General features: G+C 44.9%; 3 protein-coding genes and 1 long non-coding RNA gene across 9 annotated transcripts in view; 3 read left to right on the top strand and 1 right to left on the bottom strand.

The window, feature by feature from the left end:
• foxo3b (forkhead box O3b) overlaps positions 1–6542 on the top strand; it is a 72375-nt gene extending 65833 nt beyond the window's left edge. Inside the window, exons 2-3 of the mRNA XM_024378335.2 lie at positions 559–2040; positions 5943–6542. Coding sequence (XP_024234103.2) covers positions 559–2007 — 1449 coding nt within the window. The 3' untranslated portion in view covers positions 2008–2040; positions 5943–6542. The remainder of the gene's footprint in view (positions 1–558; positions 2041–5942) is intronic.
• A 54110-nt stretch (positions 6543–60652) lies between these two features.
• Positions 60653–67571, top strand: LOC112217783. Of its 2 annotated transcripts, XR_002948509.2 has the most exons (4): positions 60653–60847; positions 61979–62283; positions 64688–64844; positions 65063–67571. It is a non-coding gene; the product is annotated as an uncharacterized LOC112217783 (long non-coding RNA). The 2 variants fall into 2 exon arrangements; XR_002948508.2 differs by having other exon boundaries at positions 60653–62283.
• On the bottom strand, positions 67258–137184 carry sesn1 (sestrin 1). Of its 2 annotated transcripts, XM_024378306.2 has the most exons (10): positions 137066–137184; positions 135915–136226; positions 71933–71998; positions 71560–71760; positions 71214–71393; positions 70667–70903; positions 70226–70486; positions 69841–70031; positions 69519–69663; positions 67258–69347 (listed from the first exon to the last, which is right to left on the bottom strand). In XM_024378306.2, the coding sequence occupies exons 2-10, from the start codon at positions 136191–136193 to the stop codon at positions 69261–69263; spliced, it is 1647 nt and encodes a 548-aa protein (XP_024234074.2). In that variant the 5' UTR covers positions 136194–136226; positions 137066–137184; the 3' UTR covers positions 67258–69260. The 2 variants fall into 2 exon arrangements, with proteins under 2 accessions (XP_024234074.2, XP_024234075.2); XM_024378307.2 differs by lacking the exons at positions 135915–136226; positions 137066–137184 and adding an exon at positions 73005–73265.
• A 489-nt stretch (positions 137185–137673) lies between these two features.
• Positions 137674–142669, top strand: cep57l1 (centrosomal protein 57, like 1). Of its 4 annotated transcripts, none has more exons than XM_024378310.2 (11): positions 137674–137904; positions 138802–138976; positions 139105–139269; positions 139730–139851; positions 140464–140565; positions 140661–140738; positions 140937–141026; positions 141118–141195; positions 141292–141536; positions 141688–141832; positions 141985–142669. In XM_024378310.2, exons 1-11 carry the CDS (start codon positions 137902–137904, stop codon positions 142213–142215), a joined length of 1434 nt encoding a protein of 477 aa, XP_024234078.1. In that variant the 5' UTR covers positions 137674–137901; the 3' UTR covers positions 142216–142669. The 4 variants fall into 4 exon arrangements, with proteins under 4 accessions (XP_024234078.1, XP_024234077.1, XP_024234076.1 ...); XM_024378309.2 differs by lacking the exon at positions 137674–137904 and adding an exon at positions 138184–138427 and having other exon boundaries at positions 139108–139269; XM_024378308.2 differs by lacking the exon at positions 137674–137904 and adding an exon at positions 138186–138427.
• The last annotated feature ends 1510 nt before the right edge of the window (positions 142670–144179 follow it).

Raw genomic sequence — 144179 nt, 5'->3', positions numbered from 1 at the left:
TACCTGCCTGCCCTGTGTGTGTGTGTGTGTGTGTGTGTGTGTGTGTGTGTGTGTGTGTGTGTGTGTGTGTGTGTGTGTGTGTGTGTGTGTGTGTGTGTGTGTGTGTGTGTGTGTGTGTGTGTGTGTGTCCGGTCCCCTACTGTGTGCCACTCTGCTCTGCTCTGAACATGAAGGAGCTCGTCTCAGATCAATACACACCAGTGATGACGCACAATCCCCCTGCCACTGTTGCTGAATGTTATTAATGTGTTGCTATCTGGGGCTGTCCATTCAGCAGTGAATGAACAGTCAAAGCAATGGGCTTGGTGCTCTAGTCTTCTAGGAACACTAGTCCCAAAGAACGTATAGTTCTGCTCTACTACAAACTTAATGGGTGGTTTAGAAATAAATGTGCCTGGACTTAATGATCATGATTCATACAATCATTGATATGAGAATGAAAAGAATATGAAGACACTGCTGAGGACTTGCATAGTTTGCTTAATAACATTGTAAGATTTTGAGCACTGTAGTGGACTCTAACAAACTTTCTCTCTTTCTTCTCCCTCTCTCTGACAGAACTCCATCCGGCACAACCTCTCCCTCCACAGTCGTTTCATCCGTGTCCAGAACGAGGGAACGGGAAAGAGTTCCTGGTGGATGATAAACCCGGAGGGAGGGAAGGGCGGGAAGGCCCCCCGGCGCCGTGCTGTCTCCATGGACAACAGCAACAAGTACACCAAGTCTGCCCGCGGCCGCGCAGCCAAGAAGAAGGCGGCCCTCCAGGCAGTGGCGGCAGGCGAGGGGGGCGGAGACAGCCCCTCAGGGCTTTCCAAGTGGCCGGGCAGCCCCACATCACGGAGCAGTGAGGAGCTGGATGCCTGGACAGACTTCCGCTCACGCACCAACTCCAACGCCAGCACGCTGAGTGGGCGCCTCTCACCCATCCTGGCCAACCCAGAGCTGGACGAGCTGCTGGACGATGAGCCGCCACTATCGCCCATGCTCTACTCCAGTCCCGGCGAGGCACTGTCGCCTGGGAACACCCCCACGCCCAATGGGAAGGGACTGCCCACAGAGCTGCCTCGCCTGGCAGACCTGGCGGGCACCATGAACTTGAACGAGGGGCTGACGGACGACCTAATGGATGAGCTGCTGGATAACATCGCCCTGGCCCCCACCCCAACTGGACCAGCCACCCAAAGAGGATCCTCCGGGCTCAGCTTTGGCTCCAAGCTTGCCGGACTGGGCTCCTCCTCCCCAACCACCTCTCCCTCTACTCCATCCCCCTCTAATGGTGCAGGCGGCGGTGGCTACTGTAACTCCATCTTTGGTCCCCTCACAGTAGGCTCCTCCCTGCGGCCCGCCCCCATGCAGACCATCCAGGAGAACAAGCAGACGTCCTTCTCCTGCATCTCCCGCTTCGGGAGCCAGACCCTGCAGGATCTGCTCAGCTCAGAGGGCCACAGCCACAGCAACGTCATGATGACCCAGTCTGACCCACTGATGTCACAAGCCAGTGCCGCCGCTGTTATCTCCCAGAACTCCAGGCGAGGCTTTGTTCTCCGCAGCGACCCCATGATGACCTTTGGGACCACAGCGTTAGGACAGGGGGTGCTCCTGCACAACCACAACCAGGGCTCCCTGAGGACACTGAATGGGGGTCCGAGCCTGAACAACGAGGCCAACAGCCTGGCCAACGCCAAGCAGCAGCTCCTGCACTCTCCACTGGGACTTGGATCAAACGGCTCCTCCATGATGCAGATTGACTCGTCCCTCTTCCTGAACGGGAGCGTTGGTGGAAGCGGTGGGATCTGCTCACTAGGCCCTGACCGCTTCCCAACCGACCTGGACCTGGACATGTTTAACGGGAGCCTGGAGTGTGACATGGAGTCCATCATCAGAAACGAGCTGATGGACGCAGATGGCCTGGACTTTAACTTTGACTCCCTGACCAACCTGAACGGACCCAATCTGGGCAGCTTTACCAGCACCAAGCAGGGACCCCAGAGCTGGGTCCCTGGCTGAAAGAAAGGCCAAACCCTAGAGGGGGCAGAGCAGGTCAGTGTCCATGTCACTGTCCATCTGGGACTGCTATTAGTGCCGGAGGGAGGGAGGGAGGGAGGGAGGGAGGGAGGGAGGGAGGGAGGGAGGGAGGGAGGGAGGGAGGGAGGGAGGGAGGGAGGGAGGGAGGGAGGGAGGGAGGGAGGGAGGGAGGGAGGGAGGGGGAGGAGAGAGGGAGGGAGAGAGAGACAGAGAGGGGGCAGGGAGGGAGAGACAGAGAGGGAGGGGGAGCGAGAGACAGAGACAGAGAGGGAGGGGGAGCGAGAGACAGAGAGGGAGGGAGAGAGAGAGAGAGAGGGAGACCCAAAAAGGCCTGTGGTGCTGATGGTATTTTAAATGAAATGATCAAATATACAGACCACAAATTCAAATTGGCTATACTCAAACTCTTCAACATTATCCTCACTGCAGGTATTTTCCCCGATATTTGGAACCAGGGATTGATCACACCAATCTATAAAAATGGAGACAAATTTGACCCAAATAATTACAGAGGAATTTGTGTTAACAGCAACTTGGGGAAAATTCTCTGCAGTATTATAAATAGCAGACTACATAATTTTCTTGACGAACACAACGTCCTGAGCAGAAGCCAGATTGGATTTCTAAAAAAATATCATACAACAGACCACATTTACACCCTCCACACTCTAATTGATAAACAAGTAAACCAGGGTGGCAGGGTAGCCTAGTGGTTAGAGTGTTGGACTAGTAACTGAAAGGTTGCAAGTTCAAATCCCTGAGCTGACAAGGTACAAATCTGTTGTTCTGCCCCTGAACAGGCAGTTAACCCTCTGTTCCTAGGCTGTCATTGAAAATAAGAGTTTGTTCTTAACTGACTTGCCTAATAAAAAAATGTTTTTTTAAACCAAGGCAAAATCTACTCGTGTTTTGTAGATTTCAGGAAAGCATTTGATTCAATTTGGCACGAAGGTCTTTTTTTATAAACTAATAGAAAGTGGTATTGTAGGGAAAACATGATTTTATTAAATCAATGTACACTAAAAACAAATGTGCGGTTAAAATTGGCAACAAGCAAACAGACTTCTTCTCTCAGGGACGGGGAGTGAAACAGGGCTGTCCAATAAGTCCAACACTATTTAACATCTACATTAATGAGTTAACAACACGCAAACAAACTTCTTCTCTCAGGGACGTGGAGTGAAACAGGGCTGCCCAATAAGTCCAACACTATTTAACATCTACATTAATGAGTTAACAACAAGCAAACAGACTTCTCTCAGGGACGGGGAGTGAAACAGGGCTGTCCAATAAGTCCAACACTATTTAACATCTATATTAATGAGTTAACAACAAGCCAACAGACTTCTTCTCTCAGGGACGGGGAGTGAAACAGGGCTGTCCAATAAGTCCAACACTATTTAACATCTACATTAATGAGTTAACAACAAGCCAACAGACTTCTTCTCTCAGGGACGGGGAGTGAAACAGGGCTGTCCAATAAGTCCAACACTATTTAACATCTACATTAATGAGTTAACAACAAGCAAACAGACTTCTCTCAGGGGAGTGAAACAGGGCTGCCCAATAAGTCCAGCACTATTTAACATCTACATTAATGAGTTAACAACAAGCAAACAGACTTCTTCTCTCAGGGACGTGGAGTGAAACAGGGCTGCCCAATAAGTCCAGCACTATTTAACATCTACATTAATGAGTTAACAACAAGCAAACAGACTTCTTCTGTCAGGGAAGGGGAGTGAAACAGGGCTGCCCAATAAGTCTAACACTATTTAACATCTACATTAATGAATTAACAACAAGCAAACAGACTTCTCTCAGGGACGTGGAGTGAAACAGGGCTGTCCAATAAGTCCAACACTATTTAACATCTACATTAATGAGTTAACAACAAGCAAACAGACTTCTTCTCTCAGGGACGTGGAGTGAAACAGGGCTGCCCAATAAGTCCAGCACTATTTAACATCTACATTAATGAGTTAACAACAAGCAAACAGACTTCTCTCAGGGACGGGGAGTGAAACAGGGCTGCCCAATAAGTCCAACACTATTTAACATCTACATTAATGAGTTAACAACAAGCAAACAGACTTCTTCTCTCAGGGACGGGGAGTGAAACAGGGCTGCCCAATAAGTCCAGCACTATTTAACATCTACATTAATGAGTTAACAACAAGCCAACAGACTTCTTCTCTCAGGGACGTGGAGTGAAACAGGGCTGCCCAATAAGTCCAACACTGATTAACATCTACATTAATGAGTTAACAACAAGCAAACAGACTTCTTCTCTCAGGGACGGGGAGTGAAACAGGGCTGCCCAATAAGTCTAACACTATTTAACATCTACATTAATGAATTAACAACAAGCAAACAGACTTCTCTCAGGGACGTGGAGTGAAACAGGGCTGCCCAATAAGTCCAGCACTATTTAACATCTACATTAATGAGTTAACAACAAGCAAACAGACTTCTCTCAGGGACGGGGAGTGAAACAGGGCTGCCCAATAAGTCCAACACTATTTAACATCTACATTAATGAATTGGCAAAAACATTAGAAGAATCGGCAGCACCTGGTATCACCCTACACAACACTGAAATCAAGTGTCTGCTGTCCGCAGATGACCTGGTGCTGCTGTCTCCCACTAAAGAGGGGTTACAGCAACACCTAGATCGTCTTCACAAGTTCTGTCAGACCTGGGCTCTGACCGTTAACCTAAAAACACCAAATATAATGATATTCCAAAAAAGGTCCGGAAATAAGGATGACAAATATAAATTCTATTTGGACACAGTTCTATTAGAACACACACAAAACTACACATATCTAGGACTAAATATACAGTACATGGTGGCATACTATCTGACCACTGTGACTGATAGATAACTGAGGAAAACATTGACTAGGTACAGACTCAGTGAGCACAGTCTGGCTATAGAGACCGGTCGTCACAGACAAACCTGGCTGCCCAGAGAGGACAGGCTGTGCTCACTCTGCTCCAAGGTAGAGACAGAGCTGCATTTCCTATTACACTGTGACAAATACTCAGATCTAAGAGAATATTTATTTCCCAAAATTATAATTCAATACAAAGAATTTGAAACTATAAAAGATGAAGAAAAAATCCAATATTTATTGGGTGAAAAGACAAAATGTGCAGTTTTGGCAGCCAAATATGTGTCCTCCTGCCACAACCTGAGGGACAGCAAGTGAAAAGTGCAAAGTAATGTGGATAATATTTCCCATCTTGTTTTGTCTTTCATACCACGTCATGTGTCTTCTCAGTCATGTTGACACTGGTCTACTACCATTGCTTTAATGGATCATTGTTCTCATTAATATTGTTGTTATAGTGGTTTTTAATGGTAATCCCATGTCCACTACTACTATTATTGTTGCTGTTGGTCCCGCCATTATATATAAATATATATATATTTTATATATATATATTTCGATATGTATACTTTGACAATGTAAGTAATAATGAACTTGCCATGTCAATAAAGTCAATTTAATTTAATTTCATTGAATTGAGAGGGAGAGAGAGAGAGAGAGAGGGATGGAGACAGAGAGAGAGAGACAGAGAGGGAGGGAGAGCGAGAGACAGAGAGGGAGGGAGAGCGAGACCGAGAGGGAGGGAGAGAGAGAGACAGAAAGGGAGGGAGAGAGAGACAGAGAGGGAGGGAGAGAGAGACAGGGAGGGAGAGGGAGAGCCAGAGAGAGGGAGAGAGAGAGACAGAGAGGGAGGGAGGGAGAGAGAGAGAGAGGGAGGGAGTGTGAATAGGGAACGCATATTAATCGTTACTAGACAGTAATTTATGAAAGAGTGGTGTGTTTTTAACTGAATCAGCTACTGATTATCAGATACAGTTCATCCACTCATACCTGATGTCAGTTCCTGTATCTCTCTCTTTCCAGGTACAAACTGTAGAGCAAGAGAAGATCAGACACAAAGCATCCTTTTTGCCAAGCCTGCCATCAGCACAACATGGAATAAATACCCTCTGTTTACACAAGACCTCCTCTAGAGAAATGTACCTTTTCTCCCACTCTGACGAGCCATGAATGATTTGAAGTACACAGACTCACAAGACGTGACCGTCAGATCCTCAAAGACCCCTGCAAAACAAACAATCTGAAATCATCACAACAAACTCATCTCAGAATTATGCAATCTTCCTTTGAGCAAATACCAGTCGGACAAAATCTATTGTAAAGATACAGAGCGAGAGGGGCTGTGTTTTGTTTATTTGAAGGGTTTTTGGGAAACAAGGACATTTGGCAAGCAAGGTTGTAGTGTACAAGTAGCTCCTGGAAGAAAAGGTCAAAAGATAAACAAAAGTGATGTGGTGTAAAATCTAATACAGTGATTTCTGGGATGTGTTATGTTGGAAAATCTTCCTCTGTTTTCACTCAGTGATTTTAAATGTTTTATGTTTGTTTTTAAGTTCCTGTTTTACCATCATCACTGTTTCTGCACCACAGTTGTTTTATAAAAAAACTATTGATGAAATGAAAGAGAGGAATGAGACAGTTTCTGCACTCAAAATAGCGACAACACACACACGTTACACACACACCGATGATGTCAAACAATAATGCCATGCATTTCAGGTTTTTGGTGTTTTGTTGTTTTCCTTTTACATGAGTTTGATTGATTAGTCACGGTTTTAAAATGCCTTATATAAAAAAAAAAGGTAAAAAAATCGAAAAAAACCAAGAAGAAGAAGTCTGTCATGGATCTGTGTACAGTACAGTGGAAGCTTCAACTTAAAGGAAGACCCCAGGAGGAGGAGGAGTCTTTCTAGTTAATCTAGTTAACCTTCTTTCTAGTTAATGGGTGGGGTATGTCAACGTGTTGTAGTACAGCATATGTAGCCAAAATAAATACCTATGTCCTAGCATTGTGTACATTTCCACGCCATAACTGGTGCTATGATGTAAACAGTGTTTGAGTCCAGGCCCTAGTAAGCCGCGCATTTGACCTATCTGGCCCGGCGGACCCCGCCGAGCTGTAGCCGTAGTCGTAGCAACGACAGGGTGGCACTGAGAGGCCGGGAGGTTGTACAGTTAGCCTCCTCCATCTCTGGCAGCCATTTTGTTTTTCTTGAGTGAAACGATAAGCTATCTGTGTATGTTGCCAAATTACTTGAAACAACATGTAGGAGATGCTGGCAGCCAAAACAACAACACACACACACACACACACACACACACACACACACACACACACACACACACGCATGCATGCATGAACACACACATCACACACACACTTAGCGAAAAATAAGAGCAGGGATTTGTGTTTTAGCTCTGCTTGTTGTTTCGTTGTGGGCGTGTTATTATATGCATATACCATCACTCAGGGGGAAGAGGGAGCTAGCCCGTTCCAACGTTACACCAGGTCCCATCTCCATGGCAGAACACACAACAACATGTTGGCAAAAAACTATTGCTTGTGTTGTAAACTTGTAACCTGTGAACTATGACCTTTCAAGCGGAAGAGAAGAAAGAAATCAGGAGAAGGATCTGACTCTTCACTCGGTCCGGTCGTTTGTTTTTATGTCGTTGTAGTTTTTTCTCCTCATATGGGACTCATGACACGCGCACACACACTCCCCTCACACACACACCCCTAACACACACACACACTCCCCTCACACACATACCCCTACACCCCTCACACACACACACCCCTAACACACACACCCTTCGCAGACACGCCTGGTGCTCCTAACAGGTCTCTCCTGTATCTCCTGAGTGTGTGTTTGTGTGTGTGACTCGTCTATTGATCTCGTTTATTGATTTTGTCTCACGAGGATATGTTATCCTTCGTTATCCTTCATGGAGCATACAGCACCCCCTCTGTGTGCATGTATATATTTATGCATTATGAACTGTATGAAATGCATATATATACTTACTCTATGACCTTATATACTCATGTAGTACTTGACCCTTGGTTTTTATGATACCTGGAAAGGTAGAGTTGAAGAAAGAACAGAACATTACTTGCTGGGTAAGGGGGTGGATGCTATGCTAATATTAGTAACGCAATTGTTGCTGAACCAGATAGATAGAGAACCAGGAAACCATGCTTGTAGCAGCATCTGGGCCTCTGGTACCCCTTCTGTGTCTGGGGTCTTTATCCAGAGGGTTGCCCCGTCTCTCCTGTGAAATAGTGTACAAACCAACAAACGTGTGTGTGTTTGTCCGTCAGCCAGAGGTTGAGGCAGAGGAGTGTGTTTGTCCGTCAGCCAGAGGTTGAGGCAGAGGAGTGTGTTTGTCCGTCAGCCAGAGGTTGAGGCAGAGGAGTGTGTTTGTCCGTCAGCCAGAGGTTGAGGCAGAGGAGTGTGTTTGTCCGTCAGCCAGAGGTTGAGGCAGAGGAGTGTGTTTGCATGGCTGGGTAGATGATCAACTGTAGAAGGGTTACCTGAGGTTTACGGCATGACAGCCCCCACCCCATAGAGATCCTATGAAATTACTGAAGGAGATTTGTGATGAACCCTCATAGTTTCAGTATGGGGTGAAAATGGCAGCCATATTGGTCAGAGAGAAATCCAAACGATTTAAATTGGAATGAATGGCTGTAGCAGCATAATTGTGTAACATAATTATTGTCAACCTAAAACATTGTCATATAAATACCGTTTATACGGGTATTATACAAATGTTCTGTATAAATAACCACTAAAATACACTATATATACAAAAGTATGTGAACACCCCTTCACATTAGTGGATGCAACCTTTCCAACAAGTTAGTTCGTTAAATTTCTGCCCTGCTAGAGCTTCCCCGGGTCAACTGTAAGTGCTGTTATTGTAAAGTGGAAACGTCTAGGAGCAACAACGGTTTGGGGAAGGCCCTTTCCCGTTTTAGCATGACAATGCCCCCCATGCACAAAGCAAGGTCCATACAGAAATGGTTTGTCAAGATCGGTGTGGAATAACTTGACTGAACTGCACTGACCCCTGACCTCAACCCCATCGAACACCTGGAATGAATTGGAATGCCGAGCCAGGCCTAATCGCCCAAAATCAGTGCCCGACCTCACTAATGCTCTTGTGGCTGAATGGAAGCAAGTCCCTGCAGCAATGTTCCGACATCTAGTGGGAAGCCTTCCCAGAAGAGTGGAAGCTGTTATGGCAGCAAAGGGGGACCAGCTCCATATCAATGCCCATGATTTTGGAGTGAGATGGTGGATGAGCAGGTGTCCACATATTTTTTGGTCATTTAGTTTAATGTAATCAGACAATAAAGTCAAAATGTTTGTTTTTCTTGTAAATCTGTGAGTGCTTAATAGCACTAACAGTCGTAGACCAGTGGTGCACTTAGCTTACTCAGTATGATGAGGATCTCTATGATTCCCCGTACACACAGCCAGGAGAGTAGATCCACTAAGCTTGACGTCTTCTAACCCCATCCGTCTCTGGAACCTGTGACTTCCAACAAACCAAGAGTCTTCTATAGCTCTTCACTGCACCTTACCCTATAGACTCATCTCTGCATTTGACCTTTCTCTCTGGAAGAGAGAAGTCCAAAGCCATCATGCCATTAGCACTGCAATTCAACATGTCTATAGTGTACAGGCAGACAGAGAAGGGATGAAAGAACCCAGTCAGCCCAGAACAGATGCATTCTTTGCTACTGCATTTAGAGGAAACCTGGATGGCTCCTTTGGCCCCATAATGGTGGCACGTGCCAGCCACAGCACAGTACTGCCCCCGTGTCCATGTCAAAGCTCTTCTCGATCCTAGAACTTTACACCCCTCGTTAGCCCTGTCCCCCACCTGCTCTCCTGTCACCTATGCCCTCTGCTCTTTGACCTCTGTAGTAACCTCGCTTCTTCTCGACAATGTTGATGTTAGTGGGTATTTTTCCTGTGTATTCCATTTTGAATTGTAATCTAGTTTGTATAAGAAATGGTGCGCATGTAAATAAAGCTTGGTGAAACTCCACACTCTCTCCTGGTTCCAGTGCTCAGTGTATTTCTGACATGTTCTGGGTTTACTGAAAATGCACAAAGGATTATAGAGGTTATTCAGAAAATGTACAACTACAGTATATGTGAATGTGCCACCTGTTGGTTTTTCAAGATGGATGAAAATAGGAAATTAGAAAGCAGAAAAGCAGAAGGAATAGGTCATAAAGTGTATTGGTTATTAATAGTTCCTTCATTTATATCAGAAGTAATATTATAAATGACTTCATACATGTTTTGTTTTATTCAGCTTACTTTGTTGTTTTGACAGCCTGAATACTATTTCACCACCTGTCTAAGCCCATGAGGTTAGAGGGAAAATGTAATGTGATAGGCCTTCTGACAGACTATATAGATTTACCACGTGTGCGAGTCTCAACCTAAGGCGGGTGTTAGAAAACAACTGTTCTGCTGCTGGCATTTCCTGGAAGCCTTCTTACACAATGTTTGTGTTATTTATGACAGGCTTCAGCTAAAAACCACTGAGAATTGAGAATTGGGGTGGGTACTCTAAAAACCACTGAGAATTGGGGTGGGTACTCTTCCATGGTTATTGCAACACAGGGAGAAGTGAATGTACAGCACAGGTCGCTCCTAAACACTTCATCAGTCACGGCTCCAAATCTGCCCCACGCAGCCCCCAGACCACCCACACACACAGACACATGCTGGGCTTAACATGTCAGGAATCCTGACCTTTTGGAAGGGAGGGGAGCCCGGGGGTAAGTGGGTCTGGGACACACCTAGGCATGTTTAGCTCCACTGTTTATCCCTGTGCTTTGTTAGTAGACACGGAGTACACCTGTAAACTAACGGACTGAGCTTTGTTACGTATCATTGACAAACAATGCTGAAATTGGACGCACCCCCAGGTCAGGAGATCGTACCGTTGATAGCTCAGAAGGTCAGAGGTTAGGTATTTGGGCAGATGTCAATTGAGGTTAGGTTAGGTTTCCATCAGATATAAAGTATGGGGTCAATGGCCTAGCTGGTTGACTCAGAAAGGCCAGTAATCAAAGCAGTGAGATCAGAGCTGGGTTAGGTTAGTTCAAAAGGAACGCCCAGAAGAGAAGAGCTGACTGACTGACTAGATGACTGATTCAGCCAGTTAGACCAGTCTGCTGCCTATAGGCATACTGGGTGTCATAGGGTTGCACAAATATTGAACATAGCTATCTCTCTAGGTTTCACTGTCTGTCTTTTTATCTTTCTCTCTGTACTTTCCGTTTCTCTCTCTCTTCCTCTCCCTCTGTGACTCCTCTCCCTCTCTGACTCCTCTCCCTCTCTGACTCCTCTCCCTCTCTGACTCCTCTCCCTCTGACTCCTCTCCCTCTCTGACTCCTCTCCCTCTCTGACTCCTCTCCCTCTCTGACTCCTCTCCCTCTGTGACTCCTCTCCCTCTCTGACTCCTCTCCCTCTCTGACTCCTCTCCCTCTCTGACTCCTCTCCCTCTGTGACTCCTCTCCCTCTCTGACTCCTCTCCCTCTCTGACTCCTCTCCCTCTCTGACTCCTCTCCCTCTCTGACTCCTCTCCCTCTCTGACTCCTCTCCCTCTGTGACTCCTCTCCCTCTCTGACTCCTCTCCCTCTCTGACTCCTCTCCCTCTCTGACTCCTCTCCCTCTCTGACTCCTCTCCCTCTCTGACTCCTCTCCCTCTGTGACTCTTTCTTCCTACCGTGGTCTCTGTTGCACTCTTCTTTATCCCCCACTCTATTTCTTTCTCCTCTCTCTCTCATCACCTCAAACCACTGCAAACAGTATGCGTGTGTGTCACTCCTGTGTATTCAATGTATACTGATGAAAAATATAAACGCAACGTGCAACAATTTAAAAGATTATATTATATTACATTATATTACAGTCCAAAGAAGGCCCTAATCTACTTATTTCACATGACTGGGCAGGGGTGCAGCCACTGAGGAGCCAGGCCCAGCCAATCAGTGTTAGTTCTTCTCCACAAAAGGGCTTTATCACAGACAGAAATACTCCTCAGCACTCCTGAGGAGGCGTGGATACAGGTGGTCTGCGGTTGTAAGGCCGGTTGAACGTACTGCCAAATTCTCTAAAACAATGTTGGAGGCAGCTTATGGTAGAGAAATTAACATTCAATTCTCTGGCAACAGCTCTGGTAGACATTTTTGCAGTCAGCATGCCAATTGCATGCTCCCTCAAAGCTTTAGACATCTGTGGCATTGTGTTTTGTGACATAACTGCACATTTTAAAGTGGTCTTTTATTGTCCCCAGCACAAGGTGCACCTGTGTAATGATCATGCTGTTTAATCATCTTCTTGATATGCCACACCTGTCAGGTGGATGGATTATCTTCACAAAGGAGAAATGCTCACTAACAGGGATGTAAACACATTTGTGCACAACATTTGAGAGAAATAAGCTTTTTGTGCGTATGGAACATTTCCAGGATTTATTTCAGCTCATGAAACATGGGACCAACACTACATGTTGCATTTATATTTTCGTTCAGTGTAGTTGCGTGCGGAGGCAGAGGGCCAACCTGTCATTACAAGTAATGGGGCTGAAGTAAAGAAGCCACAATGTCTCTCCAATCCGCAGCCTGCAATGGCTACATGCTAACTCCTCTCTCAATGCCTCTAGCCTTTCTCCTTACACTGTACAGTGTAGTGTGCGTCAGTGATAAAGTGAGCCTGAATGACAGAAGGATTTAAGTTATTGTTGATGGCATTGTCAGGGAGGTCAAGAGCACAAATGCATATAGACTATTTCTCTCTCTATTTACATGTTAGTCATTTATCCAGAGTGACTTACAGTAGTGAGTGCATAAATGTCTCATACTTTTTCATGCTGGTCCCCATGGGAATCAAACCCACAACCCTGGCATTGCAAGAGCCATCCATGCTCTACCAACTCAGCTACACTCTCCTCTCTCTCATTCACTCTCTGAGACACACACACACAGGGTAGAATTACACTCCAATCTGGCGCTAACGACGGTAGTAATTAACTACATTCTGAGTCTCCGTCTGACATCACTGATCCTGTTTTTCTTACCCCCCCCCATCCCATGTGGTACGCCAGTGAAGCACGCACACATGCAGTCGATGAATCATCCATGTGTTGAGCTGTACTGTGATATAAAGAGCATTCTCAGTCTATGCTGGGCTATGGCAGAATGGCAGATCACTGACATGGACATAGAGAGAGGAAGGGAAGGATATGACAAACTAATATCAAGATAAATTCTCTCTCTCTCTCTCTCTCTCTCTCTCTCTCTCTCTCTCTCTCTCTCTCTCTCAATTCAATGTACTTTATTGGCATGACGTAACAATGTACATATTGCCAAAGCTTACTTTGGAGATTTACTATATTAACATAATTAATAATAATAATCAATATTGTATAGAGGACATGTGAAAGTTGGTTGGTCTGTCAGACACTGTCCCTCATCTTATGGCAGGCAGCAATGTAGTGCACTGCATTTTTTAAGGTTTTGATCAGTAACCATGGTCAAATAGTTATATATATATATATATATATATAGAACAAATGTATATATATATATCTCAATTCAATTTAAGGGGCTTTATTGGCATGGGAAACTTTACATTGCCAAAGCCAGTGAAATAGATAATAAACAAAAGTGCAATAAACAAAATACAGTACAGAAAACATTACAAAAGTTCCAAAAGAATAAAGACATTTGAAATGTCTCTCTCTCTGCCACTGCCACTCATGGGAATCACATACACAACACGTACACACTGAATCAGTAATCAGGCGAGGGAATCATCACTATGTGGTTTTATTGAGAGTGTAAACAATGAGAATGTTTGATGATGTTTCCTGTTATGAGTTAAGGTCTATCGGTGTGTTGATCCTCTACAGACAATGCTTTGATAATGTGTGATATGAGGCCAGCTTTCAGGACAGCTTCCTTATATAATGACCTCTGCACCTTATCAGGTGGTATTATGTTCTGCTCTGCTTCACACACACACACACACACACACACACACACACACACACACACACACACACACACACACACACACACACACACACACACACACACATATATGTACACACATACATATATATATATATATATACACACACACGCACACATATATACACACACATATACACACACACACACATATATACACACACATGTACACACACACACACACACACACCTGCCTCTGCTCTACACTAATTGATGTTTGCCTCGTGAGGACGGATCTGTGACAGAGAGAGACTTGATAACTGAGAGGCTGTAAATGATACCTGTGTGTGTGTGTGTGTGTGTGTGTGCGTGCGTGTGCGTGTGTGCGTGCATGTGTGTGTGTGTGCGTGTGTGTGTGTTTGTGTGACTGCTGCAGTGAGATGATGTCATGGCTGTAGTGGCACACTTGCACAGAGTCGTTGAGTTTTCCAGCAATACTCCCATTAATTTCCTTTGATGAACATCCTTCATGCAAGTTACAGTGCAGCCCACTGATTGTGGTATTGTTGCGCACCACGTACATACATGGACATGTGTAATGTTTATGTCAAAGCATGCATAACTGTTCTTGTTCTTGAAAGAGCAAAAGATAGAGAGAGGTGCATTACCCCATGCAAAGATTGACCTGGACACAACACCACCCATTGGTCTGTCACATCAAAATACCAACAACAACAACAACAGCGACACTAACACACAGCTCAAACTCACCAGAGAGGGACCTGTTGCTCTGGCAGGTCATGTATCACCATGGCCCACTCCTCTCATTTTGTATCCTTTTGGCTTTTGCTGTTGGTTTGGTTCATGATGGTGATACCGTGCATTGCACCCCTGTAATGGTAAGACAATAGAGACTGAAGGTGTAGGTGAATAAATTGATATTTCTTTGTAGCAGAGCTGCTTGTCTCTCTCTCTCTCTCTCTCTCTCTCTCTCTCTCTCTCTCTCTACTCTCTCTCCTACTCTCTCTCTCTTCTACTCTCTCTCTCTCTACTCTCTCTCCTACTCTCTCTCTCTCTCTCTCTCTCATCTGTCCTCATCTCTCTCCTACTCTCTCTCTCTCCTACTCTCTCTCTCTCTCTCTCTCTGTCTCTCCTACTCTCTCTCCTACTCTCTCTCTCCTACTCTCTCTCCTACTCTCTCTCTCTCTCTCTCTCTCTCTCTCTCTCCTACTCTCTCTCTCCTACTCTCTCTCCTACTCTCTCTCTCTCTCTCCTACTCTCTCTCTCTCTCTCTCTCTCTCTCTCTCTCTCCTACTCTCTCCTACTCTCTCTCTCTCCTACTCTCTCTCTTTTTCTCTCTCTCTCTCTCTCTCTCTCTCTCTCTCTCTCTCTCTCTCTCCTACTCTCTCTCTCTCTCTCCTACTCTCTCTCCTACTCTCTCTCTCTCTCTCTCTCTCTCTCTCTCTCTCTCTCTCTCTCTCTCTCTCTCTCTCTCTCTCTCTCTCTCTCTCTCTCTCTCTCCTACTCTCTCTCCTACTCTCTCTCTCGGGATCTTTAGAAAGAAAGGAGGGTAAAAAAGAGAAAATGTGTAAATGAAAACACCAGCAGGGAGATGTGGTGTGAGGGACAAAGGGATGGTGGAAGAGGAGAAAAACAACAGTGGAAGCAGAAGAGAGGCTGATGGATGTTCTCCCCCACTGTGTGTTCAGTCTGTAAGGATGTATAGGTCATTCATACAGCTCGCTGTAATCCTGTCATTTTCTCTCTCTCTTTCTCAAATCAAATCAAATTGTATTTGCCACGTACACATGGTCAGCAGATGTTAATGTAAGTGTAGCAAAATGCTTGTGCTTCTAGTTCCGACAATGCAGTAATATCTAACAAGTAATCTAACAATTCCCCAACAACTACCTTATACACACAAATAAATCTAAAGGGGTGAATGAGAATATGTACATAAGTACTGTATATGGTTGAGCGATGGCCGAGCAGCATAGGCAAGGTGCAGTAGATGGTATAAAATACAGTATATACATGTGATATGAGTAATGTAAGATATGTAACCATTATTAAAGTGGCATTATTTAGAGTGCATTGTATAAAGTGACTAGTGAACCATTTATAAAACTGTCCAGTGATTGGGTCTCAATGTAGGCAGAAGCCTCTCCGAGTTAGTGATTGCTGTTTAGCAGTCTGATGGCCTTGAGAAGCTGTTTTTCAGTCTCTCTGTCCCAGCTTTGATGCACCTGTACCACCCTCTGGAAAGCCTTGCGGTTGAGGGCTTGTTTTCCTGACACCACACTCCAAGTGCCCTCACCTCCTCCATGTAGGCTGTCTCGTCGTTGCTGGTGATCAAGCCAATTACTGTTGTGTCGTCTGCAAACTTGATGATTGAGTTGGAGGCGTGCATGGCCACACAGTCATGGGTGAACAGGGAGTACAGGAGGGGGCTGAGCACTCACCCTTGTGGGGCCCCAGTGTTGAGGGTCAGTGAGGTGGAGATGTTGTTTCCTACCTTCACCACCTGGAGGCGGCCCGTCAGAATGTCCAGGACCCAATTGCAGAAGGCGGGGTTGAGACGCAGGGCCTCCAGCTTGATGATGAGCTTGGAGGGTACTATGGTGTTGAATGCTGAGCTGTAGTAGATGAACAGCATTCTTACATAAGTATTCCTCTTGTCCAGATGGGATAGGGCAGTGTGCAGTGGGATGGCGATTGCGTCATCTGTGGACCTGTTGGGGAGGTATGCAAACTGAAGTGGGTCTAGGGTGGCCATTCAAGGTGGAGATGATATGATCCTTGACAAGTCTCTCAAAGCACTTCATGATGACAGAAGTGAGTGCTACGGGGCGATAGTCATTTAGTTCAGTTATCTTTGCCTTCTTGGGTACAGGAACAATGGTAGCCATCTTGAAGCATGTGGGGACAACAGACTGGGATAGGGAGCGATTAAATATGTCTGTTAACACACCAGCCAGCTGGCCTGCGCATGCTCTGAGGATGCGGCTAAGGATGCCGTCTGGGCCAGCAGGCTTGCGGGGGTTAACAAGTTTAAATGTTTTACTCATGTTAGCCACGGAGAAGGATGGGGGGGGTGCAGTCCTTGTTAGTGGCACTGTATTATCCTCAAAGTGGACAAAGAAGGTGCTTAGTTTGTCTGGAAGTGTGACGGCGGTGTCCGTGACGTGACTGGATTTCTTTTTGTAGTCTGTGATTTCCTTTAGACCCTGCCACATACGTCTCGTGTCTGAGCCGTTGAATTGCGACTCCACCTTGTCCCTGGCATTTCGCTTGTTTGATTGCCTTGCGGAAGGAATAGCTACACTGTTTATATTCAGACATATTCCCAGACCTCTTTCCATGGTTAAATGCGGTGGATCGCGCTTTCAGTTTTGCACGAATGCCGCCATCCAACCACGGTTTCTGGTTAGGGTAGGTGTTAATAGTCACAGTGGGTACATCATCTCCAATGCACTTCTTTATAAACACACTCACAGAGTCAGCGTATAGGTCGATGTAGTTCCCTGAGGCTTTACCGGAACATATTCCAGTCAGTGTAATCAAAACAACCTTGAAGCGTGGCTTTCGATAGGTCGGACAAGCGTTGAATGGTTCTCGTCACTGGTACATCCTGTTTGAGTTTTTGCCTATAAGATGGAAGGAGCAAGATGGCGTTGTAGTCGGATTTAATGAAGGGAGGGCGGGGGAGGGCTTTGTATGCATCACGGAAGTTAGAGTAGCAGTGGTCGAGGGTATTGCACATGCGCGTAGCGCAATCAAAATACTGGAAGAATTTAGGTAGCCTTGTTCTCAAATTTGCTTTGTTAAAATCCCCAGCTATAATAAATGCAGTCTCAGGATGTATGGTTTCCAGTTTGCATATAGTCCAGTGAAGTTCCTTGATGGCCATCTTGGTGTCTGCTTGAGGGGGAATGTACACAGCTGTGACTATAACTGACGAGAATTCTCTTGGTAGGTAAAATGGCTGGCACTTGATTGTAAGGAATTCTAGATTGGTTGAGCAGAAGGACTTGAGTTCCTGTATATTGTTATGATTACATCATGAGTCTTTAATCATAAAGCATACACCCCCGCCCTTCCTTTTCCCAGAGAGGTGTTTATCTCATGGAGAAGCCCGATGGCTGAACCGATTCCGACAACATATCCCGAGAAGGCCATGTTTCCGTGAAACAGAGTATGTTACAATCTCTGATGTCTCTCTGGAAGGCAACCCTTGCTCGATATTAGTCTAACTTGTTGTCAAGAGACTGGACATTGGCTAGCAGTATACTCAGGTGTGGTGTGCACGTCTACAGAGCCTGACCAGGTGGCCGCTTCATCTGCCCCTAATGTGGCGTCGTTGTTTTGGATCTCCTACTGGAATTAGATCCATTGTCCTGGGTGGTGGTCCGAACAGAGGATCCGCTTCGGGAAAGTCGTATTCCTGGTCGTAATGTTGGTAAGTTGACGTTGCTCTTATAACCAATAGTTGTTCCCGGCTGTATTTAATAAGAAGATTTCCTGGGGTAATGTAAGAAATAAAAATACATGAAAAAAAAAGTACTGCATAGTTTCCTAAGAACTCGAAGCGAGGCAACCATCTCTGTCGGCGCCATACTGTTCTTCTCTCTCTCCATACTGTTCCCTCTCCATCTCTCACAATTCTTCTTCATCTTTTTCTCTCCCTCTCCATCTCTCACAACTTTTCTTCATCTTTTTCTCTCATCTTGCTGTCATTCTCCCTCTTCTCCCTAACCAGCCTGGTCACATAGACAGACATACAGACAGACTGACAGAGAGAGAGAGAGAGGGGCTGATGCTGTTTGAGGGAGAGGAAGTGGAATAATCTGACTGGAAATAGAGAAGGTGTCGTTCTGTCATCACTCTCTCTCCTCCTTTATCACACCAGCAGAGCTACCCATATCCCTCTTTCTCTCATTTTCTCATGTGTGCACAGTACACACTGACACACTCACACACACCAGCTTGTGTTATTCCCCATATGAGGTGGGATCATGCTCAGTCTGTGACGTCGCTCTATCGCGTCGCTTTAGAATCATTCTAACCTCTTTCCTCCCAAGCCCTACCATCTCCCCATCCCCCACTGCATTCTGCACAGCCTACATCCCCCACTGCTTTCTGCACAGCCTACATCCCCCACTGCATTCTGCACAGCCTACATCCCCCACTGCATTCTGCACAGCCTACATCCCCTCTGCTTTCTGCACAGCCTACATCCCCCACTGCTTTCTGCACAGCCTACATCCCCCTCTGCTTTCTGCACAGCCTACATCCCCCTCTGCTTTCTGCACAGCCTACATCCCCCACTGCTTTCTGCACAGCCTACATCCCCCTCTGCTTTCTGCACAGCCTACATCCTCCTCTGCTTTCTGCACAGCCTACATCCCCTCTGCTTTCTGCACAGCCTACATCCCCCTCTGCTTTCTGCACAGCCTACATCCCCCTCTGCTTTCTGCACAGCCTACATCCCCCTCTGCTTTCTGCACAGCCTACATCCCCCTCTTTCTGCACAGCCTACATCCCCCTCTGCTTTCTGCACAGCCTACATCCCCCTCTGCTTTCTGCACAGCCTACAACCCCCACTGCTTTCTGCACAGCCTACATCCCCCTCTGCTTTCTGCACAGCCTACACCCCCTCTGCTTTCTGCACAGCCTACATCCCCTCTGCTTTCTGCACAGCCTACATCCCCCTCTGCTTTCTGCACAGCCTACATCCCCCTCTGCTTTCTGCACAGCCTACATCCCCCTCTGCTTTCTGCACAGCCTACATCCCCCACTGCTTTCTGCACAGCCTACATCCCCCTCCGCTTTCTGCACAGCCTCACCCCCTCTGCTTTCTGCACAGCCTACATCCCCTCTGCTTTCTGCACAGCCTACATCCCCCTCTGCTTTCTGCACAGCCTACACCCCCCTCTGCTTTCTGCACAGCCTACATCCCCCTCTGCTTTCTGCACAGCCTACATCCCCTGCTGCTTTCTGCACAGCCTACATCACCTGCTGCTTTCTGCACAGCCTACATCCCCTGCAGCATGGAGGAGTATATGTGCATGTGTGAGTCTGACCTGCAGGTTGTGTGTGTTAGTGTGGGTGAACTGTAATGTGTGTGTCTGTGTGTCAGATCTGTGTGTCAGATCTGTGGTGTGCGAGCATGTATGTGTGTGACCTGCATTCTGTTTGCACACATATGTGTATACTACTGTGAAGCAGTAACTAACCCTACTCTGACCCTATGTCACACGCCTGTGGAGGATGGGGGAGTAATCAACACAGCTCCACCCCCCCACCATATGTCAGCCTCCATCCACCAAGCAGAGATAGTGCTGCTTGGTGGATTATCTGATGTGGGTTACCGTGCCCAAGAGACAGAGAGGGGGTGGGGGTATAGAGGGAGAGGGAGATAGAGAGATAGAGAGGGGGTGGGGGTATAGAGGGAGAGGGAGAGAGAGAGATAGAGAGGCACAAAGAGGATAGGTGAAACAGAAAGAGGATAAACCTGGGAGATAAAGGGAGACAAAGGAGAGAGAGAGATAGAGAGAGAGGGGGAGGAAAGTAGAAGGGTTGAGAGGGGTGATGAAAACAAGGATACACTGCCCTGCTGCACACAAGAAAGGACGTGACACACACATACACGCACCATGAGTGGCAAGGTCGTAGCATTCTGCACATCCATGTATCTCTCCATCGCTGACCCAATGGAGGTTCAGGACAGGCACGAAGACACAAAGGCACTAAAACATTGCTCTGAGGCCTGTGCGTGTGTGTGTGTGTGTGTGTGTGTGTGTGTGTGTGTGTGTGTGTGTGTAAATGAATTATGACCTGCACTCAGCATTAAAGCCATCAGGAAAATACATGTAGAGCTCTCTCCTCCTTTCTCTCTCTTTCCTTCTCCTCTCTCTCTCTCTCTCTCTCTCTCTCTCGCTTTCTCTCTTTCTCTCCTTTTGCTCTCTCTCCTTCTCTCTCTCTCTCTCGCTTTCTCTCCCTTTCTCTCATTTTGCTCTCTCTCTGTCTCCTCTCTCTCTCTCGTTTCTCTCCTTCTCCTCCTCTCTCTCTCTCCTTCTCCTCTCACTCTATTATCTCCTCTTTCTCTCCCTATCTCTCCTTTTGCTTTCTCTCCTCCTCTCTCTCTCTCCTTTCTCTTGCTCTCATTCTCCTCTCTATCTCCTTCTCCTCTCTCTCTCTCTCTCTCTCTCTCTATCCTCTCATCTCTCTCTCCCTTCTCTCTCCTTCTCCTCTCATCTCCTTTTCCTCTCTCTCTCCTTTTCCTCTCTCTCTCTCTCTCTCCTTTCTCTCTTTCCTTCCCCTCTCTCTCTCCACTCTTCTCTGTGAGTAAAGGCGTGGGTGGCATGGTGAGATGGAGGGTGGCATGGTGAGATGGAGGGTGGTGTGGTGAGATGGAGGGTGGTGTGGTGAGATGGAGGGTGGCATGGTGAGATGGAGGGTGGTGTGGTGAGATGGAGGGTGATGTGGTGAGATGGAGGGTGGTGTGGTGAGATGGAGGGTGGCGTGGTGAGATGGAGGGTGAGATGGAGTGGAGGTCATCTTGTGTAAAGCATCTCCATGTAGAGGTTCAAGACTGCTAACATCTGGGCCGTGAAATGATCTTGTCATGTCTCTAATGTGTGTGTATTGCGTCTCATTGCCCACTCCCTCCCTGTCTGCTTACTGTGTGTGTTGCATATCATTGCCCTCTCCCCCCTGTCTGCTTACTGTGTGTGTTGCATCTCATTGCCCTCTCCCCCCTGTCTGCTTACTGTGTGTGTTGAGTCTCATTGCCCTCTCCCCCTGTCTGCTTACTGTGTGTGTTGCATCTCATTGCCCTCTCCCCCTGTCTGCTTACTGTGTGTATTGCATCTCATTGCCCTCTCCCCCTGTCTGCTTACTGTGTGTGTTGCATCTCATTGCCCTCTCCCCCTGTCTGCTTACTGTGTGTGTTGATCTCATTGCCCTCTCCCCCTGTCTGCTTACTGTGTGTGTTGCGTCTCATTGCCCTCTCCCCCTGCCTGCTTACTGTGTGTGTTGAGTCTCATTGCCCACTCCCTCCTGTCTGCTTACTGTGTGTGTTGAGTCTCTTTGCCCTCTCCCTCCTGTCTGCTTACTGTGTGTGTTGCGTCTCTTTGCCCTCTCCCCCTGTCTGCTTACTGTGTGTGTTGAGTCTCTTTGCCCTCTCCCCCCTGTCTGCTTACTGTGTGTGTTGCGTCTCTTTGCCCTCTCCCCCTGCCTGCTTACTGTGTGTGTTGCGTCTCATTGCCCACTCCCTCCTGTCTGCTTACTGTGTGTGTTGAGTCTCTTTGCCCTCTCCCTCCTGTCTGCTTACTGTGTGTGTTGCGTCTCTTTGCCCTCTCCCCCTGTCTGCTTACTGTGTGTGTTGAGTCTCATTGCCCTCTCCCCCCTGTCTGCTTACTGTGTGTGTTGAGTCTCTTTGCCCTCTCCCCCTGTCTGCTTACTGTGTGTGTTGAGTCTCATTGCCCTCTCCCCCTGTCTGCTTACTGTGTGTGTTGAGTCTCTTTGCCCTCTCCCCCCTGTCTGCTTACTGTGTGTGTTGAGTCTCATTGCCCTCTCCCCCCTGTCTGCTTACTGTGTGTGTTGAGTCTCTTTGCCCTCTCCCTCCTGTCTGCTTACTGTGTGTGTTGAGTCTCATTGCCCTCTCCCTCCTGTCTGCTTACTGTGTGTGTTGAGTCTCATTGCCCTCTCCCCCCTGTCTGCTTACTGTGTGTGTTGCGTCTCTTTGCCCTCTCCCCCCTGTCTGCTTACTGTGTGTGTTGAGTCTCATTGCCCTCTCCCCCTGTCTGCTTACTGTGTGTGTTGAGTCTCTTTGCCCTCTCCCCCTGTCTGCTTACTGTGTGTGTTGCGTCTCTTTGCCCTCTCCCTCCTGTCTGCTTACTGTGTGTGTTGCGTCTCATTGCCCTCTCCCCCCTGCCTGCTTACTGTGTGTGTTGCTCTCATTGCCCACTCCCCCTGTCTGCTTACTGTGTGTGTTGCGTCTCATTGCCCTCTCCCTCCTGTCTGCTTACTGTGTGTGTTGCGTCTCATTGCCCTCTCCCCCTGCCTGCTTACTGTGTGTGTTGCGTCTCATTGCCCTCTCCCCCTGTCTGCTTACTGTGTGTGTTGCGTCTCATTGCCCTCTCCCCCCTGTCTGCTTACTGTGTGTGTTGCATCTCATTGCCCTCTCCCCCTGTCTGCTTACTGTGTGTATTGCATCTCATTGCCCTCTCCCCCTGTCTGCTTACTGTGTGTGTTGCGTCTCATTGCCCTCTCCCTCCTGTCTGCTTACTGTGTGTGTTGAGTCTCATTGCCCTCTCCCTCCTGTCTGCTTACTGTGTGTGTTGCGTCTCATTGCCCTCTCCCCCTGCCTGCTTACTGTGTGTGTTGCGTCTCATTGCCCACTCCCTCCTGTCTGCTTACTGTGTGTGTTGAGTCTCTTTGCCCTCTCTCTCCTGTCTGCTTACTGTGTGTGTTGCGTCTCATTGCCCTCTCCCCCTGTCTGCTTACTGTGTGTGTTGAGTCTCTTTGCCCTCTCCCTCCTGTCTGCTTACTGTGTGTGTTGCGTCTCTTTGCCCTCTCCCTCCTGTCTGCTTACTGTGTGTGTTGAGTCTCTTTGCCCTCTCCCCCTGTCTGCTTACTGTGTGTGTTGCGTCTCATTGCCCTCTCCCTCCTGTCTGCTTACTGTGTGTGTTGCGTCTCATTGCCCTCTCCCCCTGCCTGCTTACTGTGTGTGTTGCGTCTCATTGCCCTCTCCCTCCTGTCGCTTACTGTGTGTGTTGCGTCTCATTGCCCTCTCCCTCCTGTCTGCTTACTGTGTGTGTTGCGTCTCATTGCCCTCTCCCCCCTGTCTGCTTACTGTGTGTGTTGAGTCTCTTTGCCCTCTCCCTCCTGTCTGCTTACTGTGTGTGCTGAGTCTCTTTGCCCTCTCCCCCTGTCTGCTTACTGTGTGTGTTGAGTCTCTTTGCCCTCTCCCTCCTGTCTGCTTACTGTGTGTGTTGAGTCTCTTTGCCCTCTCCCCCTGTCTGCTTACTGTGTGTGTTGAGTCTCTTTGCCCTCTCCCTCCTGTCTGCTTACTGTGTGTGTTGTGTCTCATTGCCCTCTCCCTCCTGTCTGCTTACTGTGTGTGTTGAGTCTCTTTGCCCTCTCCCTCCTGTCTGCTTACTGTGTGTGTTGAGTCTCTTTGCCCTCTCCCCCTGTCTGCTTACTGTGTGTGTTGCGTCTCATTGCCCTCTCCCTCCTGTCTGCTTACTGTGTGTGTGAGTCTCTTTGCCCTCTCCCCCTGTCTGCTTACTGTGTGTGTTGCGTCTCATTGCCCTCTCCCTCCTGTCTGCTTACTGTGTGTGTTGCGTCTCATTGCCCTCTCCCCCCTGCCTGCTTACTGTGTGTGTTGCGTCTCATTGCCCTCTCCCTCCTGTCTGCTTACTGTGTGTGTTGCGTCTCATTGCCCTCTCCCTCCTGTCTGCTTACTGTGTGTGTTGCGTCTCATTGCCCTCTCCCCCTGTCTGCTTACTGTGTGTGTTGAGTCTCTTTGCCCTCTCCCTCCTGTCTGCTTACTGTGTGTGCTGAGTCTCTTTGCCCTCTCCCCCTGTCTGCTTACTGTGTGTGTTGAGTCTCTTTGCCCTCTCCCTCCTGTCTGCTTACTGTGTGTGTTGAGTCTCTTTGCCCTCTCCCCCTGTCTGCTTACTGTGTGTGTTGAGTCTCTTTGCCCTCTCCCTCCTGTCTGCTTACTGTGTGTGTTGTGTCTCATTGCCCTCTCCCTCCTGTCTGCTTACTGTGTGTGTTGAGTCTCTTTGCCCTCTCCCTCCTGTCTGCTTACTGTGTGTGTTGAGTCTCTTTGCCCTCTCCCCCTGTCTGCTTACTGTGTGTGTTGCGTCTCATTGCCCTCTCCCTCCTGTCTGCTTACTGTGTGTGTTGCGTCTCATTGCCCTCTCCCCCTGCCTGCTTACTGTGTGTGTTGCGTCTCATTGCCCTCTCCCCCTGTCTGCTTACTGTGTGTGTTGCGTCTCATTGCCCTCTCCCCCTGTCTGCTTACTGTGTGTGTTGCATCTCATTGCCCTCTCCCCCTGTCTGCTTACTGTGTGTGTTGCATCTCATTGCCCTCTCCCTCCTGTCTGCTTACTGTGTGTGTTGCATCTCATTGCCCTCTCCCCCTGTCTGCTTACTGTGTGTATTGCATCTCATTGCCCTCTCCCCCTGTCTGCTTACTGTGTGTGTTGCGTCTCATTGCCCTCTCCCCCTGTCTGCTTACTGTGTGTGTTGAGTCTCATTGCCCTCTCCCTCCTGTCTGCTTACTGTGTGTGTTGCGTCTCATTGCCCTCTCCCTCCTGTCTGCTTACTGTGTGTGTTGAGTCTCTTTGCCCTCTCCCTCCTGTCTGCTTACTGTGTGTGTTGAGTCTCTTTGCCCTCTCCCTCCTGTCTGCTTACTGTGTGTGTTGCGTCTCATTGCCCTCTCCCCCTGTCTGCTTACTGTGTGTGTTGAGTCTCTTTGCCCTCTCCCTCCTGTCTGCTTACTGTGTGTGTTGCGTCTCTTTGCCCTCTCCCTCCTGTCTGCTTACTGTGTGTGTTGAGTCTCTTTGCCCTCTCCCCCTGTCTGCTTACTGTGTGTGTTGCGTCTCATTGCCCTCTCCCTCCTGTCTGCTTACTGTGTGTGTTGCGTCTCATTGCCCTCTCCCCCTGCCTGCTTACTGTGTGTGTTGCGTCTCATTGCCCTCTCCCTCCTGTCTGCTTACTGTGTGTGTTGCGTCTCATTGCCCTCTCCCCCTGTCTGCTTACTGTGTGTGTTGAGTCTCTTTGCCCTCTCCCTCCTGTCTGCTTACTGTGTGTGTTGCGTCTCTTTGCCCTCTCCCCCTGTCTGCTTACTGTGTGTGTTGAGTCTCATTGCCCTCTCCCTCCTGTCTGCTTACTGTGTGTGTTGCGTCTCATTGCCCTCTCCCTCCTGTCTGCTTACTGTGTGTGTTGCGTCTCATTGCCCTCTCCCCCTGCCTGCTTACTGTGTGTGTTGCGTCTCATTGCCCTCTCCCTCCTGTCTGCTTACTGTGTGTGTTGAGTCTCTTTGCCCTCTCCCTCCTGTCTGCTTACTGTGTGTGTTGAGTCTCATTGCCCTCTCCCCCTGTCTGCTTACTGTGTGTGTTGAGTCTCTTTGCCCTCTCCTTCCTGTCTGCTTACTGTGTGTGTTGAGTCTCTTTGCCCTCTCCCCCTGTCTGCTTACTGTGTGTGTTGAGTCTCTTTGCCCTCTCCCTCCTGTCTGCTTACTGTGTGTGTTAAGTCTCATTGCCCTCTCCCCCTGTCTGCTTACTGTGTGTGTTGAGTCTCTTTGCCCTCTCCCCCCTGTCTGCTTACTGTGTGTGTTGAGTCTCTTTGCCCTCTCCCCCTGTCTGCTTACTGTGTGTGTTGAGTCTCTTTGCCCTCTACCTCCTGTCTGCTTACTGTGTGTGTTGAGTCTCTTTGCCCTCTCCCTCCTGTCTGCTTACTGTGTGTGTTGAGTCTCTTTGCCCTCTCCCTCCTGTCTGCTTACTGTGTGTGTTGAGTCTCATTGCCCTCTCCCTCCTGTCTGCTTACTGTGTGTGTTGAGTCTCATTGCCCTCTCCCTCCTGTCTGCTTACTGTGTGTGTTGCGTCTCATTGCCCTCTCCCTCCTGTCTGCTTACTGTGTGTGTTGCGTCTCATTGCCCTCTCCCCCTGCCTGCTTACTGTGTGTGTTGCGTCTCATTGCCCTCTCCCTCCTGTCTGCTTACTGTGTGTGTTGAGTCTCTTTGCCCTCTCCCTCCTGTCTGCTTACTGTGTGTGTTGCGTCTCATTGCCCTCTCCCCCCTGTCTGCTTACTGTGTGTGTTGAGTCTCTTTGCCCTCTCCCTCCTGTCTGCTTACTGTGTGTGTTGAGTCTCTTTGCCCTCTCCCCCTGTCTGCTTACTGTGTGTGTTGAGTCTCTTTGCCCTCTCCCTCCTGTCTGCTTACTGTGTGTGTTGAGTCTCATTGCCCTCTCCTCCCTGTCTGCTTACTGTGTGTGTTGAGTCTCTTTGCCCTCTCCCCCCTGTCTGCTTACTGTGTGTGTTGAGTCTCATTGCCCTCTCCCCCTGTCTGCTTACTGTGTGTGTTGAGTCTCTTTGCCCTCTCCCCCCTGTCTGCTTACTGTGTGTGTTGAGTCTCTTTGCCCTCTCCCTCCTGTCTGCTTACTGTGTGTGTTGAGTCTCTTTGCCCTCTCCCTCCTGTCTGCTTACTGTGTGTGTTGAGTCTCTTTGCCCTCTCCCTCCTGTCTGCTTACTGTGTGTGTTGAGTCTCTTTGCCCTCTCCCCCTGTCTGCTTACTGTGTGTGCTGAGTCTCTTTGCCCTCTCCCTCCTGTCTGCTTACTGTGTGTGTTGAGTCTCTTTGCCCTCTCCCTCCTGTCTGCTTACTGTGTGTGTTGAGTCTCTTTGCCCTCTCCCTCCTGTCTGCTTACTGTGTGTGTTGCGTCTCATTGCCCTCTCCCTCCTGCCTGCTTACTGTGTGTGTTGCGTCTCATTGCCCTCTCCCTCCTGTCTGCTTACTGTGTGTGTTGAGTCTCTGCCCTCTCCCTCCTGTCTGCTTACTGTGTGTGTTGAGTCTCTTTGCCCTCTCCCTCCTGTCTGCTTACTGTGTGTGTTGAGTCTCTTTGCCCTCTCCCCCTGTCTGCTTACTGTGTGTGTTGAGTCTCTTTGCCCTCTCCCTCCTGTCTGCTTACTGTGTGTGTTGCGTCTCTTTGCCCTCTCCCTCCTGTCTGCTTACTGTGTGTGTTGAGTCTCTTTGCCCTCTCCCTCCTGTCTGCTTACTGTGTGTGTTGCGTCTCTTTGCCCTCTCCACCCTGTCTGCTTACTGTGTGTGTTGCGTCTCTTTGCCCTCTCCCCCCTGTCTGCTTACTGTGTGTGTTGCGTCTCATTGCCCTCTCCCTCCTGTCTGCTTACTGTGTGTGTTGCGTCTCTTTGCCCTCTCCCTCCTGTCTGCTTACTGTGTGTGTTGCGTCTCTTTGCCCTCTCCCTCCTGTCTGCTTACTGTGTGTGTTGAGTCTCTTTGCCCTCTCCCTCCTGTCTGCTTACTGTGTGTGTTGAGTCTCTTTGCCCTCTCCCTCCTGTCTGCTTACTGTGTGTGTTGACTCTCTTTGCCCTCTCCCTCCTGTCTGCTTACTGTGTGTGTTGCGTCTCATTGCCCTCTACACCCTGTCTGCTTACTGTGTGTGTTGAGTCTCTTTGCCCTCTCCCTCCTGTCTGCTTACTGTGTGTGTTGCGTCTCTTTGCCCTCTCCCTCCTGTCTGCTTACTGTGTGTGTTGAGTCTCTTTGCCCTCTCCCCCTGTCTGCTTACTGTGTGTGTTGCGTCTCATTGCCCTCTCCCTCCTGTCTGCTTACTGTGTGTGTTGCGTCTCATTGCCGTCTCCCCCTGCCTCCTTACTGTGTGTGTTGCGTCTCATTGCCCTCTCCCTCCTGTCTGCTTACTGTGTGTGTTGCGTCTTATTGCCCTCTCCCCCTGTCTGCTTACTGTGTGTGTTGAGTCTCTTTGCCCTCTCCCTCCTGTCTGCTTACTGTGTGTGTTGAGTCTCATTGCCCTCTCCCCCTGTCTGCTTACTGTGTGTGTTGAGTCTCTTTGCCCTCTCCCCCTGTCTGCTTACTGTGTGTGTTGAGTCTCTTTGCCCTCTCCCTCCTGTCTGCTTACTGTGTGTGCTGAGTCTCTTTGCCCTCTCCCCCTGTCTGCTTACTGTGTGTGTTGAGTCTCTTTGCCCTCTCCCTCCTGTCTGCTTACTGTGTGTGTTGAGTCTCTTTGCCCTCTCCCTCCTGTCTGCTTACTGTGTGTGTTGAGTCTCATTGCCCTCTCCCTCCTGTCTGCTTACTGTGTGTGTTGCGTCTCATTGCCCTCTCCCTCCTGTCTGCTTACTGTGTGTGTTGAGTCTCTTTGCCCTCTCCCTCCTGTCTGCTTACTGTGTGTGTTGCGTCTCTTTGCCCTCTCCCTCCTGCCTGCTTACTGTGTGTGTTGCGTCTCTTTGCTCTCTCCCTCCTGTCTGCTTACTGTGTGTGTTGCGTCTCTTTGCCCTCTCCCTCCTGCCTGCTTACTGTGTGTGTTGCGTCTCTTTGCTCTCTCCCTCCTGTCTGCTTACTGTGTGTGTTGCGTCTCATTGCCCTCTCCCTCCTGTCTGCTTACTGTGTGTGTTGAGTCTCTTTGCCCTCTCCCTCCTGTCTGCTTACTGTGTGTGTTGAGTCTCTTTGCCCTCTCCCTCCTGTCTGCTTACTGTGTGTGTTGACTCTCTTTGCCCTCTCCCCCTGTCTGCTTACTGTGTGTGTTGAGTCTCATTGCCCTCTCCCCCTGTCTGCTTACTGTGTGTGTTGACTCTCTTTGCCCTCTCCCTCCTGCCTGCTTACTGTGTGTGTTGACTCTCTTTGCCCTCTCCCTCCTGTCTGCTTACTGTGTGTGTTGCGTCTCATTGCCCTCTCCCCCTGCCTGCTTACTGTGTGTGTTGCGTCTCATTGCCCTCTCCCCCTGCCTGCTTACTGTGTGTGTTGCGTCTCATTGCCCACTCCCCCTGTCTGCTTACTGTGTGTATTGCATCTCATATCCCTCTCCCCCTGCCTGCTTACTGTGTGTCTTGCATCTCATTGCCCTCTCCCTCCTGTCTGCTTACTGTGTGTGTTGCGTCTCATTGCCCACTCCCTCCTGCCTGCTTACTGTGTGTGTTGCGTCTCTTTGCCCTCTCCCTCCTGCCTGCATACTGTGTGTGTGCGTCTCTTTGCCCTCTCCCTCCTGTCTGCTTACTGTGTGTGTTGCGTCTCTTTGCCCTCTCCCTCCTGTCTGCTTACTGTGTGTGTTGAGTCTCTTTGCCCTCTCCCCCGTCTGCTTACTGTGTGTGTTGAGTCTCTTTGCCCTCTCCCTCCTGTCTGCTTACTGTGTGTGTTGAGTCTCTTTGCCCTCTCCCTCCTGTCTGCTTACTGTGTGTGTTGAGTCTCATTGCCCTCTCCCTCCTGTCTGCTTACTGTGTGTGTTGCGTCTCATTGCCCTCTCCCTCCTGTCTGCTTACTGTGTGTGTTGCGTCTCATTGCCCTCTCCCTCCTGCCTGCTTACTGTGTGTGTCCACGGCTCCTCCTGGTACAATCTGCTTTGTTCCCTGCTCTCGTCAGTAATGCACTAGATCTCTTGTTGTACAACGGAATCAGGGAAGTCCACACACACGCTTCGTACATCAGTGTGAAATACCGCCAATGGGCTCCAGGAGTCTTTGTGTGTGCGTGTGTGTGTGTGTGTGCGTGTATGTGTGTGTATTTTGGGGGATAGTGAAGCCCATCTGTTCAATCAGCTAACACACAGCTCAGACATCCAAACATACCCCACAAGACATGCCACCAGAACAGACTCTGGGAAACACACAGTATTACAGTACTGACATGACAATATAATACCCACTGCTAGTAGCCATGTACTAATCTAACAGTAAATATAATACCCACTGCTAGTAGTCATGTACTAATCTAACAGTAAATATAATACCCACTGCTAGTAGTCATGTACTAATCTAACAGTACATATAATACCCACTGCTAGTAGTCATGTACTAATCTAACAGTACATATAATACCCACTGCTAGTAGTCATGTACTAATCTAACAGTAAATATAATACCCACTGCTAGTAGTCATGTACTAATCTAACAGTACATATAATACCCACTGCTAGTAGTCATGTACTAATCTAACAGTAAATATAATACCCACTGCTAGCAGCCATGTACTAATCTAACAGTAAATATAATACCCACTGCTAGTAGCCATGTACTAATCTAACAGTACATATAATACCCACTGCTAGTAGTCATGTACTAATCTAACAGTAAATATAATACCCACTGCTAGCAGCCATGTACTAATCTAACAGTAAATATAATACCCACTGCTAGTAGTCATGTACTAATCTAACAGTAAATATAATACCCACTGCTAGCAGCCATGTACTAATCTAACAGTAAATGTAATACCCACTGCTAGTAGTCATGTACTAATCTAACAGTACATATAATACCCACTGCTAGCAGTCATATATCATTCAAAAAATCTTAGCATATTTCAAAGCCATTTCAAATACATTGTTTGTAAAATAGCTGCTATTGAACAAGGGGACAAAGGGACAAAGCTTCCAAAGCTGTTTTTCCCGCTATTGCATTTTGAAATATTATACGATCAGAGCACTTTCTCTCGGGTGCATTGTGGGGAGGAGAGTGGTTCGCTCATCGCTCATCACATCAGCAGGCCCCAGCGAGGGCACAGGCAGGGCTAGCTGGGTTCTCAACTCCACAATATATACGTCTCAGTGGAGATGGGTTGGGACGACTGTGGGTAGTGAACCTCATCATCGAGTCGCTGTCAGTCGATACGAGGAACCAGTCAGTGGTTGTATTTGATTAACGTTTTATTAAAAAGTATGGATTTCAGCAGTGGTGGAAAAAGTACCCAATTGTCATACTTGAGTAAAAGTAAAGATACATTAATAGAAAATGACTCAAGTAAAAGTGAAAGTCCCCCAGTAAAATACTACTTGAGTAAAAGTAAAACTATTTGGTTTTAAATATACTTAAGGTTTCAAAGTAAATGTAATTCATAAAATGTACTTAAGTATCAAAAGTACAAGTATAAATCACTTAAAATTCCTTATATTAAGCAAACCAGACAGCACCGTTTTCTTGTTTTTTAAATTTACGGATAGCCAGGGACACACTCCAACACTCAGACATCATTTACAAACCAAGCATTGTGTTTCGTGAATCCGCCAGATCAGGTAGTAGGGATGATCAGGGATGTTCTCTTGATAAGTGCGTGAATTGGACCATTTTCCTGTTCTGCTAAGCATTTCAAATTTAACGAGTACTTTTGCGACAGGGAAAATGTATGGAGTAAAAATTACATAATTTTCTGTAGGAATGGAGTGAAGTAAAAGTAAAAGTTGTAAAAAAAAATAAATAGTAAAGTACAAATACCAAGAAAACTACTTAAGTAGTACTTGAAAGTATTTTTACTTAAGTACTTTACACCACTAGGTTTCAGCAAACAAAGAAAGGCACACATGTCGTACAAAAAGTTAAACTTTTAACTCACCCGTCCATAGAACATTCTTCTAAGAGTATTGATGATCATCCAGGTGCTTCCAGGTGATTTTTGGCAAGCTTGAGTAAACTTTTTGGACGAGATGGGTCCCATTATGTCTGGCGAAAACCAATCATTCCACAGTAAGAACCTTATACCAACGGTCAAGCATGGTGGTGGTAGTGTGATGGTTTGGGGATGTTTTGCTGCCTCAGGACCTGGACAACTTGCCTTAATAGAAGCAACCATGAATTCTGCTCTATATCAGATCATTCCACAGGAGAATGTCAGGCCATCCGCCTGGGAGCTGAAGCTGAAGTGTAGCTGGGTAATGCAGCAAGACAATGATCCAAAACACACAATAATGAAAATGGTTAAAAAGCAACACATTTTACGTTTTGAAATGGCCTAGTCAAATTCCAGACCTAAACCCAATTGAGATGTTGTTGCAGGATTTGAAATGAACAGTTCCTGCTTGAAAACCCACAAATGTCACTGAGTTAAAGTAGTTCTGCATGCAAGATTGGGCCAAAATTCCTCCACAGCGATGTGAGACTGATCAACAACTACAGGAAGAATTTGGTTGGAGTCACTGCAGCTAAAGGTGGCACAACCAATTACTTTTTCACACAGGGAAATTGGGTGTTGCATAACTTTGTTAATTAAATAAATAAATAGTACATATTTTTTTGTTATTTGTAAACTCATGTTCTCTTGATCTAATATTAGGTTTTGGATGAAGATCTGATGACATTCAGTATCAAAAATAGAAACAATCAGGAAGGGAGCAAATACTTTTTCACGGCCCTGTGTGCTGTTTGTATGTTGATAGGCAACCCTTCTTTACTACAAAGATCCTGGCTGTCTAATTGATGACAGAGTTGGAGCAGGTCTCTTTGCTGAGTCGTGTTTTACTTTGAATGTGAGATGCGTGACCTCAGCTCAGACTATCAGAAGATTGGGGTGTAAAAAATATTTTTTCATCGTTTTATTTTTATATAAAAAAGTATTTTTGTGTGTGTCAATTTCGACCAGCACACCCAACAAAACAATTGTCCAGCCCATCTGGCATTTGACAGGATTGCCAGATGGCCAGTCCGCTCCTGGCAGGAGGAAACTGGAGGAGACGACACTCCTACTATTACCACAAACCCAAGGGAGACATGAAGTGTGTGGGATTAGGTAACAATGTGCTTCTTGGAAATATGATGTGTTTGTTTTCACAGAATTTTGCAGCTCCGCCCCTGTACACAAGGGAAAGTTGCTTGGGGGGCCATGAAGGGAACGATCAAATGATTGTTCTCAACACAGGCATATCTCTGATGTCCTGTTGGACGTGCATTATTTAAGCCCTTCGAGCGTGTGTTTGTGTGTCCTTGAGTGATCTCACACATGCCATTCTCTCTCACCTGAGGAGTCAGTTGGCTAGAAGGACAAACAAGATTCCATTTCACCTTGATTGCTCATCCTTCTTACATGACAGAAAGAAAAGCCAAATCTGTCATAATACCATATCTCCCCTTGAGCTGACTTGAAGTGTTTGTGTTTGCACTGATAGAGAAGGTAGGAAGGTATCTGAAACAACACTAAGGGTGTACTATTTTCTAATTGCAGTGCTCACAATAGAACTGTAGAGAGAGGAAGAGAGATAATGAGCACTACCATTGTGGTTCCACATTACAGACTCAGCATGGGTTGCACAACAGTTCAGTGACGTGCAAAAAGCACTAAAGAAAAGGGTGTAGAGATTAGTCACTGTCAAACGTCAATACACAGCAAGGACATAAAGAGGCAGACTAACACACAAACACATACACACAGACACTAATACACACTTTAACACAGTGACCTACTATTGACCCTGTAACACACACACACAACAGGAAAAAGAGGGAGGATTTGTCCCCTAAATGTGAATGTCTTTGTGTTGTGTTCCAAACACACTACGTCCATATCAAGCTGGGGTCAGTGGAGGGCAGGACATTCAAAAGTTTATAGCCCTGTCATTTCAAACCTGTGTGTTTAAACAAGTGCATCACAATTCCCTATAGAACAAGCATTTGCTATTGAAATACCCACCTTTATATTTTACATTATGAACAGACCTAGGATTTAACCGCCAGCTTTGTGATGTTTATTTTTTAGTAGTTTCCAGACTACAAGGCCCCAGGTCTAGGACACGTGCTCAAGTGTACGAAATGTGGATCAAAAATTACATCCCAACAAGTGTCTGTGTGTCAGAGTGTCTGTCTGTGTGTGTCAGAGTGTCTGTCTGTGTGTGTCAGAGTGTCTGTCTGTGTGTGTCAGAGTGTCTGTCTGTGTGCGTCAGAGTGTCTGTCTGTGTGCGTCAGGGAGTGTCTGTCTGTGTGCGTCAGAGTGTCTGTCTGTGTGTGTCAGAGTGTCTCTCTGTGTACGTCAGGGAGTGTCTGTCTGTGTGCGTCAGAGTGTCAGTCTGTGTGTGTCAGAGTGTCTGTCTGTGTGCGTCAGGGAGTGTCTGTCTATGTGCATCAGTGTCTGTCTGTGTGCGTCAGAGCGTCTGTCTGTGTGCGTCAGGGAGTGTCTGTCTGTGTGCGTCAGAGCATCTGTCTGTGTGCATCAGAGTGTCTGTCTGTGTGCGTCAGAGCGTCTGTCTGTGTGCGTCAGGGAGTGTCTGTCTGTGTACGTCAGAGAGTGTCTACTGTATGAGTATCTGTTCTTCTGTGTATGTCTGTTCATTCAGGCCACGGTAACAGGTTGATTAACAGGTTAACAGGTAACAGGTTGATTCAGGCTACACTTTAGAGGAGTTGAGTCAGAGAGTGTCTGTCATCATTGGACCACATACAGACTGTCATAGAGCAGGAACACAGAGCACAGACGGACGATTGGACGGATAGACAGACAGACAGACAGAGACAGTATCACCAACATCCATGGAAACATTCATCAGTTCCATCAAGATTAGATTGAGGCTCTCTCCTTTTGATTAGCATATCAAATTAGATGGAACCGCTTTGGAGTCTGTGGGTGTCTGGCAGTAGTCAATGGCATATAATACAGAGGGACGCTTCTCCATAATGTGTGGTTGTATGTGTGTGTGTGTGTGTGCGTGTGTGTGTGCATGTGCGTGTGTGTGCGCGCGTGCGTGTTTGTGTGTGTGTGTGTGTGCGTGTGTGTGTGCGTGTATGTGTGTGTGTGTTTGTTTGTGGTGCATGACCCATGGTGTATGTATCCAAGTGTGTCACAAAAAAAAGAACTATCTGTGTCACAGGAGGTTGGTGGCACCTTAATTGGGGAGGACGGGCTCATAGTAATAGCTGGAATGGAATAAATGGAACGGTATTGAACTCAAACACATTTACTCCATTCCAGCCATTATTATGAGTCGTCCTCCCCTCAGCAGTCTCCTGTGGTCTGTGTGTAATATGAGTGGGTGCATGTCAGGGTGGCTCTCTTGCGTGAACACAGACAGAGATTAGAGATAAGAGGGTGTCTGTTGAGTGTGTCTGAATGGCTGTGAACCGCGTTCTATTCACCCCTACTGACAGGCTGCAGACAGTGTATGTACTTGTGTGGCTAATTGACTAATGTGGAAAAATAAGTCAACTCACAACATACAGATGTAGGATCTTAATTTGAGCCAGTTTGCTACAGCAGGAAAATAATCCTGTAGCAACAGGGAATGTGAAATATTATGTGGATTATAATTAATGAAACATTTTGTAGGGGTTGATACATTTTTTGTTATAGCAAATCAAGTCTGAAATCTCTAAGTGGAAATGACAAACTTTATAAGCCTTTTTCAAAGCTAATATACACTACAGGTATGGAAAAAAAGAGTGATCAAATTAAGATCATATATTTGTATTGTTGCTGTTTAAAGGCCTTAACAAGTGAAGCATTCCAGTGGGTTTCTGAGTCCTACTGTTAATCTCTTTATCTCCTTCTCTCACTCTCTCTCGCTCTTTTTATCTCACTCTCTCGCTCTCCTTCTCTCACTCTCTCTCGCTCTCCTTCTCTCACTCGCTCTCTTTCTTTCTTCCAATGAAAAGTTGAGACAGGTTGACGGAAATATGCAGGCAACAATCTCCTGAAGACACATTTGAACTTGAAATCTATCTGATGTAACCCCAAAGTCGTGGATTTCCTGTACTACTCTGCACTGGCACACCTATGGTCTCGATAGACAATGGGTTAAATGATCACACAGCTTGTGTTGTACAGGAGCGGAGGCCTAGATACCATCATGAGCCAGCTGTGGTTTTCTGCCATAACACAGCACGGCCCTCACTGTAAGTCTCTCTCACATTACGACATGGCCACGGAATGCTGGCACATGACAACTTCACCCTGACGCAGGGCTTTCTTATCAGCCTGTTCAAGAGGGTGACAGACCTCATGAGAAAGCTGGATATCGAAATGAAGAGTAAGAGATGACATTTTTTATTTATTTTACTAGTAGGCAAGTCAGTTAAGAACAAATTCTTATTTTCAATGACGGCCTAGGAACAGTGGGTTAACTGCCTGTTCAGGGGCAGAATGACAGATTTGTACCTTGTCAGCTCGGGGATTTGAACATGAAACCTTTCAGTTTACTAGTCCAACACTCTAACCACTAGGCTACCCTGCCACCCCGAGGAAAAAGAAGGCCAAAGGCACCTGTGTCTTGTGTCAGAGTGACCTCTTGGTCAGACTGCTGCAGCTGCACATATGAGGGAAGGGAAGCCCCCTATAGTTCAGACAGACAAGATATCAGCCGTTTTCTATTGTATTCATCACATGATGCCTGCAGGTTGCAATGTCAGCAACACATTGGAAATGTTTTTACATGGTTTTTGCTATGAAATGACCTTGAGAGAGAGAGAGAGAGAGAGAGAGACCCTATATTGGGGTCCTGGACTGAATAGTGATTGGGGAGAGAGAGAAAAGGTCCTCTCCTCTAACCCCCATGTCAGTGTGTTCCCTCTATCATACTAAGCTCCTGGCCGAAGACAGAGCTGGTTGCCAAGGAGACGCACCACCTTCAAGGAGGACGAGAGCTCTCGAAAATCAACCCATTTATTCCTTACTGTGATGTGAGGACCAGTGATAACAGTGACTAGTGTGTGGTAGTGTGTTTACTGGGAAGCGTATACCGTAGCCTCGTTTTTCGAGCCATTACATTCTTTCTCTCAATGACTACTGCATCACATCTACTGCTCCGAGGCCATATCAGTGACATACAGTTTGACTGTAACAGCCTCCTCCACTGCTCACCATGTTAATGCCAACTGTCCTGGCAGTATGTTTCCCCCTCCCTTAGTGACAATGAAATCACAGAGACTATCCTCTTCCTCCCATTGGCTGGGAAGCACCATGGTGATGCCCTCTGATTGGTCATGCCCAGCATGCACACTCGGCCAATCAGGATCACTGTATCCATGAGACTGAAGCATGTAGGGCTATTTAAATCCAACCAGAGACACACAAGATTGCTTAGATGTACATTTCTATTTTTTTAAAGCAGGGGGGAAAGGTTTGCGAGTGGACAAACAGTTGCAAATCAGGACAGACCTGCTCGCTGCAAAGTGGTCGACCCATCTTCGGGGTTAAACTAACCCAGGGCAAAGCGTGAGTTGATTGAATGAAAACAGCGTACCAATTCAGGTTGTACTCTTCTATCCCTCTACCCTGAGTTTGTTTATGAATATGGATAGAACTCTATCCCTTACTTGCATTCATGCTACTTTGCCCTAAATGAAGCTGTGGCAGTGAGTGGAGACTGAACAGTGAAATCATGTGGACAGGATGAACTAAAGCTGGAGGTCTCTTTTCTCCTGTACAACTGTGACAGGGGGGCACTGGGTATTTGTTGTTCATGCCACAGGAACATGGTACAAACAATGTTCTACATCTCACAGAGGAGCAGCATTGGAAAGAAAAGCACCGGATGAAAAAGACGTAAGTCAGCTGCCATTTTGTGTTCGCTCTTTTTTATTTGAACAACGTCATTTTCACTGACCATAAAATGGCGGATAAGTCCTCTCCCGCCAGGTCAGCCGTTACAGTCGTTTCGAGATTTGTTTTAGTTTAATATCACCTGCAACATATGCTGTAATGGTGACCATCATTTTTTGATGGACTTTGGAAACACTTTTAAAAGATTTGTATTTTGTAAATCAGATTTCATCCAAATATTTTTTGCATTTTTTAATGCATTTTCTACAGCCTTATCTTAATTTCAAAGTAAACTACATGTATGACCCTTGTACATTAACATGTCTGAATGTCTCAACTGTACCATCATTTATGTAAATACAAATAAACCATTTTGATGTATCTTTCATCTCTGTGTTTACACTGTTGCCATTTACAGCTTATTTTAAAAGTTCAGATTCGATTGTGTTGATTAAAACATGAGCTACCTGGTATTTCAATTGTACAGACAGATAATGACCCCCATGTACCTTTAAGGTGAGTGGAAACTATAGTAAAAGGAGAGGTGAAAGTACTGTATAGCAATGACCCACACCATCTTTCCGTAACCCTAACGATGACAACAACAGATAGCCTACTAATATAGTCATGAAAATGAAAGGTTCTTCCCTCCAGTAATTCTATTAACCTTGACTGGAAATGGAAGGTGTAATTGCCTAAATTTGTTAATAAAAATGTACATGTCTGTGCCAGACTGAGACAGTCTAATTCTTTAAATACTGTATCTGTAGTCTAAATTTTAAAAATTCACTACTTCATTCTGAGTTTAAGTGTCAGCAGCAGTTTAACGTGGCAGTGAGAAAGAGGAGGAGAGTGATTCACACATTAATGCAGATGTTTTATTTAGCCAGAGGGTATACAGCCTTTTTAGCTGAAAGGGACAGGGTCCACTCCCTCTCAATTGATTTGTATTATTATAAATCAATGCCTTATTCTGAATACTTAACCAGAATGCAATGTCTGTGAGATGTGGAAAATGTACTTGACTATTGTTTGAGACAGTTTACGTCTGGGTTTAAAACATCCCTGGGGCACTGGGAGGAACATAGAAAGGTATAAGAATGTGATAAACAGCACAACTTCCATTTGAAAGATCATCTAAAGATGGAATGACAGAGGAGGGAAACTATCATTTTGGCAGTGGTTCTATCCCTGGTCAAAATTATTGTTGGTGATGTATTACATAGCCTACCTACTACAGCATGTGGTGGTGGGATGCAATTGATTTGCTCAAATCTCCTGCTTTTGGTCATGTCAGTTTAGTGAGAAATGGAAATTTTACTGTCTATGACAACTATTTAACTTTTTTTGTGCGAAAACACTGATGCTGAGGGACTCACCTGGGAAGAACAAATGCTTGACACATGATAACAAACTGATGTCGAGGCCCGAGACATTTTCAGCTAGCTACCATTGCGAACTCACTTGCATCAAACTTGAGAAGCAATTCGTTTTCCTGTTTGGCAGTAGAAGTTGGGTTGCCTCAAAATCGGCCAGTCATTTTACGGTGATCACCAAAAGACGGCACGTTTATTTTAGTAACAGTAATTCTAGGTACTTCTTCTAATCCCAAAAATGTGAACAAGTTAGCCTGGCTAACTAGTGTAGCATATCTAGCATGCTTGGTTTTATGATACCAGTTCATGGTGAGTATTCCTGGCAGTGCTATCGGTTGAACATTTCTGAGTGCAACCAAGATGAAAATGGAATTAGCTTGTTTCTGTACACAGTTTGTTACTTTTGAGCCGGTATGTTGTCACAAGTAAAATAGTTCCTGCCTGCCTCCTAGGTAAAACATCTTCAACCTGCCTCTGCTGCTCTCGTTTACCATGGTGACTGAGCCCTGCTTTCTGAGCCCTGCTTTCTGAGCCCTGCTTTCTGAGCCCTGCTTTCTGAGCCCTGCTTTCTGAGCCCTGCTTTCTGAGCCCTGCTTTCTGAGTCCTGCTTTCTGAGTCCTGCTTTGTCATTTACAACGAGCCTCATCCACTGTAAATCTGCACATCAGTGCACTATGGTGCCTATTTCTGCAATGGCTTAAAACACTATGTATAATTCACCCATACAACCAAACTTTTCCTTTTCAGTAATACACCCAGGACTGAACCCACTTTAGTGATAAAATCATTCCCATTAAGCAGGTATTCCCTCAAGGGTACGCACAATGCCGTAGGGGGTACACCAAATAAAAATGTGATTCACAACATACAGAAGTGTGCTGGTTATCAAGGGGCAAAGTACACGTTGACATGTGTTTTTAAATTGAGAGACGAGCTTAAAGTTTTATTTACTGACCATCATTTTCACTTGTCTGACCGCTTGTATGATGGCGAGTTTCTCACATGACTGGCCGATCTGAGGGATGTTTTTTCCTGCTGAATGATCTGAATCTAGGATTACAGGGGCTCTCTACAACTATATTCAATGTGCGGGACAAAATTGAGGCTATGATTACGAATTTGGAGCTCTTTTCTGTCTACATTAACATGGACAACACACAGGTCTTTTCGTCATTGTATGATTTTTTTTGTGTGCAAATGAACTCAAGCTTACGGACAATGTCAAATGTGATATAGCTAAGCACCTGCGTGAACTGGGTGCACAATTACGCAGGTACTTTCACAGACAGATTTCTGGATTGGGCTGCACTCAGAGTATCCTGCCTTGGCAAATCGGCTGTTAAGACACTGATGCCCTTTGCAACCACGTACCTATGTGAGAGTAGATTCTCAGCCCGAGCATGAAAACTAAATACAGGCACAGACTGTGTGTGGAAAATGATTTAAGACTGAGACTCTTTCCAATACAACCCAACATTGCAGAGTTATGTGCATCCTTTCAAGCACACCCTTCTCATTAACCTGTGGTGAGTTATTCATAATTTTTGATGAACAAATAAGGTTTTATATGTAAGATGGCTAAGTTAAGAGCAAAATTATTGATAATTATTATATAAATATTTGTGCCCTGGTCCTATAAGAGCTCTTTGTCACTTCCCACGAGCCGGGTTGTAACACAAACTCACACTCACTCTGATGTTTAAAAATGTATTAGTATAGTATAGTATAGTGTGTGTGTGTGTGTGTGTGTGGCAGGCTTACAATGATGGCAAAAAACAACATTTGAGAGTGCGCTGACCCTAATGCTAGAGGGGGTACCCAGCTGGAGGTTGAATGTTTGAAGGGGTACGGGACTATAAAAAGTTTGGGACCACTGCCATAAAGTAATTCTCCGGACCTCATCACTGGTCTTGCTGGCAACAATCCTCACAAAATGTCTTCTTTGGAGAGGAAGTATGAGAAACAATGCATTTTTACCCTGAAGCCTGACCCCCAGAGGAAGACCAGCGCAGAGATCGTCACTGAAGCCAGTTGTTCTCTGAGGACCACAGACAGCTGTTCAGGGAGACCTCCTCTCGAGCCCAAGATGCTCAACCTCCCTATATGTTCAGGGTAGGGATCTGGTTAAAACCCCTATCTTGTAACCCCCTAGAAGTAGTCCAGTGTTACATCCATACAGTCTACTGAATGAATAAGGTCTCTCTTTTCCTCTTTCAGCATCAAGGCTTACCATTTTGAAGCACCAGACTTCAGACCCGGTTCTGGAACTCGCCTGTCTCCTCTGGAGAATGTGGGTTCTTCTCCTCATTGTTCATCTCATCTCCTCACTGTTGAACTGTACATTAATCTATGTATATTCTTGTGAACTTGTTGGGGAGCTTAGAAAGCCTGAGTGTATTGTTCTGACTATACATACTACATCAGTGCTTGGTCTCTCGATAAGGAAGTCATTTTTGTGGCCTACCAGAAGCCCAGGTTGCCAGTGGCCCAGGATGAGGAGCCAGACCCCGTCAGCCCCAAAGCCCTCCCCAAACCCCCTCTGACCCCCTGGACCTGAAGACGAGGGTGGCAGGGGCGAGGCCGCCCCTCCTCAGAGCTGGCTGTCTGACAACACTCCCACCTGTGGCAGGTTCAACAGAGGGTAAAGGGAGATGGAGAGAGAGGGAGAAATGACAGAAAGATGGAGAGTTAGAAGGGAGTGAGACAAAATTGCAAAAGCAATGGAACGAGAGATGGGAGGTAATATAAAGAGAGAGAGGTGCAGGGTAAGGTTTATGAGCGAGGGGGAGAAAAAGGGAGTGGAGAGGGATGGTCAATGGTTGCAATTAGCAAAACATGAACACTTTATTATTGTAAGGCAATATCTCCGCGTGTTGTCAGCCAGTCATTTTATTATTTATAAATCATTTGCACAGGCAGAGGGCTGGAGCAGCTCTTCTCCCAAAGGGAAATGAATGGAACCATTCACAGCAGGATGTTATACCTGATTTACATTCCCACTTGGTTGGTTGAGGTGGAAAACGTTATTCGCTGCAGCTGGTTTCCAGGTGGTTTAGTCTTCTTTTTGTTAAATGTTTTTTTAATGTTTTTTTGTTTAAAAAAAAATGGATTTTTTATTTATAATTGTTTTTGTCTTCTTTTTTGTATCTTTGCTTGCTTACGTCACTGTATTATAAGGCTTTTGGGAAAAGCTCAAATGACTGTGTAGAGTTTGGTTATTTGTACATTTTCTAAACATTATTTTCTAATCTTTCACAAAATCAAAACACAAAATCTGAAAAGATGGTGAGAACTTTGAAGGCAGTTCAGAACACCAGTATCCAATAACTATAATATCTCTTCACTATACTGTGTTTGTAGGGAGGGACAGTGTGAGTTCAGATTCCAGCCTAGGGCAGAGGGAGCTGTCAGCTAAGAGAAGAGGCAGCAGAGCCCCTTGTACTGAGCCTACTGATGGAGAGAAGAGAGACAAGGATTAGGGGAGGCCCCTCGAAACCTGCCTGACACAGGACCAACAGTGAAAGGTACTGTATGCCTACACATTTCTCTACATTTCATTCCTTGTTCTCTCTTTCATTCCTCCATATCCTCTTTCTCTTCTTGTCTTTCCACTTTGTCTCACTTCTGGCTGTCCACCCATCTCTTTTTTTCTCTCTTTCTTTTCCCTTGTGTCTTTTTTCTCTCCCTTTTGATGTTTTCTTTTACTATTCTACTCTCTTATTCTACCTCTTTCTCCCACTTCTCTCCTTCCCTCTCACCTCCTTCTCCCTCTCTCTCCCTCTCTCTCTCTCTCTCCCTCCTTCTCTATCTCACTCTCTATCTTTCTCTCTACTTCTCCCTCCCTCCGTCTCTCTCCTTTTGGCGTAGGTGACATTAAGTGTAGATGTATTGGCACACAAAGGATTCCATGCTGGCCATTACCACAGTGGTGAATTATACCTCCTGTTTTTACATTTCACGGCCTGGCTCAACCCTGATGCAATGTTTTGGCCACTCTCTTTCAGTGTGTCCGATTCAAAGACTTTGACGACCCCTCACCTCTGTGCTTTCTCACTCATTTTGGTTCTTTACATATGCAGATTGCCTTCAAGTTTATTCAAGGTATTTCATGAATTTCTCCTACTCTTCAATGAAACCAGAACCTTAGGAGAGAGAGGGAGTAGTTTTAGCCAAATGTGTATGAAAATTAGTCTTATAAGATATTCTATGAGCTTTCAGCCACCCCCATCTAAGTCTAATGGACAAGTCAACCTCAGTCTTCAGCAGTGGTGTAACGTACTTAAGTAAAAATATTTTAAAGTACTACTTAAGCAGTTTTTGGGGTGTCTGTACTTTACTTTACTATTTCTGTTTTTTGCCAACTTTTACTTTTACTTCAATACATTCCTAAATAAAATAATGTATTTTTTACTACATACATTTTCCCTGACACCCAAAAGTATTTGTTACATTTTGACAAGAAAATGGTCGAAATCACACACTTATCAAAATAACATCCCTGGTCATCAATACTGCCTCTGATCTGGCGGATTCACTGAACACAAATGCTTCGTTTGTAAATTATGTCTCAGTGTTGGAGTGTGCCCCATGGCTATCCGTCAATAAAAAATTTAAAAATGATTGTCTTGTCTGGTTTGCTTAATATACAGAATTTGAAATGGTTTATGCTTTTACTTTTACTTTTGATACTTAAGTACATTTTAGAAGTTCCATTTACTTTTGATACTTACATTTAAAACCAAATACCTTTAGACTTTTACTCAAGTAGTATTTTAATGGGTGACTTTCAATTTTACTTAATGTATTCATCTATTAATGTCTTCAGGTCAGGTACTATTAATGTCTTAAGGTCAGGTACTATTAATGTCTTCAGGTCAGGTACTATTAATGTCTTCAGGTCAGGTACTATTAATGTCTTCAGGTCAGGTACTATTAATGTCTTCAGGTCAGGTACTATTAATGTCTTCAGGTCAGGTACTATTAATGTCTTCAGGTCAGGTACTATTAATGTCTTCAGGTCAGGTACTATTAATGTCTTCAGGTCAGGTACTATTAATGTCTTCAGGTCAGGTACTATTAATGTCTTCAGGTCAGGTACTATTAATGTCTTCAGGTCAGGTACTATTAATGTCTTCAGGTCAGGTACTATTAATGTCTTCAGGTCAGGTACTATTAATGTCTTCAGGTCAGGTACTATTAATGTCTTCAGGTCAGGTACTATTAATGTCTTCAGGTCAGGCACTATTAATGTCTTCAGGTCAGGTACTATTAATGTCTTCAGGTCAGGTACTATTAATGTCTTCAGGTCAGGTACTATTAATGTCTTAAGGTCAGGTACTATTAATGTCTTCAGGTCAGGTACTATTAATGTCTTAAGGTCAGGTACTATTAATGTCTTCAGGTCAGGTACTATTAATGTCTTCAGGTCAGGTACTATTAATGTCTTCAGGTCAGGTACTATTAATGTCTTCAGGTCAGGTACTATTAATGTCTTCAGGTCAGGTACTATTAATGTCTTCAGGTCAGGTACTATTAATGTCTTCAGGTCAGGTACTATTAATGTTTTAAGTATGACAATTGAATACTTTTTCCACCACTGGTCTTCAGGTCAGGTACTTGTCTAAATGGATCCTAGTTTCCAAAACTACCTTCTCAGCCAAGACCTTCCCAATACAATAGATCTATCTATCTGTTATCAACATCACCATCACTGACCGGTCAGTCTTCAGGAGAGGCTCGAACAGTTTCTGCCTACCTCATCAGGAGTGTGTCAGTTATAGAGATATATAACTCCAGGCATAAGGACGGGGCCTGTCGTTAAAATCTATCCTCACATTGTTTGGCTAGAACTGCTGGAGCTGCTGGGGCTGCTGGGGCTGCTGGAGCTGCTGGGGCTGCTGGAGCTGCTGGGGATGCTTGGAGCTGCTGGGGCTGCTTGGAGCTGCTGGGGCTGCTGGAGCTGCTGGGGCTGCTGGAGCTGCTGGGGCTTCTTGGAGCTGCTGGGGCTGCTGGAGCTGATGGGGCTGCTGGGGATGCTGGAGCTGCTGGAGCTGCTGGGGCTTCATGGAGCTGCAGGGGCTGCTGGAGCTGCTGGGGATGCTTGGAGCTGCTGGGCCTGCTGGAGCTGCTGGACCTGCTGGGCTGCTGGAGCTGCTGAAGCTGCTGGGGATGCTGGAGCTGCTGGGGCTGCTTGGAGCTGCTGGGCCTGCTGGAGCTGCTGGACCTGCTGGGCTGCTGGAGCTGCTGGACCTGCTGGAGCTGCTGGACCTGCTGGAGCTGCTGGACCTGCTGGGGATGCTGGAGCTGCTGGACCTGCTGGGGATGCTGGAGCTGCTGGACCTGCTGGGGATGCTGGAGCTGCTGAAGCTGTGACGGGGCACAACAATAAAACACTTTCACTGAGAACCAAGATCCCCCCCACAATTTTACTGAGAACCTATAATACATTCGAAGCCAGACCCCCAACTCTCACCCCACTGATCTAATTACACAATATATGTGAGATCACCATCTTCAGATTTTCATGGACATGATCTGAAAGCCATTCACTCTTTGTCTTGCAAACTCATACCCTTTTTTTCACAGTTCAAGTTCAGTGTTTAAGGTTTACATGTCTGTACTCCCAAACTCCAGTCATTCTCCTTGTTTAGAACTTTCCTATTTGGACCAAGCCATCTTAGAGAAAGTGTAACGAGAGCGAGGGGTTGAGCCAGGGGTGAGAGAGAGAGAGAGAAAATAACAGAGATTTAAAGTTGGAGTGTGCCGTGCACGCTTGAGAAATGGAGAAAGAGAGTGAGAAATAAAAAGAGAGATTAGACATTGGCTGCTTCTTTTTCTCCAATAAGCCTGGGCTTAAAAGCTCAAAATGGCTGTCTATTAGATTTGGGTGCCCATCTGGGCACGGCTAGAAGGCGCGTAGCAGCGTCTCTGCTGGGAGTGACTAACCGACTGACTACTGTCCACCGGCCAGGCACTGCCCAGGCCCAAGACACAGATGAGATCATGTCTCGTAGAAGGCACTATCACACACAGAGGCCCTATTACCAGGCCCTGATCCCATCACACAGACTGCATGCTCTCTCTCTCTCTCTCTCTCTCTCTCTCTCTCTCTCTCTCTCTCTCTGTCTACAGTATGTCTGTGTGTGTGTTTGTCTCTCTCCCTCTTTCCTCTCTCTCTTTCTCTCTCTCTCTCTGACATTTAGAATAACAATCATCTCTGCTTGTGCTCTCTGCTCTAGTCTATGCCCTGTGTACCAGCCTCAGTTATGTTAGTAAGTCATCCAATATATGCTTTAGCCCGGTAGGGATATTAAAGCACTGTCAGGATTAATTTGATCATCAATGACAACAAAAAGACAGTGAACAAAACAGTGTAAAACAGCAAGTTATCGGTGTTGCTGTCGGTTCTGTAACTGAAAATAACTGTTGAGTAAAGTCACAGTGACAAAGCATGAACGGTTTTAACCAGGGTTAACCCACAAAGCTGTGGTCTCAGTTCCTGTCTGTTGCAGGTCTCTTTGTATGTGACTGACACAAGCTCAGGCACACACACACACAGGAGCAGACAGCAACACAGGCTATATACAATACAGTATGAGGAAGAGGAGCTTCAGTTACTGCAACCTCTGTTGTAATGGGGACACCTGGTGTTAACTGAAGTAACTGGTCACATACAGTGATATACAGTGCCTTCAGAAAGTACACATTCACCTTTTCTGATTCCACATGTTGTTGTGTTACAGTCTAAATTCAAAATGGATTAAATAAATACATATATATATATATATATATATATATATATATATATATATATATATAAAGTTGCATATGATAATGGCATTGTTAAAATTAATTACTCAAGAATGTATAGTAGGTGCCTAACCCTAACCAAGAATGTATAGTAGGTGCCTAACCCTAACCAAGACTGTATAGTAGGTGCCTAACCCTAACCCTATACAAGACTGTACAGTAGGTCCCTAACCCTAACCCTAACCCTATACAAGACTGTACAGTAGGTCCCTAACCCTAACCCTATACAAGACTGTACAGTAGGTCCCTAACCCTAACCCTAACCCTATACAAGACTGTACAGTAGGTCCCTAACCCTAACCCTAACCCTATACAAGACTGTATAGTAGGTCCCTAACCCTAACCCTAACCAAGACTGTACAGTAGGTCCCTAACCCTAACCCTATACAAGACTGTATAGTAGGTGCAATGTCTACACATCACCTACACCTAATGACAAAGTGAAAACATGTTTTAGAAATTTTTGCAAATTTATTGTAAATTAATTTCAGAAATATTTTTAAAAATTCACCTCCCTGAGTCAGTACATGTTAGAATCATATTTGGCAGCGATGACAGCTGTAATTCTTTCTGGGTAAGTCTCTAAGAGCTTTGCACACCTGGATTGTACAATATCTGCACATTATTATTATTATTTTTTAAATCTTCAAGCTCTGTCAAGCTGGTTGTTGATGCTAGACAGCCATTTTCAAGTCTTGCAATAGATTTTCAAGCCGATTTAAGTCAAAACTGTAACTAGGCCACTCAGGAACATTCAATGTTTTCTTGGTAAGCAACTCCAGTGTATATTTGGCCTTTCCTGCTGAAAGGTGAATTTGTCTCCCAATGTCTGTTGGAGAGCAGACTGAACCAGGTTTTCCTCTAGGATTTTGCCTTCGCTTAGTTCTATTCCATTTATTTTTATCCAAAAAAAACTCCCCCAGTCCTTGTTGATGACAAGCATACCCATAACATGGTGCAGCCACCACCATGCTTGAAAATGTGAAGAGTGGTACTCAGTAATGTGTTGTGTTGGATTTGCCCCAAACATAATGATTTCAGGACATAAAGTTAATTTCTTAGCCATTTCTGTGCAGTTTTACTTTAGTGCCTTATTGCAAACAATAGTATTGTGGAGTAAATACATTGTTGTGGACCCATCCTCAGTTTTCTCCTATCACAGCAATTAAACTCTGGAACTGTATTATTTAAGTACTTTTTACCCCTTTTTCTCCCCAATTTCATGATATCCAATTAGTAGTTATAGTCCTGTCCCATCGCTTCAACTCCCGTACAGACTCAAGAGAGGCGAAGGTCGAGAGTCATGCATCCACCGAAACACGACCCTGCCAAGCCATACTGCTCACTAAACCCGGAAGCCAGCCGCACCTATGTGTCAGAGGAAACACCGTCCAACTGGTGACCGTGTCAACGTGCATGCGCCCGGCCTGCCACAGTTGTCGCTATGGGACAAGGACATCCCGGCCAAACCCTCCCCTAACCCGGACGATGCTGGGTCATTTTGCGCCCCCTTATGGGTCTCCCGGTCACGGCCAGCTGAGGACCTGTACTGACTCCTCTAACCCTGCGATGCAGTGCCTTAGACCGCTTGTGCCACTCGGGAGGCCCTCTGGAACTGTGTAAAGTCACCATTGGCCTCATTTTGAAAGCCCTGAGCGGTTTCCTTCCTCTCCGACAACTGAGTTAGGAAGGACGCCTGTATCTTTGTTGTGACTGATACGCCATTAGTGTAATTAATAACTCACCATGCTCAAAGGGATATTTAATGTCTGCTTTTTTACCTATCTACCAATAGTGTCCTTCTTTGCGAGGCATTGGAAAACCTCTGTGGTCTTTGTCGTTGAATCTGTGTTTGAAATTCACTGCTCAACTACAGAACATTACAGATAATTGTATGTGTGAGGTACAGAGATGAGGTAGTCATTCAGAAATCATGTTAAACACTATTGCAACTTATTATGTGACTTGTTTAAGCAAGTTTCTACTCCTGAACTTATTTAGGCTTGCAATAACAAAGGGGTTGAATACTTATTGACTCAAGACATTTTCTCTTTTCATTTGCAATTAATTTGTAGTCTATGCACTAGAAACTCATGGAAAATATGGACACAATAAAACATTTATACTATACATTAATACACTTTTTAAGTTATTCTAGTATAAATTACCAAAATTACTATAGATTACCTGTTAATTACCGAAATAAACCAAAAATGTAAACCAAAAATATATATTTTAGCAGATGATCTTAACCAGAGCGACTTACAGCAGCAATTAGGGTTAAGTGCCTTGCTCAACGGCACATCGGCAGTCATATCACTTAATCGGCTCGGGATTTGAACCAGCAACCTTTTGATTATTGGCCCAAAGCTCTTGACCGTTAGGACACCTGCCGAAGATTCCGGTAACTTTGGTAAATTACAGTTGCTTTGCAACCATAGTTCAATAGTTTACTGAACCATACAGTTCTAGCTGTACGTTGGGATCAACAAAGGGTAACTATGTACAGCAGCGACCAACAGGGAGGGTAGCCTACACCAGGACAAGTGTTAAACCTAACACACATAGATGTTTGGTACCTTGTAGGTGGGTAGATGTGTCAAAACCTTTAGTTCTTATAACAAGTCTGTGACAAGTTTTTTTAATATCGATTTTGATTTACTTCTACCTTTGTTACCCCGACTTTGAAGGAGTTTTGTGAGCTTGAAGTCAGAGTTGGTTTGATGTTTACATATTGACTGGTGGAGGACACAGTAAGCTGCTAAATGAAAAGAACGAAGAATGTTCATCTAATCTCCATGATAATCACCTTTCTTTCCTCTTGACTATGAGAGCTTAGCCGTGTGTCACACTGATCAGGCAGAGTGTTGTTGCTAAGGGCCTCACTCCCACCTTCTGTAAGCAGCAGCCAATGGCTGTCAGAGCTGTTGGTCTATAACCACCGCTTCCTGCACCAGGCAGCCAGGCACACAGATAATATGCAAATGTTCAGTAAAGAGGTGTCAGGATATGAGATAGAAAAGACACAGACACACACACACAGACACACACACACACACATAGACACACACACAGACACACACATAGACACACACAGACACAGACACAGAAACACACACACACAAATCAGAGGAAGTTCAGATGAGAACGGTGACCTTTCGTTGCATCAAACTTCCCGCAGAGCGATTTATTTTAAGACGCTGAACTTGTGAACCATATTCAGCCCTCTAGCACCATGTTGGGGTTTGAGGCGGCAGCCTTGTCTAACTGTGTTTTATATTCTTCCCTTTTTGTCACCTTGTTTCTGTGAACAGAGTTAGGAACAGAGTTAGGAATGGAGTTAGGAACGGAGTTAGGAACAGCATTAGGAACGGAGTTAGGAATGGAGTTAGGAACAGGGTAATGGAACAGCGTTAGGAATGGAGTTAGGAACGGAGTTAGGAACAGCATTAGGAACGGAGTTAGGAACAGGGTAATGGAACAGCGTTAGGAATGGAGTTAGGAACAGCATTAGGAACAGCATTAGGAATGGAGTTAGGAACAGGGTAATGGAACAGCGTTAGGAATGGAGTTAGGAACGGAGTTAGGAACAGCATTAGGAACGGAGTTAGGAACAGTTAGGGGTAATGGAACAGTGTTAGGAATGGAGTTAGGAACAGCAGTTAGGAACAGCATTAGGAACGGAGTTAGGAACAGAGTTAGGAACAGAGTTAGGAACAGAGTTGGAACAGCGTTGGAATGTTAGGAACGGAGTTAGGAACAGCATTAGGAACGGAGTTAGGAATGGAGTTAGGAACAGGGTAATGGAACAGCGTTAGGAATGGAGTTAGGAACAGCATTAGGAACAGAGTTAGGAACGGAGTTAGGAACAGGGTTAGGAATGGAGTTAGGAACAGGGTAATGGAACAGCGTTAGGAATGGAGTTAGGAACAGCATTAGGAACGGAGTTAGGAACAGCATTAGGAATGGAGTTAGGAACAGGGTAATGGAACAGCGTTAGGAATGGAGTTAGGAACGGAGTTAGGAACAGCATTAGGAACGGAGTTAGGAACAGAGTTAGGAACAGAGTTAGGAACAGGGTAATGGAACAGCGTTAGGAATGGAGTTAGGAACGGAGTTAGGAACAGCATTAGGAACGGAGTTAGGAACGGAGTTAGGAACAGAGTTAGGAACAGGGTAATGGAACAGCGTTAGGAATGGAGTTAGGAACGGAGTTAGGAACAGCATTAGGAACGGAGTTAGGAACGGAGTTAGGAACAGCATTAGGAACAGGGTAATGGAACAGCGTAATGGAATGGAGTTAGGAACAGAGTTAGGAACAGCATTAGGAACGGAGTTAGGAACAGAGTTAGGAACAGCATTAGGAATGGAGTTAGGAACAGAGTTAGGAACAGGGTAATGGAACAGCATTAGGAATGGAGTTAGGAACGGAGTTAAGAACAGGGTAATGGAACAGCGTTAGGAATGGAGTTAGGAACGGAGTTAGGAACAGCATTAGGAACGGAGTTAGGAACAGAGTTAGGAACAGAGTTAGGAATGGAGTTAGGAACGGAGTTAGGAACAGCATTAGGAACGGAGTTAGGAATGGAGTTAGGAACAGGGTAATGGAACAGCGTTAGGAATGGAGTTAGGAACAGCATTAGGAACAGAGTTAGGAACGGAGTTAGGAACAGGGTTAGGAATGGGTTAGGAACAGTGTAATGGAACAGAGTTAGGAATGGAGTTAGGAACAGCATTAGGAACGGAGTTAGGAACAGCATTAGGAATGGAGTTAGGAACAGGGTAATGGAACAGCGTTAGGAATGGAGTTAGGAACAGAGTTAGTTTAGGAACAGCATTAGGAACGGAGTTAGGAACAGAGTTAGGAACAGAGTTAGGAACAGGAGGTAATGGAACAGCGTTAGGAATGGAGTTAGGAACGGAGTTAGGAACAGCATTAGGAACGGAGTTAGGAACGGAGTTAGGAAAAGCGTTAGGAACAGGGTAGGAACAGTGTTAGGAACGGAGTTAGGTACAGAGTTAGGAATGGAGTTAGGTACAGAGTTAGGAACGGAGTTAGGAACAGAGTTAGGAACAGGGTAATGGAACAGCGTTAGGAATGGAGTTAGGAACGGAGTTAGGAACAGCATTAGGAACGGAGTTAGGAACGGAGTTAGGAACAGCATTAGGAATGGAGTTAGGAACAGAGTTAGGAACAGGGTAATGGAACAGCATTAGGAATGGAGTTAGGAACGGAGTTAAGAACAGGGTAATGGAACAGCGTTAGGAATGGAGTTAGGAACGGAGTTAGGAACAGCATTAGGAACAGAGTTAGGAACGGAGTTAGGAACAGGGTAATGGAACAGCGTTAGGAACAGAGTTAGGAACAGCATTAGGAACGGAGTTAGGAACAGAGTTAGGAACAGAGTTAGGAACAGAGTTAGGAACAGCATTAGGAACCGAGTTAGGAAAGGAGCTAGGAACAGTGTTAGGGATGGAGTTAGGAACAGCGTTAGGAACGGAGTTAGGAAAAGCGTTAGGAACGGAGTTAGGAAAAGCGTTAGGAACGGAGTTAGGAACAGTGTTAGGAACAGCATTAGGAACGGCGTTAGGAACAGTGTTAGGGACGGTGTTAGGAACAGAGCTAGGAACAGCGTTAGGAACGGGGTTAGGAACAGCATTAGGAATGGAGTTAGGAACAGCGTTAGGAACAGCGTTAGGAACAGCGTTAGGGACGGTGTTAGGAACAGAGTTAGGAACGGAGTTAGGAACAGCGTTAGGAACGGGGTTAGGAACAGCGTTAGGAACAGTATTAGGAACGGAGTTAGGAACGGAGCTAGGAACAGAGTTAGGAACGGAGCTAGGAACAGCGTTAAGAACAGTATTAGGAACAGTGTTAGGAACAGAGTTAGGAACAGCGTTAGGAACAGTATTAGGAACGGAGCTAGGAACAGTGTTAGGAATGGAGTTAGGAACAGCATTAGGAACAGCGTTAGGAACGGAGTTAGGAACAGAGTTAGGAATGGAGTTAGGAACAGCGTTAGGAACGGAGTTAGGAACAGCGTTAGGAACGGAGTTAGGAACGGAGTTAGGAACGGAGTTAGGAAAAGCGTTAGGAACGGAGTTAGGAACAGTGTTAGGAACAGCATTAGGAACGGCGTTAGGAACAGTGTTAGGGACGGTGTTAGGAACAGAGCTAGGAACAGCGTTAGGAACGGGGTTAGGAAAAGCATTAGGAATGGAGTTAGGAACAGCGTTAGGAACAGCGTTAGGTACAGAGTTAGGAATGGAGTTAGGTACAGAGTTAGGAACGGAGTTAGGAACAGAGTTAGGAACAGGGGTTATGGAACAGTGTTAGGAACAGAGTTAGGAACAGCGTTAGGAACAGCATTAGGAACGGAGCTAGGAACAGTGTTAGGAATGGAGTTAGGAACAGCATTAGGAATGGAGTTAGGAACAGAGTTAGGAACAGGGTAATGGAACAGCATTAGGAATGGAGTTAGGAACGGAGTTAAGAACAGGGTAATGGAACAGCGTTAGGAATGGAGTTAGGAACGGAGTTAGGAACAGCATTAGGAACAGAGTTAGGAACGGAGTTAGGAACAGGGTAATGGAACAGTATTAGGAACAGAGTTAGGAACAGCATTAGGAACGGAGTTAGGAACAGAGTTAGGAACAGAGTTAGGAACAGAGTTAGGAACAGTATTAGGAACAGAGTTAGGAACGGAGTTAGGAACAGTGTTAGGGATGGAGTTAGGTACAGATTAGGAACGGAGTTAGGAACAGAGTTAGGAACAGGGTAGGAACAGTGGAGTTAGGAACGGAGTTAGGAACAGCAGTTAGGAATGGAGTTAGGTACAGAGTTAGGAACAGCAGTTAGGAATGGAGTTAGGAACAGAGTTAGGAACAGGGTAATGGAACAGCATTAGGAATGGAGTTAGGAACGGAGTTAGGAACAGCATTAGGAACGGAGTTAGGAACGGAGTTAGGAACAGCATTAGGAATGGAGTTAGGAACAGAGTTAGGAACAGGGTAATGGAACAGCATTAGGAATGGAGTTAGGAACGGAGTTAAGAACAGGGTAATGGAACAGCGTTAGGAATGGAGTTAGGAACAGCATTAGGAACAGCATTAGGAACAGAGTTAGGAACAGAGTTAGGAACAGGGTAATGGAACAGCATTAGGAACAGAGTTAGGAACAGCATTAGGAACAGTGTTAGGAACAGAGTTAGGAACAGAGTTAGGAACAGAGTTAGGAACAGCATTAGGAACCGAGTTAGGAAAGGAGCTAGGAACAGTGTTAGGGATGGTGTTAGGAACAGCATTAGGAACGGAGTTAGGAACAGTGTTAGGGACGTTAGGAACAGAGTTAGGAACAGCGTTAGGAACGGGGTTAGGAACAGCATTAGTTGGAGTTAGGAACAGCATTAGGAACAGCGTTAGGAACAGTGTTAGGGACGGTGTTAGGAACAGCGTTAGGAACGGGGTTAGGAACAGCATTAGGAATGGAGTTAGGAACAGCGTTAGGAACAGCGTTAGGAACAGCGTTAGGGACGGTGTTAGGAACAGAGTTAGGAACGGAGCTAGGAACAGCGTTAGGAACGGGGTTAGGAACAGTGTTAGGAACAGAGTTAGGAACAGCGTTAGGAACAGTATTAGGAACGGAGCTAGGAACAGTGTTAGGAATGGAGTTAGGAACAGCATTAGGAACAGCGTTAGGAACGGAGTTAGGAACAGAGTTAGGAATGGAGTTAGGAACAGCGTTAGGAACGGAGTTAGGAACAGCGTTAGGAACGGAGTTAGGAACGGAGTTAGGTACAGCGTTAGGAACGGAGTTAGGAACAGCGTTAGGAACAGTATTAGGAACAGAGTTAGGAACGGTGTTAGGGATGGAGTTAGGAACAGCATTAGGAACGGAGTTAGGAAAAGCGTTAGGAACGGAGTTAGGAACAGTGTTAGGAACGGAGTTAGGTACAGAGTTAGAAATGGAGTTAGGTACAGAGTTAGGAACGGAGTTAGGAACAGAGTTAGGAACAGAGTTAGGAACAGAGTTAGGAACAGAGTTAGGAACAGAGTTAGGAACAGCATTAGGAACAGGGTTAGGAACAGCATTAGGAATGGAGTTAGGAACAGAGTTAGGAACGGAGTTAGGAACGGAGTTAGGAACGGAGTTAGGAACAGCGTTAGGAATGGAGTTAGGAACAGAGTTAGGAACAGAGTTAGGAACAGAGTTAGGAACAGAGTTAGGAACAGAGTTAGGAACAGAGTTAGGAACAGCATTAGGAACAGGGTTAGGAACAGCATTAGGAATGGAGTTAGGAACAGAGTTAGGAACGGAGTTAGGAACGGAGTTAGGAACGGAGTTAGGAACAGCGTTAGGAACGGATTTAGGAACGGAGTTAGGAACGAAGTTAGGAACAGCGTTGGGAAAAGATTTAGGCAATAGAGACAGATCGTGTATGTTGTCTACCTCACTTGCTTTGGCAATGTTAACACATGTTTCCCATGCCAATAAAGCCCTTGAATTGAATTGAATTGAATTGACAGATCGTGGTTAGAGCGTTGGATTAGTAACCGGAAGGTTGCAAGTTCAAATCCCCGAGCTGATAAGGTACAAATCTGTCGTTCTGCCCCTGAACAGGCAGTTAACCCACTGTTCCTAGGCCGTCAATGAAAATAAGAATTTGTTCTTAACTGACTTGCCTAGTTAAATAAAGGTAAAATAAAAATAAATAAAAATCAGCCAGCCAGGAGGCTGAAGAGGAATCAGTCACGCCCTGACCTTAGAGAGCCTTTTATTCTCTAATTTGGTTAGGTCGGGGTGTGACTAGGGTGGGTACTCTAGTTTTTGTATTTCTATGTTGGCCTGGTATGGTTCCCAATCAGAGGCAGCTGTCTATCGTTGTCTCTGATTGGGGATCATACTTAGGCAGCCTTTTCCCACCTGTTGGTTGTGGGATCTTGTTTTTTTGTTGTTGCATGAGAGCACTTCAATTGTACAACACGGTCGCTCGTTTCTTTATTGTTTTTGTTGGTTGTTTCACTTTAATAAAATGTGGAACCCTAAGCACGCTGCACGTTGGTCTGAGTTTGCTGACCAAGAAGATCGTGACAGGTGTGGAGAGTTAAGATTGTCTCTCTTTTGCAAGTGCAATTCCTTCCCTAATCCATCTAGGTCCTGTACAAAAAGCACCACTTTCATAAATGGACAAATAATTGTATTAATTTTGGGGAACTGGGGAAATATTGTGAAAACAAAGTTTCTCATATGCTATTCAACTGATTTCATTATCATGCTAATATGTAAGGTTGGAAATAGATTTTGGTAGAAAAACACACGCACACAAATAAAACAAATAAACACAGAGCCATTTTAACCATCAGAAAAGATAAACAAATAGTGTTGTGTACAGATTTCTCTTAGTTTGACTTTGCAGTCTGACGACCGCCAAATGGAATCTACGGCTATAAATATTTTAACACTTTTGAAATGTAATGGAAATTCATTTTAAGGATAAATATAAAATATTTATTGTACCAAGTACCTCCTGGATCATGCATAAAACACTTGTCAGATTGGCTGAGAAATTGCAGTATGTTGAGTCGAGCGTGTGGGCAAACCTTTCGGTTCTGAAAGAGGCAGTTGACCGCCTTTTTTTCAACAGAAGAAAAACACATTTATTTTACCTAGAAAACACAAGGAAAAGCACCCCACCCTCTTTCACGTAAAGTACGAGGTTAATCATGCATGTTCACTGAGGGCCAAATCCTAACATACTGTAAGATATGAGTGCATAACTCTGTTTGCGTATGCATCAATTATACAAGGCAGTGGTATATTTGCAAATAAGTTTTAAAAAGTTTACAAATATATATATTTTTCTCAATCATGTGACACTCCTCAGGTGAATCAGAGGACACCGTGGAGAGGCTGTGTAACACCTGTGACCATCTCCATGGCGCCTTGGCCGAGCAAGGCATGCTGGGCCAATGTTGCAGGACTCAACCTGCAGCTCGCCAAACTCACCCTGGCTGTGAATACAATCAATCTCATCATAGTGATTCTCTTTCTCCCATCTCTTCCCTGCCCTAATACACAACAGTAGATTTCCCAAACATGCCAGAATAGCTAGCTATTTCACATCCGTTACACTCACCCCCCTTTTGACCTCCTCCTTTTCCGCAGCAACCAGTGATCCGGGTCAACAGCATCAATGTTATAACTTTAGACCGTCCCCTCGCCCGGGCGCGAACCAGGGACCCTCTGCACACATTAACAACAGTCACCCACGAAGCATCGTTACCCATCGCTCCACAAAAGCACGGCCCTTGCAGAGCAAGGGGAACTACTACTTCAAGGTCTCAGAGCAAGTGATGTCACCGATTGAAACGCTATTTAGCGCGCACCACCGCTAAATGAGTTAGCCGTTTCACATCCGTTACATGGGCAACAAGTTTCTTTATGCCAAACTGACGTTATATTCGTACATGCGTGTAAGGCAGAACATTGGTACATTGTGGGGGGCAACCTGTCTGCCTAGAGCAGGCCTGGGCAAAGGCTGGCCCGGTGCAGTATGTGGCCCGCGACCTGATTCAGTACGGCTCGCAGAATCATGCTCAGATCACATAAAGAATTTGCTATTGTAAAATTTTGAGAAACGTATTTGTTATTCAAATTAAAAGCCCATTGAATACTCGCCTTTGTGTAATGATTTAACTCCCACCGCTTGTGGGACATTTATTTTGAAGGCACATATAAATAACAACTGCTCGAGGACAAACAGTGACTGACAGGCTGGCACACACATCACAGTTACAAATAGTAGCTAGCTAGAAATTGCGCAAAAAGACGTTTTTCAAAGATTTCAAGGAAAAGAAAAGTAGACAATGAATGTAGGGTGTTCCAGCAAGAGTGGACATCGACATATTTCTTTATTGAGGTATCAGGGAAAGTTGTGTGCTTAGTGCGCAAAGAGAGCATTGCTGTCGTGAAAGACTACAACTTGTCCGGACACTTCCCATGCAGAGAAATATAGGAATATGTCTTCTGAGCAGAGGGCAAGTGCATGGAATGAGTTGCTTCCACAGTTGCAAAAGCAGCAAGGACTTTTCACAAAACTGCATTCAGCAACCAATGGAATTGCGAGAGCTAGCTATGTACTGTCCCACAAAATTGCTAAACATAGCAAGCCATTCGCTGAAGGCGAATTGATTAAAGAATGTTTAATTGACGCTGCAGCAATACTTTGCCCCGACAACAAAGACCTGTCTGAAAATGGAACAACAGTTGAAAGACAAGGTAAAGGATTTCACCTATTTCTCATTGGCCCTGGATGAGAGCAGTGATGCATGTGACACGGCACAGTTGTTGATATTCTTACATGGAACCCAAACCTGCTGCGCGCATGCGCCATTGTGCATAAATTTATTTTGTCCCCCCACAACAAACGCGATCATGACACGCAGGTTAAAATATCAAAACAAACTCTGAACCAATTATATTGATTTGGGGACAGGTAGAAAAGCATTAAACATTTATGGCAATTTAGCTAGTTAGCTTGCACTTGCTAGCTAATTTGTCCTATTTAGCTAGCTTGCTGTTGCTAGCTAATTTGTCCTGGGATATAAACATTGAGTTGTTATTTAACCTGAAATGCACAAGGTCCTCTACTCTGACAATCCACACATAAAACGGTCAACCGAATCGTTTCAAGTCATCTCTCCTCCTTCCTGGCTTTTTCTTCACTGACCTCATTGGTCTTTCAGTCACCCACGTGGGTATAACCAATGAGGAGATGGCACGTGGGTACCTGCTTCTATAAACCAATGAGGAGATGGGAGAGGCAGGATTTACAGCGCGATCTGCCTCTGAAATAGAACTGATTCATATTTTAGCCCTTGGCAACGCAGACACTCATTGGCGTGGCGTGCAATATTTGAATAACATAGATTTCTACATTTATTTTGCAACGCTCAGCATGCGACGCGAGCTGTGTGGTCAGCCTGTCACGAGGCATAACCCCAGACTTTGAATTACAGAGGAGCTTGCTTCAGCGCAGTCAATGAAGAGCACAACCACAGCAAAATATTTATTGAAGGAGGTTAATAAGTGTGTGGCAAAGTTTTGAAAAGTGATCCAGTGTGACCACTGATGGGTGCCCAAACTTGACAGGAAAAAAGGTGGGCCTTTTGAAAAGGATACAAGATCAAGTAGCTGAGCTGAACACAGATGAGAAAATGGTATCTCTGTATTGCATTATTCATCAGGAGGTGCTCTGTAAATTGTTCTGAAAATGAGATGTTTTGGATACAGTCACTAAAGTGATAAACTTCATAAGAGCAAAACCTTTAAACCACAGGCAGTTTGTCTTGCTGTTGGAAGAGACATAGTTGGGTCAGGCAGATTCCCCCGACCACAAACGTGGGAAAGGTGCTTATAAAGGGATGTGGGACCTGAAGTCGGAGATTTTGCAAATTAAAGGATAATATGTGGATTTCCCTCAACCGCAAGATAAAGAATGGTTGGCTGATTTTGCCTTCACCTTGGACATCATGGCCCTCATGAAGGAACTGAATTCCAAAATACAAGGGAAGGGCCTTTTTGCACATCAGACGTACAGCCTTGTCAAAGCCTTCAAGGGAAAATTACTCCTCCTGACCCACCAAGTAGAAGCCAACAATCTTACCCACCTTCCGACACTACTAGTCTGTTCCCTATCAGATGAAAAGCGGGAGAAGTATCGCTGCTGCGCGCTTTGAAGGGTGAGTTTTCTCATTGTTTTGAGGATTTCAATTTGTTGGAAAATGACATGCTGTTGGTTTCCTCTCCTTTCACCTTAAATGTGGATAATGCTCCCACTGACCTGCAACTTGAGTTTATCGATCTTCAGTCTGATGCAGTGATTGGAGAACTATTCAAAACAATATCACTGACGAGGTTATATGCCTCTCTCGATGAACAAAACTTTCCAAAGATTAGGAGTCATTCTCAGAAGATGTTTGTGCTGTTTGGGTCAACCTATATATGTGAACAGACATTCATGTCAGTGATGCTCTCGTTAACACAGGTGTGAGTGTTGATGAGGACAAGGCTGGAGATCCCTCTGTCATGCTGATTGAGTTCCGAATAACAGACTGGAAGCTTCAAACGGAGGGTGGTGCTTGGAATCATTGTTCTTTCTCTGTCAACCATGGTTACCTTCAAGGAAACACGTGCCGTCATCATTGCTTTGCACAAAAAGGGCTTCACAGGCAAGGATATTGCTGCCAGTAAGATTGCACCTAAATCAGCCATTTATCGGATCATCAAGAACTTCAAGGTGAGCGGTTCAATTGTTGTGAAGAAGGCTTCAGGGCGCTCAAGAAAGTCCAGCAAGCGCCATGACCATCTCCTGAAGTTGATTCAGCTGCAGGATCGGGGCACCACCAGTATAGAGCTTGCTCAGGAATGGCAGCAGGCAGGTGTGAGTGCATCTGCACGCACAGTGAGGTGAAGAGTTTTGGAGGATGGCCTGGTGTCAAGAAGGGCAGCAAAGAAGCCACTTCTCTCCAGGAAAAACATCAGGGACAGACTGATATTCTGCAAAATGTACAGGGATTGGACTGCTGAGGACTGGGTTAAAGTCATTTTCTCTGATGAATCCCCTTTCATCTGGCTGACCTCCCAGAATCCCGCCCCCTCTTCATCTCCCACTGTGCCCTGACCAAACTGTGCCAGGCGCTGCACCATCACCACGGAGAACAAGACATCAACATCGCCAGGGTGTTCAGGTACCTGTACCTGTACCACACAAACACACACATACACACTGTACACCTAAAACATCTCACCTCAGGCAGAAAACCTTATGTTTAACTGTTTAATTGAAAGTGGGACAGTATAGACCTCAGACCATTTACAACACTTCTTGACCTTGTGCATTACTTTTAAGTGTGTACAAAAAAAAAAATTATATCCTACAACCTTACAAGAATCAACAGTTCACTATGTGACAGTATATGATTCTAAAAGCATGTAGCACTCCCTATTTCCACAAGTAATGCCAGTAAAGCCAATCCTTTTTTTGTGACAATAGCAGTCCAGTGAGAGCCTATCTGGTCAGTGTTATTTGTTGTCCTCCTACTCTGGCCCAGACCCCTGGCTGCTACATACTATTTATAGAACTGACGAGTAAACGCCAGCGGGAACAGGTGAGCTGGGCCCTGTGTGTGTGTGTGGTATGGGAAGCAGATGAGCCCATTTACTCCCGGGTGTTTATACTGCACATTGACTAAGCCTATTTATCTTCAGGAAGTTGTTTATGTACTCCAAGTCCCAGTATAGTTACAGCAGTGTGCGCGCGCGTTTTGACTTTAATCATCATCACAGGAGTAACTGAGGAAGTCATCCTACCCTTAGGGAGACGGGGTTGGGAGGGAGGCTCTGGTAATCAGAGAGGACTTAATCAGCCAGGAAATAAACACACACACACAGGAGACACACAGATATCCCCCTGTTATTATACATAGACACACGGTTGATCACATTGTGTCCTGGATAGCTCTTTGACAGGACAGCCTGTCCCCATAAATGTGTCAGTACAGTACGTTACAGCCCAGTTCATATCAGCCACACTGGCCAGTCAGGCCAGTCAGCCCAGCCAGGCCCTGGGTAACCCTGTGTGTTTCTGTGTTTGTGACACACACTTTAGGGGATGGGCAGAGTGCGATTGCGAAACCAACGTGGTATACAGGTTTCAATCCTTGTTGTGGTGGGGGAGAAACGGTAAATGTGATGAATGCAGGTCATATCTGATAGGAGAAATGTATTACTGTATTACTCTCTATAATCACCAAGGTATTTGTTTATGTGGATAACACACACACACATTCAACCTAATCCTCTGTCTCTCCTCCACATAGGACCTGGGGGTGCGTCTGCTCTTCCCTCTGGGTAACCTAATGTCTCAGAGCAGTGAGGCCAGAAAGCACCTCTTCACAGCTGATGGGTGTGTGTCCGTGCTGCTGGACCCCCCTACCATACACACACCCACACACCTCCAGTACACTCTGTACTTCTCCCGTGTGGGGGCGGGAGAAGGAGAACATGCTGGTGAAGCTGGTTAGGGTTCTGTTCATCCACCCTGCAGTGGGGCCTACCCTGGCAGCTAACAAACACCTAGTACACGACCTGCTGGACACACTGAGGGAGTTTCAGCGTTTTTAGGGTAATGTAAGAGTGAAATTATGGTCCCCATAATGTTCTCATAACATCCCCATAATGTTCCCAAAATGTTCTAATAACGTCCCAATAATGTTCTCAGAACATGTGAAAAAAGGTGAACCCAAACAGCCCACAGTTATATCTGATAAATGTATTGACGGGACGGACATACCAAGGCGATTTACTCTGAAACGTACGCCTGCTTGTATGTCCCGTCAATACAAGTATCACACTGTACAAACCCTTCACTGTAAAACTCTATACAGTCACTCCTTGTTTGGTACCAGTTTCCTGTCTGCTGGAGACAGGTGCCAAACATCTAACACATATTTCTTCTTCAATTTCTTTCTTCTTTGTTGCACATCCTTTTTCGGTTTAGGTCCTTTTGCAGTATGAAAGAGCCAAAGAGAGAACAGGATGTTCTGTGCTCTTTAGAGCCTGGTTGGTTTCTTGTGAAACTTCTAGGTGGTTGGAATGATGGTTTCAGGACTGACTGGTACAGGCCATGTTCAGGCGGGTGTGAAATTCTCAGCTTTAGCTGTGTGCTCTTCCCTTCCGCCTCCCTCCCACACACTGAGTGAGTGAGTGAGTGAGTGAGTGAGTGAGTGAGTGAGATTACTCATGTTTATATTACTATTCATATATTAACAGTATTTAGATATTCCTGCTACCAGTCACATTTCAGCCCTGTTTACATGTACACTGAGTGTACAAATCATTAAGAACACCTTCCTAATATTGAGTTGCACCCCTTTTAAAAAAATATATATTTTTAATTCCCTTTTTCTCCCCAATTTCGTGGTATCCAATTGTTAGTAGTTATTGTCTTGTCTCATCGCTACAACTCCCGTACGGGCTCGGGAGAGACGAAGGTCGATAGTCATGCGTCCTCTGAAACACAACCCAACCAAGCCGCACTGCTTCTTAACACAGCACACATCCAACCCGGAAGCCAGCTGCACCAATGTGTCGGAAGAAACACCGTACACCTAGCGAACTGGTTAGCGCGCACTGCGCCCGGCCCGCCACAGGAGTCGCTAGAGCGCGATGAGACAAGGATATCCCTACCGGTCAAACCCTCACTAAGCCGGACGACGCTAGGCCAATTGTGTGTCGCCCCACAGACCTCCCGATCGCGGCCAGCTGGTGGCACAGCTAGCACTGCGATGCAGTGCCTTAGACCCCTGCGCCACCCGGGAGGCCCAAGTTGCACCCCTTTCTGCCCTCAGAACAGCCTCAGTTCATCGGGACATGGACTCTACAAGGTGTCCAAAGCGTTCCACAGGGATGCTGGCTCGTGTAGACTCATACTTCCTACAGTTATGTCAAGTTGCCTGGATGTCCTTTGGGTGGTGGACCATTTTTGATACACATGGGAAACTGGTACACCTGGCACCTACTACCATACCCTGTTCAAAGGCACTTAAATCTTTTGTCTTGCCCATTCACCTTCTGAATGGCACACACACAATCCATGTTTTAATGGTCTCAAGGCTTAAAAATCCTTCTTTAATCTGTCTCCTCCCCTTCATCCAAAGTGATTGAAGTTGATTTCAATAAGGGGTCATAGCTTTCACCTGGATTCACCTGGTCAGTCTATCTCATGGGTGTACAATGTAAAATGTTTTTGTACACTGTGTATCATGCCTACGCTGACACTTTTGCATACACACACACCCACCCATCACTTACGCTGCTGCCGTACTGTTTATTATTATTAATACTGCTACCAGTCACTTTCTCCTAATCCATGCCTAGATGTACATATCTACCTCATTACTCCACATCCCTGCACATTGTAAATGTGGTATTGGCACTGACCCTGTATATAGGTTCTTCTATTATTTCTTAGTTTTTAGTTATTAGTTGTACTAATATACAACTGCTCTGTTGGGTAGAGCTAGCAGGTTAAGCATCTCACTCTACTGGTGAATGTGTCAAATAAAACTTGAAACTGAAACAGACGTTTTTTATTTCTCCTCAGCACTGGCTGTGGACCCAAATCAGGCAGCTCAATATCCTGTTTTGATCACAGTTTGACAGCCCATGCATGCTGCTTTACATTAGAGACAGAGAGAGGGAGAGGAGAACTTCTCCACCACACCAAAGGGCCTTTCCAGTCAGACTCAGAAACGAAACACACACTATGACGCAGGCACCGGTTGACAGTACGACCGCAATATCTTTGATATAATACGACCAAACAAGCTATATTTTCCTTCTCTCTCATGCTGTTGAAGCTGCTCCTCTCTAATGCTGCTGTGTGTGGGGGGGGGGGCAGAAATGTCCGGAGTTTTAGCAGCCCACCTTTTAGCAGCAGATGCACTCAGGGAGAGCTAATGTAAGGCAGTGTGTGAATCATATGTGAGTTAAACCCCTCTCTCCTGTCATGTGATGTGTGTGTGCAGGCTGGCAGACAGTGAGGGACTTTGGGCCAGCTGGCTGGCCTGGTGTGTCAGACCCTGTGGAACCTCACTGAGAAGTGGGGGGCGGGGACAGACTCCCCAGCCACACTGGACAACCAGGAGAGAGAGGCACTGCTTGAGGTCCAAACACTGTACCTAGGTATGGAAATGATTTAGAAGAGGTTATTTTACTGAAAGTTTTATGAATAACTTTTTATAGTTATATGTTTTGGTCTACTGCTGTAAACATACTTTATTTTTTTATGTTGTATGTTTTGAGGAAGCTCCGATTCAGAGGGGTTGGGTTAAATGCGGAAGACACGTTTCAATTTAATGCATTCGGTTATACAACTGACTAGGTATCCCCCTTTCCCTTAGACGAGGAGGAAGCGCTGCAGTGGACCTCTGGTGATTACGAGGGACTTCCACCGAGCATTCTGGGAGTCAGAGTTCCGTCCTGTGGCTCAGAGGCTGAGGGACAGGATGCAGACTCAAACTGTCTGCCATCTACACAGTCTCCCTCCCTAAAGTGTGATGTCCTAGCCTTTCTTCTTGCTGTGCCCTGCCTCCAGTGTGTCTGTACTCAACACACTTTACTTTCCGGTTCTACCACGCTCTCTAATTCCATTAGTAAGGTCCTGACCAGGGACAACTCTGGGACTTAGTTATAGGCTGTTACTTGGGTTGAGTGTTTTCCAAGTCAGGAAACCCTCTTGGCCCTAGCTATGACATATTTTGAGCCTCTGACCTGTATGACAAACTGTTTTCGTTTTACCATAATGTAACTGGTAATGTAATATTATCATAGGCTACTCTTACATATCGCAATAATTGTAAATTGCTTCTGTGGTGATAAAAAGTTATGACATTGTTAATCTGTGAACTGCTGTAAGTAATAAACCACAACAAAACAAAGTGTGGTAAACGTTCTCCTTCTCAAAGCCTTTATTGTTACAGATATGGACCAGGCCAGGCAGTACTGCTGCAAAGTTAGTAAAGAACAGCGTTTTTTAAATCACATAATTATCATTACATCAAATAAGTACAAAAACAGCACTTCTGTCAAAATAAAGTAAACCTATCCTGCAATAATAACACCTTACAGTGACCACAACCCAATAGCATTTCATCAGCCATAGTTAAATGACACACATGGTTCTCTACATGATACACACCTGTCCGTCTGGGTTGATAAAGTTAGTTGGGTAATTGTGGAGGTATTAAGTGCATCTATTGTTTATAATAGTCTCATCCTGTTCAGATTGTCGTAGGGAAATGAGGCAGTTCAGTATCAGTAGAGATATGGACCAAGTCACCCTCTGTTTGCCCTTAATAGAAAAGTCCCTGAACATCCAAAGAATTCAGTCTACAGCCAGTCACCCACAAGGATGCCAGGGAGTTTCCGCAGGGAGAACGGAACAGGACAGGAAGGTGAGCAGAATAGAGGTCAAAGGTGATCCTAGAAGGAATTTTCCCTCATCTCACTGCACATTAGACAGGTCCAAGTGTTCTAGAACAACAGGTGTGGGAGTAACGTTCAACCTTGGACTCGTCAACACAAGCAAACATTGAACCACAGAGTTCAATATAAAATGGGAGGACTGACTCCCCACTGGACAAAAACAAGTTGAATCAACATTTTGACATGATTTCAACAACAAAAAATGAAATGGGTTGACGTTGAATGGAAGTGGAAAAAGCCATCAAAACAAGAGAATTTACTATTTCTTCACCTAACTTTTAACCTAAATCCAATGAGATGGTCGACAAGTCAACCAAATCTAAATCAAAACTAGACATTGAACCAGTGGGTCCACCACACTCAACACATGCGGTTGTACGAAACATTTATTTGTGTGTGGGACTCAATTGCATTAACTGTGCAAAATGCATCTGTAATAGCCAAATGTTTCCTACATCATTACTGATGACATATTGTAAAATGTAATTGATGGAGATCAGATGTTTATTGTTAAGGTTGGAGATAATACATACATGTGTGCTGTGACTACAACTTGGTTGGCTTGTTTCATGAATGATTCAATGTATAGATTATTTATATGTAATAATGATATGATTATGTTGATGCAGCAGCAACAGTTCTATGGAGAAAACAAAAAAATACAATGATTCAATAACATTCCATTTTTTTTATATAAAAAGTTTCAGTATCTGACATTAGTCAGAAGTTTGATAAAACCTCTACACTTCCTCTCACAACCACCCCCAAATAATGTACCATTCCATAATCCTCCTCCTCTTCCTCCTCTTAACGTGAAACAATCATTCAATTGTCCAACTGTATCAATCCACCCTCAGTAGAATGCAGTACTTTACTGTTTTTAGTCAACAAAAATAAAAGTGTGGAGAGTCTACCCCTCGTTTAAAAAAAACTGTGTTTGCACTGGTTAGGCTCCCACAGAGGGAACAAGCACATCTATGACCGACTGCAGTCGGACCGTATCGACCACAGTCGGTCCAATGAGGACCAACTGGGCTCCCTACGAATGAAAGCCAAGCGACCCAGAATGATAAGTCATTCTGCTCGCCAAAGAGCACTTCTTAATGCGATAGAAAAGAAAACAGAAGAGGTATTTATTTACTGGTACAATTCACAATACCCAAAGCTTTCAAAGTGTTAGGATGCCCAGGCCAGGGTCAAAGGTCGAGGGTGAGCGGAAGACAGACAGGTGAGGTCATTGTTATGACAACCGGAAGCCAATCCCCTGGAAGACCACTTTGTTTTAGCTTTCATGTTCTTTTTCTTACAGGACAAAGCTTTTTACCAGAAACAAAACAATGTAACAGTCACCACATGGAAAGAGCTACAGCAGAGGCAAGAAGTTTCACACTTCAAATTACTTCGCTTTCTTCCTGTTTTTTTGTTGCTTGAAATTTCAACACTTTTTTTCTTTATATTTTCTGTAAAACACATGGAGTTGCACACACATCCACACATGATATTTGTCACTGACATCAGTCTCTCATACAGAATGGGTTCATCATACGTACAGTCTAACTAAATAGGGCTCAGACAGTGTTATTTTTTAGTTTTTCCAACACCTCTCCGCTTTCACACACTTCTTGGGTTAGCTTACACAAACAGTTTCAGGGTGGGGGGTATTGGGGAAGGGAGGGGTAATGCTGTGGGTTTATGATGGATAGGGTTCTTAGGGGTGGGAGGGAGGATGGGGGGTAATGCTGTGGGTTTATGATGGATAGGGTTCTTAGGGGTGGGAGGGAGGATGGGGGGTAATGCTGTGGGTTTATGATGGATAGGGTTCTTAGGGGTGGGAGGGAGGATGGGGGGTAATGCTGTGGGTTTATGATGGATAGGGTTCTTAGGGGTGGGAGGGAGGATGGGGGGTAATGCTGTGGGTTTATGATGGATAGGGTTCTTAGGGGTGGGAGGGAGGATGGGGGGTAATGCTGTGGGTTTATGATGGATAGGGTTCTTAGGGGTGGGAGGGAGGATGGGGGTAATGCTGTGGGTTTATGATGGATAGGGTTCTTAGGGGTGGGAGGGAGGATGGGGGGTAATGCTGTGGGTTTATGATGGATAGGGTTCTTAGGGGTGGGAGGGAGGATGGGGGGTAATGCTGTGGGTTTATGATGGATAGGGTTCTTAGGGGTGGGAGGGAGGATGGGGGGTAATGCTGTGGGTTTATGATGGATAGGGTTCTTAGGGGTGGGAGGGAGGATGGGGGGGTAATGCTGTGGGTTTATGATGGATAGGGTTCTTAGGGGTGGGAGGGAGGATGGGGGGGTAATGCTGTGGGTTTATGATGGATAGGGTTCTTAGGGGTGGGAGGGAGGATGGGGGGTAATGCTGTGGGTTTATGATGGATAGGGTTCTTAGGGGTGGGAGGGAGGATGGGGGGGGGTCAATATGACCCCTTGCTTACATGAGCAGCAGTATCAGGCAGCACCTCTACACACTATACTGTGGTGTATGACATAACCAGGCACACCAACACACAGGCCAAATAATGCTTCCATCATCTCCAGTTACCGCAATAACAACCACATGATGATAACAACTTCTCTTAATACAAAAAGACTAAAGCAAAATATATTCAACAAAAACCAGTGACTACATTATCAAGTGCAGACTGATGCACTGCTTTTGCTTTCTGGAGATTTGCTGTGGGTTTTCACACTATATGGAGATTCTATTGACATCATCCACTGAGGTGTATTAGAATACTGGAAGGGTGGCCTGTGTCATCTGTTTCTTTTCCTCTGGCCCAGCAGAGTGTCTGCTCCAGGCTGCCCCCTCATGGTGAGTTTTGGCACTGCAGGTAAAGAGGACAGCTTATCTTTCCACAAGTAGGTTGAGATGACTTTTCTTTTTGCAGTTCTTTTTTTTCTTCTTCTTTCATTTGCTTTTTTTTGTTCTCTCATTTGTTCTGTTCATTTTTCTTTCCACATCACGAGGACGAGCTTCGTCACGACGGACAGGGTTACCTTTCATCTTTTTAGTTTTCTGTTTCCCCCCCTGGTTTATTTCTTCTGAAGTGTCCCACGAGAGCAAAGACAATGACAGCAAAAAACAATGATAAACGCCAAAAGCATTTCATGTCATGTAGCGGGTGATCGCTCTCAGAGCGTAGAGCAGTTCTGCCTGCATGCGCGCTTCCATAAGAAGCAGATTGACATGGACCTGGAAGAGTGAGGGAGAAAGAGAGAGTAGAACGCATTACAAAACTGCTCCACAACATTACTCCAGTCACACAGATCAACAACTAGGAGAGGAAACTATATAGAAATGTTAAATGCTAACAGAAACAGAAACCCATGGACTAAGATATAAAATAGAAAGTTGTCCCCTCACCTTCTCGGAGTGCTGGAACTGTCTCCAGAAGCTCTCGTACATTCGTTTGGTGGTTTTCTCCGGGCTGCACACCATGGTCTTAATGTAGACCTTAAAGCTGCGGTCCAACAGCTGGTTAATCTCCCCGTAGTCATAGTCATCATACCTGAGACAGATATTTCTTTACTAATAACTACATTACTGTACGAAATTACTGCACTTTGTCAATGTATTAAACACGTGATAACATTCTTCTTTTGACTGAATCTAGCATATTACATCATGAAATATATACATTTACATGAGTAGATTTGTGTTTGTATAGAGCCAGTGAGTGACGTACCTGATGCCAAACATGCAGTGGATGTAGTTCCAGATAGCCCTGCGCAGCATGGTGGTGTCCACGTCTTTGTGCATGGCCATGGTGTTGTAGGTCAGGTTGTAGGCCATCTGGAACTTCTCATCCAGCAGCTGACCAACGTCAGGGTACAGACGGTTCACCAGGGAGTAGCCGTGGTCCTCCCAACTGTAGTCCTGAAGAGAGGAAAGCAAGGAGTTAATCAGAATGTCTGGATATCAATTGATCAATCAGATAGATAGTCCATAGCGCAACATGGTAACATTTAGAAAATGTCATCTTGAAGTTATTGAGAAAAAAAACCCTCTTCACTTTCTCTCTTTCTGGCTCTCCCTGAAGGGGTGTGTGTATGTACATGTGTATTATATACCTGCACTCTGAAGGTGGGTACATGTTCTCCTCTCCTGGAGAAGTCCTTGTAGCCGTAGCTGGGGTCTTCAAAGTGCCTGGAGACGTCTCTGGATGGCACACACTCCTCGTCCTCTGCCGTGGCCACAAGCATGCTCTCGGTCTTCTCCCTCTCAAAGCGTGTGGCCATCTCCTCCTGACTGGCTTCCTCTTCATCACGACACTCCTGCAGCTGCTTCATCCTCTCCATCAGCACCTCCACCTCACCAGACACCTCTGACACCTAAACACAGGAACACACACACATTCTGGTTCAGGGCACTGGTCATACAAAGGGCAACCACAACCACAAGCATCACTGTGCTCACAACCACACGGGTGTCAAAGCCGAGTGACTAACAAACCTACAGCTTCTCTCCCTTGCTCACCCACACACAGTCCTGACTCTCCTCCTCCCGCTCACCTGGTGATTGCCTCTCCTCTCCTCCAGGTGGCCGTGACCGTTGCCATTGGCGATGTCGCAGACACAGTACTGGCTGAGGGAGGGGGGTCTGAATGTGTGCCCCCCGTCACTGTGGATCTCGGGGGTGATGCCACAGCCGAAGGTAAAGGAGGCCAGGGAGTGGTAGTGTGTGAGGAGCACCACAGCATGGATCAGCTCAGCCAGGGACCAGCTGTGTTCTTCAGCCTTCAGCAGGTGCTAGAGGGGGAGAGCTGATACGTCAGTCAATCAGTAGTTTCCTTTGGGTGGAATCTTTTATTTTCCTGTCTCACATTCTATCCATCCATCGCTTTCCAATAGTTTTATTCTCTCTACCCATCCCTTCCAGTCTTCCTTCTATACAGATCCCCCTTTCAAAAGGTTATATAACTAACTCTGCAAAGTCAGCAGCTGTGTAACTCAGGCCAGGCCTCATCACATCATTTCGGTATCTGTTACATAACCCTAACCTGTCCCTCTGTCCAGTCCTGGGGGTTTGTGTCACAGATCCAGCCCCCCCCACACATACCTCGATGTGTGCCTTGGTGAGCCAGGGCCGGTGGGCCAGGATCTTGTTGAGCTCCCCGAGGGCCTGCAGCTTCTGTGGGGCTCCGTCCAGGCCATTCAGCCACTTGGAGTCCCCTCCTACCTGGAGGAAGTCGTTGACGTGCAGGTTGACCAGGTAGGAGCACTGATGTCTGGCTGCAGCCTGGGAGGGGAAACAATTACCAGACTGCCCAAGAACTCTAAAATGTACAGTCTATAGGCGAGTGTCCAATAATTCAAAACGTACTCTCTGTAGGTAGAGATATACAGGGCTTGTAGTGGCTATACTGTGGTAGTGTAGAGGTTGGAGAGGGGGTTAGGGATCTCACCATGATGCCTATGTAGTGGCGGTAGTGCAGGGATAAGGGCCCGTCCATCTGCAGCAGGTAGTGCTGTGTCCTCAGAAAGCTCTCCAGGTACTGTGGGTGGAAGCCCATCACCAAGGAGATGTTGTCAAGGCGACCCAGTGCTGCGAATGCGTCCTCAAATATCGATTGTGTCCTGGGGTCTACTTTACTGACTTGAAGGATCTGATGCAATAGAGACAGTGAATTTAATGTAATTCACTTATTGGTATAAGATGCTAACTAAATATCTGTAATAAAATGTCAAAGTTATTGATAATTTGCATAGATAAGTAACAAGTAAAATGTTTTGAAGTCCAAAGAAAACTCTGGTAAAAAAAGGTTTTGTTCTCCATACCTCTTTTTCAGGGATAAATCTACTTGGTCCATTTCCCAGGGGTCTTGGGATTCGAACTCCAAAGTCCTGCAAGACAAAATACAGAAAACACATATTATAGTTATGCAAGAGCCAAATGCAACAGTGCTCATTGGCGTCAAAAGCTAAAGGCACAGGGCGAAAACTCTAATTGCGATTTTTCTACCATTTTGGCTGCGAGCCCTGACCGTGTAATATTGTACATCCTTCTGTGGGTTATCGTATCTCTCACCCCCTCCTCTAGCCCACATGTTCACTCTATAGTCGGGTTGGCGCACTGCAACCGCAGCCTGTGCAGAAATAAATCTCTTTGTTCAACATTTAGCTGCAGCAAGCCATAACAGCAGTCTCTATAAATGTTACAAAACTACCAAAATACACAAAAAGAAGGCTTGATAGATACAATGTATCATGCCTACAGTGGCTATGTAACCATTTGCAGTTTGATACACCCTTGATACAAGTAATACCCTTGATACAATATTAGACACAATGTTATTGATCAGAAAGGCTCGCATACTAAAATAGTTAAATAAACGAATTCAAAATATGATTGACATCTCACTCAACATAAAAACAGCCAACTGTCAACTTGAAAAGTCGCTGATTGCGACATGTCCTACAGGCTAGGACTGACTTGTCTGCTCGGTTTCTGTCCCTCTGCGCGGCGCAGAGCTGGCGGAATGAATGACCTAGAACTGCCCGCCGAAGATTACTCGAAAGCGACAATACTGTCTTGCATTGAAATACACCAAACGAAAAAAGTAGAACCTTATACCGAACGGTCTATAGAGTTGGCAGTAGGATGACAAAGAACTGGAAAGAAAGTAGAGTTGAAAAGCACCGCAAACTCCTCAAACGCGTAAACAAGGTTGGACACAAAAGAAAAGACTGCACTGCAGTTCCTTCGCTCGAAGCCACAGAAAACAAGTGGCTAAAATGACATGAAATTGTCTTGTCACAAATTAAATAATCTAAATTACAAAACGAAAGCACAGGCTTTCCAAAACATGCATTCACTGTCAAAATAATTTCCCCTTTATTTTATTCTTACCTTTTTGCTTAGCCGTTCACACCGAATGCATATTTTAAATACGTCTGTCACTGTAAATGAATCATTTTCAATGGTTTCTGTTGCTGCAGTTGCGTGCTTCATAATGTGTTCTCGGCGCGATCTTATGTTTTCAGGTATACAAATATAAAGGTCTACTTCGATGGCTGTTTCCTTTCTCGCTTTGTTTCTTGAGGGACTGGTTAATAAAGTGCTCAGTTGTCAGCCGGTGCTGTCCTACAGCAGAATACCGTTCTCTCTCTGCGGATACAGTCCGTAAATAAACGGAGCCTTGGTTGACTGACGTGCGCAAAAGCCAATCCCATGGCGAAAACAACCTCCATTCATCCAATGAGATATAAGGGGACGGAGAGAGGAGGAGTGAAATGTGTAGAGAGGTGAGCGTCATAACTTGAGCACAGAGCGAGCCCCCACGAAAACATCATCAATCGTCTCTAATTTTGTTCCTTGCTGCAGCCATTGATTGGCAATGGATATCGACTGACTATCACTCTGCAGCGCACAAAATGGCGTGAAATGGTCACTTCCACCAACTGCCTGCTTATTATGGCTTTATTACATGATACATATATTTTTCACCCCTTCCACCCACAGCTGACCAGGTGCTACATGGACGTTTGCAGGCACCTGCTATCTTATGTCATGTACATTGAAAACAACAGAGAAAAGAACAGCAAGTCCTTTACTCTGTGTGTTATAAACAGGATGGGGAGCATCACAACTGTAAATATGGCGGCAGATCTTATAATGGCACAGTAAGATACCTGGACAGTACAGGTCAACAAACAGCAGATCTTATAATGGCACAGTAAGATACCTGGACAGTACAGGTCAACAAACAGCAAATCAATTCCAGCTTTCCACTTAGACTACCAGTTCAGATAAAGCAGCCTTAAACCAAATCAAACAGGGCTGTATAGCACCTCAAACAAACCTACCAGGAAGTCTCGATAAAGACAGGAAACGGTTCTCTTTCTGGGTCTATCATAGAGCCTGTCAGTATAGACACCGCCTGGAGCAGATGATGTCACCAGTCACTGGTGTCGGTGTTTTGTACTGTACACTGAAGTCATTTATGAGTCATTTTATAATGCTGTTTTGTCAGATGGTTGTAGCATGAAAAAGAGCTTTGGTCTAGATATGACTACTCAAAAAAAGGTACTGCAGTGGCATGGAATCTGAGTATCTGACTATTGTATTATAAATTAGTGGTGGTAAATAGCAGCTGCATAATTGTGATAATTGCTTATTACTGCAGCACATCTAGCCAGGTCAAGTGTTCCATGGCAGAGATACCAACAACAACCTCATTAGAAGCACAACGCCACTGGAAGGCTGATCATATTAATATGATCTAATAATAAATTCAAGGCAGGGGTGGAAGAACCAAATAAAAACCTGCTAAAACAAGTTATATTAGGAGTGGTGGTGTGAGGGAGCCCAGATTGTTGTTTATCACCAAGCTGATCTGAACCAAGCTCCAATCTAACACTTTGGTTAAGAGCCTGGCTGATATGGGCCTGGCTAGATACATAGCACGCCATTTGGCAGACTCATTGTGTGACGATGCCCCCCTCCCCCACTCCTGTTACCCCTAGGGAGGGGCGGGGGTTGGGGTAAACATGCCCTGGGGCTGGAGTCAGCACTCTACAGTTTCCCAGCAGCAGAGCGAGCACAGTGTGTGAGCCCCATGGCTCAGCAAAGTTGCAGAGCAGAAGAGGCCTGGTCAGCGTTCAGCTTACGACATGCCCTTTTCACATAAAAGAGTTAGCCTAGGCTAGGGCCCCGACTGGCCCCCAGCCCCCCGGACAAGGGACAGGGCCAAACACTATTTTCAGGGGCGTACACAGCCCTACCACACCACCACCTACTCGGGGGCTTTACTGTACCCACGCCAGCTAGGGGCGTAGTGGGGGCGGTGGTTACTATAACATCATGATGATTTGTTAGACTGCCGTGGGAGGCTGGTAGAGAGCCTGCAGGGATCCTTCTCAAGCTGGTTCTCACAGTGCAGATAGTGAGCCTCTGAGAAGAAGGGACAGAGGGATTGGACGTGGTCCTCTCTTCACTGAGTCTGAATGAGCAGTCTAACTGACCGGTGTAGAGGGTTTGACATCATTAACTCATTGCTGTGAGATCTGGTGGCATCTAACATTGTCATAGCAGTTCTATCAAACCACACACACACACACAGAGATAATGGACTCGTGGAGAGCATTGTCACACATTAGTTAATATCCTATTGTTACAACTGACTGGGAATACATTCTAAGCTACAGATAAGACAAACAATGGTAGACATAGAAAGATGACATACTTGGGTGTGGTGGCTGGGGTTCGAGAGGAGTAAGTTAGAGACCTGTTAGTAAACTATTAACTATCACATCCATGCAACTGGTTTGTGATTTTTACAACATTTGATGGACAGGATAAAAGTAATTCAGATTAGAATGGGCCCTGAATAAACAAACAGCAAACATCAGACCAGTCACAAGTTCAAGCTCCGGTTCGAATTCCAAAACATGGATCCCTCTCAACTTGAAATTCAACTAACATGAAAGGACAACTCCATAAGATAATGTAGAGAGGAATTTCAGTGTCACTCCCTTAACTTTGACAAAAGTAATTAACATGTATAATACATGCAAATATGTAACACATGATATTGTGTGATTTTGTACCTACTCTATATCTATTTATCTTTTCATTTTAAGAGAGCCTGTAAAAATAAATTATTCAAAGAGTAGCATTTAAACACTTGGGCATTTAGGAAAAAAGTTTGAAAAAAGTTTAGAAGATGGCAATTGTAAATGCAAACTTTTTAGCTGCTTTTGCCAATAAAAAGAGGATACAAGTCAAAGGGATTAAAAGAGAAAGGAAGCCAAAACTAAAGCTGTACACATTATGTGCCCCAAAAGTGTCTGCAGTGTTTTTATCATGCGATGAAAATACAAGAGAGCGGAGAGACCAAATCACAAAACCGTGGGGAAGTTCAACAAGTGGTAGAAGTCCTCCTAACCAGTTCAAACCTGACCTTTCGCTTAGCAGAGAGGAAGCAAAAAACTCCCTCTCATACAATGACATAAGCCTAGCAACAGGCTTTCCCCAATCACAGGCCAGAACAACATTTACAGGGTCCAATCGTTTCTCTCGCTCTCCCCCTCTTGTTCCTCTGGTTTAAAAAAAAGAAGAAGTTTTTGCTAGAGCTGGGAGAGTTTGACTAACTTTTCACTTTGCTAACTAAATCTCCCAGCAAGTTTTAAGAGCTGTTTTGAGTGCGAGAATGTATACAAGTCAGTGTTGGTGTGTGCGTGGGGGGAGTAACAGGTAGACCTCTATCCGCAGCTTAACCCAGAGCAGTTTCAGAGCAGCCCACATCAACAGTGTATTGTATGCAGCATGCATATTCCTTATGTCACTTTATTTCTCTCTGTCTTTTCATGCCGTTTACAGTTGAGGTTCTCCAGTTGTTGTAATGTCTGTTTAAACTTAATGGACAGGAGATAAATCAACACAAAATATAAATACAAATACACTACAGTTGACTTGTTCAAAAAGTAGGTATTTTCCCCTTTCACCCTCCCTCTGTCGCTCTCCCACTCTTCAAACAACGCTCTTGGTTCGAGCCAGTCCATTCCATCACTAAGCAGTTAACATAACGGCTAAGGCTTGGCATAACACTGCACAGTTAACCCTCACGTCCCCATCCATGTCCACTTTGAAGTTAAGGACAGTTGGAATTTTCTTCATTCACATGTCAAGCAATGTCACACGTCACATTGTTCAAAATTGTAACTAAATTGCTTGCTTTTCTTTGTTTCTGCAGCTGCATAGCTATAATTGTATACCTGGAGATGGTGAGCCTTGAGTTATACATGTAACAGCCAAAATAATGGAAACACATGAGTAAATGAGGGATATAAAGTATATTGAAAGCAAGTGCTTCCACACAGGTGTGGTTCTTGAGTTAATTAAGCAATTCTCATCCCATCATACTTCGGGTCATGCATAAAAATGCTGGGCAGGCCATTATTTTGGCTACCATGGCTATGCCCTTATAGGATGGCAATGCTCCCATCCCCACGGCAAGAGTGGTCCCTGAACGGTTTAATGAGCATGAAAACATATGCCATGGCCATTTCAGCCAACAGATCTCAACCAAATTGAACACTTTCTGAAGATTCTGGAGCGGCTCCTGAAACAGCGTTTTACACCACCATCAACAGAACACAAAATTATGGAATTTCTTGTGGAAGAATGAAGTTGCATTCCTCTGATAGAGGTAAAGACACTTGCCAAGGTGCATTGAAGCGGCTATGGCACGTGGTGGCCCAACACCCAATTAAAACTTCTTAAGGCTAGGGGGCAGTATTCAGAAGTTTGGATGACTGAGGTGCCCAAGTAAACTGCCTGTTACTCAGGCCCAGAAGCTAGGATATGCATGGTAGTATTGGATAAAAAACACTAAAGTTTCTAAAACTGTTAAAATAATGTCTGAGTACAACAGAACTGATTTGGCAGGCGACACCCAGAGGACAGATTGCAGTTCCTATGACTTCCACTAGATTCCACTTCCACTAGATGTCAACAGTCTTTAGAAATTGTTCAATGTTTTTTTTTCTTTCTTCTAAAAATGAAGTATTCATATTCTTTCTAAGTGTCACTCAGGTGGACTCCAGTGTTTTGGTGCGCGTGAATGAGACTGCGCTGCTCGTTTTCCTCGGTATTGAAAACAGTTTATTACGTCTTAAATTTTATCGATTATTTACATATTAGGGTACCGGAGGTTGGATTAGAAAAGTTGTTTGAAATGTTTGGACCAAGTTTACAGGTAACTTATTAGATCCTTTGTAGGTATGTTGGGTGAGTTGGAACAGGTGTATTTCTGAATCAAACGCGCCAAATAAAACGGAAATGTTTGGGATATAAAGGACTATAAACGACTATTCATTGTGTAACAGACCTTGAGATTGAAAAAAGATGAAGATCTTCAAAGGTATGCGTTTTATTTTATCGCTATTTCTGACTTTCGTGGTGCATCTGCTTGGTTGGAAAATGTTTTTCTTGCTTTTGTATGTGGGGCGCTATCCTCAGATAATTGCATGGTATGCTTTCGCCGTAACGCCTTTTTGAAATCTGACAAAGCGGCTGGATTAACAAGAAGTTAAGCTTTTAAATGATGTAAGACACTTGTATCTTCATGAATGTTTAATATTACAAATTGAGTATTTTTTAAATTTCGCACTCTGCAATTTAACGGATGTTGTCAAATCGATCCAGGTAACTGGATTCTAGCCGTAAGGGATCCCTAAGAGGTTTAAGACACTATGTTGGGGGCCTCCCAAGTGGCGCAGTGGTCTGTTTAAGAGCCTGGCTGATCCAAACCAAGCTCCAATCCGGGTCACTACAGACCCGGGTTTGATCCCAGGCTATGTCACAACCGGCCGTGACCGGGAGACCCATAGGGCGGTGCACAATTGGACCAGCGACGTCCGGGTGAAGGGAAAGTTTGGCTGGGACGGCTTTACTTGGCTCTTTGCGCTCTAGCGACTCCTTGTGGCGGCCGGGCACCTGCAATCTGACAATGGTCGTCAGTTGAATGGTGTTTTCTCCAACACATTGGTGCGGCTGGCTTCCGGGTTAAGTGGGCGGTTTGGTGGGTCATGTTTCGGAGGACGCATGACTCGACTTTCACCTCTCCCGAGCCTGTTGGGGAGTTGCAGCGATGAGAGAAGATCGTAATTGGATATCACGAAATTGGGGAGAAAAAGGGGGTGAAATACAAAAAAATTATAGATTAAAAAAAGACTCTATGCTGGGGCATTAGGTAGCCTAGTGGTTAAATGCGTTGGGCCAGTAACCAAAAAGTTGCAGGTTCAAACCCCTGAGCTGACTAGGTGAAAAATATGTCCATGTGCCCTTGAGCAAGGCACTTAACCCTAATTGCTCCTGTAAGTCGCTCTGGATAAGAGCGTCTGCTAAATCACGGTTTTTATTTTGGCAGTTACCGGTATCTTGCTGTCGATCAGTGGTCCTCTACATAGCCTAACAACAATAGTAACCGGTGAGAATTGATTCATGCATTTTTCAGAAAGTCAAACTCGAAGAGCAACAGGTGAGAACCTGGGAACCACTGACATTATATAAACCAGAGTTTAAATCCTCTCTAATTCCTCCCTCTACTCCCCCTCCCCTCTCTATTTCCCTCTCATTTTCTCTACTCCCCCTCCCCTCTCTGATGTGTGTTTATTCTGGCATGCTATCAGAGTGCAGCAGCCTCGCCAAACGCCGGCTTTCCTGAGCCGAGAGGCGCGGTTGAGAGCAACGGGCCCGGCCCAGGACAAACGCACACCAGGAGGAAACCGCTTTCCCTGGATTCCATGAAGTGGAGCGGAACTCCATGGAGCAAAGAGCACAACAATGTAATAGATTGCAGTGAGGGTAGAGAGGAGGGAGGAATCTAAAACAAAAGAGAGAAAAAAACATCCAAAACACTTTCCTCCTCTTTATGATTTGTGCTAACATACAGTAACCCCAACCCCCCTCTAACTCCCTGATCTCCTCTTCCGGAGTTCGGTGCCTCACAGGGTTCCCTCTGGGAACTGTGGAAGATACCACGTTTTTTTTTGCTGCAGAGGGGTGCAGGAAAGAGTTCAAAGGGTAAAGATTAGGGACCAGAGAGGTTTAAGAGGAAGAGGGTGTGCATGGTAAAGAAGCATACACAAAGATCTGGAGTCAGTTAACCATCCCAAAACTAGAACCTTGACCATTGGGGGGGAAGACAAAACTGACCTTATATCAGTGAGATGCAACATGCAGCTCCAAACTATCCAGTGGTGAGCTGTGAGTCTCATGGCAGTCAGTACCAGCTGTGGTTTTTGGTTTATAAATAAATATAGATACAGTGGGGCAAAAAAGTATTTAGTCAGCCACCAATTGTGCAAGTTCTCCCACTTAAAAAGATGAGGCCTGTAATTTATCATAGGTACACTTCAACTATGACAGACAAAATAAGAAAAAAAATCCAGAAAATCACATTGAAGGATTTTTAATGAATTTATTTGCAAATTATGGTGGAAAATAAGTATTTGGTCAATAACAAAAGTTTCTCAATACTTTGTTATATACCCTTTGTTGGCAATGACAGAGGTCAAACGTTTTCTGTAAGTCTTCACACACTGTTGCTGGCATTTTGGCCCATTCCTCCATACAGATCTCCTCTAGAGCAGTGATGTTTTGGGGCTGTTGCTGGGCAACACGGACTTTCAACTCCCTCCAAAGATTTTCTATGGGGTTGAGATCTGGAGACTGGCTAGGCCACTCCAGGACCTTGAAATGCTTCTTACGAAGCCACTCCTTCGTTGCCCGGGCGGTGTGTTTGGGATCATTGTCATGCTGAAAGACCCAGCCACGTTTCATCTTCAATGCCCTTGCTGATGGAAGGAGGTTTTCACTCAAAATCTCACGATACATGGCCCCATTCATTCTTTCCTTTACACGGATCAGTCGTCCTGGTCCCTTTGCAGAAAAACAGCCCCAAAGCATGATGTTTCCACCCCCATGCTTCACAGTAGGTATGGTGTTCTTTGGATGCAACTCAGCATTCTTTGTCCTCCAAACACGAGAGTTTTTACCAAAAAGTTAGATTTTGGTTTCATCTGACCATGACATTCTCCCAATTTTCTTCTGGATCATCCAAATGCTCTCTAGCAAACTTCAGACGGGCCTGGACATGTACTGGCTTAAGCAGGGGGACACGTCTGACACTGCAGGATTTGAGTCCCTGGCGGCGTAGTGTGTTACTGATGGTAGGCTTTGTTACTTTGGTCCCAGCTCTCTGCAGGTCATTCACTAGGTCCCCCCGTGTGGTTCTGGAATTTTTGCTCACCGTTCTTGTGATCATTTTGACCCCACGGGGTGAGATCTTGCGTGGAGCCCCAGATCGAGGGAGATTAGTGGTCTTGTATGTCTTCCATTTCCTAATAATTGCTCCCACAGTTGATTTCTTCAAACCAAGCTGTTTACCTATTGCAGATTCAGTCTTCCCAGCCTGGTGCAGGTCTACAATTTTGTTTCTGGTGTCCTTTGACAGCTCTTTGGTCTTGGCCATAGTGGAGTTTGGAGTGTGACTGTTTGAGGTTGTGGACAGGTGCCTTTTATACTGATAACAAGTTCAAACAGGTGCCATTAATACAGGTAACGAGTGGAGGACAGGGGAGCTTCTTAAAGAAGAAGTTACAGGTCTGTGAGAGCCAGAAATCTTGCTTGTTTGTAGGTGACCAAATACTTATTTTCCACCATAATTTGCAAATAAATTCATAAAAAATCCTACAATGTGATTTTCTGGATTTTTCCCCCCCTAATTTTGTCTGTCATAGTTGAAGTGTACCTATGATGAAAATTACAGGCCTCTCTCATCTTTTTAAGTGGGAGAACTTGCACAATTGGTGGCTGACTAAATACTTTTTTGCCCCACTGTATCTATATTTATTTCTCTACCCCGCAGGTGAGAGATTTTAACCAACCTTTCCCGCTGGGTACCGGTCTTTTCCTCTTGCTCTCCCTCCTGCCCGGCAGTGGTATTTTTGCCATTTTGTTTCCTGTGTCATGAGTATCCAGCTTCACTATGAAGCAGAGAGGATGTGATATTGCCTAATCGCTGTGGCGCTACCTTTTTCCCCCAGGTCCCGTTACCTCATAACTAGACGATGAGCTCCGGCACCGGCCGGCTGAACAAACCACTGGCAGAGCCCTGTTAGAACGGCACACCCCAGCCAGAACGGACCTGTTAATATTTTATTGTTTCTGAAATGCCTTTTTTGTCGAGCAGAACATCTCTCACTCTCAAATATGGAGGGAGGAGAATGTAGTAGCTGTAACAGCTGAGGCCCTGCATCCATCCATTTTCCCCTCTCAGGTCTTCTGGTCTCTCCTCATCTTTCCCTCCTTCCCTTCTTTAGGGTCGCCATCTCTCACTGTGACTAGCTTCCTCTCCCTCGATTTCTTCTTTAAAATGTTCTATAGTGGTAGAGATTACTCAGTGGTATTTACAGTATAACGAGCATACACTGAATGTTCTGACTCGCTTTTTCCAGGGGAATAAGTACCAAAAACACAAACAGTGCATGGACACCATCTCAAATCAAACGTTATTGGTCACATATACATATTTAGCAATGTTATTGCGAGTGTAGCAAAATGCTTGAGTTCCTAGCTCCAACAGTGCAGTAGTATCAAACAGTTCACAACAATACACATCTAAAAGTTAAGAAATATATAAATATTAGATTGAGTAATGTCGGAATGACAGTCAGTCAGTCTGCCATGCATTTACTTCCCATTACATGACAATGTATGTTCAATAGCGATCAGGGGAAATCAATAATTACATATTGGGATATTTTTTTTGACAATATACCAAATCATTTTGACAATGTCGCAATATTATTTGTTGCACTAGTTGGCTGTATCTGCACCAAAACTCCAGTATTTTTCCTTCTTAGCTTGTTCAATCTTTTTAAATAGGAAGTCAATTCATTTTACAGCACTTTTATTTCCATGAATGACAAAAACTAGTTCTCATGCTCTCTCTTGTCCCTCTGCAGCAGATATATGGTGAGCAATATGTTTGGAACATCGAATCACAATACATATAGAATTGTGAGAATCGCATATCATATCGGCACTTAAGTGTCTGGTAGAGGTCTACCGATTAATCGGAATGGCCGATTAATTAGGGCCGATTACAAGTTTTCATAACAATTGGAAATCTGTATTTTTGGGCGCCGATTTGCCGATAAAAAAAATAATATATATATTTATATATATTTTTTTACACCTTTATTTAACTAGGCAAGTCAGTTAAGAACGCATTCTTATTTTCAATGACGGTGGGTTAACTGCCTCGTTAACTGCCACTGCCTCGTTCAGAAAGACAGATTTTCACCTTGTCAGCTCGGGGGATCCAATTTTGCAACCTTACAGTTAACTAGTCCAACACAATAACGACCTGCCCCTCTCTCGTTGCACTCCACAAGGAGACTGCCTGTTACGCGAATGCAATAAGCCAAGGTAAGTTGCTAGCTAGCATTAAAATTATCTTATAAAAAACAATCAATCATAATCACTAGGTAACGACACATGGTTGATGATATTACTAGATATTATCTAGCATGTCCTGTGTTGCATAAAATCTGACTGAGCATACAAGTATCTAAGTATCTGACTGAGCGGTGGTAGGCAGAAGCAGGCACGTAAACATTCATTCAAACAGCACTTTCGGGCGTTTTGCCAGCAGCTCTTCGTTGTGCGTCAAGCATTGCGCTGTTTATGACTTCAAACCTATCAACTCCCGAGATGAGGCTGGTGTGACCGAAGTGAAATGGCTGGCTAGTTAGCGCGCGCTAATAGCGTTTCAAACTTCACTCGCTCTGAGCCTTGGGGTGGTTGTTTCCCTTGCTCTGCATGGGTAACGCTGCTTCGAGGGTGGCTGTTGTCGTTGTGTTGCTGGTTCGAGCCCAGGGAGGATCGAGGAGAGGGACGGAAGCTATACTGTTACACTGGCAATACTAAAGTGCCTATAAGAACATCCAATAGTCAAAGGTTAATGAAATACAAATGGTATAGAGCAAAATAGTCCTATAATAACTATTACGTCTTACCTGGGAATATTGAAGACTCATCTTAAAAGGAACCACCAGCTTTCATATGTTCTCATGTTCTGAGCAAGGAACTGAAACGTTAGCTTTCTTACATAGCACATATTGCACTTTTACGTTCTTCTCCAACACTTTGTTTTTGCATTATTTAAACCAAATTGAAGATGTTTCATTATATACTTGAGGCAAAATTTATTTTATTGATGTATTATATTAAGTTAAAATAAGTGTTAATTCAGTATTGTTGTAATTGTCATTATTACAAATACATTTTTTTATTTATTAAAATCGGCCAATTAATCAGTATCTGCTTTTTTTGGTCCTCCAATAATCGATATCGGCGTTGAAAAATCATAATCGGTCGACCTCTAGTATTGGGATAATATCGTATGGTCCCTGGCAATTACCAGCCTTACTGCTTAACCTGAACATACGTTTGCCAGGAACACACACAAAAAAAGCACAGAATGGACAAGATTAGGCTTACATAAACGCTAGACAGAAATGCTAGTCCAAAAGGGAATTCAAGGTACATTTATGGTAAATCTGAAGTCTGACGAAGTTTGGAAAAACAGATTTCTTCAGACAAACATGTTGACCATGTAAGGTTTAGTGCAACTGACATGTTGTCTCATGGATGACAGTCTCCCATGTCTAACTAACAAAAACTACTGTAATACCTGGACTCTCAGGACAGGAGATTTAGAGAATAAGGGACTGGCTGGTGAAACGTCTCCCTCACTCTGTGGTGTGTGTGTGTGTGTGGTCAGTTGAGCAGTCCTCTGATGGCGTGGGCTGCGGTTGAGATGTTTGCCCTGTGGTTAATCAACAACATGACCATACAAGCAGGAGAGGAGAAGAAAATCTTCCATACGGCTCACGGGACTTTAGACTTACCTCCATGACCATAACAAGGATGGAGAGAGAGAGAAGGCGGAGAAGGGTTTTTCCCGACACAGTGAGAGTGAGAAATGGGAGCGAGAACCTCACGGGTAAGCAAACACTGTATCATCAGTCTGGAGTGACATCATTGTCCCAGAGAATCAATAACTAGCCACTTCCAATTTGAAAATCAATTACTGTGCACACACACACACACACACACACCTGGAGGAGCACAAACTTGTAACATAGAAAAGACACACATTTACATGCACACACAAATTCTCAGCTAGGACTAAGATCTCTTCAGTGAATAGGCAGCCTATTTGAGGAGAAACTCCAGTCAGAGTTACTGATTGAAGGCTCAAACAGATTTCCCTCTCAGGTTTCAGCCTTCCCCAATCCCTCCCTGACAAATCACAATCATCCTGTCCTCCCCCTCACCTCCTCTTCCCATCTCTCCCACTCCCTAAATCTCCCAGACTCCATTATCCCTCCTCCACAACATCCTCTTTTCACCCCCTCTCTGTCCCCAGCATGTTATTATGTTGCGGTATTGAAAGGAGAAACCACTAATAAAATGGTCATGCCATGAAGTCATGTGACAGGCTGAAAGATAAGCCACAGGTAATAAAAGAGAAGACACACACTCACAAGCACAGATGGCCAAGCAGAAGTACCAACTATTTGCCATGCTGTCATTCAATACAACCTCAGAACAATGGAACGATCTTTCACCAGTTGTCAGTCATGCATGCAGTCTGAGGCTCCCATCTTACATTAAAAAACAACTTTAAAACCTTTATTTAACTAGGCAAGTCAGTTAAGAACAAATTCTTATTTACAATGACGGCCTACCGGGGAACAGTGGGCAAATGCCTTGTTCAGGGGCATTCGGGGATTAGCTCGGGGATTCGATCCAGCAACCTTTCGGTTACTGGCCCAACGCTCTAACCACTAGGCAACCTTCCTCCCCATAACCTGTCCTTGACTGAAGATTAGGATTCAATTGCACTTGGCAACTAAAATTATGAGCCCGCATATATCATATACAGGCAAATGCACATGACCCCAGTGATTTAAAAATATATAGAGATCCATTATCTGTTCTACATAACTTAAACCAGATATAAAGTTCCACTGTAAATGTTTTCAGATCCCGGAAAAACTTTTTGGGGGCAGCGGCGGCCACAATTTACCAGCGGCGGTGCGATGCTGCTAAATGCATATTGGGGAAACTGCTTAAAGTTACAAAGTTCATATATGAAATCCAATACCCTCAGATCACCCCTCTCCAGTGCCAAGACAAAGAGCTAACAGAAGGTTGTCAGAGGTTTCATCACTAACAGGAGAGCAATCAGACAGACAAGGCTGTTGTCAACATAATGAGCAACTGAGCCCTGTATCTCAAACCAGCCACGCATTCACCTTCTCACCGACAGAGAGAGAAAGCGAGAAACGTAGACAGACCCGGCTCTATGAGCCCACCGCCCACAAAATGGAGGTGGAAACTGAGCTGCACATCCTAACCTCCTGCCAAATGTATGACCATATTATAGAGACACATATTTCCCTCAGATTACACAGACCAACAAAGAATTTGAAAACGCATCAAATTTTGATAAACTCCCATATCTATTGGGTGAAATATCACAGTGTGCCATCACAGCAGCAAGATGTGAGTCTTGCTGCCATGAGAAAAGGGAAACCAGTGGAGAACAAACACCATTGTAAATACAACCTATATTTATCTGTCTATTTATTTAGAAATGTCTCTATTCTTTTGAAACTGTTGGGAGTTTAACTGTTCATTTCTGATTGTTTACCTCACTTTTTTTAAATTATCTATTTCACTTGCTTTGGCAATGTAAACACATGTTTCCCAAGCCAATAAAGCCCATTTTGGGGGTGTGCAACATCACTATCTCAATAACAAGTTACAGAACAGAATAGAGGGGAAGAAAAAAAAACTGGTAACCAAGAAAAACAAATGTGAGACAGCGGCTAAGCAAAGATGTGTGAAAAGAATATCTGGGGGTTGCTGTGTGAGATCTATTTGTATTTGGGTGTGTTTTACACAACCCCTTGCATGTCTCTCATCATCACATACCGTAGATATATTTTATTGTAGTTTCTAACATAGGCATTTTATTGTTGTTGCCAACAACATACTGTAAGCCCTATTGCTGTCTGTCTTTATGTAGACATTGGACTTGAATAGAACTATGTGGGCTAGCGGGGAATATTCTCTACTCTTCACCTGCCCAGCTAGGTCTGGATCAGCTACAGGGGCATGATCTGTCTGTATTCACCTACTGAAGTGTCTGTCCATCTCTTGTAGAGGCACATATGGCACACAGACACCAAATGTCTACAGCCCTCAGTATGCGTGTATGCATGCATGTATGTATGCATGCATGTATGCATGTATGCACGCATGTATGCATGCATGTATGCATGCATGCATGCATGCATGTATGTATGTATGCATGCATGCATGCATGCAAGCATGCATGTATGCATCTGCCAGTATTTATAACCCTGAGAATGTTTGGTGGGCCCATCTGACTAGACTTTAACAATGACCACTGAAACGTGTCAGCAGATAGCTACTGCCTCTGAACACAAAGCGCAGACGGTTGATTTGAAAATCCAATGATCCATGTTATCATTGGTGTGTGTGTGTCCATGTATGTGTAGAGCAGTGGTCACCAACTGATCTCGAAGGCATTCCTTGTCGATCATCAAACATTTATGTAAAAAACAAAACAATGATAAAGCCTTGTGCTCCAATTTGTATTTAATTTGTTTCATGCTGTTGGCAGTAGGTGCCCTTGATTCAGTAGCCCTATCACCAGGAGGGCAAAGTGCTCCCATTTTTAACCATTTAATGTGTCTCCGCCTACCAGGCAGGCCCTGGCAGCAAATCAAGTGCCCTTATAGGCCTACCGCTGGCCAATCAGATAGCTCAGATCACCGCGTCCGCACAGTTTCCTCGAGCCATAGACCGTAAAAAGAAGCCTTGAACGCACAGCAAAGTTGATACTGTGAGATTTCAAAACATGACTAGAGGTACTCAATGAATACAGCTGCTGTTTTTATAAGTAAGTTCACGTTTAAGTTGTTATTCAACACTTTGTTAAACACTTTTTTATAAGCCGTAAAATGTGAGTTCTCCCTACTTCCACTCACGCTACAACCGGCACTGCAGCTGTAATGAATGAGTACAACCGGCACTGCATCTGTAATGAATGAGTACAACCGGCACTGCATCTGTAATGAATGAGTGCAACCGGCACTGCAGCTGTAATGAATGAGTGCAACCGGCACTGCAGCTGTAATGAATGAGTACAACCGGCACTGCAGCTGTAATGAATGAGTACAACCAGCACTGCAGCTGTAATGAATGAGTATAGTAAAGTGTGATAAACTTGCGTTATTATTAGCGGCGTGTCTATTTTTTAACCCTGTGTGAAGCAATTAAGATCGTCTCATCGCTGCAACTCGCCAAAGGACTCGGGAGAGGCGAAGGTCGAGTAATGTGAAACATGACCCACCAAACCGCGCTTCTTCACCCAGAAGCCAGCCGCACCAATGTGTCGTAAATGGAGTAAACACCATTTAACTGATGACTGAGGTCAGCCTGCAGGCGCCTGTTCCGCCACAAGGAGTTGCTAGAGCATGATGAGCCAAGTAAAGCCCCCTGGCCAAACCCTCCCCTAACTCGGACTACGCTGGGGCAATTGTGCACCAGCCTATGGGACTCCTGGTGATGGCAGGTTTTGACACTGTCCGGGATCGAACCCGGGTCTGTAGTGACACCTCAAGCACTGCGATGCAGTGTCTTAGACTGCTGCGCCACTCGGGAGTCCCCCAGGCTTGTGTATTGTTTAATAATAGTTGTGACGTAGAAGTCCGTCACTGGCCGCGGGCAGCATTTGGTTCTTTAACGCACACACATATTCATCACTCCTCCCTGCGCCATTATACTATAAGTTAACAATGTGGGTCGACACACAATTTAACTTCTGTCTTGGTGCATGCATTTCACACTTGTCAATGTTCATATTTGAGAGATACAATAATTATTATACTTATCAATGTTGTGGATGAGCGCATTGTTTGTTTGTTCTGTTCCTCTCTCTCCATCTCTGTAGCTTCTGGGTATGCTGGAAAAGGACCCGAGCTAAGGGAATTGGGTTGGCTTTATAGTGCCTGTCCCAAATGGCTCATTAATGCATATGGGCATATTGAAAGATATTGTCAGTAATGATGTAATGTTGTAAATGTTATGCTGTGATATTGTTTAAAACCATGTTGCAATGTATATCCTTTAGTATGTTTAGTTCATGGAAAATGTAGGTTTGTATTGTTAATTGACTAATTAATTAGGGTTAATTGTTCTGAGGGGAGGGAATACCATGGAATCGTCTGGTGAAGAAGAGGTCAAGTATGAGAAACTAGGAGCCCGACCGCAGGGCCAAAGACAACCAGAACTGGGTGAGCTGCTGACTGAAGGAGCAGTTGGGGGACCAGAACCACACCCAACCATGGTAACCCTTTTTCAGCAACTTTTCACCTGCCTTGAGAGGAGGGACGAAGACCTCAAGCAGGAGTTACGTGGCCTAAGCCAATCTATCCTCACAGCTCCCCACCAGGCGGAACTCGTCAGTGAGAGCCCAAGATTGGGTCTTCCAACACCAGGACGACAAAGGCTCGATGCAGCAGGGACTTCAACTCCACAGCAGGCACCCCAAGCAGTAATGAGGCCAGCACCAGGAGACCAGTCCAGCAGTGTTAACGTCCATCTTCCAGCATTCCTGAGGAAGGAGCCAAAGATGCCCTCATACCAGCAGGGGAGGACATTGAAAACTACCTGCTGAGGTTTGAGCGCATGGCTAAGACGTGGCAGTGGCCTGAGGTAGAGTGGGCCTGCAGGCTTGTCCCATTGCTCACGGGCAAGGCCTTAGAGGCTTACACAGCAATGGATGAGGGGCTGGCCAATGTCTACAAGGGCTTGAAGGAAGCGCTGCTGGTGAAGTTTGACATCTCACCGGAAACCTACCGTCAACGCTTCAGAGCTGCATCAACGCCATCGGGTGAGTCGCCGACAGAGACGTACCACCGCCTCAAGGGTCTCTACCGACGATGGGTTCGACCGGGGAGAAGACACAGGACGAAAATCGGGAGGTCATCATCCTCGAGCAACTTCTACAAGTTCTACCACACGACATTCGAACCTGGGTCCGAGAGCACGAGCCCAAGGACGGGCTTATGGCGGCCAAGCTTGCACTGCAGTATCTTAATGCACGTAAAGGGGGCCCACCACAACCTGCAGCACCCGCTCCAAGGAGTCTCAGAGACACAAGGGACATCAGAAACGCCAGAGATGGTGGAGGTAACTCTGGGGGTTGTGTCTGGGAGGGAGGTAAGGGATCATGCAGTTCGCTCTGATGGGAGGGGTCTGACCTGTTTTTACTGCCGGCAGCAGGGGCACAAAGCTTCAATGTGTCCGCTACGTAAATCCAAGCTCTCAGGTTACTGTTATGTACCCAGAGAGGGGGATGGTGTTCAGAATAGACAGACTCGGGAAGGGTCATGCTTGGTACCTGTAAAAGTGAATGGTAAAAGTCTTAACTGCAATGATTGACACCGGCAGTTCCCTGTCATTGATCAGAAAAGGTAATGTACCTGTTAATGACATTGATTATGGTCATCAGACACTGATCCAATGTGTCCATGGTGACCAGTCACAGCAGCCCACAGCTGAGCTCACAGTTGAGATTCAGGGTCAGAAATACCTCCTCAAAGTTGGGGTAATGGAGAAGCTACCTTTTGAGATGATTTTGGGGAGGGATGTGCCTGTACTCTCTGATCTGTTGGGAAGTGTGGGGGTCAGCTATATGAGCAGTCAGTTTGCCAGTCTGATGTTCAGATGGCATGTTCAGTTGTCACTTGTGCCCAGGCCAAAGCTGGTTTACAACCTCTGCCTGACTTGTGTGATAGTCTGTGCGAGGGGGGAACCAAAGGGCCCAGAAAGTCACGCCGCCAGCGGCATCTTGAGAAGTATGTGGGAACCCCTGTACCTGTTGCTGATGTGTCTGGGTTAGAGGTGCAATGGGATGTTCCACAAAATTTTGCTACACTGCAGAAGTCTGACGCAACCTTGAAATGTTTGTTTGACAAGGCCTTAGCTGGGGACAGTCAATCTTTATGTGGGGGATTTACACAGTAGACAACCACATACTCTACCTTGGGTCAGAGGCAGATAGCAGGAAGTTGGTGGTGCCATCTACCTGTAGACCACTTGTTCTCAACCTTGCACATACAGTTCCATGGGCAGGCCATCTAGGGCAACATAAGACCTATCTTAGGCTAGGCTCCCGTTTCTTTTGGCCCTCCATGTATACTGATGTACAAAAATACTGCAAATCATGCCCCACGTGCCAGAAAACCAGTGCTGTCCGTAGGTCTGAACGGGCTCCTCTATGTTCACTGCCAGTTATCTCTACCCCATTCAAGAGAATTGCAATGGACATTGTTGGACCCTTGGAGAAGAGTATATACAAGTATACAAGTATAAGTTACAAGTATATATTGGTGATCTGTGACTATGCCACCCGGTTCCCAGAAGCCTTCCCACTCCGTTCCATAACCACTCCAAAGATAATCAGTGCTCTTGTTCAGCTCTTCTCTCGTGTAGGAATCCCAGATGAAATCCTGACGGACCAAGGGACAAACTTCACCTCGCGACTGATGGTTCAACTCCACCGACAGCTGGGCATTAAAGGCTTGAGGACTACTCCCTACCATCCCCAAACGGATGGGCTCGTAGAGAGATTCAATCAAACGCTCAAGAACATGCTGAGGAAGTTACCCTTTCTGCTTTTTGCTTACAGGGAGGTGCCTCAGGCATCGACAGGTTTCTCGCCATTCGAACTCCTCTATGGATGGCCAGTGCAAGGACCACTGGACCTGCTGAGGAAGTGCTGGGAAGGTTCCCCAGTAGCTACCTCAGGACAGGGGATTTCTCTCTCTCTCTGGTCATAGAAGTAACAACATGAATTAGGGCATGAGGCAGAAATAATGCAGTGACTTGAGTTTCACCATCAGCTGGAAGACTATGTCCACTTTTCTCAGCAGAGGGAGGGAGAGCGGAGGGAAGTGAGTCAGGTGAGAAGCAACCTCACCACTGCTCCCTCCCCCCTACTCAGCGGAGGGAAGTGAGTCAGGTGAGAAGCAACCTCACCACTGCTCCCCCTCCCCCCTACTCAGCGGAGTGAAGTGAGTCAGGTGAGAAGCAACCTCACCACTGCTCCAACCCTCCTCCCCTCAGACTGACCTTCAAATGCAGACCATCAGTCCAGTAAAAACAAAAAGATGATCATCATTAAGCTCAGCAGTGCCTTACAGGTAATACAATGAATGATCTATTACCAGTGTGATCACTGGTCATTTCAAAATGGTCTGAGAAGAACAATATTAGCAGGGCAATTCAAGCATAGCCAGTGATAATGTATTAGGCCTATAGCACAAACCTTGTTGCTACAGAACTGTTTTTAAAATGAGTTCATGTTGCATAGGCTTAAGTTACATTTGGGAAAAAGTCAGAGTGGTAGATCTCAGCTTGTATTTTGACTCAGAAAGTGATCTCGACTCAGAAAAGGTGGGTGACCACGGTGTAGAATCGTATTTTCTTATGATTCTCGTAATTGTACCCCATTTTCTTCCCAATTGGTAGTTACGACCTTGTCTCATCGCTGCAACTTCCCAACAGGCTCGGGAGAAGCGAAGGTTGAGACGTGCGTCCTCCGAAACATGACCCGCGAAGCTGTGCTGCTTCTTAACACACTGCTCTCTTAACCTGGCTGTCAGCCGTATCAATGTGTAGGAGGAAACACCGTTCGACTGACAGCCTCGTCAGCTTGCAGGCGCCCAACCCCCGCCACAAGAAGTCCCCTGCTAAACCCTCCCCTAACCTGGATGGGCCTTGAAGAATCGTGTTCATTTACTGCACTAAAACTAAGTAAAAAAAGCAGAGACCCTTTGTTTACCTTTCCTGAAGGCCAGGTCTACAGGCCCCCTGGCTCAGTGTGAAGACAACAGCACTGTTCATGGGTGGGTTCTTTATGGGAGTCCCACAGGAAACACTAACACAATACAGCCAAGGACCTCCTCCAGGTAGACACAGTGTGCACAGACACAAAACACACTCAGTTTCTCCCTCTCTCTCGCGCACACACACACACACACACACACACACACACACACACACATACACACACACACACACACACAGACAATGGCAAGTGGAACGGTGCCATAAGGGAAGGCTGTAAGGCAGTTGTCCAGTCACTGGGAAACTGGGGCAGCAGATGGTCATCTTCCCTTCCACTAACACCACACCAGCTAGTCCGGGGGAGGGGAGACAAGGGGAGAGACTATCATGCACTGTAGTACAATGGAGCAACTGTAGTACAGTAGGGAGAGAGGAGAGGATGGGAAGGGAGACTCAGACACCAGTCTTGCACTGCAGTACAATGGTGCAACTTTACCCCATTGGGTTTACTTTGATTTACCATAGACATGTCTAAAATGGATAGCAGAAACATCTACAACAGACCATCTCTGATCTACAAATCCCTGTTGTGCGGTTCTAATGCAGCAGATTGAACAGGAGAGACCCTTAATAGGCCTTAGTGAAAAACCAAGATGGTAGGGAGCATAGTGAGAATGTTCTGGGTATAATGAGACAGTGTATGAGGGAGACAGTAACTGGGAAAAACTGCACATAAAATGAAGTAGGGGAAAGTTCAGCTCCAAAATAAAGAAGCACAGCCCGAGCACTGTGAAAATAAAGATGGGAGAATATAGCCTACTCGCCACCATACAGACAGACTTCGATCAGCCGGTTGTTGCAGGAATTTTCCTGCACAGCAAAAAATGCAAACTTGTAGAGTATTAGAGGTTTAAAAAGGCTTCTAAAGTTTGTAATTTACACTTTAAAATGTCAGACTTGACTTGCCATAAAAAAATGCATCAACCCTACACAAATGTCCATTCATTATAATCCACACAATAATTCACATTCCCTGTTGCTGCAGGATTATTTGTGTATGTGTGTGTGTGTGTGTGTGTGTGAGCGAGAGAGCGTATGTGCACGTTTATTTTTTAGCATATCAGAAAGCATGTTTGGAGTGCTAACTCATAACAAGAGTCATCTTACTGAAATAAAGGCCATATTGACAGATGGGGCAGAGAAATGTGAACTATTCTGTGTCATAGAGAAGTGCATTGAAAAACAATGCTGCAGCAAATGATTGGGGTATCTGTGTGTGTTGCATTCAGGAAAACATGTTTGGCACAGTGTGTTACATCACAGTGGAGGTATGGAACAGAGGAGCATAAAGTAAGAGGTACAAATCATCTGAGGGATAGATAGAAAATAAATAGAGAGCAAGGGAGAGAAAGACCGTGCCTTCAGAAAGTATTCATACCCCTTGACTTATTCCACATTTTGTTGTGTTAACAGCATTAATTCAAAATGGATTAAATATATTTGTTTTCTCACCCATCTACATACAATAACCCATAATGACAAAGTGAAAACATGTTTTTAGAAACATTGAAAATGTGTTGAAAATTAAGTATCTAATTTACATAAGTGTTCACACACCTGACTCAATACATGTTAGAGTCACCATTGACAGTGATTACAGCTGTGAGTCTTTCTTGGTAAGTCTAAGAGCTTTGCACATCTGGATTGTACAATATTTTCACATTCTTTAAAAAATTCTTCAAGCTCTGTCAAGTTGGTTGTTGATCATTGCTAGATAGCCATTTTCAAGTATTGCAATAGATTTTCAAGATGATTTAAGTCAAAATAATAACTAGGCCCCTCAGGAACATTAAATGTCGTCTTGGTAAGCAACTCCAGTGTAAACTGTATTTGGCCTTGTGTTTTAGGTTATTGTCGTGCTGAAAGGTGAATTTGTTTTCAGTGTCTGTTGGAAGGCAGACTGAACCAGGTCTTCCTCAAGGCTTTTTTCCTGTGCTTAGCTCTTTTCCTTTTCTTTTTATCATAAACATCCTCGTCCTTGCCGATGACAAGCATACCCATAACATTATGCAGCCACCACAATGCTTTAAAATATTAAGAGTTGTACTCTGTGATATGTTGTGTCGGATTTGCCCCAAACATAAATCTTTGTATTCAGGACATAAAGTAAATTTGTTTGCCACCTTTTTCACAGTCTTTAGTGCCTTATTGCAAACAGGATGCATGTTTTGGAATATTGTTCTTTTCACTCTGTCAATTAGGTTAGTATTGTGGAGAACTACAATGTTGTCAATCCATCCTCCGTTTTCTTCCATCACAGCCATTAAACTAATTGTTTTAAAGTCACCATTGACCTCAGTGAAATCCCAGAGCGGTTTCCTTCCTCTCTGGCAACAGAGTTAGGAAGGACGCCTGTATCTTTGTAGTGATTGGGTGTATTGATACACCATCCAAAGTGTAATTAATATCTTTACCATGCTCAAAAAGGGAGATTCAATGTTTTTTTTCCCACCTACCAATAGGTGCCCTTCTTTGTGAGGCTTTGGAAAACCTCCCTGGTCTTTGTGGTTGAATCTGTGTTTTATATTCACTGCTTGACTGAGGGACCTTACAGATAATTGTATCTGTAGGGTACAGAGATGAGGTAGTCATTGAAAAATCATGTTAAACACTATTATTGCACACAGAGTGAGTCCATGCAACTTATGTGACTTAAGCACTTTATTACTCCTGAACCTATTTTAGGCCTGCCATAACAAAGGGCTTGAATAATTAGACTCAAGACATTACAGCTTTTCATTTTTTATTACATTTGTAAAAATGTCCAAAAACATAATTCTGCTTTGGCATTATGGGGTATTGTGTGTAGGCCAGTGACCACAACCATCTCAATGTAATCAATTTTAAATTCAGGCGGTAACACAACAAAATGTGGAAAAAGTCAAGGGGTGTGAAAACTTTCTTTAGGAAATAGTTGGGGTGTTGGTTTGGGCTAGGCCAGGCCTGGGAGGGGCAGTAGGTATTACAGACTGGGTCAGTGAGGGAGGTTCAATCTAAAACAATATGTTCTACCAGTACCTGGAAAGACTAACTTCAAGTTGTTTTCAGTCTTTTCTGTCAATCAATTTCTTTCCTCACACCCTTCTCTCCCATCCCTCTTCTGTCACCCTCGCTTGTCGGTCTTTCTCTTCTTCTGGTACATCCATTTCTTACTTGCCCTTGACTGCCTCGGAGCGTTCTCGCTGATCGTTATTTTTGTCAAGGAGACTGCTGGTGGAATGCAGTCGAACCAGACCTGGGTTCAAGTACTTTTTAGGGCATTTCATTACTTTCAAAGACATTTGGAAGTAAGTATTATATATATATATATTTTGGAAAGTATCTGATACACTCCCATGCATGTAACCCAGGTATTTGAAAATAATTTAAAACCGTAGGCTATTAATAGGAGGTTGTTTGAAAATACTTTCAAACACTTCCAATATAAAGTACTTGATTTTGGACACATTATTTGAAAATACTTATTTTCTGTGTATTTGAGTATTTAAATAACAAATACTCAAATATGCATGTACAGTGCCTTTCTGCATTGATTAAATTGAGATTTTTGTGGTCACTGGTCTACACACAACATCCCACATTGTCAAAGTGGAATTCTGTTTTTTGAAAGTATTCAACCCCTTTGTTATGCCAAACCTAAATATGTTCAGGAGTAAAAATGTGCTTAACAAGTCACATAAATTGCATGGACTCCCTCTGTGTTCAATAATAGTGTTTAACATGATTTTTGAATGAGTACCTCATCTCTATACCCTACACATACGGTTCCTCAGTCCGGCAGAGAATTTCAAACACAGATTCAATGCCATGCAAAGAAGAGCACTTATAAATGGGTAGATACATAAAAGTCCAATTTTAAAAAATACACTTGAATATTCCTTGAGCATGGTGGTTATTAATTACACTTTGGATGATGCATCAACACAGTCACGACAAAGATACAGGTGTCCTTCCTAACTCAGTTTCCGGAGAGGAAGGAAACTGCACAGGGATTTCACCATGAAGCCAATGGTGACTTTAAAACAGTCAGAGTTTAATGGTTGTGATAGGAGAAAACTGAGGATGGATCAACAACATTGTAGTTCTCCACAATACTAACTTAGAGTGAAAGAAGGAAGCCTGTAAAGAACAAAACAATTCCAAAACATGCATCCTGTTTTCAATAAGGCACTGAAGTAATAATGCAAAACATTTGGCAGAGCAATTAACTTTTTGTCCTGAATACAAAGTGTTATGTTTGGGGCAAATCCAAAACAACAGAGTACTACTCACCATATTTTGAAGTATAGTGGTGGTTGCATCAGCTTATAGGTATGCTTGTAATCGTTAAGGATTGGGGAGTTTTTCAGGATAAAAAATAAACAGAATGGAGCTAAGCACAGGCAAAATCCTAGAGGAAACCCTGGTTCAGTCTGCTTTCCACCAGACACTGGGAAATTAACTCACCTTTCAGCAGGACAATGACCTAAAACACAAGGCCAAATATACACTGGAGTTGCTTACCAAGACAGTGAATGTTCCTGAGTGGCCAAGTTACAGATGACTTAAATCTACTTGAAAAGCTATGGCAAGACCTGAAAATGGTTGTCTAGCAATGATCAACAACCAACTTAACAGAGCTTGAAGAATTATGAAAATAATAAAATGGTCAAATGTTGCACAGTCTAGGTGTAGAAAGCTGAGACTTACCCAGAAAGACTCAGCTGTAATAGCTGCCAAAAGGTGCTTCTACAAAGTATTGACTCAGGGGTGTGAATACTTACGTATTTCTTCCGGCCACCACCTTTCAAAAAAGTTTATAAAACAAAGAGTGTTTATCAACTCGACACCATTGCACTGGGAAATATCCAACAATTCAACTTGAGTGAGCTAGCTTGTGTCAACAGACCCTTTATCTTCCAGTCTTTCTAAGAAAAACAGATTCCCTGAAAAGCTTAAATTATCTACATTACAATAAGTAGACTTGTTCTTAAAGTGGAGAACAACAACAGGTGCTTCTCTGATTGTGCAACAAAATACCAGAACCATTTTTTTTATTTTATTTGACACACCAGAGACGCAACTGGGCTGTACATTCTACCATCCCACCTCTTCTCCCTCGCTCTCCCCTTTAGGGCGCAGTACAACTCCCTGAACAAACAGGACTTTGAATAACAGAGTGAGGGACCAAGAGAGAGCTAGAAAGGGAAGAGAGAGAGTTAAGGGGGGTTAACCTACATAGCATAGTGTTTTTTCCCCTCCCTGCAGACTTTGCTTCAGTTTGATAAATAGCAGGCCTACTCAAAAGAACCAGATGCTCAGGCTCAAATACCAGCAAATTTATCAGCCTCCACTGCTGTCACACATACAGCCTACAGCAGGGAACACAAAACTATCTGGATACTGCCTGGACACCAGACATGGAAACCCCACTTCAACCCTGCTATCCACCCCCCACCCCAAAACCAGCCAGAGTAGGCCTTGTCTGAGAAACTAGTTCCTCTACCCCAGCTGGACCAGGTCACATCTCCCCTGGTCAAACTAGAGACAAAAGAAATGCATTTAAGCTCAAGTTTGTGGCTATTCTGGGTCGTTATTTAGTTCTAACTTTGCTTCTAAATATCTTTAGACACAAACCAAATTATGATGTCAAGAACTACCCACACACTGACACTCCTACAACTAAGTAATTGTACAGTTGGCTCAATATGGAAACAAGTGTACAAAATAAGAAAATGTGTTTTCCAAACATTTCACCAATCAGCAAACAAGAAAACACTTCTTGAAAAGCATTTTATACTCTGGCGACCAGGAATTGTATTTTCAGTGTTGGGTCTGTTTTTGTTTAGTGGGTTGTGCAGGAGAATGTTGTTTGCTCTGAGGTAGTGTTGTGCAGTTTGTGTTTAGGAAAAGGAGCCTGTTTGTGGGCTGAGCAGAAGGGTGTTTGGGGACAAACAGAAAGTTCAGCTTTTCAGAGAAAATGTAGTTTTTTTTAGGAGAGTGTTGGTGAGACCACATCTCTAGCCCTCTTTCCCATTCTCCCTTTCTTTCTCTCTATCAGTCTCTCAGACTGTGGTTGTCTCCATTACTCGTTTTTCTCCATCATTCTCTTCACACATCTCTTTTCTCCCTCTCCCCCTTCTGCCCTTTCGCGCTCTTCTCTCTAGCCAGAGATAGAGAGGTCCTCCGTCTGCTCTGAGCAGGCCAGAGGGGTGACTGACTGACATGGAAGGAGCTGATTCTTACTATGAATAACAGCACGTGGACACATGAAGAGAACTTCAGATATACAGTAGAAGTTGTTTTTCATGAGGCTCCACAACAGGTACATGGGTTCCATGTGTACAATGGCAGAGGAACATCTGTGCACATACATTCACTAAGTGTGTCAAGTATCCAGAGCTTGCCTGACAGGTCTACAGGACTGAATTCTAACTAAGGGTGAGAGACAGGTCCTGTCAGACACCTCTGGTTGCCACGGTGCCAACAGCAGTACACAAAAACATGGTCCCCACAGCGATGACAGATGTCTACGGCCACAGCCAGAGAATGTTCCAGAAGACCTCGATTGGAAACTGCCCATCAGTCCCACAATCCACTGTTGACCCCAACCACATGCCCCTCTGTCCCCAAATCAGCCCCCTCGCTCTCTCTCTCTCTTACCTCTCTGTCTCTAGGTGCAGTCACTTAGCTCGACAGCGAGTTGGCAGCGAGTTTACACATTAAAAGACCATTCCTGGCCTCCCGGGTGGCGCAGTGGTTAAGGGCGCTGTACTGCAGCACCAGCTGTGCCACCAGAGACCCTGGGTTCGCGCCCAGGCTCTGTCGCAACCGGCTGCGACCGGGAGGTCCGTGGGACGACGCAAAATTGGCCTAGCATCGTCCGGGTTAGGGAGGGCTTGGCCGGTAGGGATATCCTTGTCTCATCGCGCACCAGCAACTCCTGTGGCGGGCTGGTGCAGTGCACGCTAACCAAGGTTGCCAGGTGCACGGTGTTTCCTCCGACACATTGGTGCGGCTGGCTTTCGGGTTGGATGCGCGCTGTGTTAAGAAGCAGTGCGGCTTGGTTGGGTTGTGTATCGGAGGACGCATGACTTTCAACCTTCGTCTCTCCCGAGCCCGTACGGGAGTTGTAGCAATGAGACAAGATAGTAGCTACTAAAAACAATTGGATATCACGAAATTGGGGAGAAAAAGGGGTAAAGAAAAAAGTTTAAAAAAAGACCTTTCCATTGATCCAAAAGTTAAATCCCTACTGGCGCACCAACCAAGCTAAAAACAAATGTTTATCTGGGCCCAGGTTCATATATCCTTCTGTGTTGACTTATGACCTCATGCTAGGGTATCACTGATGTCACACACACCACTGTTCACTGGAGGTGACTTAATCTGGTCTGGAGGCACTGTGCGTCAGTGGTAACAGACCAGAGGCCTTGACCCACCAAGTTGAGCCATGGCGGCAGCAGTTTGATGTTACAGAGAACCCTGCTTTTACCCAGCTGACTTGTACAAATCTACCTCAGTACTGCTCAGTACTGCTTCTGACCCTGTATAAAAGGCACACATTTTTATTTCATCTTATTTTGACCTTTGATATTGAATGCTGCCATTGTTGGGAAAGTGCTGGCAAGTAAGCATTTCGCTTACACCTGCTATATCCTGTTGGCGTAACAAACTTTGATTGCCTGGTTTTTGACAACTTTTTCACGGGCTGTGACATCACTCTTCTTATATTTTTCATTCATCTGGCTCTTTCTCAGAAGTTTCATTCTCTGTGAGTCACATAACTTATTTTGTAGACAGCTGCAAACATGCACAACGGCACACAGACCCACAGTAAAGTGTCACGCACAGACCCACAGTAAAGTGTCACGCACAGACCCACAGTAAAGTGTCACGCACAGACCCACAGTAAAGTGTCACGCACAGACCCACAGTAAAGTGTCACGCACAGACCCACAGTAAAGTGTCACGCACAGACCCACAGTAAAGTGTCACGCACAGACCCACAGTACAGTGCAACTGTTGGTAAAGTTGAGGTAAGAGTGACTGAGATAAAGAGTTCAGGGGTCAGGAAGGAAGAGGAACACACCCCTACTGCTTTCCGAACAGGAAGCAGTGAGGAAACGAGGCCTCACAAAAACGCTCACAGGACACTAACAGAACACCAGCAAGCAGACATCATGACATCAGCACTCCATCACCAGGGTTTACATGGCTAGTGAATGGAACATTGGCGGTTCTACAAAGAACCCCTGCTGGAATGCCAGCGTGTGACCTTATGGCAATGCCATTTCTCTCCCATTCACTATTTCCATTAGTTTGCCTGGCTGTGATGAGGCTAAGCTAGGCTAATGCTAAAGAGCATGCCGTGTCATAGTTTCCAAGGCTAATGGGGTTAGCATTCATGTTAACGCTAGGTGTTATGCTACTTATGGAGGCTTTCTTTTAAGTTTACTTCAGCTGAAAGGGCCCCCCCCCCCTTCGTTAGGGGCAGACCTATGGTTCTGAGAAGGACATAGAAGGATGCCTTTTAATAAAGGACCCAGAGTCAGAATTGGGGACCTGTCACCATGACGAAGGCTCCCAACGTTCCTCTGTGCTGTCCTGCTGGGTCAGCAGAATAGTGTTCCATGAAGAGAGGGTGTGTTTGTTTGTTTGTGAGCGAAACACACCCAGATTTAAAAATGCCCCACCAAATCAAGTTCCATTTGAACCCCCCTTGGTTTGCCACAGACCTTCATTCCCTGCAGTCCCTGCATTCCCTGCACACACAGACAGAGAGCATTTCACATCATCATTCAAGTGTCCCGTGTCTTCATCACCAGTCTTCGGATCATGGCATCACCAGTAGGACAGGGCTTCTCAGAATTCCGTTCCCCGAACTCTTCCGCAGAATGCTTGGCCCTACCTTTAACAGAAAAAAGTCTAGAGTGGCATGGAGGTTCTGTGTGCGAAAAACACTATCAGAAGAGAGGCTGGGACAATGAGTCCTGCTTCTGAATAAGTTACACAGCATTCTGATAACACAGTACATACAGCTCCATAAGGACACACGGACACACACACACACACACACGAGCACAACCAAAACACAATGAAGGGAGGCTCAGTTCTCCAGCCTAGAGAGTTATATGGGTGTGTGTGTGTGCACGCACCATCCCCTTCCTGCTGTGTAGGGGCCTTGTATGAAGCAGCTGCGCAGGCTACCTGCCAACACAACCACGCCTGCTAACTCTCTGGCCTCCCTCGGTTTTCCCTTTCTCCTTCTGCCTTTATTTCTCTATGCTTTATCTTTATGTAGAATCTCCCTTATTCACTTACTCTCTTCAATGCAATCACCTTATTTCACTTCTTTGAAAAACTACAAAAATGGTAAACCTGCCACTTGTTTTTGTAAGTAGGCCCGCTGAGGGATGGGGCTGGCCGATTCCCCCACTTGGAACACTGACAGTGGTACTGATGACAATATGAAGATCAACCAAAACAATCTACAGTGGAAAACACAGACCAAGCAATAAGAGTGAACACAAACACCCAGTCCCCAGTTCCTCTCTGACTTCCACTACAGATGTAGTCTTCAGTGCTTCATTAGAGGTTATGTGAGTGTGACCTTTGGGCCCCAGGCCTGACTCAGTCAGCCAGGCCTTAGTTTATGCAACATCTTGTTTACATAGCCTACTACTACTGCCTAGCAGTGTCCATTCAATGAGTGTGAGGGCAGGGGGGTATTCGTACAGTACCATAAACCCATTCTGTGATTTTACTTGGAGGGGGAAAGTGTGTTTATAGGACCTAGGCTACTGTGTAAATAATGTAATGTGAGTCCGAATGAATGGAGACCCCAGTGTTGGGACAAGGCAAGCGAGTGTAAACCACGTAAAGAGGAAGGAGGCGAGAGGACAGGGCCGTGGGGCGCCTCAGTTGCCTCTCATAACCTCAGTGGGTGGCTGGAGGGGTTACATGGTTTCACATGAGCTGGGGAGCGTCCGTGTGTGTATCCTCTGTCAGGGACAAGAGGAAGACCTCATTGGCCCTCACCCGTCTCCCCTGCCCTTGCTTTGGCCCAGTATGGATCCCATCCTCCCTCTCTCAGGTTTAGTGGTCACCCCACTGAACCTGCCGCTCTACTCCAGGGCCACAGACTGCGAACATTGATCGCATTTTGCAACCCTTTGACTTGATTGTGCCAGTTTCAATTTTAACTGGTCACATCGATACATCCTATGGTACCCTCATAGGAGGATAAACCATAATTTGATCAAACAGTAAAAGTACATTATCCTCATGATTCCTGTATTGGTGTCTGCCTGCCCCTGTATCCCTTTCCCTGGTGCCAGCTGCTGTGTCAAGCTAGCCACTTCGTCTCTCCTTTCCTGGAGTAAGAAATGCTCGAAAAAGAAAAAAAATCATATTGCTGGCAAAACACAGCTATCATGTTGTCACCGTTGAAGAGATGCGGTTCTCAGCTTTCTGTAGGTATAATTTGTATGAAATGGGTTTGGGATATGGAGCATGCTAAATTATTATGTGCTTTGCCATTGCAAAGGCCTCATCGGGAAGCTGTTTTGGATGTTACATTTACTGTTAGATTAGTACATGACTGCTAGCAGTGGGTATTATATTTACTGTTAGATTAGTACATGACTACTAGCAGTGGGTATTACATTTACTGTTAGATTAGTACATGACTACTAGCAGTGGGTATTATATTTACTGTTAGATTAGTACATGACTACTAGCAGTGGGTATTATATTTACTGTTAGATTAGTACATGACTACTAGCAGTAGGTATTATATTTAGAGTAAGCGATCTAGATAATGTGTTTTGAGTTTCCAATTACTCCGGTGGTGAATTAGCCCAATTTGCGGCTAATTCACCATCTTTGATATTACTACACATACATTTATTTCTATTGAACCAAAGAAATGCATGACAATAAGATTGAGTTGCACATGAACATATTCTGAATCACAACATGAAAAGATGAACTTATTTCTCAGTAACCTATTACACATTTTAATAAAGCACTGTGAATAACTTCATATGATGATACATGATCTCTATTGCACGATGCCGCAGAAAAATTGGGTGAGAACATCATTGGCTGGTGCCACCAACTGAAAAACTAGGGAAAATGTTTAGTCTGGAGCCCTGTCTCACCCACTCTCTCTCCCTCCCCCTTTTTCTCTCTTCCTCCATTTCCACAGCTCTGCCACCTCAGCGTTTGGGGCTGTTTAGACAGGAAAGCCCACCACCAGCTGCCTACAATAACAGCCAGACTTTTGCCACAGCTACAGAGAAAGACAGGCATTGTGTGTGTGTGTGTGTATGTGTGTATATGTATATGTATGTATACATATACACACACACACACACACACACACACACATGCAGATCTCCTCTAGAGCAGTGATGTTTTGGGGCTGTTGCTGGGCAACACAGACTTTCAACTCCCTCCAAAGATTTTCTATGGGGTTGATATCTGGAGACTGACTAGGCCACTCCAGGACCTTGAAATGCTTCTTACGAAGCCACTCCTTCGTTGCCCGGGCGGTGTGTTTGGGATCATTGTCATGCTGAAAGACCCAGCCACGTTTCATCTTCAATGCCCTTGCTGATGGAAGGAGGTTTTCACTGAAAATCTCACGATACATGGCCCCATTCATTCTTTCCTTTACACAGATCAGTCGTCCTGGTCCCTTTGCAGAAAAACAGCCCCAAAGCATGATGTTTCCACCCCCATGCTTCACAGTAGGTATGGTGTTCTTTGGATGCAACTCAGCATTCTTTGTCCTCCAAACACGACGAGTTGAGTTTTTACCAAAAAGTTATATTTTGGTTTCATCTGACCATATGACATTCTCCCAATCTTCTTCTGGATCATCCAAATGCTCTCTAGCAAACTTCAGACAGGCCTGAACATGTACTGGCTTAAGCAGGGGGACATGTCTGGCACTGCAGGATTTGAGTCCTTGGCGGCATAGTGTGTTACTGATGGTAGGCTTTGTTACTTTGGTCCCCCCCCCCACCACACTACAGGCTGATCCAACATTGATGTAATGTCCTTAAAACAAGTCAAAATGAGGCTCAGTAGTGTGTGTGGCCTCCACGTGCCTGTATGACATCCCTACAACGCCTGGGCATGCTCCTAATGAGGTGGCGGATGGTCTGAGGGATCTCCTCCCAGACCTGGACTAAAGCATCCGCCAACTCCTGGACAGTCTGTGGTGCAACGTGGCGTTGATGGAGGGAGCAAGACATGATGTCCCAGATGTGCTCAATGGGATTCAGGTCTGGGGAACGGGCGGGCCAGTCCATAGCATCATTGCCTTCCTCTTGCAGGAACTGCTGACACAATCCAGCCACATGAGTTCTAGCATTGTCTTGCATTAGGAGGAACCCAGGGCCAACCGCACCAGCATATGGTCTCACAAGGGGTCTGAGGATCTCATCTCGGTACCTAATGGCAGTCAGGCTACCTCTGGCGAGCACATGGAGGGCTGTGCGGCCCCCCAAAGAAATGCCACCCCACACCATGACTGACCCACCGCCAAACCGGTCATGCTGGAGGATGTTGCAGGCAGCAGAACGTTCTCCACGGCGTCTCCAGACTCTGTCACACGTCTGTCACATGTGCTCAGTGTGAACCTGCTTTCATCTGTGAAGAGCACAGGGCGCCAGTGGCGAATTTGCCAATCTTGGTGTTCTCTGGCAAATGCCAAACGTCCTGCACGGTGTTGGGCTGTAAGCACAACCCCCACCTGTGGATGTCGGGCCCTCCTACCACCCTCATGGAGTCTGTTTCTGACCGTTTGAGCAGACACATGCACATTTGTGGCCTGCTGGAGGTCATTTTGCAGGGCTCTTGCAGTGCTCCTCCTTGCACAAAGGCGGCGGTAGCGGTCCTGCTGCTGGGTTGTTGCCCTCCTATGGCCTCCTCCACGTCTCCTGATGTACTGGCCTGTCTCCTGGTAGCGCCTCCATGCTCTGGACACTACGCTGACAGACACAGCAAACCTTCTTGCCACAGCTCGCATTGATGTGCCATCCTGGATGAGCTGCACTGCCTGAGCCACTTGTGTGGGTTGTAGACTCCGTCTCATGCTACCACTAGAGTGAAAGCACCGCCAGCATTCAAAAATGACCAAAACATCAGCCAGGAAGCATAGGAACTGAGAAGTGGTCTGTGGTCACCACCTGCAGAACCACTCCTTTATTGGGGGTGTCTTGCTAATTGCCTATAATTTCCACCTGTTGTCTATTCCATTTGCACAACAGCATGTGAAATTTATTGTCAATCAGTGTTGCTTCCCAAGTGGACATTTTGATTTCACAGAAGTGTGATTGACTTGGAGTTACATTGTGTTGTTTAAGTGTTCCCTTTATTTTTTTGAGCAGTGTACTTTTTTGCCCCACTGTACATCATCCAGAATACACATTCTGTGCACGTATGTGCGTATACAGTATGTCACACAGACAAGTACACAGCTGGCTGCTGAGAGAAGGGACTTCCCCTCCAGGCGGAGACCACCTCTAACCCACTCTATCTACTTTGTCATCCTGTCAGGGTAACACACACACACACACACCACTTCCTCTGGAACCAAACAGCACACACTTTCTCTACTTCTCTCACATTACAGCTTTCTATTTCCCTCGATCAATACTTTCATGTCTTCATCTCTTTTCCACACACTCCCGTTTTCTCTCATTCACTCTCTCTCCATCTTTCATCACCACTTCTCCATCATCTACTACACTGGAACACTGACCATATCTACATGTTGACCTTTAAATAGGTCAACATTCACAAGGCTGCGGGGACAGTCGGATTACCAGGATGTTTACTCTGGTCATGTGCTGACCAACTGGCAGGTGTCTTCACTTGCATTTTCAACATGTCCCTGATTGAGTCTGTAATACCAACATGTTTCAAGCAGACCAACATAGTCCCTGTGCCCAAGAACACGAAGGCAATCTGCCTAAATGACTACAAACCCGTAGCACTCACGTCCGTAGCCATGAAGTGCTTTGAAAGGCTGGTCATGGCTCACATCAACACCATTATCCCAGAAACCCTAGACCCACTCCAATTTGCATACCGCCCCAACAGATCCACAGATGATGCACTCTATTGCACTCCACACTGCACTTTCCCACCTGGACAAAAGGAACACCTACATGAGAATGCTATTCATTGACAACAGCTCAGCTTTCAACACCATAGTACCCTCAAAGCTCATCACTAAGCTAAGGATCCTGGGACTAAACACCTCCCTCTGCAACTGGATCCTGGACTTCCTGACGGGCCGCCCCCAGGAGGCGAGGGTAGGAAGCAACACATCTGCCACGCTGATCCGCAACACAGGAGCCCCTCAGGGGTGTGTGCTCAGTCCCTTCCTGTACTCCCGGTTCACCCACGACTGCATGCTCAGGCACGACTCCAACACCGTCATTAAGTTTGCAGACGACACGACTGTGGTAGGCCCGATCACCGACGAGACCGCCTATAGGGAGGAGGTCAGAAACCTGGCCGGGTGGTGCCAGAATAACAACCTATCCCTCAACGTAACCAAGACAAAGTAGATGATTGTGGACTACAGGAAAAGGAGGACCAAGCACGCCCCCATTCTCATCAACAGGGCTGTAGTGTGGCAGGTTGAGAGCTTCAAGTTCCTTGGTGTCCACATCACCAACAAACTAGAATGGCCCAAACACACCAAGACAGTCGTGTAGAGGGCACGACAAAGCCTATTCCCCCTCAGGAAACTAAAAAGATGTGGCATGGGTCCTGAGATCCTCAAAAAGTTCTGCAAGCGATACCGGAGCATCATGTCTAGGACAAAAAAGCTTCAACAGTTTTTACCCCCCAAGCCATAAGACTCCTGAACAGGTAACCAAATGGCTACCCAGACTATTTGCATTGTGTGCCCCACCCAAGCCCTCTTTTACACTGCTGCTACTCTCTGTTTATCATATATGCATAGTCACTTTAACTATACATTCATGTACATACTACCTCAATTGGCCCGACCAATCAGTGCCCCGCACATAGCCCGGTTAGCATATCTGCATTGTGTCCCGCCATACACCAACCCCTCTTTTACCCTACTGCTACTCTGTTTATCATATATGCAGTCACTTTAACCATATCCACATACTACCTCAAATCAGCCCGACTAACCGGTGCCTGTATATAGCTAGCTACTGTTTTTTTTTAACTTACCCATTGTTCACCTATTACCTTTTTTGTACAATTGGTTAGAGCTTGGAAGTAAGCATTTCACTGCAAGGTGTTGTATTCTGTACACGTGACAAATAAACTTTGATTTGGAACACACTACAAGTTTTTTATTTATGTATATAACCTTAATTTAACTAGGCAGGTCAGTTAAGAACAAATTCTTATTTACAATGACGACCTACTAAAAGGCCTCCTGCGGGGATTAAAAATAAAATACAAATATAGGACAAAACCCACATCACAACGAGACACCACAACACTACATAAACACAACACTACATAAAGAGAGACATAAGACAACAACGTCGCATGGCAGCAACACAGGAAACACATGAGAGCATGGAGCCTAAAACTATCATAGAACACTACCCAATGCCGTAGTGCAGCAGTACCATGGCTGCTAGGTAGGTAACCCTCTGATGTGAATAATGCTGTGCGGTCCTAGTCCTACTCTGCCCCCCCCGCCCCCAAAGTCCAACAAGGTACACCTCCCCTCCCACCCTCCCCACCGATCACCCCACCCCAGTTCTACCCTGCTACCACCCACCCCACTTCAGTACTGCCATGTCTCCCCCACCCCCGTCCTGTCCCTATCCTGTGCAGAGGGAAGGCCTCTGTTATTACTAACTGCTTTGTGTAGTCAAGCCACCGCGCTATATCCCACAATGACAGAGGAACTAGTTTAAACCAGCAGGGACTAGGGGAGCTCATGTCTAATGAACACAAACTACAGCAGCCCCCCCACACACACACACACACACACACACACACACACACACACACACACACGATTGGTGAAATCCCTGGACCAGTTTCCTTCTCCTCTGGCAACTGAGTTAGGAAGAAGATGTGTATCTTTGTCTTGACTGGGTGTATTGATAGTATTATTAAAGTGTTATTAATAACTTCACCATACTCAGAGATATTCTGTCTGCTTTTTTATTTTTACCTCCCTGATCGTTGTGGTTGAATCTGTTTTAAATGCATTGCTTAACTGAGGGACCTTACAGCTAATTGTGTGTGTGAGGTACAGAGATGAGGTAGACATTCAAAAAATAATGCAAACCACTATTATTGCAGAGTGTGAACGTATTTAGGCTTGCCATAACAAAGGGGTTGAATACTTGTTGACTCAAGACATTTCAGCTTTTCATTTAATTAAGTAGTAAACATTTCAAAAAACATAATTTCACTTTTGACATGATGGGGTATTGGGTGTAGGCCAGTGACAAAACATCTACATTTAATCAATTAATTCAGTCTGTAACAAGGGGGAAAAAATGTTAAAAGTCAAGGGGTGTGAAATCTTTCTGAAGGCACTGTAGGTCAGGAGCAATAGGAAATAGTTGGGGTGTTGGTTTGGGCTAGGCCAGGCCTGGGGGGGGGAGGTTCGATCTAAAACAATATGGTGGTCTGCTTGAAACATGTAGGTATTACAGACTGGGTCAGGGAGAGGTTGAAAATGTCAGTGAAGACATTTGCCAACTGGTCAGCACATGCTCGGAGTACGCATCCTGGTAATCCGTCTGGCCCTGTGGCCTTGTGAATGTTAACCTGTTTAAAGATCTTCCTCACATCGGCTATGGAGAACGTGATCACACAGTCGTCCAGAACAGCTGGTGCTCCCATGCATGGTTAAAATGTTGCTTGCCTCGAAGAGAGCAAGAAGGCATTTAGCTCGTCTGATAGGCGCGCGTCACTGGGCATCTTGCGGTTGGGTTTCCTTTTGAAAACCTTGATAGCGTCAGAGCAAGCGTAACAGGACTCGATCCTAGTCCTGTATTGACACTTTGTCGGAGGTCGTAGCAGGATATTTTACAGGTGTCTGGATTAATGTCCTGCTCCTTGAAACCGGCAGCTCCAGCCTTTAGCTCAGTGCGGATGTTCCCTGTAATCCATGGCTTTTGGTTGGGATATGTACGTAGAGAACTGATACTGTATACTCGCTGTTGGGGTGGGATTGGCATGAGCTGTGGCTTGTCCGTGGGTGGCTTTTGACCATTTCTTTAAAATCCTCATGTCTTACCCAATGTTAGATTTTTTTGGAATCAAAATCGGATGTTCAAAAATGTGATATCTTATGTTTCATGGAGTCGTGACTGAACGATGACTGAACGAAGCAGCTGGCTGCTTATACGCTGTACCGGCCGGACAGAACAGTGGCATCTGGTAAGACAAGGGGCGGCGGTCTATGTATTTTTGTAAATAACAGCTGGTGCACGATATCTAAGGAAGTCTCAAGGTTTTGCTCGCCTGAGGTAGAGTATCTCATAAGCTGTAGACCACATTATCTACTTAGAGTTTATCTGTATTTTTGTAGCTGTCTACATACCACCACAGTCAGAGGCTGGCACTAAGACAGCATTGAATGAGCTATATTCCGCCATAAGCAAACAAGAAAACGCTCACCCACAGGCCGCGTTTTCCTGTTTGCTTATGGCAGAATATAGCTCATTGAGTGCAGTCTTAGTGCCAGCCTAGTGGCCGGGGACATTAATGCAGGGAAACTTAAATATGTTTTGCCTAATTTCTATTAGCATGTTAAATGTGCAACCAGAGGAGGAACAAAAAAAAAAACACCCTCTGGACCACCTTTACTCCACACAGAGGCGCATACAAAGCTCTCCCTTGCCGTTCATTTGGCAAATCTGACCATAATACTATCCTCCTGATTCCTGCTTACAAGCAAAATTAAGCAGGAAGCACCAGTGACTAGATCAATAAAAAAAGTGGTCAGATGAAGCAGATGCTAAACCACAGGACTGTTTTGCTAGCACAGACTAGAATATGTTCCGGGATTCCTCCGATGGCATTAAGGAGTACACCACATCAGTCATTGGCTTCATCAATAAGTGCATCGATGATATCGTCCCCAGTGACCGTACGTACATACCCCAACCAGAAGCCATGGATTACAGGCAACATCTGCACAGAGCTGAAGGTTAGATCTGCCGCTTTTTCAAGGAGTGGGACTCTAACCCGGAAGTTTATAAGAAATCCCGCTATGCCCTCCGACGGACCATCAAACAGGCAAAGCATCAATACAGGATTAAGATCGAATCGTACTACACCGGCTCGAACGCTTGTCAGATGTGGCAGGGCTTGCAAACTATTACAGACTACAAAGGGAAGCACAGCCGAGAGCTGCCCAGTGAAACAAGCCTACCAGACAAGCCGAACTACTTCTATGCTCACTTCGAGGCAATTAACACTGAAACATGCATGAGCGCACCAGCTGTTCCGGAAGACTGTGTGATCACGCTGATGTGAGTAAGACCTTTAAAAACAGGTCAACATTCACAAGGCCAGATGTATTACCAGAACGTGCACTGCGAGCATGCGCTGACCAACTGGAAAGTGTCTTCACTGACATTTTCAACTTCTCCCTGTCCTAGTCTGTAATACCAACATGTTAAACATCTAATCAAAATGGCTATTTGCATTTGCCCCCCCCCCCCAATCAATTATCTTAAATTTCTCAGATATCCAACTATATTTCAACAAAATAATGTCTGCTTGAACTACAGAAGCGATTTCCGAAAAATCTGAGATAGTGGGTGTCAATCCACTTTCTTGTGCTTTTTGAGATGGAACGACCCAGTGAGTTTTAGGTATGTTCTGCTCTGTGGCTGTGTGTGTGCTGTAGAAGCTTCGCCAGACAGGATCCCTCTCCTCTGAGGAATGACCAACACATCTTCATATAAGGTGTGGACACTGTACCCAAATCCACTCCGCACAAAAGAGGTACACAGAAAAAAAAGTGGTAGCCTACTGTACCTATGTATGAGGATTTATGCAGGCAATGTGGACAGACATATACAGTACCAGTCAAAAGTTCAGACACAACTACTCATTCAAAAAAGGTTTTTAGTAGGACTATTTCCTACATTGTAGAATTATAGTTTAGACATCAAAACTATGAAATAACACACATGGAATCATGTAGTAACCAAAAAAAGCATTAAAACAAATCAAATATATTTTATATTGGAAATTCTTCAATGTAGCCACCCTTTGCCTTGATGAGCTTTGCACTCTTGGCATTCTCTCAACAAGCTTCACCTGGAATGCTTTTTCAACAGTCTTGGAGTTCCCACATATGCTGAGCCCTTGTTGGCTGTTTTTCCTTCAGTCCGTGGTCCAACTCATCCCAAACCATCTCAATTGGGTTGAGGTCGGGTGTTAGCGGAGACCAGGTCATCTTACACTGGAGGTGTGTTGGGTCATTGTCCTGTTGAAAAACTAATGATAGTCCCACTAAGCGCAAACCAGATGAGATGGCTTATCACTGCAGAATGCTGTGGTAGCCATCCTGGTTAAATGTGCCTTGAATTTGAAATAAATCACTGACAGTGACACCAGCAAAGCACCCCCACACCACCTCCTCCATGCTTCACGGTGGGAACCACACATGCGGGGATCATCCGTTCGACTTACTCTGAGTCTCTCAAATTTTGGCAGTTGGAACCAAAAGTCCCACATTTGGACTCATCAGACCAAAGGATAGATTTCACCGGTCTAATGTCCATTGCTCATGTTTATTGGCCCAAGCAAGTCCCTTCTTCTTAGTGGTGTCCTTTAGTAGTGGTTTCTTTGCAGCAATTCAACCATGAAAGGTCCTCATGAGAGCCAGTTTCATCATAGTGCTTGATGGTTTTTGCGACTGCACTTGAAGAAACTTTCAAAGTTCTTAATTTTCCGAATTGACTGACCTTCATGTCTTAAAGTAATTATGGACTGTTTCTTTTTGCTTATTTGAGCTGTTCTTGCCATAAAATGGACTTGGTCTTTTACCAAATAGTCCCATCTTCTGTATTCCACCCCTACAACACAACTGATTGGCTCAAACGCATTAAGCAAGTGACCATCTCTTGAAGCTGGTTGAGAGAATGCCAAGAGTGTGCAAAGCTCTCATCAAGGCAAAGGGTGGCTACTTTGAATAATCTTTGTTTAACACTTTTTTGGTTACTACATGATTCCATGTGTCATTTCATAGTTTGGATGTCTTCACTATTATTCTACAACGTAGAACATTGTAATAAACATAAAAAGAAAAACCCTGGAATGAGTAGGTGTCCAAACTTTCAACTGATACTGTATATGTAACAGAACATGGAACAGTAAGAAAATGTCTATGTGAAAAGTTTCAAGTTGAACTTGTAGACATCCAGAATGAGAGAACAGAATGCCTCATGAAACAGGCCTGCACTGACTAACAGTGAGGGGAACAGGACATGTTGGCCTACTATACAGCCATACTGCTAGAGGTTTGAGACAAACATGCCCAAGCATGTCACACACAATGTAAACAACTGACAGCAATCTGGTGGGGATGGAATCAACAGCTCTACAAGCCAGCATGCACAGACAAGAGTGAACAACAGCTATTCTCACAAACACAACACAGGAGGGGGCTGACAACATGGGGGGGTGTTGCATACAGTATGGTGGCTGGTTAAGTGATATAAGGACAGGGGGGTAGGTGTTGCATACAGTATGGTGGCTGGTTAAGTGATATAAGGACAGGGGGTAGGTGTTGCATACAGTATGGTGGCTGGTTAAGTGACATAAGGACAGGGGGGTTGGGTTGCATACAGTATGGTGGCTGGTTAAGTGATATAAGGATGGGGGGGTGTTGCATACTGTATGGTGGCTGGTTAAGTGATATAAGGACGGGGGGGGTCGTGTTGAATACTGTATGGTGGCTGGTTAAGTGATATAAGGATGGGGGTGTTGCATACAGTATGGTGGCTGGTTAAGGATATAAGGGGGGGGTAGGTGTTGCATACAGTATGGTGGCTGGTTAAGTGACATAAGGACAGGGGGGTTGGGTTGCATACAGTATGGTGGCTGGTTAAGTGATATAAGGATGGGGGGTTGTGTTACATACAGTAAGGTGGCTGGTTAAGTGGCATGAGGACGGGTGGGGGGTTGAATACTGTATGGTGGCTGGTTAAGTGATATAAGGATGGGGGTGTTGCATACTGTATGGTGGCTGGTTAAGTGACAAGGATGGGGGGTTGCATACTGTATGGTGGCTGGTTAAGTGATATAAGGATGGGGGGGTCGTGTTGCATACTGTATGGTGGCGGGTTAAGTGACATACTGGGGGGTCGTGCTGCATACTGTATGGTGGCTGGTTAAGTGACAAGGATGGGGGGTTGGGTTGCATACTGTATGGTGGCTGGTTAAGGACATGAGGAAGGGGGGTTGTGTTACATACAGTAAGGTGGCTGGTTAAGTGACATGAGGACGGGGGGGGTGTTGCATACAGTATGGTGGCGGGTTATGTGATATAAGGATGGGGGGGTCGTGTTGCATACTGTATGGTGGCGGGTTAAGTGACATAAGGACGGGGGGGTCGTGTTGCATACTGTATGGTGGCTGGTTAAGTGACAAGGATGGGGGGTTGGGTTGCATACTGTATGGTGGCTGGTTAAGTGACATGAGGAAGGGGGGTTGTGTTACATACAGTAAGGTGGCTGGTTAAGTGACATGAGGACGGGGGGGGGGGGGGTGTTGCCTACAGTATGGTGGCTGGTTAAGTGATATAAGGACGGGGGGGGTGGGTGTTGTATACAGTATGGTGGCTGGTTAAGTGATATAAGGATGGGGGTGTTGCATACTGTATGGTGGCTGGTTAAGTGATATAAGGATGGGGGGTCGTGTTGCATACTGTATGGTGGCTGGTTAAGTGATATAAGGATGGGGGTCGTGTTGCATACTGTATGGTGGCTGGTTAAGTGATATAAGGATGGGGGGTGTTGCATACTGTATGGTGGCTGGTTAAGTGATATAAGGATGGGGGGTGTTGCATACTGTATGGTGGCTGGTTAAGTGATATAAGGATGGGGGGTCGTGTTGCATACTGTATGGTGGCGGGTTAAGTGACATAAGGACGGGGGGTTGTGTTACATACAGTAAGGTGGCTGGTTAAGTGGCATGATGGCATGAGGACGGGGGGTTGTGTTGCATGCAGTAAGGTGGCTGGTTAAGTGACATGAGGAAGGGGGGTTGTGTTACATACAGTAAGGTGGCTGGTTAAGTGGCATGAGGACGGGGGTGGGGGGTTGTGTTGCATGCAGTAAGGTGGCTGGTTAAGTTACATAAGAATACTCAGAGTCGCTAAGTAGTCCCATAAACCAGTGGTTCCCAAACTGTGGGGCACACAAGGGGTTGGCAGGGGGGGCGTGAGTCTATTTATAACTTGTTAGAAATGTCCAGATCAACTAGCAAATGTCACCTAACGACTTGTTTGTTTTTTCCCCCATAGATAGTTGTAATTTTTTTGTCACCCAAATTTCACATGAACACATGACATGACAAAATGTGTAGAATTGAAGGAAATAAGCTTCAACCCTGCTAAATTATCTCCACCAACAAGAGGGTTGTGAGGGTTTGTGTCATGAACAGTGCTTGTGCCCACAGAAATCAACAGGGCACAGGATGTTCCCCAATGTTGGAAGGGGGGCCCACAAGTGAAGAAGTTTGGGAATGCCTGCTCTAAACCACAACCACCTTGGGAGAAAACTTCCATTTGCCATCTGCGCCCATTCAACAGACACTTTTAGGCTTACAATGTTGTATTGATTATTGCTTGAACAGTCGTTTAGATTATATTTAATTGTGATGGTTGCAAAAACACCTACTTTGGACAGATAAGTTATTAGCAAGAATGCTAACCCTCATTGACATAGGCTGGTAGCAAAGCTAGCCAAAGAGCATTTTAAAAGGTTTAAGTGATTCTTAAGTATAATGCAGGACATTCATATCAGCCTTACAAACCAATAAGAATGCAAAAAGTGTGTGAAATGCACCCATAAACAAATAATGATCGGGGGGAGGGAATTATCCATACAGTACAGGATATACTTTTTGACGATATATCGACAATGTTATTTTGGTGCTAGTTGGCTGTACCTGCACACCTTCATAGCTTGTTCTCCTTTTTAATTAGGAAGCCAATTTGTTTTCAGCACTTTTATTTCCATGACTGATCAAAACGTTCTCATGGCTCTTGTTCCTCTGCAGCAGACATATGGTGAGAAATATGTTTGGAACATCGACTTACAATAAAATCAGTTTCGAATTGCAATACATATAGAATTGAGAATCGCAAAACATATCATATCATCACTAAAGTATTGTGATAATATCGTATTGTGATGTCCCTGGAAATTCCCAGCCCTATAAGCAACATGGGGGACATTGTGAATAGCAGCTCAGACTATGAGAGTTATGGTCTCCTGGCTCCACCTTTAGCCTTGGTCACATTGGTAAGAAGTGCTCTGTGAAAAATATGCGCACAGAAACATGCGCACACACACCCTTGACACACCCCTGCATGCGATCCAAAGGGTTTTTAATAGCTATCAATAACACATACCACTCTCTCACACACACACACACACACTTGGGAAGTGGTAAACAAGGATGGGTTGACACGGTGCTCTCCACTTTCATAACACTAGTGGCACACATCCCCGCCCTTGACCTGGTTTATGTGAACAACACACACACGACAGAGAACACACAAAGGTATGCAATAATATGCACATATGAGCAAGCACATACACAATGATACATAGTGGCAAACTTATTCTGGCGTATAGAGACCAGAACCGCTCAGCTGCCTATGACCCAGGACTAACCAATCCAGTCCCTCTCAGAGCAGTCTGTTCTTAAAGAAAGACGGATGAATTTCCTAGATATTGGAACAAGGCCAAAATCTCCCTATATCTCACTCCGATTTCAAAATAAGACCTGAACAGGCCTTGACCCCACCATCACCCGAGTCTATGAACACCAGCAATAGATAACCAGAAAGCAGGTCCTCTCAGTCTCTGTTCTGGTCAGAAGCCCCTCCACAAACCTACTGTACCAGACCCACCAAACCTTCTAGGCCATTATTCTTAAGATTTATTTAAAAAGTGTATGGAAAATTAAACACTATTATACAGTATCTTGATAAGTATTCAACCTGAGTCAAGACATACTATTATTAGAATCACCTTTGCAATGATTACAGCTGTTAGTCTTATTGGGTAAGAGCTTTGCACACCTGGACTGTACAATATTTTCCCATTATTATTTTCAGAATTCTCCAAGCTCTGTCAAGTTGGTTGTTGATCATTGCTAGACAGCAATTTTTAAGTGGATTCTCAAGCTGACTTAAGTCAAAACTGTAACTAGGCCACTCAGGAACATTCAATGTTGTCTTGGTAAGCAACTCGGGTGTATACTTGGGCTTGAGTTTTAGGTTATTTTCCTGCTGAAAGGTGAATTTGTTTCCCAGTGTCTGTTGGAAAGTGGAGTGAACCAGGTTTTCCTCTAGGATTTTGCCTGTGCGAAGCGCCATTCAGTTTCTTCAATCCTGAAAAAAAAACTCCCTAGTCTTTGCCAATGACAAGCATTCCCATAACAAGATGCAGCCACCACCATGCTTGAAAATACTAAGAGTGGTACTCAGTGATGTGTTGAGTTTGCCCCAAACATAACGTTTTGTTTTCAGGACCAAAAAAATATTTGTTTTCCCAATTTGTTTTGCAGTACTAATTTAGTTCCTTATTGGGAAAGGGAATCGCAAACAGGATACATGTTTAGGAATACTTTTCTTCTATACAGGCTTCTTTACTACACTCTGTCAATTAGGTTAGTATTGTGGAGTAACTAGAATGTTGTTGATCTATCCTTAGTTCTATCACAGCCATTTAAAATCACCATTGGCGATTTTCTTTTAGGAAGGAGACCTGAATCTTTATAGTAACTGGGTGTATTGAGACACCACCCAAAGTGTTAGTAATAACTTCACCACCCTCAGTGATTTTCGATGTCTGATTTTTATTTTCTTTACCTCCCTGGTTGAATCTGTTTGAAATGCACTGCTCAACTGAGGGACCTTAAAGATAACTGTGTGTGAGGTACAGAGATCAGGTAGTCATTCAAATATCAAATGAACCACTATTATTGCACACTGAGTGAGTACATGGGAACCTATGTGACTTGTTAAGCAACATTTGTACTCATGTATGCTTGCCATATCAAAAGGGTCAAGACTTTTCTTTTGTAATTCATTTGTAAACATTTATAAAAACAAAATTCCACTGTGACATTACGGGGTATGGTGTGTAGATCAATGACACAAAATCTAAACGTAATCCATTTTAAATTCACGTTGTAGCAACACAATGTGTGAATACTTTCTGAAGGCACTGTAAATTGACAGATTGACACTTGAATAGCAGGCGGTGATTCATGTCTGTTGGTTACACAGTTGGGCTATTCAACCACAAAAACAAGTCAACATCGTTAGCATTATTGCAGCTATGAAGATGTTGCTTTTTCTATCTAAACAAAGATCTACTGTGTGTGTACGGAGTTATTTAAGTCCAAGTTGTTGGCCAACCTTTTAAAAAGGGGAAACACGCCCCCAGTTGAGCACAGGGGCCCATAAATACTGCTGACTAAATAAGGTTGGCCTGGTTTCTCTCTCACACACACGCACACACACACACGTTTCCTAGAAGTTTTTGAAAATGGTTCAATGGATGTTTTCGAGAATCCCATATCCAATCTACACCCCCCCTCCCTCCTATATCTCACCCCTCCCTTGACTGTTAGTTATGTTTCTTGCAGAACACAAACAGATTCTAGAGGCGTGTCTGCATCTGGCCAATGACAGCCAGATCAGGCTGTGTGTCTGAGCCAATGGGAGCGGCTGAGGGGGAGGAGCGAGCTTGTTGTTTTGCTGCTCTCTCTGTTCTCTCACTGTTTTCTGCAAGTCTTCAGGATGATGGATGGAGAGAATAAAGGAGAGGTCAGAACCTAGTATTAATAGGAACTGGACGCATGCCTGCAGAAGGGAGGAGACTCAGACACACACACACACACACACACACACACACAAATCCTCTCTTAACACACACAGTGTCCAGAGTTACTGAGTAAGCTGATGTCAGGGTGTGGAGGGCTCATAACAACTGTGTTCAGCACACTGCCATGATGAGGCATCACCAGCTCGACAACCACCTCAGAAAAGGACACTGTACATCCCACATAAAACATCTTAACACACACACACAAAAGAACAAACATCCCTCTCTCAGCAGTTACTTCCCTCGTCCCTCTCCGCGGTTGATTTATGTAATAGAAAGTCATTACAGGAAGAGCCCTCAAAATATTTGAGTGTTTCTTGAAACTGACCCCAAATCTGTTCCAAAAAATTATTCTCATGAGCATAACAAACCTTAATTCCACAGATGTTATTAAATGACAACATAAATGATCCAATATGACAACTAGCTTGCTACAGGCGAAACCAAAAAGACTCGGTTGTTCTGTCATGTGTGTGTTTGCATTTGCTGAGAGAACTGATGAGAAATATTAGTGAGGAAAGAATGGGTGATGACAGCATGTTTCTCAGATGACCACCTGTACACAGAAACACACATGCAGTGCATTCGGAAAGTATTCAGACCACTTGACTTTTTCCATTACAGCCTTATTCTAAAATTGATTAAATAAAAATTGTTCCTCAACCTATCATTCTTAAAAAGAAGAAATAGAAGAAGTTCGGAACCACTGAGACTCCTAGAGCAGGACGCCCGGCCAAACTGAGCAAATCAGGGGAGAAGGGCCTTGGTCACCTCACTGACCAAAGACCTAATGGTCACTCTGACAGAGCTCCAGAGTTCCTATGTGGAGATGGGAGAACCATCCAGAAGGACAACCATCTCTGCAGCACTCCACCAAATCAGGCCTTTACGTTAGTGGCCAGACGGAAGGCACGCCTCAGTGAATGGTACATGACAGCCCACTTGGAGTTTGCCAAAAGGCACCAAAAGGAAAGGACTCTCAGACCAAGATAAACAAGATTCTTTGGTCTGATGAAACCAAGATGGAACCCTTTGGCCTGAATTCCAAGCGTAATGTCTGGAGGAAACCTGGCACCATCCCTATGGTGAAGCATGGTGGCGACAGCATCATGCTGTGGGGAAGTGGTTCAGCGGCAAGGACTGGGAGACTAGTCAGGATCATGGGAAAGATGAACAGAGCAAAGTACAGAGGGATCCTTGATGAAAACCTGCTCCAGAGTGTTCAGGGCCTCAGACTGGGGCAAAGGTTCACCTTCCAACAGGACAACAACCCTAAGCACACAGCCAAGACAGCACAGGAGTGGCTTCGGGACAAGTCTCAATGTCCTTGAGTGGCCCAGCCAGAGCCCGGACTTGAACCAGATCTAACATTTCTGGAGGGACCTGAAAATAGCTCTGCAGCGACACTTCTCATCCAACCTGACAGAGCTTGAGAGGATCTGCAGAGAATAATGGAGAGAAACAGGTGTGCCAAGCTTATTGCGTCATACCCAAGAAGACTAAAGGCTGTAATCGTTGCCAAGAAAGTACTGAGTAAAGGGTCTGTATTCATACGTAAAATGTTATATTTCAGTTTATTAAAAAACGATTTGATCCATTTTAGAGTAAGGCTGTAACGTAACAAAATGTGGAAAAAGTCAGTGTCCGAATACACTGTACGCAGTACTGAAGCTGGTTAGCTTTATAAATCGAATAGATCTAACTTGCGTCATAGGATACCCCTCTGGTTTCATAAGGGGTTCAGTTCCGTGTGTGTTGACTGCAACAACAACTGAGAAACACAGACAAGGTGTGGCACGCTGCCAACAAATGATAGATTAGAGCAGGAAAAGTTGTTTTTCCTTCTCTCTATAGGTCTCAGCCTGCCCTGTCCGAGCAATCATCAGAAACTATTTTCCTCCCTCTCCTTTCATCTTCTTTTCTGTGCCTCTCCCGAGATCTTTCTGCCCGACTAGATTTTTTATTTCCCTCCCTCTACTCGGTTATATCCTCTTAACTTTTCATTCCACTTCCTCTTTTGCTGTCTGTATCTCACTTGCCCCTCTCCCTCTGCTTTCCTCTCGTCGGCCTCCATGCTCCTCCTCGTCCTCTCCCTGTGCTTTCCTCTCCTCCTCTCCCTGTGCTTTCCCTCGTCGGCCTCCATGTCGGCCTCCATGCTCCTCCTCCTCTCCATGTCCCTCTCCCTCTGCTTTCCTCTCTCCTCTCCCTCCCTCTCGTGGCTCCATGCTCCTCCTTCTCTCCTCTCCCTGTGCTTTCCTCTCGTCGGCCTCCATCGGCCTCCATGCTCCTCCTCCTCCTCTCCCTGTGCTTTCCTCTCGTCGGCCTCCATGCTCCTCCTCCTCCTCTCCATGTGCTTTCCTCTCGTCGGCCTCCATGCTCCTCCTTCTCTCCTCTCCATGTGCTTTCCTCTCGTCGGCCTCCATGCTCCTCCTTCTCTCCTCTCCCTGTGCTTTCCTCTCTCCCTGTCTTTCCTCTCGGCCTCCATGCTCCTCCTTGTCCTCTCCCTGTGCTCTCCCTGTGCTTTCCTCTCGGCCTCCATGCTCCTCCTTCTCTCCTCTCCCTGTGCCTCCATGCTCCATCCTCCTCTCTCCTCTCCCTGTGCTTTCCTCTCGTCGGCCTCCATGCTCCTCCTTCTCTCCTCTCCCTGGCCTCCATGCTCCTCCTTCTCTCCTCTCCCTGTGCTTTCCTCTCGTCGGCCTCCATGCTCCTCCTTCTCTCCCTCTCCCTGTGCTCCATTCCTCTCGTCTTTCCTCTCGGGCCTCCATGCTCCTCCTTCTCTCCTCTCCCTGTGCTTTCCTCTCCCTGTCGGCCTCCATGCTCCTCCTTCTCTCCCCTCTCCCTGTCCATGCTTTCCCCTCTTTCCTCTCGTCGGCCTCCATGCTCCTCCTTGCCTCCATGCTTTCCTCTCGTCGGCCTCCATGCTCCTCCTTGTCCTCTCCTCCTCTCCCTGTTTCCATGCTCCTCCTTCTCTCCTCTCCCTGTGCTTTCCTCTCGTCGGCCTCCATGCTCCTCCTTGTCCTCTCCCTGTGCCATCATTACACGACAAACAGCATTGTTTCCAAACATTTTCAGCCTAATGTAAACTTTGTCCTCCGAGATCTGAAATGGAATTTTGAACCCGGGTTCTGATGCTCTGTTGTGAACACCAGTTACATAAGCCCGCAGTAAGCCTTCACACCCACTATAAAGCTCTTACAAAGCTCCACTGTTCACCACCTCAGCATTAGAACCAGCACCACCTAATCAATCCATGATGACGTGGGTTGGATGCAGTCTCTCTCGTCTTCTTTGAGGATGGATGCCCGTCATATTCCATTCCTGAACTTGTCATCAATTGTAGGATATAGGGCTGATCCATACAAACTGTAGACTATCCATGGGGAAACTCACTACACTAGTCTGTACTTTCAAGCGCTTGATGTAACATCAATCATGATCAGTGGTGGTGTCACAAATTCTACACGTCCACCACCTCTACCAGCTCAGCTAAAATCCAGGCCATCTGTGGACAAATAATAAGACAAACTGAAGGGATTTCTCTAGTGTGGCAAGGGGTCATGGTTAGGATAGGACAAAGAGGGTTTGGTTTAAGATGAAACCCTGTTTAACCACCTCCTAAGACTTTAAAACCTGTGTATTCACACAATGTTCTCTAGATAACTACCGGTCTCCCTCTCTCAGACAAAAATGATAAGACATGCTATCCTGATGACTGTGCAGTAACAGTATGTACTGTAGCTAAGAGTAGGTCAGTCGTCGTGCCGACAGTGGTGTGAGGTAATCTGTGCATTATTTGAGTGGTTGACTGGTGGAGCCGAGGGCGTGTCGTGTTGTGAGGGACCCGGGACTCAAACACAGAGGGAGAAAGAACATGATGAACAGGACGTTATGTTACCTCAGTAATGGCTGTCCGGTTCATCATCATCATCATCAGTTAGAATGAGGGATAGAGACCCGAGTCAGACTTTCTGCTATGTTTAAAACTGACCACCTACTGCTAGGACATCAGCACTAGTGGTTCACACACACACACACACACACACACAAAATAAACAACGACCATGAGTGGATGTGGAAGAATAGGCAATCAACAGATCCTCAAATACATGCACACGTGTTTCATACCGCTGAGATGTGGTTTCCGTAATCCCCCCTCATCTTCACATTTTTAATAACCGCTGACTTTAGAAAAGAGGAACACTCATATTTCCTCTTTCAAAAAGAAACACGTGTGGGTTCTGTCTACTTGGGCAGATGTCATAAAGAGACAACACTCACGTGTGCCACCACCCAGTCTAGTGTAGGGTAGGGAGGTCCCAAGGATCAAGGATAGCACTGACCATTTTGGTACAGTGTCAGATGTCCCACGCTCCACTCCCACAACAAATACTGAGAAAGACTGGAGGAAAAATACTGAACAACAACATCCATATTAAGGCAAAGTCTTTACAGTGTTTCAAGGCTTAGGCCTACAGAAAGGTGAGAGCACGTCATTGTGCAGAGTACAATCCCTTCAAGGGCTTATAGACCAAGCCTTAGACAGTAGACAAACACAAGGATCAATCTAAGAGACCGTGAACTTGAAATTTAGCAAGTCGTATTGTCTGAATGAGTAGTTCTCCCCTTCTCACACACACACACACACACAGGGCCGTTTCCCAGTCACAGATTAAGCCTAGTATTGAACTAAGAAGATTCTGGGAAACCAGCCCTCTGTACACTACCAGTCAAAAGTTTTAGAACACCTACTCATTCAAGATTTTATATTTGAGATTCTTCCAAGTAGCCGCCTTGCTGACAGCTTTGCACACTCTTGGCATGGGCTCCGATATACGTTTTAGTTTGAAACGATCCAGTGAGATTCGGTTTGATTAGAGAACGAATCGATGTGATTCAGTGCTATACGATTCGATGCACTAACATTTGTTGCAAACACACATTTATTTTCCATTCTAAATTAAAATCTGCTGAAGATGGAGCTCATGAGCTGGGCCTCTCTGAGCTGGTCCTCTCTGAGCTGGTCCTGGGCCTCTCCGAGCTGGGCTGGGCCTCTGAGCTGGGCCTCCTCTGGGCCTCTCCGAGCTGGGCCTCTCTGAGCTGGGCCTCTCGAGCTGGGCCTCTCCGAGCTGGGCCTCTCTGAGCTGTGTGCCTCAAATGATGTCCTACTAGCTGGGCCTAGGCACCTGATCTGAGCTGTGTGTGTGCAAATGATGTATACTATGTAGGCACCTGATCTGAGCCATAAGGGAGATTAGACATCTACCACCCCACTACCACTATCAGATTAGAGCCATAAGGGAGACTAGACATCTACCACCCCACTACCAGATTAGATATCTACCACTATCAGATTACGGACAATGTAGCCTGTTTTTAGTCCCCCACTTTGATTCTGAAATCACCATCATCCACTAATTAACTTTTTGCAGGTTAAGTGTTTGAGTTAGTAATGCATCAATAGTTATAGTTTACAAATGAGTTCCAACATAGCCAATGAAAATATAGCACAATTTTGGATTTCACTCCCAATCAAATGGCTATGACCTTTCTGAAGATTAGTTGGCTTCTTTTCTCCTCTCGCTTTGGGCTTGCAGTGTGCCGCACAAACGGGATTCCTCATTATTAAATGATCAACTTCACCCTGTATATCGAAAAATGACCATATACACTGACGTTTAAAGCAAAACTATCAACTGTTGATGGTAAACCTGAACAATCAGGATACAATCTATTGTAAGCCCTGTTCAGCAGGTAAAGCCAGATGGGAGTTGTCTCCAGTAGGTTACATTTATTCCGCTAAAACATCATTTTCAACAGCACACAGAGAAGAACCACCTAGCAAATGACATAGGTTGTCACTCAACAAATAAAGCCTAATATTGCGCAGGCCATTTTAGCATTTGAATGCTGAAGGTGCCGTGCAGATGTGCAAGATCAGGAACAGGCTGCCTACCTGGCGTTGGTCAGCGTGAGAAGCTGGGCACAGTGCGCAGTTTGACTAGGCTACTAATTTCCCTAGGGTTGTGCGGAATGAAAAATGACTTGTACATCAATGACTGTCAACACAGTTACATGCTTAGTTCAACACTGAAGGAGAGGACCCTTTGGTTATCACAAAATATGAGGTATTTTTGGAAGGTAGAAAGAAGGTAATATGAGCAAAACATTTTAGTGGCAGAGTTACCTGGCAGAGTTACCACAAAACCAGGACCCCTAAAGCACACCTGGCACCCTCACTGTGTGCATACTTGAACTAGACCTACATAAGGGCGTAAAATAAGAGATCATCAAATAACACCCAGCCTAGGCCCTAAATAATAAACCAGGCACCAGATTTACTATCAAGCTTCAGACCAACCAATATATGCAGGGATGTAATCAACACACCAAGCCCATCAGCTCCTGACTCCTGAACAAGAACTAGGCTAAATCCCAGTCAGAGGCCTTGGAGTTGTTAACCAATACAGCCTACATCAGCATGGGGTCTGGAGACCAGCCATTGACCTATTCATGCTTTGCCACCTGATCCTTCGATGCCTCTCAAGCATGCATGTCTTACAAGATAGACAAAGATACCGTACACATACCCAGAGATAGAAGAGAGGAGAAGATGAGAGAGAAAGACACAGGGGATGTTTGTTCCTTGGCCAGGGCAGTAAGGAGAATTATTGTATTTTTTTAATTTTAAAAATTAAAACAGGCATTGCTTGCATTCAGTTCAGTGCATGGAAAATTCCAGGTCTTGCCAGAGCATGGGGGTGAAGAGTGGATGTCTGGCGCCCTCTAGTGCACAGATATACTATGCTACACATTATTGTAGTGGTGTAAGCCTAAATATTATAATGGTTTGGTTATGTCTAAAGAATACAATGTGGAGTTTGAAATCCAGTAAAAAGAAAGTGGAAATCTATTTTTATTTTAAATCCATGGTGCATTGGAGTTGTTAACCAATACAGCCTACATCAGCATGGGGTCTGGAGACCAGCCATTGACCTATTCATGCTTTGCCACCTGATCCTTCGATGCCTCTCAAGCATGCATGTCTTACAAGATAGACAAAGATACCGTACACATACCCAGAGAGAGGAGAGAGAAAGAGACACACAGGGGATGTTTGCTCCTAAGATCCTACAATTGTTCATTCATGCATTCAATCAAATTAAATCGACAACAGGTGGGCTGCAATCTGATCTTTGTCAAACAGCATGGGACTAAAAACACTGCAGTGTGGTTAGATGTGTGTACCCTTGCTGCAATGACTACAATTTTATTCTGCAGGATGGTGGGAGGGTGTGTGTCTCTTTCTCCATGCCTTTCTGTATCCCTCGATCTCTCTCTCATTCCCCTTTCATCACTTTCTCTGTGTGTGGGTGAGAGAGGGGTGTGCACTGCACTGCAGTTGTGGGGTTCTGGTAGTTTTCCACTGGAGGTAGTTGACTGAATACAGAGACATTTAGTTCAGTGCTGTTAACCCTTCTCTATCCCTTTTCTCGCTCTCCTTTATTTATACATTCTCTTATTTTGCTCTCTCCTTTTAATTCTTCCTCTTTCTATCCCCCACTCTTCTGCCAGAAATAAGCCCAGGCCAGCCTCTTGGTAACAGTGCCAACTGGCCACCCTATCATGTCCCTCATACCACTGGTGCCATGGTGACTGCCCGCTCTCTGTAACACCCCATTCACCCACCTCAGCCTCCCTCCCCCCACGCCAGTATTAAAAGCACTATGGCTAACCATTAAGAGAAGAATAGAGAAGGAGAACACAAAACAGTCCAGCAATCAGAAATACATATACTCAGGTCTTTAATATTATAGTAAACTGTGCTGGTATGTAGTGGATAAGAAGAGCGTTTATTATTTTCAGTCAATCCCATTGGCTTAATGACCTAGTTCCACACTTAGCACACCCCCCCCTCCCCCATTCTCATGCCCCTCTCTCTACCTCCACTCTTACCCTCTCCGTAGTCTGCACTGGCACAGCAAAGGTGGGATGCATTGTGGGACTCAGGAAGGGGGTAGGTCTTCGGTGGTTGGATTTTGTGTGTGTGGCGGTGCCCTTTTGATGACATTGCTATGGTTACACACGTTCAGAATATAGATCAAGGCATGGAGACAGGAGCATTGGATGTGAAAAACCCACTTATTAGATTATGGTTAATTAACATGAAATGTGAACACATTTCAGCATACAAAAAAAAGCTTTCTACATGCAGGTACAGCAGCCTACATCTGTCAGTACATCTGCCAGATGATCTGATGACAACCCGCTTAGTCTACTGGTCTGGCTTCCTGAGAAACAGCCCCATCTCCCACAGGCCAAGCATTCCAGCTCCCAGGCAGCCCAACCCCCTCAGTCCCGCTACCAGGCAGCCCAACCCCCTCAGTCCCGCTACCAGGCAGCCCAACCCCCTCAGTCCCGCTACCAGGCAGCCCAACCCCCTCAGTCCCGCTACCAGGCAGCCCAACCCCCTCAGTACCGCTACAAGGCAGGCCCAGCAGGCAGCCAGCTGTAAATACAGGGTTTTAGATATCTCTACCCCATTCTACATACAGAGAAACGGGGAAAGGGAGAGAGCATCTCTGTGTGATTAGTGTGCCAAAGGTCGCTGCTGCCTGCAGCCTCTCGCTTTCTCTCCCCCCACCATGCAATTTGTCTGCTCAAAAACAAGGTCAATCTCCCATAATCCAGGACAGGGCTCAGAACTGCGACCAGAACACTTGCATTTGTGACCCTTTGACTTGGCAGAGCGACCACAACTTTTAATGTAGCCGGTCAAGTTAGTTTTGGGTTCACAATGTTAAACGTTTCATTAACAAGATTTACTCAAACAGTGATGGGTACGAAACCAGGTATTCAAAAAGTTTAGTCCGAAGTCTTGGTTAAATCTTCACGATGCGCATTTCAGTCATCATGCACGATTGAATTATAATTTCTAAAGGCTTTCCCCAAAAATTTTCCCAATTAAATGTTGACTGCAAAATAGGGCTACCTGGCAGAATGATATCAGAATGATGTATCAATCGCGGGGCATTTGTTCATCAAACTCACATGTCGCCTACACTGTATATGGTAGCCACTGGCATAGCACACCCCCACAGCCCCCTGGAGGTCGGGCCCCCCAGATAGCATATCAACATGTCATTCTTTTTTTTTAATTAAAGGAAATTACCTTTAAACTGCAACATTTTCTCTCAGCCTCTTGACAAAAATGTACAAAATAGCATGAGACTAGCTATAAAACCTACAGTACAAACACAAAGCTAGCCAAACAACTGTCTCTTGCTAGGTGGACAATTGATTTAAAAGGGTAACTACACCCTGCACCTTTATTTTATTTATTGTTGCCAGACGTGCGATTTTGAGAGTGAAAACCTGACAACAACCAAAACTAGGAAAACTAGTCCAAATTGAATTTACCAAAAGATCAAACTGATTTTATAGGGCCCTACAACTACAGAGTGACTGTTCAAAAATCACTAACAATAACACGCCTTTTTAGGTTTTATTTTTCCTACAAAGAGTCAATGTAAATATGATATTGTCAAGTTAAAATGTAATTGTGTGTGTTTGAAGGAAAGGTCATTATAGGCTATAAGCTACTTGCTCAGCCCACAAAGTAAATATAACATAAAATGATGCGAGCATCCCGGGCCAGTATTCTTTTCATTCAGGCCTGTGACAAATGTATCTGAATGTCAAGCCCGACAAGGGAATACTAATTTAATATTGCGTTGCACCCCCTTTTGCCTTTAGAACAGCCTCAGTTCGTCAGGGCAGGGACTCTACAAGGTGGAGAAAGCATTCCATAGGGATGCTGGCCTATATTGACTCCAATACTTCCCACAGTTGTTTCAAGTTGGCAGGATGTCTTTTGGGTGGCGGACCATTCTTGATACACACAGGAAACTGTTTAGCATGAAAAACCCAGCAGTGTTGCAGTTCTTGACACACCATACCCCATTCAAAAGGCACTTAAATCTTTTGTCTTACCCATTCACCCTCTGAATGGCACACATACACAATCCATGTCTCAACGCTAAAAAAAAAACCTTCTTTAAGCAGTCCCTTCATCTACACATCAATAAGCGCCTATAGTTTTCACCTGGATTCACCTAGCGAGTCTGTTACAGAAAGAGCAGGTGTTCCTAATGTTTTGTACACTCCGTGTAGGTCAGGTCATTATCGTCGCACAGAGGAGAAAAATTGATGCGACCAAATCATGTGAAGATGCTGTCAACTGAAAAAGCTAGTAGCACCAGTCCCACCAGCATAAAAAGCTAGTAGCACCAGTCCCACCAGCATAAAAAGCTAGTAGCACCAGTCCCACCAGCATAAAAAGCTAGTAGCACCAGTCCCACCAGCATAAAAAGCTAGTAGCACCAGTCCCACCAGCATAAAAAGCTAGTAGCACCAGTATAAAAAGTTAGTATAGAAACCTGCGGGAGTCCCAGACCACCGGCTTCTCTTTTCTCTCCATTTCTCTCTATTGATACAGTAAGCAAATACAGGATGACACACACACGAGAGAACGTCCTACCACCATGACGGTACACTAAAAACACATAACAATTCTCTGAAATAATCTCACCATGTCATGCCAAACAAAACTCATCAGGCAACAGTCAAATATAGCAGTAGCTTCCCCCTACCCCCTTTTCAAAGCACACAAAAAGACAATGCATCAGCCTAAAAATCCACTAACCTTTAAAAAGGAAAAACAAGAACAAAAGGGGAAACAAGTTGTAATCGTCTTCTGCCTGTAGGGCCTCCTTGGCCTTTCATGTGAAAGGAGAGAGGCCGGGCCTGACTGCCTGAGCGCCTGACTGTGGTTCTATTCCTGGGTGGAGGGACGCCAGATGGAGCACAGCAGACGAGGCCAGGCCATATCATTAATTAATCACAGGTTTGTGTTTATTACCACGGCTGCTGAGCCATGCTAAAGAAACATAATTGTCTAAATAATGTGTAAAAAAAAAATGTTACGCATCACAGCTGACACTTCCTCCCTTAACTGGCAACAACCTGTGCTATTGCCTAGAAGGCATCGGTTAAAACACTGGCAAGGCTTTTCCTACTAGCATGGTGGGACAGAGGACAGGATACTGTGAATTAGTGTCATTTTTACAACCTTGTGTCAACAAGTCTGGCTTTTTTTAAATCAAATCCAAAATGTGTACCAGCTGTTTGTTAAGAAGCTCAAGCAGATACCAGGAACATGGTAAAATAGGAACAAATCGGTCTTTCTGTAGTTGTTTCTCAGTCAGGTTAGGGTTGCAAAGGGTCGGAAACTTTCCGGTAAATTTCCAGAAATTTTTCTTGGGAAGTAAAATTCTGCAAATTCCCGGGTTTAAGTCATCAAAAAAAAGTTAGCTTATAACAGTGAACCTTTTTTGTGGGATACACAAGGCAATTCTAGATCTTGTGACATATTTTGGTTCAACTATCCCTAATTCAATAGAATTGCAAACCTCTGCACGCACAGTGCACTCTTCCATCACATGTACAGCTGATTCTCAAGATCTTGCACACGAATGAGATGATATTGAGCCCACACTACTACACTGTCTGAGCCAAGGACTACATGCTGTCTGGTCAGTTTTGATTACAATACTGGGTGGGGTGAATATATTTAATATGAGACACATGATTTTTTTGTTAACTAGTAAATAGTGGCCTACAGCAGTGTGTTTAAATCATTTCTAACTTGTTAACAATTTCTGCTAGTTAGTTTTTGCTATCATGTGAGTTTTAGCTTGCTTGAGCCTGCTAACTGAGGAGTGTTAATTCACCTGTTTCCATGCATGTTTCATTTTTTAAAAAAAATACCTTACAAAGGAGTTGTTTAATCTAACTGCTTAACTACTTATCTGTAAATGGAATTGTATTTTTTATTTATTTTTATATATATAAAAAAAAATCTTTACAGGAAAATGCCACAGGCACTATCTAATGTGTGGAGATATTTCACTGCAGCTAACGTAGAAGGAAAAGCTGTGTACATTTGCAAATACTGTGCCAAATCATAAGTGAAAAATGCAACAAAGATGCAGAATCATCTGGCCAAGTGCATAAAGTTCCCTCAGAGCTCACAACAAGCAAACTCTTGAAAAGAAGTAGAGGGACTTTTGTCAGATGCGATGGGGGTTCAATATTCCCTTTCTTTTGTTGTTCAGCGAAATCATCCCATGTGACGACTCAACTCATTGAATTAAAGTTCAATTCGTAACTAAATTGTTTGTTTTTTTCTATTGGAAGGATTTAATAATTTGCAATTATGTCTACTTATGATGAGGTAAAAGGTTTTTGTCTCCATATGATATGGTAAATATATCCAATGCAAAAACATCTACATGGTATTCATATTAATTTGCATATATTCACCTTAATTCCCACGGAAAGTTTCCACCTCTGAATATTCCCCAAAATGTGCAATGCTATTTCAGGTTGGGGGTTAGCGGGTAACAAATGCTTCATAGCATAACTCCGAGACCCCGCACAGCGTCTGTTGTCTAACAATAAGAAAAGTATTCAAATGTATGCTCTCACTACTGTAAGTCGCTCTGGATAAGAGCATCTGCTAAATAACTCAAATGTAGATAGTGGATGAAATGCAGTTCTTAGACTAAGGAACACAGTGACCACACTGAGCTGATCAGTCTAACCGTGCCTTTCATAGACTTTGTATTTTCTCTCTGTGTGTGTAAAGAAGCTGTGCTCCTACATGCATTGACTCAACCACCAATGAAAGCACAACGCTTTAACAAGACCAGCGTGACCTTCTGACCAATGTTGCTTACGTTGACCATGTCTACTGAACTGCCTGGGTAAGCTGTTCTGACCTCCAAGTGTTGACCTCTCTGAACCCCTTATACAGAGCCAGCTTGTGAGAACTCGACCCTCCTGCCCACCCCTACTCCCCCGCAACATGCTCTCCTAACCCTTCACCCCCAGCAGTCTCCAGTACTGGAGGAACACAACACCAGAAAAACCACAGACCGCTCCCTTCCCTGCAACTGTCAACACGCTGTCCTACAAATTCACAAAGGCTGCCTCCTTGGAAAACATAGCACATGACAGCTGCTTGTTTTAGGTCGAAGGCAATTCTGCAACTGGCAGATAGTATGTTAGGCTGCATACACAGTGCATTTGGAATGTATTCAGACCCGTTGACATTTTCCACATTTTGTAACGTTACAGCCTTATTCTAAAATGGATCTACACAAAACACACACACACTACCCTATGACAAAACAGAAACTGTTAAGTAAATATATTTGCTAACATTTTCTAAAGTATTTAGACCCATTTGTTGAAGCATCTTTGGCAGCATTCCACCATCAAGTCTTCTTGGGTATGACGCTAGAAGCTTGGCACACCTGTATTTGGGGAGTTTCTCCCATTCTTCTCTGCAGATCCTCTCTAGCTCAGTCAGGCTGGATGGGGAGCATCGCTGCACAGCTATTTTTAAGTCTCTCCAGAGATGTTCGATCGGGTTCAAGTCCAGGCCACTCAATGACATTGAGACTTGTCCCGAAGCCACTCCTGCGTTGTCTTGGCTGTGTGCTTAAATGGTTGTTGTTCTGTTGGAAAGTGAACCTTCACCATAGCCAGAGGTCCTCAGCCCTCCGTTCATCTTTCCCTCGATCCTGACTAGTCTCCCAGTCCCTGAAAAACATCCCCACAGCATGATGCTGCCAACACCATGCTTCACTGTAGAGATGGTGCCACATTTCCTCCAGACGTGACGCTTGGCATTCAGGCCAATGGGTTCAGTCTTGGTTTCATCAGACCAGAGAATCTTGTTTATCATGGTCTGAGAGTCTTTAGGTGCCTTTTGGGAAACTCCAAATGGGCCGTCATGTGCCTTTTATTGAGGAGTGGCTTCAGTCTGGCCACTCTACCATAAAGGCCTAGGCCTGATTGGTGGAGTGCTGCAGAGATGGCTGTCCTTCTGGAATGCTCTCCCATCTCCACAGAGGAACTCTGGAGCTCTGTCAGAGTGACCATCGAGTTCAGGGCCACGTCCCTGACAAATGCTCTTTTCCCTCCGATTCCTCAGTTTGGCCGGGCGTCCAGCTCTAGGAAGAGTCTTGGTGGTTCCAAACTTCTTCCATTTAAGAATGATGGAGGCCATTGTGTTTTTAGAGACCTTCAATGCTGTATAAATGTTTTGGTAGGCTTCCCCAGATCTGTGCATCGACACAATCCTGTCTCAGAGCTCTACGGACAATTCCTTCGAACTCATGGCTTGTTTTTCAATCTGACATGCACTATCAACTGTGATACTTTATAAAGACAGGTGTGTGCCTTTGCAAATCATGTCCAATCAATTGAATTTACCACAGGTGAACTCCAATCAAGTTGTAGAAACATCTCAAGGATGATCAATGGAAACCGGATGCACCTGAGCTCAATTTCAAGTCTCAAAGCAAAGGGACTGAAAACAATGTAGATAAAAGTATTTATGTTTATTTTTAATACATTTGCATAAATAAATAAAAAAACATTGCTGTTATTATGAGAGTGTGTAGATTGATTAGGACAAATATTTTTTAATCCGTTTTAGAAAACTGTAACAACAAAATGTGGAAAAAGTCAAAGGGTCTTAATTAATACTTCCCAAATGCACTGTAAATTAGACTATTTCTATATAAAAACACAACCTACATTTACAAACACATTAATCTCTCAGGTGTCAATACTTTATTCTACTTCATTCTTGAAAGGATGCTACATAAAATTTAAAAAATACCCTTCAGAACCTACAGTACCTTACTGTGAGAGCATGTAAACTATACATCACTGATATAATCCCTGGATTAAGTACAGGGGTATTATAGAAGCATTCTTCTCACCAAGCAGGAAATCCTCACATTTGAGACTATTGTTGGAAGGGGACTGCCTGTATGATTAGACTGACCTGCCTGCCCTGTGCTCTCCAAGACTCTCTCTTATATCAGCAGAATTAGAAAAGCCCCCCCATCTTAAACGGGGATATGTGTGGGGACGGGCGACCAGAACACAGGGAGGCTAAGGGAGCCGCTGACGTGCAGGACTAATAAACGCAACCTTTGGCAAGACCTCAACAATTGCAGCTTAAGATAATTTGGAAATACCAGACGGTGGTGCGTACCCTCGGCGGCACTGCTAAACCGCAAAGCCGCTTTCTATATGCTGTGTCCCTCGTGCTTTTACTCACTCTATCATCCAGATATACACTTCTACACACAAACATGAATTATACCCAGAACCTAACAGGGTTTTTTTCTATGAATAACATCCTGAGCCATATCCTCATGAGCTTTTCTAATTGTTTGTTTGTTATATACATATCATGTTTTTAGCTGGAGAGGATACAGGCTGTGTACACCAGCTCAGGTTAAATGAATAATAATTTACGGCCTATTCTATAAAGTGCAGTATTCAGCCCATTTCCCCATGCATGCAACACATTACAATATTAATGTAGTCAGACACGCTTAGGATGATTAACAAGGCAAAGTTCCCCTATGCCCTGACCCAGTTTTGTTTGTAGCTTTGGGTCATTTTTAAACAAAAAATGTACAGGAGACAGACAGGGTCAAGATCAGAGGTTAGCTTATCATTACTTTCCCTTGGTGCCTTGCGGTTACATCGTTTTGTACCGTGTTCAGTCATCAATAATACAGTTTCTAATCCGGTTACAGCCAGGAGAGCCTTCTGCATTATAATAGCGTACAGTAATCTCCATCCATTGACACTGTAGCCCATCCTCATACCGGTCAATGATGAGCCATTGGGTTCTGAGGTATTCACGCACAGGGGTTAATAACCAGACAACAATAACAAAAAGAGATCACTTGTAATGGCCTAGCTACATGATGGCATGAGGCAGGCAGTGGTCTATCTTGGGTTAGTTATAAACATCTTTGACGGTTGTCTCGCGACAAACTGCGCATGTGCAGGCCGTCAAAACAAAGGCACTCCTTCAATATAAAGCTGTTTGACTAAAAATTCAAATGTGTCAGTTTGTAACTTTCACAAGGTTGGAGTAACATATTCAACTATTTAAGACAATGGCTCCAATCTTGGTTGTGCCTTTAGATTTGGACAAAATTTGTAAAAGTTAGAATTTCTCACTACTCTCATACTCCAAAACCCGGCCTGCTTGATCTGTTTTGCAAGCATTCCAGGAAGTCTTTCGATCATGGCCGGCCCACTCATTAGGCAGGATTAGGCGGCATTTTCTGAGCTAAACTGACTAAGACGCATCTCCAACAACAAACATTTTCTTTCACCCACTTGCATATGGTCTTTTTAGGTGAGCACTGATGCCGCCCTGTGATAAGCAGTGCCGACTTTTTCAAAGGGGCACCAAATATTTTGCTTGTCCATTCCCAGCACGCCACTCTGTGTAACTCTACACATCGCTGCGGCACACCACCAACATTCAGTCAAAAATACAATCTAATAGAAATCATGTAGCAGATATAGGATATGGTAGAAAGAGTATGTGGCCTTTTCTGTAGCCCACAGGGTGGAGATCAAATGTATGACAACGTAATGAGACTTTTTACATCATGCAGGTTTCACTGATCAAATAGCCAAACCTAAATGGCACCCAGTCAAATAAAAATAATGTCACAACTGAGGAGTTTCACCCCATTGTCATTATTAGTGGTTTCAAGTTTGTATCCGTCAATTTTTCACAAGCTGATCATTGCGGGAAAAAATATAATACTTCTGCATTTCCCGCTGTGTAAACACATTACAAATAGGCTCACGATACCTGCTGACAAAGTTGGGTAGTTGATATTCATAGACGTCTAAATTTGGTTCAGATTTTGTCCGGTCTGGACCAGCCTTGATTCAGCCAAAACATAGGCATCTATAAATTATGTATTTTCAACTTTCATTCAGAACCTAAATTGAACCTAACTTCAACTACTGGAAAATATGTCTTTTAGCGTACTGGGGCTATTCTAGTTCTGCATTTTTTGGGGTCCTGCCTAGGGTGGCTGAACAGCAAGGACCAGCCCTGCTCGCAATGTTGCACCTCTGGGATAAGAAACTCTGTGGTAGTGGTACAGCCACTGCCGTATAATATCAGACAGCACCACATCTGTCAACCTCACGATGCGTGTTCTCCTACCTGAACGTTCTGCAGCAGCCAAACACATCGCTCTCTGACGTCATCGAAAGGGCACCGCTTGGACAGCATGAGTAGACGGGCCAGGATGTCGTTCAGGTCGCTGGTGGGGTGCCCTGCAGTAGCTAGAGGCGAGGGGACGGTGGCTGGTATCGGCCCTATACTCTCCACTCTCCGCATCACCTCCTGGCTGATGTGCTCCATTGCTGTGCCTCTGGATCTCGGGTCACGGCTGCCCAGAGCCTCCCATCTGGCTGTGGCATCCTGATCCTGGATGTCCATCTTATTCTGATTCTCTTGATTTCTCGTGGCAGGCTATAATATGAAGTGCATGAAATACCAACCGTTTGCTGTCAAATACTCAGACGCTAAAATATTTGATGTACACCCTACGTTAGCATCCCCAAAATGCATTCAATAGACCGTACAACTACACATATTTATGAAAATTCTAAAACAATGTCAGTTAACTTCAACAATGCAGCTAGAGAGTTGACATTGATAATGCAAATGAGAAACAAAATACTTTGACTGGATAAAAAGGACATTGTATGCATTGCCAAGATGCTTCTGTGTGTGTGTGTGTGACCAGTGAAAGGGAACGGACAAAAAAAAACATGCGGGCGTATCAATGGACAATGCAGACAACTTTTCTTCCCTTCCAACCTGTACGGAGAACACTGAGAAAGACAGTCGTTTGTTTACCAGAAAGTTACTGCCAACAAAGAAAGCCTAGTTGTACAGTACTGCTGCTGAGAACAACAAGCTAGCTGTAGCTACAACGCTAGTTAGCCGTTTTGCAGTCCGTTGGCAGCTAGTAATGTTGTTCAACATGCAAAAATAAAAACATGTTTCCTATGTACTTCCAAAATGTTTGGCACTGATCTGACAGTATCCACATCCATTGCACTTTGTTTTTGTAGTCTCATTATCTAGTTATAAATGTGTGGTATCTGGTTTACAAGGCAGGTTTGGTTAGCTAGCCAAAATGCCCATTCAATCTTTTCTCGCCCTCTCTGTTTTAAGCCTTTTAACAGTAGCTAGTTGGTTACAAAACAGAAATATTGTACAAATATCTATAGCATAACGGTAGTTATATACCCAAATTTTTCAGTACATTTTACAAACGAAGGATGTCATTCACAAATACTTACTTGATTCACATTATTTTGCACAGATCTTGCAGCCGTAGGACGTCTTGAGTCTGCACTGAAATACGGAGGCAGATTTCATTATACAGAGCAGCAACTTGAGTTGACAGTTGATTGGAAAGACTCATGTCCAATGGTCTACTGCATAATACAAAGAAGGAGGATCTATGCAGATCTTCACCAATAGGTATGGTGTACGGCGTGCCCATAACCACGACAGGGGAAACATGGGAGTTTGATTATTTTAGCAATCGGACCCACATAAAAAACGGGAATGAACAGGTATTAAAAAATACACTTCCCAGCAAACATAGGGATTGTTGTTGCGCAGAGCCCCCCCCCCCTTCCCCTTGTTTATCATAAATGTAAGTTAACAACATTTTTAGAAGTGAACACATACCCCACTTTTACACAGACAAGCAATTCAAAACCTCAGGTGACACAGACATTTAAATACTATTTGCAACAGTGCCACCATTACAACTCTTTGAATATAGAAATGTGTATTTTTATATATGAAAATATAGTGCCATTCACAAGAGTAAAGGAGAGAATGCCATCATCGTTTGAGGTTTTTGCCATAATTTGGACTAAACATCCAGCCAGGGTGTTTGTGATGGGGAGATTACCACAGTGAGACGTGGGCAAACTGCTGTCTCATTCAAGACTGTCACCAGGTGGCTAGTGCCAGACAGGCACATGCTATTCCGTTTCTTTATAAACGTACCACAAAGCTCTGAAAACCCATACGTGTGCATGTGAAGAAATCTGCGCATTCATCTGCATCTCATCATCATCTGCAAACAGTCTGCCTGCCTCCCAGCTTTGACAGTTTTCTGATGGTATGAAAATATAATTTTCCGACTAATATTCTCCATGGCCAAATATTTTGCATAATTTGGTTGGAGGGCCACTTCAATCAATTGAATCATTGGTTCAGACTTTGTAACACATGGCAGAGGGGCTTTTAAATCTTGTTAGACTGATAAATTCATACATTTAAGTTATGCTCCCGTTCCAAGCGCATTTGATTAATATATTATACTGGGTCTCCATTACAGTATTATTTTATCCCTACATCTGTTGTAACAGACAATCTTTTGAGTGGATAGTGCCTAGAATAAACTGTGCGCAGAGAACCCACTGCGCAGGCTGAACCAGAGAGCGGTAAAAGGAAGAGTGTAGGAGGGAAATGTTAATTGTAAAAACTACCTGCTGTCATCGTTTGGAAGTTTAGCCATCCAAAGTCAACAAATCGGAACCAGATAAATAATACATGTAATACATAATACATAATACATATATTTGTATTTTATTTCGAGTGTATTTTTTCTACTATTACATATGGAGGCTTATCAAGATCAGGTGAGACAATTTCATAGCTAAGTTAGCAAAATAACTCTAGACATGCTTCGTGTTAGCTAACGTTAGTTAGTCAACACATAGCTAGCTGGCAAGCTATCCTTCCTCGTAACTAACGTTAGCTAGCTAGCGATGCAAGTGCTGCTGTTTGCAGCCGGTTATCTTTGTTTGGGTCATGGTTGTCACGCTAGCTACTGAGACTAGCTTGCTAAAAGGAACAATGGAACGTTCGATGTGTTTCCAGGACAGTTTGTTTGTCTTTTTGAAAACAGCTGCGTTGCCACCTTGCTAAGACTGGGCACGTTTAGCACTCTTGTGGGTGGTCTTCATGCTGGTGTCTTTGCTAAGTCATTCAACCATGCTGCTTTTCTATCTAGTTGCTGGACTCCCCTTCCAAAAATAGTTACATAGGGAGCTACTACCAGCCTCCAGATAGGCTGTCACCTCCTTCATATGTCTGGGAAGCCCCTGCACCCCTTACCAAGACGGTCATGAACTTGCAGAACATCACTCCGCAGGTGTATCGGACTACGCCTGATGCTGGCAGCAAAGGTAGGCACAATGTAGACAATGAAATGCCTTTACTTCTGGGACTGTCTGCTGTTCTAGGTCCTTGGTCTAACTATTATGCATATGGTTGTAGCTTGGTTACTAGCGGTAGGTGTTTTTCTCCCCGGTAGCAGTCATTGCTGCTCTCAAGACCCTCCAGGAGAAGATCCGTCGTCTGGAGCTGGAAAGGAAGCAGGCTGAGAAGAACGTCAAACAGTTCTCCCAGGCAGCCCATGGATATGAGTGCTCCATCACTCCATGCAACACTACAGAAGTAGATGGCTCCAGAAAGAAAGGTACTTGACTTTGAGACTATATACTGTATATCCGCAACTCACTCTCTGTCCCTCTTGTTTGTTTTTTTAGTTTTTTTTAAGGGGGGTAGATAGATTGTATTTTCCATCAATGTAATTGTCTGCATCACTTCCAATCCCCCATATATATTCCTTTATTACTTTCTAACCCTACCACCCCTCCCCTAATTGGAGTAAACTAGTGAACAACAACACTTAGGCCTCTACTTACAGCTTATACATACTATATACATTTTATGGACACAGTCTATTTTATAATAGTTATCTTTTGTTTGTTTTTACACCTGTTCTTCCTCAACCTCTCCCATCTATTGCTGATGTCCATCTGGTTTGATTTCTATTTGCCATGTCTGTGCCTCTTGTTGCTCTGTACTCAGAATGATGCTTATGGTGATAAGGAACTATGTCTAATCTCTCACTCCTGTTTTTTGTCTGTGTTAAGAGCGGGTCACTCCGCTTCAGTCTGCGGAAGCTCGCTGTCAGCTCCTTGAGAAGCAGCTGGACTACATGAGGAAGATGGTGGAGAATGCAGAGAAGGACAAGAACACTCTGACTGAGAAACAGGTACATGCCACTAAGGGTGTGTTCATAAACTCACTCTGGCTATCGACTCTGATTTCAGAGCACTTTCATATGAGTGTGTCAGAGTGCAGAATAACTTATCAATTTTACAAATGCGCAACACTTGCTGAGTATGGCCGGTGTCAGTCAATGTCAGCAAAAAAAACGTAATTCAATTGTTGTCAGGATCACAGTTACAGACACCAACACTCTAGATAACATGAAAACAGCCTAACCAGCTGTGTTAGCTAGGGTGAGTACAATGGTCAGACTGTGTTGTTCTCTCATTTGTGTCTAGAAATGGCTAGCAAACTAGCCAAATTAAGCCAGATAGCTTGGGTGCTTGACTGCCGTTGCTCGGATCAAACCTACTCCTCGGCCAGAGCGTCCAGTGTGGCTCTGAACGCTCCGAGAGCAAAACGCTCTGAATTTATGAATGGACAATCTGACAACGCTCTGAATTTACGTACACCCAGAGCACAGCTGTCCATAGATATAACTGAATGTGTATCTGCTGGCCTCTGTTCACCAGTTCCTCATCATCTAGGCAGACATGTTGCATGTTATTTTTGCTGCATCAGACTAGATTAACATGTGTCTGTTTATCCATTGGAGTTGTCCCTTCAAAAGCAGAAGCATGCCCACACTCCGCTGGAGAAGCTGGAGAAACTGGAGAGGGACTGTCTGAAACTGTCCAAGACACAGTCTGTGGCTGAGGTAACCAATGGTGCTTTGGTTGAATGAGGCGTAACTAACCATAGTCTGTGATGGTAAATCAAAAGTTAATCTCATCTTTTCTCTGTTGTCCTCAGAGGAAAATTGAGCTGCTGGAACAGAAACTCCTGGAAGAGGAACACGAGCGGAAACTTGTGCAGGAGAAAGCAGATGAGGTTAGTGTAATAACACATACACAAGCAGTGGTGTAGTGGAGGCTAAACAGTTTTAACTTTATTTTATTTTGCGATAGCAGTTACCCGCCTTTTGCGGAAAAATACATTGAAAGTATAGGGACCGTTACTTTTTTCATCATGACCGATGATCGGACACACAAGGTTCCACTTTTATCAAGCCCAAACATCCTTTAACAGCTGCAGAGGGAGCTGGAGACCAACCTCCGCCTGTGTCCTGCAGTCCCGGATGAGGTTAAACCAAAGAAGAAGTCCAAGAATGCCTTCAAGGTACTATATTCAATAACCAGAACTTAATGACGTGCACTGCAATTAACTTTATTTTGTGCTACATAACAATGTCTGAACATTTCCTCTCCAGAAAACGAGTTTGGTGCGGCAAGAGGTCCCAGCACCACCATGTTTCCCCAAAAATAAACTGCCCTTCGTAGCTGGAACAGTACGTCTGCATTTTACTTTGCAATAATTTATTGGGTTTGTTGAGAGAATCCCTCTGACTGAGCTCTACATCTTTCCCTATCTGTCACTCTCTAAGTCGACAAGCCCCAGCCACTCGGTGCATGCTAACATGCAGAGTGTCCTCCACATGATGAAGCACCACCAGCCCCACCTGTGTGAGCGGGTGCGTTCCCTGCGCAGGTCTGGCTCCGCTGGGGCCAGGAGAGCCCTCCATAGGGCCCCATCCACCTCCACCTCTCCCCCTGGACCGGCAGATCCTGCTCTGGGCTCTCTGTCTGAGCTACTGCTGGCACTGCAGGACGAACTGGGACAGATGAGCTTGTGAGTACTACCACTAGCTAAGAGTGTGTGTGTTTGTGGACAATGTGTATGCAGGTTTGTGACTGATTTTGAGGGGGCTGATAGTGTGTTAACATTAATTATTAAACACACATTACTGAGAGTGTTTAATATTTCTGTCTGTGTAATTCAGTGAGCACCAAGAGCTGGTTTGTCAAATGGATGAGACGCGGCGTCGGGACACCAGGGAGGACCTGGAGAGGGAGCTAGAGCTGCTGGTCAAGAGGATGGAGGAGAAGGGATCTCAGATCACCAAGCTCCGCAAACACCAGCAGACTGTACGTACATAATACTGCAGAGATGGAGTTGGGAGGAATGAGGGGATGTTCTGCAGGAGGGGTAGGGAGGAGGATTACTGGGGAAGGACTTTTTTTTTGACATGTCTAATAATACTGTATGACCTCTCCCTGTGTTTCCTCTCCCCACTCAGGTGGACAAACTTACACAGAACCCCCAGAAACCTCGTCGGCGGGCGACAAGTGAGGATGGCAGGGCTAAGGGGGGAAGTGGGGTGAGATCCTTGCCCCCCTCTCCAGTTAAAACCACCTCACGGGGGGGTAAGAGAACTGGGGTGGGTCAGGAGGAGAACCTCCAGCTGCTCAGAGAGACCCAGAGACTCTGCACTAGCCTAAAGAAAGATGACATCACCTGGGAGACATAACTAGGGCAGCATGTATTAGAGCTGGATCTGAAGGACCCCTCTGTACAGGTTCATCTCAAACCATACTGGATTATATACAAATTATGACCAATGGGCGATGGAGATGAAAGCCTGCATACATAGGGGTCCTTCAGGACTGACTTCGGGGGCCACAGAAGCAAAGCATTGTGGATCCCCCATTGTGGTTTTCAGCTTCTGCATTGTCAGATGTTTTCTAAACAGATATTTATGACCAATGAATGTCTCACCTTGAAGAATAAACATTTTATATCCAAGAGTTTTCTCTCTTGCAAGCTTTGAAGTGATGCGTTGGGACATATTTTATTTCAATTATATTATTGTATTTGAAGTTACTTTTTATTTCTTGTATTTGTTATGCATGTTTGTTTTGTTATACACATTGTACATGTACAACAATAGTCATGTTTTTGTCTAATAAACACTTAATATAACAGCGTCAGACTTTTTTGTTTTACCTCAACCGTTTTGTGTGATTTTCATTCATCTATTCATCAGATTTGGCCAGACTACTTCAGTTCAATGTTTTGTGCCCTAATGGTCACATACAGTCCATATCCACTAGATGGTGATGTTTCTCCTGGATAGGAAACTAGAGGTAAGAAGAGGCCACCAGTTATATTTTTGTAATTTTAGGGCCTCCAGCCCTACTACAGTTAGTCATTTATTTCAGCTTGTGAAATTATGACTTAATTTAGGGACATAGACTACAGTATTTCTTTACAATACATTAATAGAAAACTGACATTCCCCTATTGTTCTCCAGTATCAAACCTTGCCTAGACAAGGTGTTATGAAACCTATTGACACTTACCATAAGGCCTACTGCGTAGGGTATGAACAGCTTCATAATACACAATATAAGCATCATACGGCTGGCTTCCTTATCTGAAAGTCAACCCATAGGGTTTGTTCTGTTTGAGAAAGCTTATGTCAACAGCAGCACGAAGGAGCATCTATGTCTTTCTGACCACAGGAATACTGAGGTGGTGCAGTACAGTTAGCTTGCGTGCCAGTCCTTCTCCATAAGGTGGAGGTTGGAAATAGCAGAAACAGACTAGCACACAGACTGACTCTGAATGTGAGACAGGCTGGAGTTGGGAATGTAGACTAAGTGAGACTTTGTTTCCATTCACAGTGGCTTCAAAGCTCAGGGGACACCAGATATGCGATATGCAAGAGGACTTAGAACCCCCATAGAGGAAGGTCGAGTGAACCAAGTCTATCCTCCAAAACAAGCACACACAAAACTGTACACTCTGTTAACAGTATATACAGTCTTGTGAAAAAGAAAGTACACCCTTTAGAAAGTGGTATTTTTTTAAACATATTTGGACACATGGATATTTGGGCTAAATTCCAAACACATTTATTGATAAAGGTAACCCAATTTAACAAATAACACACAAAAAAAAAAGTACTTTGAAAATGTTAATGCAATTAAAATAAACAAAATACAAGTAGAGAAAATGTGAACACCCCTAGCTTTACCATCACCTAAAAAGGCTAGAATTAGAATCAGGTGCACCAAAACAGGTGCAAATTATTAGGAATTCATTAGAGCACCTTGGGCCCAGCCTTCCATAAAGATTAGAAACTTGGTCTGGTTTGGTTTTAACCGTATTGCTGTGTGGTAACACATCAAGCCAAGATGAAAACACCTCCAAGGCCCTCAGAAGAAACATTATTGATGCCAGTGAGTCTGGGAAGGGTTACAAATCCATTTCAAGCAATCAAAGTACATCATTCCACTGTCTGATGGATCATCCACAAATGGAGAAAACTCCAGACTACTGGCAATCTACCTAGGACAGAACATCCCACCAAATTCTGACAAAAGATGCCCATAGAAGTATCTAAGAACCCCAGGGTAACATTAAGGGATCTACAGGTCTCTCTTGCCATAATCAGTGTCGAAGTGCATGAGTCAACTGTCAGAAAGAGAC

This window comes from Oncorhynchus tshawytscha, linkage group LG18 (genome assembly GCF_018296145.1).
Source record: "Oncorhynchus tshawytscha isolate Ot180627B linkage group LG18, Otsh_v2.0, whole genome shotgun sequence".
NCBI lineage: Eukaryota > Metazoa > Chordata > Actinopteri > Salmoniformes > Salmonidae > Oncorhynchus > Oncorhynchus tshawytscha.
This window is presented reverse-complemented; position numbering and strand designations above follow the sequence as displayed.

Bases quoted from the DNA above. Each gene is read 5' to 3' on its own strand.
- cep57l1 (XM_024378308.2), top strand. From the start codon at position 138,407: ATGGAGGCTTATCAAGATCAG. The intron at 138,977-139,104 runs GTAGGCACAATG...TCTCCCCGGTAG, and splicing joins GCCTGATGCTGGCAGCAAAG to CAGTCATTGCTGCTCTCAAG. The intron at 141,196-141,291 runs GTACGTCTGCAT...TCACTCTCTAAG, and splicing joins TGCCCTTCGTAGCTGGAACA to TCGACAAGCCCCAGCCACTC.
- sesn1 (XM_024378306.2), bottom strand. From the start codon at position 136,193: ATGGACATCCAGGATCAGGATGCCACAGCCAGATGGGAGGCTCTGGGC. The intron at 70,904-71,213 runs GTATGTGTGGGG...CTCCCCCTCTAG, and splicing joins TCACCAAGGCACACATCGAG to CACCTGCTGAAGGCTGAAGA. The intron at 69,664-69,840 runs GTACGTCACTCA...TATCTGTCTCAG, and splicing joins CACTGCATGTTTGGCATCAG to GTATGATGACTATGACTACG.